The sequence below is a fragment of the Myodes glareolus genome, chromosome 7, assembly GCF_982192425.1.
Source record: "Myodes glareolus chromosome 7, mMyoGla1.1, whole genome shotgun sequence".
Classification (NCBI taxonomy): Eukaryota; Metazoa; Chordata; class Mammalia; order Rodentia; family Cricetidae; genus Myodes; species Myodes glareolus.
In genome coordinates this window covers 76,737,512-76,866,111 of record NC_142032.1, presented here as the reverse complement: position 1 = coordinate 76,866,111, position 128,600 = coordinate 76,737,512, and the positions used below count along the sequence as shown (strand labels likewise).

The following is a 128,600-nucleotide window of genomic DNA, read 5'->3' as shown; positions in this document are numbered from 1 at the left end:
CCAAACTGAAAAAGATGGGAAAATTAGGGGCTGAAGGTACAGCTCAGTGGTAGAGAGCTTACCCTGTGCTCATGAGGCCCTGGCTCTGTGTGTGGACTGAGAAAGGCAAGAGAGGCAAGAGGGCTCTCATCTTGTATTTAAAGCAAGAATGGAAGCCATAGAGATCTAGAAGCCATAGAAGGGTTCAGTCACTAATCCTCTTCTGTGGTCAGTAGAGCCCACAGAGAATGGATCTCAGCACAGGAAACGAGAAAACTCTGCACCCATATAAACAAGGCAGGCAGAGAGAGATTCCCTAGGCAGTGTTGATGGTCTTCTACCTCAAGGAGGTAAGTGGACATTTCCAAGTCTGGCATGAAAGACACAAGGCCATCATTCAGTTTGTCTGAGCCTACCAGTCTGATAGCTCCATCTGCAGAAAGGCAGGGTAAGCAGAGGTCTGTTCTCGTTCTTAGACTCCCTGGTCCAGCATGCTCTTCCCTGGTCTCTGTCATTGTGTCTCCTTTTGGCAATGCTTAACCATCATGCAGAGCCTAACATTCTCTCCATCTACACCAGCCTTTGCTTGATATGACCCCATGGAATCATGGGAAGGGCTCATTAATAAGACACAAACAATAAGAAGTGAAACCATTTTTCCAGAAAGAGGAGAAAATGTGTTTTGTTTTAAATACATTCTATTTAGAGAGGAGAGAGAGAGAGAGAGAGAGAGAGAGAGAGAGAGAGAGAGAGAGAGAGAGATAATAGGGTGTGTGTGCCCACAGTACATTCTTGGAGGTGTCCAAGGACCTTTACACTCTGTAAAAAGCTTAAGAGATGCTTAGCAGTGAGGAGAGCACACTGCTCATGGGAGAATCCCAGCATCCACATCAGGAAGTTCACAACTGCTCATAAATCCAACTCCAGGGAGATCCAACACTCCTAGCTTCAGGGCACATCCACACAAAGACATATATCTATAAGTTTTTAAAAGTATTGAGGAATCCCAAAAGCCTTTTTGACATGCATTAGATCTCTTGTACTTATTAAGTTAGAAGTTAAAATGGATACTACAACACCTTTGTTCTGGCTAGTTTTATGTCAACTTGATCCAAGCTAGAAGACAAGGCAACCTCAGTTGAGGAATTGCCCCTACCGCATTAGCCTGTGGACAAGCCTGCGGTGCATACTCTTGGTTGATGATTGGTGTGGGAGACCTAGTTCACTGTGGGCACTGCCACCCCTAGACTGGTGGTCTTGGATGCTACCAGAAAGCAAACTAAGCAACTCAAGGTGAGCAAGCCAGTAAACAGTACTCCTCCACGGCCCCTGGATCAGTTCTTGCTCTGACTTCCCTGGATGATGAGCTACAGGCTGTAAGATGAAATAGACCTTTTTCCTCCCAAAAGCTCCTTCTGGTCATAGTGTTTTATTAGAGCAAAGAAACCTTAACCAAGACAACCAGTCAATCCCTCATTTTGTGAGCTACCAGAATAAAGGCATATGTCAGCACATGTCACGTGGGCCCTAGAAAATCTTTCCCTTGAAAGAGAAAGAGAATGAAGAGGGTAAAGGACAGTGTGGCATAGTGGTGCACACCTGTAATCTGAGCAATGTGGGTGACAGAGGCAGGAGGGCAGTGAGTTCAAGTCCTGCCTGCTCTGCACAGAAATTCCCAGAGGACGTAAATGGAACCAAACATGGTGGCTCATTTTTCTAATCCCGGTATTCGGGAGGTAAAGGTAGGCAGATGTCTGTGGTTTGAGGTCAGCCTGGTTTATATAGTCAGTTCCAGGCCGGCTGGACTATGTAGTGAAACTCTGACTCAAGACTTTACACGGTGCTGTGAACATTAAAGATGACAGCTGCTCACTGCTGAGCCCGTTCTCGGTCTGTGCTTGCCAACAGGACCAAACAGCAGCCATTCCCCTGTGTGGGACGGTGTACCACAGGGCAGTATGTGGGACCCTGAACAGCTAGACCTACTGTTGGACCAAGAGTTCTCAGAGTTGTCATGACCTTGCTGTGGAATCTTGGGAAATGTGCCCTGACCCAGCTGTTCTGCTGCAGATGGACTCCAGAGGTCCCCTAGGAGCTGCACGGAAGCAGGAAGTGGAGTCTGAACAACCCTGTCCTCACTCAGTTGTTTGACCTGTTTTTACATAGAGTCTGACCTCTATCCTCCGGTTTCATCTCTGCCAACTCAACCAACCACAAGTTAAAGGTGCTCATGACTCTAGGGTCATAGTTTAGTGGTAGGTGAGCGTCTAGCACACTTGAGGCCCTGGGTTTTATCCTCAGCACCATCAAAAATTTGCATTTGTACCAAATGTACACTGAATCTCCCTTCTCATCATTATTCCTTAATATAACAGCTGATAACACTTACACTGCATTAGTTTTTAGAAGAATCTAGAAATAGGTTAAAGTGGAAGGGGGTGGGGACAGAGCACTTGTCCAGTTTACAAGAGGCACTGTGTTCATTCCCAGTGACACAAGCGATCAGTGTAACGGAGGGTAGATCTAAGTCACCCACAAGTTCTATGCCATCTTTGTGAGGGGACTTGAGCATCCTGTGGTTTTGGTGTCATAGGGTGAATTTAGAATCAACCCCACTCCCAGATACCGAGAGACAAATAATACAAAGGACCTACGCACACAAAGCCGTTTCTTTTCAACAACCACCCAACCCTTTGCTGTTCGAGGGCTTACAAGCATGTTTGAAGGCTGAATTTAAAACCTGTTCTAGGGGGCTCAGAGGTTAAGAGCATTTGCTGCTCTTGCAGAGGACAGAGTTCTGTTCCCAGAACACACATGGTGGCTTTACAACCACCTGTAACAATTCCAAAGGATCCGATGTCCTCTTTTGGCCCCCTGAAGTATCAGGCACACCATGTGGTCCACACGCATGCAAGTAAAATCTCAGAGACATAAAAATAAAAACAAAATAAAATATAAAGATTCATTTTATAAAAGAAAAATAAGTTTAAAAAACCTGCACCGGGAGCCAGCAAAACAGCCCAGAAGGTGAAGGTGTGTCACTAAAACTCTTCCCCAGGTAGGTATAAACGCATACCCTTGCCCCTCCTAAGGTCCCAACCAACAAACTCAGGCACTGTTCCACAATAGTCATCCTAGGAACCAATGAGTTTAAGGGCCTTCCTTCCAGAGCATAGCTGAGGGTTACCTACAGAAATGTGGGTGCTCCTCCCAAAAACAAGGCTGCAAGCAAAGTCTAACCTAGCAGGGATGTTGACTTTCCCACGGTTACACACACAGAGCATCACCTGTCTCAGACTTTCCCAGCCTATGTAGTCCAGCCTCTGATACCACGTGCAACTGTGGCACAGTCATATGCAACAGCTGGTATGGCACAGCTGGGCACTCAGGTGAGGGTCCCCGGCCCTCCCCGCCCCTCTGTGAGGGTCCCCGGCCCTCCCCGACCCTCTATGAGGGCGTGTCAACAGTCAAGTTCAGCTGGAAAGCTTTTTCGAAAAGCTCTTTTTGGGCTCAGCTGGACTTCTGAAGATGGAGCCTGTTTGGCTCAGGGTATAACCATTGTAAAGGTACCTGCTGCCAAGCCTAATAACTTGCCTTAACTCCTGGGACCACACAGAGGAGAGAGAGAACAGACTCCTGCAAGCTGTCTTCTGACCTCCACAAGTGAGCCACACACAGCCATGTCATGTCCATGCCTACATATACACACACTCTCACATACAAACACACAAAATGAACAATGGATTTAAGAATAAAAATCTAGGTGCTGAAGAAGCGGCTCGGTGGTTAAGAACTTGGTGCATTAACCGTTAGGGAGAAACGTTGGGCTGAGGAAAAAGCATTCCTTGCTTACAGTGGGTCCAGGTTCAGTTCTTAGCACTCACACGGTGAAATGGCTTTCATTTGGGAGGCAGAGGTAGGTGGATCTCTGTGCATTTGAGGCCAGCTTGATCTACATAAAACATACCAGGGCATCCAGGGCGACATAGACAGACCATGTCTCAAAAGATAAAATAAAATAAGAAGCCAGGTATAAAGTCTTTGGATATAGCTCCACTGGGTACAGAGCTGAAGATGTCAGTAACTGGAAGGCATCTAAGCAGGGTGCTACTTTAATTGTGACACTCCCTTGCCTTGGTTCAACCCCCAGCTTCTATAATCTGGGTGTGGTGCTGCACACCTGTACTCTTAACACTCAACAGAATCCAACAGCCAGATCTTGAGTATGAGGCCAGCGCTAGTGACATACCATTTTAGGAGAAAAAGGAGGAGCAAAAGGAGCAGGGAGGAAAAAGGGAAGGGGGCGGCTGCAGTGGCAGCTGAGCAGTGGCTGCTTGCATGAAGTTCATAAAGGTCTTTAAATTACTGTAAGATTTCACTTGAACAACAACGGTCTATTTCCAAAAGTACTTTCGACTTTGAAAACGAGGCTAACGGAACTGAACCAGAATGTCCCTTCCAGAGTTGCAGATCATGACGTTCCAAGTTATTTGTTCTTTATAAGTTTGAAGGCCTGAAGATGGGAATGACACCAGGACCCAAAGACCAAAGACACTCAAATGCGCCCATGTGGCCCAGCTCTAGGCAGAGGTGGAGCTAGGTAAGTGTAGTATGTCAAATCTGGTCTTAGCTGCATAGCAACTGAGAAACCTCTGACCTCTGTGACTGTGTCCTCTTCTGTGAGGTGGAGCAAACCTCAGGGGGCTCCATCAGGCCCCCCTGTAGGCATTCACTCAAAATGTGCCCCCAATAGCAGCATTCCCAAGGTGTGACCCTGTCCTCCTCTGCTAAGGCCACAAAAGTCCATATCCCAGTATCCTCCAGTCTCACTGATCTTAGATCTGCGTCAGTTCAAGTCTGGAACTTGGATGGAAGAGCAGGTAGGGCAAGGTGGTCTCTTCAGTTGATACAGGGTTTCAGAGAAAGCAGACCTGTGACCAACCGATCCCAGTTGGCCAGGCAATGAGGAATGGTCAAGCAGGTACTCCCCTTTTTGGGCGGGACTGAAGTGTGAAGCTGCCTGCTCTGGTCTCAGGAGCCTAGGGAAGTGCTGACTGGGGATGTAGGGTGGGGTTAAGCCAGGTGTGACAGCAAACAACTGTACCTAGGTATGAGCACCCTGGTGTTTTCTGGCCTAAGCACAGATCCGTTGTTTAGAAAGAGTTGAGGACTTCCTCACCCCTCCCACAACCAGTCACTCTGAATGTATGCAGCATGTAAGAGCATGGACATGAACTTCGGTGTCCATGGGCAAATAAATCATGCCCTGAACTCTGGCTGCTAAGATCCCACCCAACCACTGAGCACAAAAGATTTCTGAGGCAAGACCCAGAGCTGCAGTTCTGACTGGTGTCTCCCACTGTTCAGGGAACTGTCCACAGACACATCTTAGGGACAAGTTTCTTACCACATGAAAGTTTTATTGAACTCAAAGGGCTCCAAAGCCTGAGGAAGACAAGGTAGACTGGGGTTTGCTCTGAGAGGCCCAGGCCCTACCCCTTGGGCCCTACTCCCCACCTACCTACCCTTTGCCCTCTTCCTGGTTTCACAAGGGTCTCAGCAGCTACCAATCTATGCTACCCTACTCTAATTCAGTGACACTCCCTTGCCCTCCCCCCTCCCCATCTAGTACTTTGCCAGGACAGGCCTCCAGCTAAGGAGACACTACTGCACAGGCAAGCAGCGTGGAATCTCTCCTGGGGCTTCCTGTTGCCTGTCTGGCCTCCCTTCAACCCCTCTTCGCAGCCCACTTCTCAAACTTCTCGAGGGCATATAACTTCCTGCACCCTGACCCGTCTTCTAGAATATTCCACCCTTCTATTCTCCAACTTTTCCATTATCCTCTCAAGCAGTTTCTCTAGTTCCCTGACCCTTTCTCTTCTGCCCATCACCTCCCCACCCTTGACTGGTCAACGCCGGCCAGCTGCGTGGGTCCGCTGATGGCGGATGAGGTCGGAGCTCTGCGAGAAGGCCTTTCCACAGTCATCACACTTGTAGGGTCGCTCCCCACTATGCACACGATGGTGCTGCAGCAGCGTGGAGGAGCGGCAGAAGCCCTTGCCACACACAGCACAGCGGTAGGGCCTCTCGCCTGTGTGGGAGCGCTGGTGCTGAATGAGGGTGGAGGAGCGGTTGAAGGTCTTGCCGCAGTCGGGGCAGCTGTACGTGCGGCCTGGCAGATGGGTGCGGGCATGGATGGCCAAAACCGAGCTCTGGCCAAAGCGCTTGCCGCACTCCGGGCACTTGAAGGGCTTTTCCCGAGCATGGCTGCGGGCATGCGGGATAAGTGCTGAGCGTTGGGAGAAGCTCTTGCCACAGATGCCGCAGCTGAAAGGCCGCTGCCCAGTGTGCACTCTCTGATGGCTGCGCAGGGATGAGTTCTGGCTATAGCACTTGCCACACTCTGGGCAGCTGTAGGGCCGCTCGTGGCTGTGGGTGCGCTGGTGACGCAGGAGGTAGGAGCTGTCGCCGAAGGCCTTGCCACAGTGTGGGCACTTGTAGGGCTTCTGGCCAGAGTGGGTGCGCTGGTGACGAAGAAGGTAAGAACTATCGGCGAAGGCCTTGCCGCACCTGGGACACTTGTAGGGCCGCTCGCCGGTATGGGTACGCTGGTGTTTGATGAGGTCAGAGCTCTGGGAAAAGGCCTTGCTGCACACCTCACATTTGTAAGGCTTCTCGCCGGTATGGATGCGCTGGTGCTGGATCAGGGTAGAGCCTCGCCCAAAGCTCTTCCCACAGATGCCGCAGATGTTAGGTCGGGGGCCTTGCCCACCCCTGGCCCGGCCACCTCTACGGCCTGGACCACGAAGGGTCCCTGTCAGATTCAGGGGATTCTGGAGCATCTCAAACTGGGGTGTGGCCAGCAGGGCCCCTGCAGGCATATCAAATGGTGCTCCTAGAGGCAGTGCCCCTGCGGGTTGCTCCCCAAACCCCTGAGTAAAGGAGTCCAGGGGGTGCACTCCTAAGGAGATGCTCAATGGGTTCTTTTCCTCGGGGTTCAGAAGCATGTCTGCACCTTCCTGGAATTTGGAACTTTGAGTTTCAAATTCGGGGCTATGGGTTTTGAACTCAGGGTTCCGAGCTTCATCTCCAGAGTTCTGCGGTGCATACCCGGGACTCTGGGATTCATATCCAGGGCTTTTGGGTTCATACCTAGGGCTCCCGGGTACATAACCTGGACTCTTGGGATCATAGCCGGGGCTTTGCGGCTCATACCTAGGACTCTGGGATTCAAACTCGGGGCTCTGAGGATCTGATTCAGGACTTCTGGGTGCAAACTCAGGGCTTGGGGGCACAAACCCAGGGCTCCGGGATTCAAACCCTGGGCTTTCAGGCTCAAATCTGGGGCTTTGGGACTCAAACTCAGGGCTTTGGGGTTCGAGTCCAAAAGGTATTTCTTCAACTTCATAGTCCCCACGGTCTTCTTGCTGAGCAATTGCCCCTTCGTTTTCATTTGTGTTGCCTGTGGGATCAGAGAATTATAGAAAATACAGATTGATTGGTGGGTCTGGAAGGTCATTTGGTCCATTAGTGCCACACACTTCTCTTCCCCACTCTCCAAGCGGGGTCGCTGGCCCTAAATCAAGGTGCTGAAATTTACCACCTCCCCTCCAAAAACCCGGGACACCAAGTCTCCACCCCCAACCCCACTCCCAAGTGTCTGTGCATCCGGCCTTATTTTCCTCCCACAGGCCACAGCCCTGTTTCCTGGCACACTCCTAAGAGGCGCGGTCCTTCCCTCACCTTTGAGAGACCCATCGGGGCTGCCCGTTTCGTCAGGACTGTGCACATCCCCAGTCTCGAGGCCCCACGTCGACGCCTCCCGCTCCATCCCTGCCAGCTCCCAGTGCAGCGGCCGTGGCGATGGCGTACGATCCTGCAACCCAGTTCGAGTGTCCGGAGCCCCGAGCCCTCACCACCCGCCGTTTCAGAGCCGCCCAGGAGACCGGGCGGCCTGGCTCGGGCCGCGAAGGCCGGACGTCTTGACCCTGGGCCTCTCCAGCCCCGCCCCTGCCCGCGGCCCCGCCCCCTCCCAAGGTCTCGGATTGTCCTGCCGCCCTCACCGGCCCTCGCGCGTCGTGGCCACGGAGGCGAAGAGGCTAGTCTACTCCTCCGGCCGTCCCCAGCCACTACTACCAACCCGAGACCCCTCGTCTTGGCCCCTCGAGCCCCAGTTGGACTACTGCTCTCCCGTCCCCTCCCCCCCACAGGAAGTGTCCGTCCCTGGCCAGTTTCCCCCGCTGGCTTGCGCCGCGGCCTCTCTAGGAGCGGCTGGAGGTGGAAACTCGTTGGCATTAACCCTGGACTGGCTCGCCCGGGCGTAGGGGTGGGGGCGACCCGACGCCCCAGAGCCGGAGGGAAGGACGACAGCAGTTTGTGTGCCTACATCGCGAGTCTCGGCCTACCCAGGGACCTGTCTGCAGATCTCTCGGACCAAGTGCCCGGCCCCTGAGTGTGGCCAAGGGCGAGGCGACAAGAGAGACCAAGGTCAGCGAGGAGGAGCGACGCTTCCTAACGCCAGCGGGGGAGGCGGCTAGCTCCTTTCCCCAGCCTCGGGGTTTACTCGGACTGGCCCCGGGAACGTGGGCGACCGCTCGTTTGACCGCGTCTCCAGGTTCTGAAGCCCAGAACCCAGCTAGCCCAACTACGGCGGTGACACCCGCGCCCACTCCCCCGCCCACGTCCTCCCCTCCCCATCCGCGCCGCGGGCTCGTTGCCAGAGAGACAGCCCTGCCTCCGCGCTGCGAGGCTCCGCCCACTCCGCCGACGATTGGCCTCTAGGGCTGGCATTCTGGCCGCCACTTCCCACCTCCTTCAATCGCGGGTCACCCAGGCTCCTGATCTGATTGAGCTGAGAGCGCTCAGGCCTTTCCAACTGCCTGAAATGCCAGCAGGAATGAGAGTAGGAGGTGCCAGGCGTCTCCCCGCCAGCTCGGTCTGTGCTTTCAAAACTTTCCCCCGCGCCAATTGTCCTGTATTATGAAGAATGGAAGCCGAGGACTCTTAGGCTAGACACTCCTCCACGTTTCCTTGTTTCCTTCTGCCCTCAGGTTACAGGTGCTGAGGGGGTCAGTCAGAGATGACCTTGATGCTCACCTTCCCAAATCCTGAGTTCTGTTTAATCCCTGGTTTCCGGATTTTCCCGCAAGCATGCAGGATATTTCCGAGGTGAGGGTGACACTGAGGAGTTCCAGAAGGGAACCCGACAGAGGAGTCAACCTTTAAGGCATCTGGCTTGCATGGAGACTTGGAAGGAAGCTATCAAGTTCAAAGGAAACTCCAGTACCCCAAACCACAAAAGGCGTCCAAAGCCCCAGAAATGAGCTCAACATGGAGGTTCTCTGGCAGCTAGATAAAACCAGCAGTCCTCAGGGACTTTCTGAAGCTGGTTCCCCTCTACCAAAAGGAGTCATTTCCCTTTCCTCTGGCAGAAGGGCTACCTGTGGCACCTATCAGCATATCAAAGCACTGTCACATTTCAGAGTCTGTGTTAACGTCCTAGCCCTTCTCATCTCCCCTGCCCTAAACTCCCTTCAGCTCACAGGCCTCTCTCCCCCAGGTGCTCATTCTCCATATAACCCTGTTATTCTAGACAATTGTTGTCCCCCCCCATTTCCCCCCTTCCACCTCTCTCTGTGTTCCTGCTTCTCTCACCGTGTTTTCTCTATTCTCTATCTCCCCCTCCCCCGCTATGGTTCCCTCACTTGCAGGTAGCCCCTGTCCAGTCTGCTGGCCATGGGCCATGTTCAGTCTTCTTTGCTCTGGACTCTTCCAGACGTCTCCAGCTGTTCTCCCTTATCTACAATAAAAAGCTTTCCCCTTAACAATAGCAGGGAGCAGTTGATACAGAAGGGAACCAGAAAACACGGCTAGGGCTAGGTGTGACTTTGAAAGCCGGAGAATGTGACCCTGGGGAGATGATATTGTCCAACCTAGCCATCCAACCTAGTCACTTTCTACTCTTCTGCCAAAAACAAGTTTGGTAGCATTCCTGACAGCTAATGAGTCAAAGTCTCCTGTTTGAACGGTACAGCAGCTGTGATTTTCTTGTTTCGTAACTAAACCAACCGGGGGAAGAAACTGGTTGAAAGGAGTCGGTATTTTTCTTTCTCCTGAGAAAAGATGGAAGCAGACATTTGGCATATGTCAAGTAGAGAGATCCCAGGGAGGGGCCATGGTGGGGAAGGACTAAAATTCCAGCGATCGGCAGGCTGAGACAGAAGGAGCCTAAGCTCCATGCCAACCTAAGTGGGGGAGGGCTGTAGAAAAAAATCATGCTAGGGGCTAGAGAAATGGCTCAGCAGTTAAGAGCACTGACTGCTCTTCCAGAGGACCCGGGTTCAATTCCCAGCACCCACATGGCAGCTCACAACTGTCTGAAAATCCAGTTCCAGAGAATCTGACACCTTCACACCAATGCACATAAAATAAAGAAGTCATAAAAAAATTTTAAAAAAATCATGCTAACAGAAGCTTGTGGACATAACCACAAAGATCTTTATGTCCCACCCTGCTTCTCTCCTATAGCAACATTCTGCCCTAAAACCTTTGCTCTGTGAATCATCACTAGGGAGCACCCACACAGAACATACTAGAAAGTGCCCTGATGCACTTTAGAGTTGGGCATGGGGCACCTACATAACGGTTATTCCCAGAGCACTCACAGGTAAGAAACACACCTGTACAGTATGACCTCCAACTTGCTTCTCCATCAGAAGATTCATAGAGACAGCAATGGTGTCCTGCAAAGCACAGCATAGAGTCCTCAGGCCGATGTTCTGAAACCATCTACTGCTTGCACTCATGGGCCAGATCTTCAGCTGTCTAGCAACGTTTCCACCTCCCTGGTACCTAGAGAGGCCAGTCTGCCCCTGCCTTGGAACCTGTCTGTACAAAGAGCACTCAACCAGGAGCCAACTTCCACGCACCATACACGCACAGCAGTAAATCTCTACTCAGGCAGTAAAGACTTCTCTCATGAGAGTCACAACTCTCTCATGAGAGTCAGCAACAACTAATCTAAGGCAAAAAAAAGAAAGGCCTGGGATGGCAAAGGTCTACTGGACTTCTTTAACCACTATGTGGTGAAGAAGGGTCCCATGCATATTCTGTGTCTAGCAAGCCCAAGGTAGCATCTCCTCTGCAGCCAACATCGGCTTTCGGTCCAACCAACTTGGGCAGCACTGCGAGGCCCATGCTGGAAAGAGGTTCTCTGTGTCCAAGGCTTCTGCAAGAAACTGTTTTTCTATACTTAAAGGAGAATCCTCTAAAGGCAGGTGTCAGGTGCTGCAGGCCTATATACACCAGCATGACTTCAGGTTCTCAGGAAAAGACCACGGCACAGAGAAAGCCCTTTGAGAAGAATGAAGGAAATGGGGAGTCTGTGTGAATTTTCCTCTCATCTGACACATTTGGGACTCACCTTGGAATCATTCCCCTTGACAAAACTAAAAGGAAATGACATTTTTTAAATGTCATACACTGATGTCATGTGTATGAATCTTTTGTCCGCATGTATGTTCGTGTACCACGTGTGCTCCTATTGTCCGTGGAGGCCCTGGGACTGTAATAACAGACAGTTGTGAGCTGCCATGTGGGTGCTGGGAACAGAACCTAGGTCCTCCGGAAGAGCAGCTCTCACCGATGAGCCACCTCTCCAGCTCTGAAAATGACAGTTTTGACTTTACATGTTTTCCTGGTTTATTTATACACTCACTTGTGGTCTTAGGGATTGGACCCAGGTTCTGCCACCTTTGACATTCATGTATGTCCTCAGACTGAAAGTGAGAGTTTCCCCCAATGTTGGGATGTAATCTAGAACTCTGTACACGCTAGGCAGGTGTTCTACCACTAGGCTATATTCCCGTCTACCAATAGGTGATATTCTCATGTACCATTTTTCTATATTCTCAGCAGAATTGATATTTTATTGAGAGAAATGGCGCTCTCAAACTTTAACAGGGATAAACTTCTATGCCTAGAGACTGATTTAAAGGCTAAAGGCAAGTCATGAATGTAGTTCAGTGGTAGATGCTTCCTTAGCATGATCAAGGCCCTGGGTTCAGTCCCCAGCATTGAAAGAAGAGTAGGAGCCAGGCAGCAGTGGCACATGCCTTTAATCCCGGCACTTGGGAGGCAGAGGCAGGTGGATCTCTGAGTTTGAAGTCACCCTGGTCTACAGAGAGAGTTCCAGGACAGCCAAGGTTATATAGGGAAACCAAAAGAAAAAGGAAGGGAGGGAGGGAGGAAGGGAGGAATTATTTTTAAGGTCTGATCTTTGGCAGACATCCTCTAGAGAAAATTAAAGTGCACAAACTTTTTATTTTTATTTTTAGATTGAGTCTCACTAGTTAGTACTGCTGGCTTGGAACTCCCTATATTGATCAGACTGACTTTCATCTTGGCTTCCTGCATGTTGGAATTAAAGGTTTTGCACACCCAACAAATCTGAAGATTCTGCTAAGTCTTTTGATTCTCAAATGTTCAGCTATAGTAGTGATCTGTTTGTCGAGGATCAATCTCTTTTATTTGTTTTTTTGGTTGTTGTTGTTATTATTATTATTATTAATTTCTTAAGGTCTCTTACCCAGATAGGCCTTGAATTCTCTATGAATTGTTGATCCTCTTGCCCCAACTGCAGGGTACTGGGATTAATGTATGTGACATCATGCCAAAATTTTATACCATGGGCTTTATGAGTACTAGACAAACACTCTATCAACTGGGTTACATACCTAGCCACTGCCTCCTCTTCTTCCTCCTCCTTTTCCTTCTCCTCCTCTTCTTCATAAGCAAGTAGAAAACACTCCAGTTGGTATCCACAGTGCATCTTCCTAGCAGATTTGCATTTTCTCTCTCCAGTTCTTGATCTAGAAGGGAATGTCCTTTAACAACAGACATACTCAGCCAAGAACCCTGCTACATGGGGAACCTTTGATACTAAGCCACTAGTTCAGACTGAACGGAACTTCTGGTCTTTGTCTGGAGCACCAGCAGCAGCTTCTGCTCATTGTCCAGGTCAATGAGTTTCTCACATCCAGTGGTTGGAAAAGGAATGTTGATGTCATCTTGATATGGCTGATGGCCTAGGAGTCCTCACTGCAAAGAGGGCAAGTGACATAAGGGAAAAAAAAAAACACTATAGCCAGGAGGCCTTACTTTGAAAATACCACTGTTCCTTATCTGTGGGTTCTGCACTCACTGGTTCAACCAAACAGACCAAAAATATTTGAAGGGTTGAGAATGTAACTCAGAAATAAAGAATGAGTGCGTAGCATTCCCAGGGTTCTGGGTTTAATTCCCAGCACTGGGGGTAGTGGTGGTTGTTTCTGTCTGTGCTAAACATACCATGCCAAAACTCCCCAGACAGTATAGTGTCATAACTATTTACGTAGTGTTGGGAAATCCACTCTGGTGTCACTCCTCCAATAACCAGGGATCCAATACTTATCACATAGAGCTAAGTTGTCGTGGATGTTGTTAGTAATCTAGAGAGACTGTGAGAAAGCCCAGTGGTAGAATGCTTGCTAAATGTGTGGTCCAAAATTCAGTTACCAACCAAGAAATAAAAATCCTGTCTTGAACCCCCACCCAAATGTAAATAATTTACAAACAATTGATTATTTTCTGCATGCCATTGATGAGTCTGGGATCTTTAGATTTCTCCTACTGACTCCAAGGGATAGCCTAGAGGAGGGTTCAGCTTCTTTGGACCATAAACATCTTTGTATGCCCTCTTTCTAGAAAGACTTGCAAATCTTACAAGAGATTTGGCTAGGATCTGTTGGAACATGGTATCTGCTGCTCTCCAGGCCAGGGAAGCTGTGAGGAGCGCCTCCTCTGGCTTAAGATCCCACTGTAGCAGAGCCTCAACAAGTCATAACAGACAGCGAGAGCCCTCCTCTGGAGGAGGCAATCACCAAGATCAATGAGCTGAGAATGAATGTGGCTGGACCTAAGCGGTCTCATGACCCAGGAAAGGATCGATTAAATAATGGGAGGTTAGGTAACAGAAGGAAGTAGAGGATTTGGGTCACGTTTCTGGGCCCTGGGCAAGCCTGGCAAATTTGAAAGTGCTTGGACCTCAAAATAGTAAGTGCGGCACCTTGTAATTGCGGCACTTTTGGCTTGAGTCTGAACTGGGAACTGGTTCAGCAAGCTGGACTTCCATGTCCCGTGACAAGGTGGCATGTGAGCTAATCACCCAGAAAAAAGCTTGGAGTTTAGGGTGACCTCGGTGGGGTCAGATTTGAAGGCTAGTGAGATGGCCTCTCCATTGCTCTACCCAAGCAGGGCATTTTCTCCAAGTTTTCTGTGACTTTCTGAGGTTCCGACTGGGAATGGAGCTGGGCAAACACTTGCACAGTGTGTGTGAGGGCCTGAACCCCGGCACCACAAACAAACAAACAACCCTGTGTTTTGGAAGATCTTGGTTTTATCCTCCCAAGGAAGTTGGAAACAGGAATGGATGAATAAAAAAAAAAATACTGAGGAGCTGCAGAAGTTTAAAGCACTGGCTGCTCTTACAGAGGGCCCAGGTGTGTGTGTGTGTGTGTGTGTGTGTGTGTGTGTGTGTGTGTGTATCACTGGAATGTCCATCACCATCTGTGACACCAGTTCCAGGGAACCTGATGCCCTCTTCTGGCCTACAGTGACCCTAGGCACTCACATAGAGAGCACAGATGCACACATAAATACACCCTTACACACGAAATAAAAATTAAAGTGCTGAGCGCAGATGTTTCCCTGGGATGGTATTCACAACGAGGCAGGAGTGCTCCACCAAGGCAGGAGTGCTCCACCAAGGCAGGAGTGCTCCACCAAGGCAGGAGTTCTTCATCACCTGCGCTAGACTGAACTCCAATCACAAAGGAACAGACGGCAGACTCACAAGGCCCTAAGAGCTTCAGAAAATAAAAGGTTCCCTTTAGCTTCAATATTAGTCCCTTATCCCTAGCCCGGCGCCCACGGCATGATGGACTTGCACCTCTCATCTCAGGCTGGCCTTTCCTTTGTCTGGTTCTCTCGTATGCTGCTTCAGCAGATTCGCTCCAGTGCTCTCAAAGGACACTAAGGGCTGTTTGGGGCTCACTGGTGGTTTTGTTTTTATTGTTTTGAGACAGGTCTCCTGTATCCCACACTGGTCTCCAACTCATGTAGCTGATGACGATCTTGACCTTTCGATCCTCCTGCCTCTACCTCTCCAGCGAGCAGATTACAGGCACGCGGTGCTGGGGTCCAGTGCGGGACCCTGTGGGTGCAAGGCACTCACTGTATCAGATGAGCTACGCCCTTGGATTTGATTTTCTTTTTTAAAGCATTTTCAGGGGGAACAGGGACATCATGGCACATATGTGAAGTCAGAGAACAACTTTCGAGAGTCAGTGCTCTCCCTGAGTGTCTGAGCAAAGAATCTAAGTCCTTAGACAGCAGGCACCTTTTGCCTACTGAGCTATCGCACCATTCTGTCTTGACTCTTTTGAGACACATTCTTGCCTCATAGCCTTCTACACTGGCCTCCAACTGACAAGCCTCAGGTTCAGCCTCCCAAGTATTGAGATTCCAAGTATGTAGGGGAAATACATAAATTTTTCAAAGAGAAGCCAGAAACCTAAATTTGTGTGTTTGAAGTACTTTCTTTTTGTTTTTGTTTTCAGTTTGTTTTGTTTTCAAGACAAGGATATTGTAGAATATTATTTTAAGGTGTATTACTTTTGTTTATGTTGTATTTGTTTAACTCTGTGAAGCTGTCTTACTGTGCCTAAGACACCTGAAGGTCTAATAAAGAGCTGAATGGCCAATAGTGAGCAGGAGAGGGTACGTGGGGCTGGCAGGCAGGGAGAATATATAGGAGGAGAAATCTGGGAAGAAAGGAGGAGGAGCAAGAGAACAAGCAGAGGAGGATGCTAGGGCCCAGCCACTCAGCCAGCCACAGAGTAAGAGTAAAGTAAGATATACAACAGGAAGAAAAGGGAAAAGCCCAGAGGCTAAAGGTAGTTGGGATAATTTAAGAAAAGCTGGCAAGCAACAAGACAAGCTCAGGTCAGGTATCCATAAGTAACAATAAGACTCTGTGTGTGATTTATTTGGGCACTGGGTAGTAGGCTCCCAAAACACCAAAAAAGCCAAAAGAGTAAAACAACCAACAACACAGGGACTCACTATTTAGCTTTGGCTATCCTAGAACTCACTATGTAGACCAGGTTGATCTCGAACTCACAGAGATCCACCTGCCTCTGTCTTCTAGTGCTGGGATTAAAGGCGTGTGCCACCATACCCTGTTGAAGTACTTCAATTTTCAAATCTTGACCATTAGCTTATTTTTTGAGTCAGGGTCTCAGGAAGTCTAGACTTGGCACCAAGTTTCAGATCCCCCGGGGTCACCTCTCCAATGCTGAATTAGATACCCACTGTCATGCCCGGAATTTACATCCTTGAAAAACACCACAGTCCGTCCAGTTAGAGGGACAGCAGCAGTGTCATCCGTATTAACAGGGACAGCAAAGTCCTCACTACCTCAGTTCTCTCAGCACTTAGAAGCAACTGCCCTTCTTGCCCTCCTTTAGACCCCAGTGGGGTTTTGAAAACAGAAGGAAAGAGACCATCTGCGATGACACTTCTGACTGCCTAGACTGTCGTCCCCAGGGCAGCTCTTCCTAAAAATCCTGTGACTTCCGGGAAGCTGTGCAGAAGCTGAAGTCAACAAGCCTTTGTGGGTTTCAGGCGGTAAAGACTATTATCTTTTTGCTTTGCCATTTTTGTTTGTTTTGTTTCGTTTTTGTGGGGATTTTGTTGTTGTTGTTGTTGTTGTTGTTGTTGTTGTTTGAGATAGGATTTCCCAGCAGCTATGGAGCCTGTCTCGGAACTCACTCTGTAGACCAGGCTAGCCTCAAACTCACAAAAATCCACCTGCCTCTGCCTCCTGAGTGCTGGGATTAAAGGCGTGCGCCACCACCATCTTGGCTGCTTTGTCATTTTTAAGGCCATACCCCACACTGCTGAAACAGCTGAATCACGCTTGAAGCGCACTGGTGGGTTTGCATCCCCTTAGCTAGTAGGTATTGCTGAAAGTAGCCCATTATCTCCCTAGCGCCTCTGGCCTCTGGCTCCTAGCAATGATCCCACTGGTGCCTTCTCACAGCTAACTTCTAACTGAAGTTCCTGCCACATTGAGGAATGGGGCAGAGGACCCGACACTGTGGGTCCGATTGTGGGCTGCCAGCTCTGAGTTCTGGTGGAAGCAGTGGCCGCAACAGGCGGAACAGCAGGGCTTCTCCCTGGTACGGACACACAGTTGAGTGATGAGGGCAGCGTTTAATTACAGCTGGCTTGCAGTTTCAGAGGCTTAGTCCAGTGTCAGCATGGCCGGAAGCATGGCGGCACACAGGCAGACGGGCTGCTGAAGGAACTGAGAGTGCTTCATCCCCATCTGTAGGCAGCAAGCAGAGAGAGTGAGCCAGGGGGACTGGATTGAGCATCTGAAACCTCAAAGCCTGCCCTGAGTGATGCTCTTCCTCCAACAAGGCCACACCTCCCAATAGTGTCACTTCTTATGAGTGTGGGGGAGGGGGGCGGCATGGGCATTTTCCCACCACAGTAATGATCCTCAGGGAGGTAAGAAAGCAGTTTGGTTCAACACAACACAGCAGCCAGTGTTGGTCCAAACTTGAAAAGTCTGACCCAGAGTAGTTTATTTTAGGCATAGTTAGCACAGCACAACTCAGTGAAAACTTTCCTAGCGATAAATAACTCAATCCCATGTGCACGATAAAGCTTAAGACATGACCACATCCAAACTTTGTAAACATCTTCCATAAAGATGTGACATCTTCCATAAAGATGGGTTCTGTAGGTTGATAAGCTCACAATAAGGTCCGGGGGAGGATCGGGTGTGGTCTCCATCACACACACAGCACAGAGCTCACCAGGCATTAACCACATCCGCTACAGTATCTGGAAAGAGGGGACCCCAACTGAGGAAATGACTCCTCAGATTGACCTGTGGGTGAGACTATGCGGGTGTTTCATTGGATAATGACTGATGTGGGAGGCCCAGTTCTAACCTTAACTTGAAGGTCACAAACGGAGCTCAAGGGGAGGAACAGAGATAAGAAGTAAGTAAGATGAGAAATAAAGAAGATAAAAATAAAAGCTGGGACAGGAGGGCTTACGTAAGCGGATGACTTACGCCAAACAGGCTTGTTAAGAAGTACAACATTGTCAGAGGTGGTGCACACCTTTAATCTCAGCACTCGGGAGGCAGAGGCAGGCAGATCTCTGTGAGTTTGAGGCCATTCAGGTCTACAGAGTGAGTTCCTGGACAGTCAGAGCTGTTATGCAGAGAAACCCTATCTTGAAGAAAAAAGTGTAGCAATGTATATCCTATTCATGTGGGTAGGGAGGTGGCCAAGGTCAGCAGAGAGCTAAGTCAGACAGTATTAGCAAAGAAAACACCTCAGACTCGTCTGCCTAGGACTGATAACCACAGCCTAAGGGGAAAATTCAGGCTCCCAGAAGCTGCTATTTTGACACCTCCCAATCACTGTCTCCAGCCTCAGACTGGCCTTGCCAAGTCTGTTCCTGGACAAGGGCACAGAACTAACGTCCCCTTTGTTCTTTCATCAGGGCCTCTGAGAAAGTCCTGGGTCAGTCCAGTTCTCCACAGGGTTCACTGTGAGTGGTACAAACCCAGAGCAGGTGGCCTTGGATGGAATAGGAAAGCAGGCTGAATAAGACACGGAGAACAAGGCTATAAGCCGGCTTCCTCTGTGGCCTCAGCTTCAGTTCCTGCCTCCAGGTCTCTGCCTTGAGTTCCTGTCCTGAGTTCCCTTCACGATGAACCGTGATGAACTTAGGTAAAGCTGTAAGGGGCTCAAGCTGCCTTTGGTCATGGTGTTTATCACAGCCGGGGAAAGGAAAATAGAGCGGACAGTTGGCCATCATTCTCCCCCAGCCTGGATGGCACCACTCAGCACCACGGGAGCTAGCCGGCAGGGAGATCTGTCCCAACCTCAGTCTACAGAGTGAGTCCCAGGCTAACTGGGGCTGGATACTGAAACCCTGTCTCAAAAAACAAGCCGGCCAACAGAACAAAACGGGGACATATAAAAGATAAGTTTTAGGATAAAAGAGATGGGCACTCAAAAGAAGTTTTGTATTACAAGAATGAATTTTTAAAAAATACTAGGTAAGTTGCTCTTTTCTGAAGGGAAACAGAGGAGCAGTGGATCTAGGGGAGAGGAAAGATTGGAGAGACTGGGAGGAGTGGAGGGGGTCTTTGGTCAGGTTGTAGTCTATGAGAGAAGAATAAAGAAATAATTAAATAGGCAAACAAACAAGAAGTATTTGTGAAAATGTCAAAAAGAAAACGCTAGGTGAGTAATACAGGACTGTTCCTGCTCTAAGGGAGGAAAAAGGGCCGGTGTTTATTTAGTTCAGCAAAGATTGTCCACATGAGTGCAGATAGAATCTGAGCTACTAGCTACAGGGCAGTGCCAAGAGAGTGCCAAGGCTAGAGCTAATGTCACAGAGCGTTCACAGAGAGACAGACAGTGCCGAGGCTAGAGCTAATGACAGAGCATTCACAGAAAGCCTCAGGAAGTCCCAAGGCACTGCCCAAGAGGCCATGCTTCCTGAGCCAGTGAGTCTGCAAAGCATCTCACAGGAGTTTCTCAGTTTCGGAAAAATGATAAATCGGCAAGATGGCCCCGTAGATAACTGCCACCAAGCCCAACAACTAGAGTTAAATCCCCAGAACCCACACAGTGGAAGGAGATAAGCCCCTCCTACAAGGTGGCCTCTAACCTGCACTGTATGGATATGTGCTGTAACATATCTTTTCTCACATAAATAAATAAATGTAAAATTAAAAAAATAATAAACACTTTTGCTAAAGTTAAGTAAATAGGCAATTTTACAAAATGACTCTTATTGGAACCCTGTTTTCCTTTTCAATTGTAAAATACAAAAGGAGATTTACTGTGTCCACGAACTTTGTAAATGCTGACTTTTCACAAGCCTGACCTGTGCTCCAGTAGATCTCCGTGAGTTCAAGGCCAGCCTGCTCTACAAAGTAAGCGCTAGGATAGCCAGGGTTACACAGTGAGACCCAGTTTCAAAAAAACCAAAAAACTCAGAAACAATAACAATAAGAAATTATTTAGTACTCCAAACTTCAAATATTTCATAAAGTATAAGTAACTCTAAACACAAACATTCATACACACACACACACACACACACACACACACACACACACACACAAAACCTTGTTGCCTGGTTGAAATGTCAGCATACACTCAGGACACCAGTTAGGATGCTTTAGGTTCGGCTGACAGTGTTCTTGATTATTTAACTTTGGGTGTGATGTTCCTCTTATGAATCACCTGTAGCAGCTTTGTCCGATACAAAAGATGAAGAAGGAAGAAACAAAGTAAAGAAAACCAGACCCAGATCTCAATATTGGTGGAGGTTGGTTGGTTGATTGGTTGGTTGGATTTCTTTTGAGACAGGGTTTTTCTGTGTAACAGCTGTCCTGGAACTGTTGTGTAGACCAGGCTGGCCTCAAACTCACATTGATCTGCCTGCCTCTGCCTCCTGAGTCCTGGGATTAAAGACGTGCGACACCACTGCCAGACTTTATGATGGGTTTAATACTGACATGGCCTGTGGGTTCTTCCTAAAGGCTTTATGAACTATTCAACCCTTGAGGTGTCTCTTCCTCCCACTCAACTCCATCTTTATCAGGTTCTAAAAATGAGGTTGCCGGACGCTCTGGGACCTTAAACATTTGGCATCCATGTGCACAAAATGTAATTCCTGGACTGCCAGTAGACTAAAGTCTCTAGGGTATGAAAAGCCACACCCCTGTTAAGGATCTTGAAGGCTGAAACATTGATTAGAACTTAGCTCATGCTGTTCAAGCACAGGGAGCTGAATTACCCTGTGCTATCTCTAGTTCCTTCAGTAGCTGTTCATTGTTCACCCCTGTGCCGGACCTAACATCTTTTTCACTACCAAAACCTTTAAAAGAGGGACTGGAGAGATGGCTTTGTGGTGAAGAGCACTGCCTGCTCTTCCAGATGAACCCAGGTCCAATTCCCAGCACCCACAAGGCAGCTCACAACTGTAACTCCAGTTCCAGGGTCTCTGACACCTTCACACAGACACACATGCAGGCAAAACACAAATGCTCATAACATAAAAATAAATAAGTCATCAAAAAGCTTAAGATGTTTCCAACCTCAGTTAAGATGATGTTTTACCTTTCTTCTGCAGGTGGTGTTGTGTTACATTACATTGTTTTTGTGTCCAGCATTGGCAGCATCCCAGAGACCCTGCTTGGTTGTGACCTTTGTTTATTTCCTTTCTTAGATCTCCTCTCCTTCCTTTCCTTATTTGAGACAGGTCCCAGCACTCGGGTGACAGAGGCAGGAGGATCTCCGTGAATTGGAGGTCAGCCTGGTCTACAAAGTGAGTTCCACTACAGTCATGGCTGTTACATAGAACAGCCCTGTTTTAAGAAACTGAAAAAAAAAAAAAGCTTGTTAGCCACATGCTGTGTAGAAGTTTCCCCCTGTATTGAGACATTCCATCCTGCAGGAAAGATCTTAAGTAGGAAGGTCTAGGGTTCAAACTCAGATCCTCATACTTATTCGAGAAGCAATCTTACCACTAAACTATCTCCCTGGTCCCCACCCCCCCTTTTTTAGATAAAGTCTCATTTAACCCGAGCCTCTAACTCTCTTAGTAACTGAAGCTAGCTGTATTTTTGTTTTGCTTTGAATTAGATTTAGTCATTTATTTTATGTGTCAGTGGTTTTGCTTGCATGTATGTGTACCAAGTGCATGTTTGGTGCCCAAGAAGATCAAAAGAAGGCATCAGATCCCCTGGAACGAGAGTTACAGGTGGTTATGAACCATATTATGGGCGTTGGGAATTGAGTCTGGGTCTTGTGCAGGAACAACAGATGTTCTTAACTTCTGAGTCATCTCTCTTGCCCCTGGCCTCAAATTCTTGACCCTTCTGCCTGGGACCTCCTAAGTGCTGAGCTGAGAGGTGTGTGTTGCCATAGCAACATAGAGGGTGGTTGTCATTGATCTTAATCTTACATGTTTCCTTTCAATATTAAGTCAACAGCCTTCATCTCCTTGTTTAAAGCAAGTACTCTACAGCTTCTGCCTGGCATATGAATTGCCAACATCGTTACCCTGGGTTTTAGGGCCATTAATCAGTAAAATGAAAATTAGTTGCAATCCCATGAAGGTTGATCTGATAGCATAACTGAGCCCATGGCTAAATGAGTAATGAGCAGATAGAATGTGCTCTGGGAACTCACTGCACAGAGCGTTGACTCAGCTCTTGATGCAATAGCATTTGCCATGGGGACTCCGCAGGAGCCCGACAAGCATCCCTCATAACATCCATTTTCATTCCTTGATCTCTTCGTTATGCAATGTGGAATGGGCAAGAATGCGGGAGAACAAGATAATAAAATCAAGAGAATCCAGTACTGGCTAGGGAAAGATAATACAGCCTTTGGCCTCTACCTCACAGAGATCCGCCTACCTTTGCCTCTGGGTGCTGGGACTAAAGGTGGGTGCCACCACACCCAGCAGATTTTTCTTTTTCGTTATGTCAGGGCCACCCACATGCTGAGAAGTGTTTAACACAGAGCCACAACTCCAGCTCCAAATGACTGACTTCCTTGTGACAGGTCTCATTCTGTAGTGCAGATTGGCCTTGAATTCAAATCCTCCTGCCTCAGCCTTCCCAGTGCTGAAACCAGACTCCGTCATATCCTGGTTAAATGAATAACTTATTTTTATTTATTTATTGAGTATTTTGCCTGTAGGTAAGTATGTGCACGAGGAGTGTGCCTTGTGCTCTCAGAGGTCAGATGAGAACATTGAAACTGGAGTAGTGAGCCACCATGTGGGTGCTGGGAATCGAACCCAGGTCCTCTGCCAAAAAAAAAAAAGTGCTTTTAAGCACTGAATCATCTCGCCAGTGCTTTAAGTGAGTCGCTTCACATTAAAAAACTACAAATCCAGGCTGAGGACACTTGGTCATACAATGCAGAGCCCGTGGGAACCTAGATACAATCCTCAGCGCGCACACACACACAAAATAATCAATATATCAATAGGACTTGGATCATAACTCCAGGCTTCAATTTTGGAAAGTACATAATAAAAATGATAGTGACTATGTGTGGTTTGCAATGATTAAACAATGTTTTATAAAATAACATTCTCAGGTGCCAAAATATAAGTTTTTAAAATTGTAAGTTTAGGCTGTCTAGATGACCCTGTGGGTAAATGAGCTGGCTCTGCACCCCTGATGACAGGAATCTGATACAGCATCTACAGAAAAACTGTCCAATGTGGGATGTCCTTCTGATGACAGGAATTTGACACAGCATCTACAGAAGAGAACAACTCTCCAAAACTGTCTGATGTGGGATGTCCTTCTGTATAAGTGTTGCTCTTTATTGGTTAATGAATAAAGCTGTTTTGACCAATGACTTAGCAGAGTAAAGCCAGGCAGGAAATAGAGAGAAAGATTAGGTGGAGTCAGGGAGACGCCATGTAGCTGCTGAAAGAGAAGGACACGCGGGAACCTTAGGAACCTTACCGGTAGGCCACTGCCTCGTGGCGATACACAAATTGGTAGAAATGGGTTAAGATGTAAGAGCTAGCTAGGAATTCGCATGAACTATTGGCCAAACAGTGTTGTAATCAACACAGTATCTGTGTGATTTTAATCAACATAGTATCTGTGTGATTGATTATTCGGGTCTGGGTGGCCGGGAAACTGTCCTGACATCCACATGCATGAACATACAATAATAGTAATAATAGTGTGTGAAAACATATCTGAGGGTATGTGAGTGCCCCTGTATGTGGGTGTGTGTGCATATGTACATGTGGAGGCCGGAAGACCTCAGACATCATGCTCAGGAACCAGGTCTGCCTTTTCCAAGACAGCGTCTCTCATTGTTCTAGAGTTCACCAGTTAGGCTGGCCAGGCTTGGTGGTGAACTGCAGGGACACTCTATCTGCTGCCCAGCTTTGATATATGGGGCTGCTGGGGGTGAATTTGGTTTCTCAGGCTCTAGAAAGTACTTTACCGACAACTATCTTCCCAAGCCCTCCCCTTTTTCTGTTGTTTTAGCTATTATTAGCTTTAATTATATGTAAGAATGTACACGTTGAGTACAAGAGCACACAGAAGCTCTGGCCTGGAGCGAGGGTTACAGGCAGTTATGAGCCACCTGGCATGTTGCTGGAATTGAACTCAGTTCCTCTGGATGAGTAGTATGAACAAACATGTTTTGGGACCGAGGTCCAGATAGCGTTGAATTTGTGATCCTCCGGCCACAGACCCCCCCAGGACTTGGCTCACAGGTCCTGCTGGCAGGAACTCATCACTACTGAGAGAGATGAAGACAGCAGGGGTGAAGCTAACATTCCGCTTAGTCTCAGCTGCCAGGAAGCTAGGGGAGAAGAATCTTTTGAGCTTGGGTTTTCAGGGCGACAGATACCAAATGTCTCTTAAAAGGTGTGCTGAGGAGGCGACTCGGGATAACAGCACTTGCTGCTTTTCCAGAGAACCAGAGTTCGGTTCCCAGCACCCACATCAGGCAGCTCACAGTTGCCTGTGGCTCCAGTTGCACGGGACTCAATGTCCTCTTCTGGTCTCTACAGGCATCTGCACCCACATGTGCATACATGCACGGACATACATGTGCACATTTTAAAAAGACATCAGTAGACCGTGAACCCTACGGCTTCACCGTTTGATCTTGGGCAGGTTGCTCTGCCTGCTGTAATCTGTCTTTGACCTAAAGGGACAGAAGAGCTAAAACTTCCTCCAGCTCACACAGTTGAGGAGACCCCCTACCTGTGTCTAAGAGTGGCTACAAAGGTCCAGCCCAGGGTGTTCCCAGACTGGACAAAGCTTTCAGGTCCTTTCTCTCCAGATTCAGGAGCTGCTGACCTCTCCTGGTGGGCATCAGACTGGTGGTGAGGGCAGAGTGCCCAGTTGATGTAGAGTCAGATAACTGGCCCCAAGTGCCTATTGAGGTTTCCTCTTAAAACTGCTTCCTTCCCCAGGCAGTTAGGGGAGGTAAACAAGACAACAGGCAAGAAAGTACTTTGAGAGCCACAGGAGAAGAATACAAGAGAAGAGCTGAAATAAAGCTTGCGAGCATTGTGTCTGTTTCCCCTCTCTGCCTTCCAATTATACACAAACTCTTTGATTCAAAAAAAAAACAAAAACAAAAAACTAAATACCACCAACTTTCAAGAACTGTCTCTCTCCCTCCACTACTGAAATCAGGTCATGGGAGTTGCAACCCTTACCTGCTGAGCCCCCCCTCTCACGTGTGTGTGTGTGTGTGTGTGTGTGTGTGTGACTGAGGGCAGCCTTGAACTTCTGAACCTCCTGCCTCCAAACACCAAGTGGTGGAATTATAGGCATGTGCCACCACACCCAATACTTGCAGTGCTGGGGACAGAACCCAGAACTTTTGTCTTGTTTGCTTGGCTGAATCTTTTGGAGTTGTTGTTTTTCCAAAAGAAGCTAAAGACCTGGACCTTCTTTTGTGTGTGAAATACTTTGAATTTAAACCTCAATTAATTTCACTTGTTATTTATTTATTTACCTTAGATGGAGTCTCAGGTAACCCAAACTGGTCTCAAGTTCCTGACCTTCCTGTCTCTACTCTGAAGTGCTGGGGTCATAGGCATGAGCCACCACCACACCTAGTTCTTGACCGAGGCTAATAACCCCTGAAAATGCAGCTGGCTCGGTTCACACAGCGCCATCAACTTTAGCCTCCGCATTAAAGAGGCAGTGGACTAAACAAGGTTCTCTTTGACCTCAAGCCTTCAATACTACTGAGCCAGAAAACTGCCCTTGCCTCTCACATGGAATTCTAGTGGGTTTCCCACCCTAGCCCAGTAGACTCAGAGTTTAGGGCAGTGGGATCCATGTGTGTGTGTGTGCAAATGCTTCTGGTAATCACCCACAAGACTGTACTGTCCTCAGGACCAGCCCTTGCTAGATCTTCTGTGACTTCCAGAGGATGCCAGAGATGGGCTTCCGACAGTGTATTTCACCTTTTACGTTGGAGCTTTTAAGACCATTCCCCACACTCCTGGAATATCTCTGGGTAGTGCCTGAAGTCCACAGGTGGATCCAGGTCCCCTTGGCCTGTGGCCGGGGATATAGACAACTGACTGGCTTCTCTGTCCCTATGGCCCCTAGCTCCTGGCCGATGGACCCACTGATGCTTCGCCACTGCGGACTTCTGGCCAAAGCACCTGCCACACTGAGGGCACGGGTAGGGACGCTCGCCACTGTGGGTCCGCCTGTGGGCTGCCATTTCCGAGCTCTGGCGGAAGCAGCGTCCACAGTCAGGGCATGAGTAAGGCTTTTCACCCGTGTGGGTGCGCACATGGCGCCGAAGATCTGAGGCATGGGCAAAGGCTCTGCCACAGTCTGTGCAAGGAAAGGGGGTCATGCCGCTGTGTACCCGCTGGTGCTGATGGAGCGCAGAGCTCTGGCTGAAGCAGCGCCCACAATCAGCACAGCGGTAGGGCTTCTCCCCAGTGTGGACACGCAGGTGGGTGGTGAGGGCAGAGCGCTGCGTGAAGGCTCGGCCACAGTCAGGACAGCGATGTGGCCGTTCCCCTCGGTGTATGGCCCGGTGCTTGCTCAGGGAGGAAGCTCGACCGAAGGGCTTGCTGCAATCAGGGCAACGGAAAGGCTTTTCACCAGTGTGAGTGTACAGGTGCTCCACCAATGTGGAACGCCAGGCAAAACTCTTCCCACACACACGGCAGCCATGACGCTGATCTGCTCTTGGGACAGTGGCGTGGACACCACGAGGGGGTTGAGGGTCCTTGGGCAACAGCTCCAAGTTGCAAGGGGGTCCAGCAAAGGAGGGGTGAGTTTTCTTCGGCCCAGTTTGTGTAGAAAACATCTTCTGGGTTGCCTCAGTCTCTTCCCTTGGTCTCTTCCTTTCCTCCTGTCTGCAATCTGCTCAGAGACCAAGAATAAGCTCAGACTCTGACTCATCCTGCTCCTTGATTTCCACACCCCCACAAGGTGACAGACGGGGCACTGGAGGGGAGAGGCCACAGAATCTGAGCATGCAGGGTGCGTGGATGTGCAGAGGCAGCATAAAGAAAGGCATCAGTGTGGTCCCCAATCCCAAGTCCAGCGGGCTGAGCACTTGGCAGAGGTGGACAGGAAGAAGTGAAGGAGCCTCCAGAAGGGAACCACAGTGATGGCAGCAGGACAGCCGTAGAGACACAGGGCTCGGATCAACATAGCCTAGTGGCCGACTAGATAGGAAGTGGGAGCATTCACGACACAGGCACAATCACAGTCCCTTTCTAGGTGAATCCAGGGGTAAACATAATGACTTTGGCCAAGAACACAGTTCAGGGAAGAAACTGCCAGGCAGGTAAGTGGAGTCACCAGAAGACACCATAATGGGCCGGCTACTGAGAAGTCCCCCAAAGACGGAGTACCCAGTCCTTCACCTGAGTCGGCTTCTGTCGGACACATGGCCACCTCTGGATCCTGAGCACCGGGTCCCCACAGTTCGGCCTCTTCCTCCACCCAGGAGATGAGCGCTGGCTTGGTGCCTCCGCCTCCTGAAGGGAAAGAAAGCAAACCCTACGATGCGGGTAGGCCAACCACCTTGGTCCAGGCCGCCTGTTCCCAGGGCTCCCCGTTCCACCGCTGGACCCACGGTGTAACGCGCTAGGCGAGTCCAGGCGACCAGGAAAGGCTCTCACCGAGCGCGCGCAGGAGACCGTAGGTCTCGCGCATCACCTCCCGGTACAGGGCTCTCTGAGCCGGCTGCAGACACCCCCACTCCTCGGGGGAGAAGTACACGGCCACGTCCGCGAAGTTCACCGCCCCGGGCTTCCCGAACGCGGCCCGAGCCGAGGACCTTCCCGGGGCGAGTGGCTGCGCCATGGGGACCCTCCCCCGGCTCGGCCCCGGGCCAGTCCAGAGCACCCGGGAACGCCTGCACAGCCCCAGGTGCCCGCGCTCGGATACCAGGGCCGAGAAGCGACAGAAACCAGTTCCGTGCACACCCTAATGTAGGTAAAATTTGAAAACTGAAGGTAGCAGGTACATAATCAGGACTTGAGGTTGCCTGCATAAAAATGGTGGCAGTGGGGTCTCACGAACTAGGCTCCCTAGCGGTTGTGCCCAGGGTTACGTCACCGGTCTTTCTAGGTCATTGTCTTCTAGCCCTCATCCAAAATGGCCACAGAGTCTACAAGTGCCAGTCTGAGAACAACTCCCAGGCGGAGAGGCCCCCATGTGGGCGGGGACTTCCCTGTCGAGATGCAGTTGGGCGTGGTACTAACTCTGGGGACCCACAGCTCTCTCAAGGTCTGCTAGGTGGAAACGACCTGTGAATGGGTGTTTAGTTTTTTGATTCTGGACGGTGTATTATGGAGCCGGAAGCCTGTGGAGGGAAGGTAAAAAAAATAAAGCGGGCCCTCAATTAGGGGGTTTCCACCAGCATGGTATAGAAATCTCAAACTAGTTGAGGAATACCACTCCTGACAGATCAGAGATCACGACGCTGTTCTTTGAATAACCAGGACACCTGGGACATTCGCAATGGCTCACTTCTAATCTTTGAAGTGTTCACCTGCTCATCCAGTCTTCAATCCCAAGAGGGAATTACCCGTCAGTGGTTTCTGGGCTGTTTGTAAGATTCCCATCAAATACCCAAGAGAGGAATGAGGCCCTACTTACAGCCATATACATTCAGGCTTTGAGCCTCCTTCATTGCTATTTTAATATAAATACTATCTATGAAAGGAATATATTATCTTCATGTTGGCATCATTCACTGCAAACGTTAAGTGCTGGAATTCTTGCTTCTCAGCTGGGGAAAGGCGTCAGCCAGACTTCAGGACAAGGGGCTCTTTTCCCTTCTCATGCACCCATAATTGTCCCGACTGTCTACCGTGCCTCACTGCAAATATGTTGGATCAAGGTGAGGTTTCTGCTCACCGAGTCTATACTAAGCTGAAAGCAAATGTGAATCCCCTCGGTGCAGAGTGACTTCAGATCTTCGGCAGACTGTTGAGGTCTGTGTGAAAGATGAAGCTTCCTCCGGCTCTAGGAGGCCACTAGCGTTGAGCCCCGAGCACGAGGTCACTCAGAATGTGAAATAGATCATCCCAAGCCCTCCTGGCTTTTTAGTTTCAATTAGATGATCCGACGTTGTTATTCTGCCACCTGCATCTTTGCCAGCTGGACATCTGACAGTGTGTTACTATCCAGAATGTACAAAGAGCTCAAAAACCGAAGTCAAAACACACAAATGACCCATTCAAACTATGGACATGGCATCTGAACAGAGGGTTCTCAGGAGAAGAAATAGAAATATCTCAGAAAGTGTTCATTGTCCCTAGCCATTACAGAAATGCAAATCAAAACAACTTTGAGATTTCATCTCACCCCAGTCAGAATGGCAAAAGTCAACAAAACAACGGACACAAATGCGGGAGAGCACACGGGGAAAGGGAGCTCCTTCAGTGCCGATGGGGTTGCAAACTGGTCCAGTCCCTCTGGAAACCACTGAGAGCCTGGTCACAAATCTACTGTAGGACCCAGCTCTATTTTAGGTGTGAACCACCATACCTGGCGCTTCCTCAGCCATGTTTATTGAAAGTGGAAAAAATCCAAATGTCCTTCAGTTTAGAAATGGATAATGGGACCAGGTGATGGTGGCACACGCCTTTAATCCCAGCAGTTGGGAGTCAGAGACAGGTGGATCTCTGTGAGTTCAGGGCCAGCCTGGTCTACAGAATGAGTTCCAGAACAGCTGGGGCTACACAACGAAACCTTGTCTCAAAAAAAAAAAAAAAAAAAAAAAAAAAAAAGAAAGAAAAGAAAAAGAAAAAAAACAGAAAGAAAATGAAATGGACAATGGAAATGTGATGCACTATGGAACGCCACTCAATTGTACAATTGTATAAAGAAAAATGAAAATTTCAGGTAAATGGATCAAGTAAAGTAATCTATCAAGGAGCAGAAAGACAACCATCACATGTTTTCTTTTTTCTGAGGCTCCTAGCTCCAGATCTTCAGATGTGAGCTTATAACCTGGAATGACTACACAAACCAGGAAAGTAAAAAGGGACCATTGCAGGGGTTGGAGAACAATAAAGAGGGGAATTAGCAGGTGCAAGTGAGGAAGCAGGGAAGATAGGAGAGGGCTCTAATCAGGGAGGAGAGAGGGAGATAAAACAGAAGGAGGGGATAAGATAACAGTAAGGATATCTGAAAAGGTCATGAGAAATCACAGAATAACTATTAACTTAAAATACCTATAATACGTGTAAGACGAGTCTATCTATGTCTATGTATATAGTTTAGATGAAACTTTCTCATCTGGGCTGACTATGCTTCCCCGCAGAGTCATGGGCATCTAACAAAGCCCCCACCATCTGTGCGCAGCCCACTTCTGATTGTTGAACAGGGTTGGCCCAAAGACTCCAAAAATAGTATAGGCTAATTTTGTTGCCCTTGGTTGCCCCCTAGAGGTAGAAGTCCCTATTGCTGAAACACAGTATTGCTCTTCAAACACAGGGTCCAGAGGACCCAACCTGAATCTGACCAGAAAGATTTCAGGTTGTGGTGGCAAATATCTTTAATCCCAGCACTCAGGAGGTGGAGGCAGGTGGATCTCTGTGAGTTTGAGGCCAGCCTGATCTACAGAGTGAGTTCCAGGACGGTCAAGACTATACAGAGAAACCCTGTCTCGAAAAACCATAAAGATAAAGAAAAGATACTTCAATAATAAAATCCCCAACACACAGCATATTTCTCACTATCAAATTACCAAAACCTAAAGATTAGAATTCCATACAACTTAATTCAAAGGTATTAAATACATGATATCAGAAAGCGCCATGCAAGCAATGACATCTGTGAACCACAGCCAGATATAATAGCCCTAAAGGTGGTTACCTTGGTGATAACCAACAAATTGGACTTCGGTCCACTCAACAAGAGGGAAACCAGGCCTGTCAGTGACCACATAGCCAGCTACCCAGGGCTCTGGCCCTGGAGTCGTGGATCTTGGAGGAGAACCTACAACTACCACCTTACTAAACCAGCATAACCCAACTACACACTGTTTCTCCATATACTCACAGGTCCGTGTAATTCTCATCCCTCATCAAGGACAACTCTTTGCAACAGATGGAGACCCTTACATAAAACCAAAACCAATCAAAATGCGGAGTTGTGGAGCCCAATCCCAATGGATGTATCTACAACACACCTCCTTGGGGGTCATGGAAGAAGTGGGGTGGTGGCACAAAGACTGTAAGAGCCAGAGGGACAGGACGTTTGCTGTGAGATTGTGTCTTCTAGAAATGTCAGAGAAGCGACACCCAGGACCCCTCACCAATGTGGCTGTTGGGACATAAGGATGACACTAAGAGACATGCTAATGTAGAAGGGGGATGCTCACAAGCACCCAACCCTAGACAACTAAGGAATGATGGGAGGAGAAACAGGCCTTTCCAGAGAAGAGTACACTGATTGGTTATCCAACAGAAATCATCTCCGAGACCATACACACGAGGAACATTATACAGACGGAGCAAGGATAGTTAGGAGTATCATATATTAAATATAATGGAATATATAATACATATACAGACTATATTATATATGGGATATATATATATATATATATATAAACATAACACCAGTTAAAATAAAGGTGAATTTGAGAAAGAGCAAAGAATTTGAGAAAGTACATGGGAGGAGTTGGAGGGAGATAATATATTATATTATAATCTCAGTATGTATAAAAGACTCAGATAGTTCTAAAGGGAGGGTCTTAAGACTCAAGAAGTCCTAAATAGGAACACTCTATACAAAGAGGGGCTCCTTAAGACTCAGGAAGTAAACAGGTCACCAGCCTCAGGGACCACTCTCCCCTTCCCCAAGGTCACATGAACAGTAAGGGGTGGTGAAGAGGAGAGACTTTCCATCCTGTCCAGTTGTTTACGGGTCCTGCAGGGAGCTCCAGGCTTCAGTTTGTCACTATGCTGGGGTGGACTTTGGTGATGCAGTTGTCCTGTTCCTGTAGGGGAACCCTTGCCCGTAGTCCTGTGAGTGATACTAATAAACTCTTCAGTTCACCAAAGTGGACTTTGGTGGTCTCATGACTTTAGTCTGTTGTTGGTTCCCTTCTGACACTAGATATTTGCTCATGTCTTCCTAGGAATAGCATCACATAATACCTTATCTCAAAATAAAAAGTAAAGGAGCCTGGGGGAGGCTGGATGTGGCTCAGAGGTCGAGTGCTTGTCTAGCATGCACCAACCCCTACAGTCAACCCTCAGTTCTGAGAAGAAAGAAAGTTACCACTGGGCTGTCTTCCTAACGCCCTTCTTTACATTTTCCACGTTGTGAAATGTCAACAATAACTCGCTTGTTAAACAAACGCTCATTGCACATTCGCTATGCCATACATATTATCTTATTGAAATTTCAGATTTTGACAGCAACTCTTTAAGGAAGCTGTTATTAATCTCCATTTTGCTGAGAGGGCACGAAGGCTCAGAGGGGCAGTGATTCCCCTGGAGATCCCCAGAGAGTCGCAGAGACTGGTGTGTGCCACATTGTCAGTGATCTTCCAGTCTTTACGGTTGGACTTCCTGCTGGTGACAGTTTTGCATGCCCTCTGCTAGGTCTAAACTCTATACATTAGGCCCCCTCAGCACTTACCTGTAAAGTAGACAAGGAAGGAGTGGATGGTTCCTGAGCTGATGGGAAAGTCTTGGCTATAGAGAAAGAAATACTGAGAGAATGCAGTATCTTGTATTTTTTCTTATTTTCCTTTTGCTTTGTGTTTTTGTGGTGTTAGGGTTTCAAGGCCTTGTGCATGAGCCATCCTCAGTCCTTGTTTCCTGACCTGTAAGGTCTCCCTAAATAGTCCCAACTGGCCTTGAACTCCGACCTCACACTCCCAAATGCTGGGGTAACAGATCTGTGTCCCATGCTCAACAACCACAATACCATCAACGACTTCTTCTTCTTTCTTCTCTTTCTCTTCCTTCTTCATTGAACTTGCTGTGTAGCAAAACCTGACCTTGAAATTCTCGAATTCACCTCCAGAGAGCTGGAATTCCAGGTGTGTCCACCTCCAGAGAACTGGAATTCCAGGGGTGTCCACCTCCAGAGAGCTGGAATTCCAGGGGTGTCCACCACACCCAATGTCTGAGGTGGTCCACTCAGAACCCAGTTTCATGAATGTTAGGCAGGTTTTAGTGTCAATTTGTCACAAATTAGAATCCCTGGAGTAGGAAGCCTTATTTGAAGTTTTGTCCCCAGTCAGCCTGAAAAACTGCAGAAGCTACCTTGGCTCCTTGTCCAGAACTTTTCTTAGCTGTCTCAGGCCCTGTGTTTGAATATTTGAGCCCAACATCGGACGCCAGCTCACAAAAAAAAATGACACAGAGACTTATTATTAATTATAAAAGCTCAATCTATAGCTTATCCCATTAGCTCTTATAACTTAAATTAACCCATTCCTATCCATCTACATGTTACCTCTCCTCATGCATGTCTATTCCCTCTGTATTCACTGGTGACCCTACCTTTCTTCTTCCCAGAGCTCTCTCTGACCATAAGTCCCTGCTTTAACTCCTGCCTAGCTATTGGTCATTTATCTTTCTATTGAACCAATCACAGTGACATATCTTTACAGAGTGTAAGATCAAATATCTCACATTAGGTAGCAACCAGTAGATAGACCTTTTTGTCCCACCAACCAGCTCCCAAATAACCACACAGAGATTTATTGATAATTATAATTGCTTGGTTGGTAGCTTAGGCTTGTTACTAAGTAGGTCTTACGACTTAAATTGACCCATATTTCTTATCTATGCTCTACCATATGGTGGTACCTTTTTCAGCACGGCATGTTCATCTCCTGCTTCCTATGCATTTGGTTGGGGACTCTGCCCTCTTCATCCCCAAGCTCTATTTTTATCTGCAAGTCCTGCCTAACCTCTGCCTGCATACCTATTGGCCATTTAGCCCTTTACTAAACCAATGAGAGCAACAAATATTCATGATGTCCAAAAAATTGTTCCATAGTGTTTCTCCCTTTTTGTCTAATTTAAAAGGAAGGTTTTAACTCTAACATAGTAAAATTATATACAACAAAACTATTATCAACTAAGAATTATAGTTAGAATATCCAGTTCACTTGTATTTGGCAAATACAGAGAATATGATCTATTATCTACCTTATCTTTGTGAGTCTATTTTATACCTAATTTACTTTTTTTAAATCATAACTGAGGAAAACTACAAATTTAACTATTTAGACTTTAACTCCATCAAAGACCCCAGAAGGATGTACTATTACCTAAGGACAGGGACATCTGGCTGCCTGGACAGACACCCAAATTTCCTCTGTAATGTTGGGGCAGTCATCTTTGGCCTATAGGCCTAGTGTGTTTGACTGACACTTCTAAGAAGCAGGGATTTTTAAAGGCTATCCTATTTGTCTTGGCAAAGCTTGGCAGTCACTTTCTTTTGCCTCTTTCTGGTCCAGTTTGAACAGTATACTGTCAGCAATTGAAGCAAGGGCAGTTTCTTTGCCCAGTGGCTAGCTTTTGTCAAAAAGAAAGCAAACTTAATATGGAGTTTCTTTGATGTCCATCATCTTCTCTGAAGTAAATTGGTGCTGCCAAGAGCAGAGGTGTCCCATTGTCAGGAAAAAACTTATGTTGCTAAAACATATTAAATATCATATTCTTTAGGTATTTGAAGTGTTTGAAGACCACTTATCTACATAAATATGTCCATTTAACCTTAAAAACATACCTAAAATGACTACAAGTTTGATTATTATAGATGACTAGCTACTAACCTGCATTTCTTAATTGTACATTACATTTTTAAATGAACCACATAAGCATTAAAATACCCCAAACAAGAGTAGAAACATACATACACTATAACAAAAATAACTAATTTTTTATCACTAAGCCAAAACCCATACCAATGTAAAATATTTTGAGATTAGTAGTTGTTTTGGAATAAAGTAGATTCAATAATGTACCTTTTATCTTATCATTTCTATATTGTATACGTCCTTTTTCCTTTAGAAAGAGATCTTTAAATTTAATTCTGTTTAGGTTTTTTCTGACTATAATCAATAACGACTTATAACCAAATCCCACCCCATGAAAACAAATATCTATAATCCATCTTTTGGAAATGTGGGTCTTGTTTTCTCTAGACTGTTTCCTGTTTGGGGGCACTGGCATCTTTGGGGAAACTCTGAGAAAGTCAGGGTAATAGTTAAGTCTTGGCTGGAGTAGTCTGTAAGGCTAAATCATCTCAGACAGCAGCCTGAAGTTGTCCTAGATGCAGAACTCTGAGGAAATTGTACCAGAGGTGCTCTTACATGTTGCATCACCTGGTCCATGTTTTTATTAGTGTTGGGTCCCCTTGCTTTGAAAATGCATAAAGTTTCAAAGGTAGCATACAAATCTGTATTAATAAAAGTATAGACTGTGTGTTTTACATGTTAGCCAAAGATGACTTTTTTGTTTATGTTTGAGTAGGTAAAATATATGTTACATGTCTTGTAGTTTTTCTAGGTTTATTTCTTTGTATCTGTAGCCAGGATATTCAGGGGACCTTCCTTCATCAAACTTGATCATCTTTAACCTTGAATAAATCCACAGTCTTTCATTTCTATGGGAACAAAAGCACAACCTCTTCCCCAAAGCAACATATTTTTTGAGTTCCATTTTGAAATCAAGATGTTTCTAAATTAGTTAAATTGGCTTAATACAGCAACCTTTACAATCCAATGTCTCTTAGCAGCTATCATTTGTTTATTAATAATCAAAAAATTCAAAGACAACACAATAACTTACAGGATCCAGACTACCTATGTATTTTCTATCTTTATGTGACTTTTTTCTTTTATATTACTTTATTACTTTTTAAAAGTCTTTATTATTCTTAAACTAATATTTTCATGACTATCTATACCCTTTCTCCTTTCCTTCTCAAGCCTATGTACATTTAAAAAAGATTTATTTATTTATTATGCAAACGGTGGTCTGCTTGCATGTGTGCCTGCAGTGCAGGCCTGGAAAGAGAACCTGGGAACACATTCTCTTTGGTTGCTGGAAATTGAACTCAGGACCTCTTTAAGAGCAATCAGTGTTCTTAACATCTGAGCCATCTCTCCAGCCCCTCCTATGTACAGTTTAAAATACACTGTAACCCATTTAGAGGTTTCTTCCATTTGGATCTGTCTTTACTGAGCATCTGTATTGTTCTCAGATCGCATTAGGCGAATCTTAGATTGCTATGTCAACTGCAAAATGCAGCTCAGCTTAGTACATGGCTCTAGTGCATGGCACCTGTAGGCAGCTATCAGGAGACACATCTCTGTACTGAGACTAGGAAGCCATGTTTGGATCCATTTTTGTGTATTTGGAACCTTTTTTAAAGCTTTCTAGGGTTTTACGTGGTTGTATGTTACCCCACATTGGGTGCCATTTGTAGCAGACTTTTCTGTTCCACCATCCAACTCCCAATTAACCACATGGAGACTTATTATTAATTATAAATGCTTGGTCAATAGCTTAGGTTTTTAACTAACTAGCTCATACAACTTAAATTAACCCATATTTCTTATCTATGCTTTACCACATAATGGTGTCTTTTTTTTTCATCATGGCCTGTTCATCTCCTGCTTCCTCTGCATCTGGCTGACAACTCTGTCCTCCTTCTTCCCAGCATTCTCTCAATCTGGCTTTTCTGCCTAACCTCTTCCTGTCTAGCTACTGGCCAGTCAGCTCTTTATTAACAAGGAGCGCAACACATCTTCACAGTGTACAAATGGATTATTCCACAGCAGCAACCGCTTTGGAGTTGGTAATACATATGTACATCAGAGGATAGGAAATAAATCAAACTAAAATTCAACGGCCTTCTACCTCAGAGAAATTTCCAGGTTCCTAGTGGTGTCAAATATGCATGTAGAGATATTCTTTCTAAGGTGAAGGATAATCTACTTCACCTGGCTCCTCTCACCACCAAGAAAGAAGCACCACACTTAGTCAGCCTATTTGGATTCTGGAGATAGCACATTCTTCACTTGGATATGTTATTCCAGTGTATATATCATATGCTAGCAGCTTTGAGTGGGACCTGGGAACAGAAGGTTCTCTGCTAGGTCTGAAAGGCTATGCAGGCTGCTCTACCACTTGGGCCATATGATGTGGCAGACTCAATGGTATTTGAGGTGTCAGTGGCAGATAGGGATGCTGTTTGGAGCCTTTGGCGGCCACCATAGGTGAACCACAGAAGAGATGTTTGGGATTTTGAAGAAAGGCTCTACTGTATACAGAAGTTTCTGTCATGCCCGGTCCTGCAGCCGTTAAATCCTCCAAAAAAAAAAAAACCCATACAGAGGTTTATATTAATTACAAATTGTTTCATTAAACCAATCAGTGTTGTATTAAATAAATACAAGTGACAAATCTTTACAGTGTACAAAAGTATTATTCCACAGCACTTCCCCTTTTTCCTTTTCAAAACAAGACCCTGAATCTAATCTACTTTGTTTAGCTTTTTTTCTGACAATTATCCATGACAACTTGTAACCAACATACTAAACAAAGACAAACATCCATAATCTATTTTTTGGGAATGTGGGGCATAGTTTTCTACGTTACTTCCTGCTGATTGGGGGCACTAGTAATCTTACGGGAACTCAAAGAAAATGATCAAGTCCTGACTGGAGTATTCTGTGAGGCTGGACCATCTCAGCCAGCAGCCTTGAATCTGTTCTGGATGCAGAATGTAGAAGAAACTGCAACAAAGGTGCCCTGAAACATTGGATCATCTGGGTCATCTTCTACCATTGGAGATTTTTCAGGGGATCTTCCTCAATCAAACCTTATTTTTCTTAACCAAGAATAAATCCACAGCTACTCATTTCCTGTGGAAACAAAAGCAAAACCTCTTCACCAAAGTAACATATCTTTTGACTTAAATTTTGAAGTCAAGGCATTTTTAAAATATATAGTTTGGATTAATCCAGCAGCATTTATAATAAAATGTCTTTTAGCAGCTGTTGCTCCTTCCTCAGCAGTCAAACAATTCAAAGACCACATAATAACACAGTATCCAGACTCTCTATGCATTTTCCATTTTTATGTGGCTTTTTTTTCTTACTTAATTTCTTTTATTTTTAATTTTTGTTTTTTTTTTTTTGAGACAGATTTTCTCTGTGTATCTTTGACTGTCCTGGAACTCACTCTGTAGACCAGGCTGGCCTCAAACTCACAGAGATCCGACTGCCTCTGCCTCCCAAGTCCCAGAGTTAAAGGTGTACGCCACCATACCCAGCTACTCTATTTCTTTTTTTTTAAAGGACTTTCTCTATTCTTTTTATTTTCTCTCTCAAGCCTACATATATATTTAAACACACTGTAAACCATTTAGAGGATGTTTTTCCATCTGAATCTGTCTTTACCATACATCTCTATCTTTTTCTGAGCATGTGAGTCTTAAATCTGCTAAGCATCATGGCTAGGATTAAAGCTGCAGCTTTGGTTGCTGAATCCACCCCTATTCCATAGTTTTCTGAGAGTCTAGTTTTATGACAGAGGTAATAGCAGCAGCTATGTTTATTTCTACAACTCTGTGGAGTTTCAAAGTCCCTGCCACCATCTAGAAGCATGTTGTTTGGTGACAGATACTCTTAAAAGAGCTGTAAGGACGCCCTCAGTGAGGGGAATGGATTGATTGGGATCTAAACAGGATAAGAAAAGTGAAAAAAAATCAATCAAAATCCTTTTTATTAATCCAAATAAAATACAATTTTATTGTTTTTATTTACTGTAAAGTGGTAGAATATGTGGCAAAATAAAATAAAGAGAAAGAAAGTAAAGAAAAAAAGAAAAACTATTTCTTAAGAATGATTCAGAAAACAGCAAGTCCAGTTGAATGCAAACTGTAAAGGAAATAAATGGAGCCAGACACGGTGGCGCACACTCTTAATCCCAGCACTAGGTAAACAGAGGCACTCAGTTCTCTGTGAGTTCCAGGACAGCCAGGGCTGTTACTGTTACACAGAGAAATCCTGTCTCAAAAAACAAATAAACAAACAAAAAGTAAAATAAAAAAAAAAAGAGCTGTAAGGATTTTGTGGCTAACGCTGAGTAAGGAAGTCTCTCTAAAAGGAGCTGTACCTCTCCTTTCTCTAGCGTACTGTGCCTACTGGAGAAAAGACAAGTTACCAAGAAGCTGTACTTCACTCTTGTTTGATGTTGTTCATGCAGGTTGTAATTCTAATTTTTATGTATGTTTTTTTTTTTGTCTATTCTTTTCCCTGGACAATACTTGATATTTGTTCTTATTGTGTAACAGGAGGGCCTGCTTGTTGGGGTTTCTATCCTGCCCAGTTCCCACAACCGGCAAGTCCAAAAGAAAATCACACAGAAGTCTCTATAAGTTATAAACTGACTGGCCCATTAGCTGAGGCTTCTTATTAGCTCGTGTAGCTTATATTAACCCATTATTCTTATCTATGTTAACCACATGGCTCAGTACCTTTTTCAGTGGGGCAGGTCACATACTGCTTCTTCGGTGATCTATGCAGGACTGGACGAATGGACTTCCTCCTTCCTAGAATTCTCCTGTTCTTATCACCCTGCCTCTACTTCCTGTCTGGTTGACTCGCCTATACTTCCTGCCTGACCAATCAGCATTTATTTAAAACATGATTGACAGAATACAGATAATTCTCCTGCACCATTATTGTATATAGCTTTGTATAAGAACTCTCTTATTTAGACAAAAGGGGGAGGTGTTGTGGGAACTCCTTCAGCCAATAGCCTTTAAGATCCCAGCCCACTCTGAGTGTGCTCTCGTACTATAAATGCAGATGAAAAGTGTATGTGGGCCTCTTGGCAGCTGAATTTAGTTCTAGTTCCCAGCACATGCACAGGACTGTGGATCACTACCCTCTCTGTGATTTTACCCCCAGATAAATAAGCCTTTGTGATATCCCATTCTGGGTTATTGTGGAACTCTTTTGTACAACAACAAGACCTTTCAGGAATGAAGGTATGGGTCACCCCTCCAGGTAAAAAAGCAAGACCTGCTGAAGTGTGGCTAAGGGTGTAGGAAACATAGAATGGGTAGTGGGGGAAGACAGTTATAAATACCAGCTAAGGTCAAGTGTCCAGCCACAGAATCATGGAATTTTTGTGTTGGGGGCAGTGTGTTGAGACAGGGTTTCTCTGTGTAGTCCTGGCTGTCCTGGAACTCACTCTGTAAACCAAGCTAATCTCAAACTCAGACATCTGCCTGCTTCTGCCTCCTGAGTGCTAGCATTAAAGGTGTGCACTATGGCTGACCAGCCCAGAACTGCGAATTGTAATGTGACCAGCTATAGAACTGTGGATTGTCACTGACACATTTTTATCTTATTTGTGAAGAATATGTTTATATATACATCTAGTAGGTATGTGCGATTTTATTTAATGTCTTAAGATTTCCATTGCTGTGAGGCGATGTCATGACCACAGCAAAAAAGGAAAACATTTAGTTGGGTCTGGTTCAGAGGTTTAAGTCCATTGTCATCATGGTGGGAAACATGGCGGCACACGGGCATAGATGGTGCTGGAAAAGTAGCTGAGAGCGCTTCATCTGAATTCTGAAGTACGCTTTCTTGTTGGACTTTCTTTGGACCACCAGCTCACAAATGCCATGGAGACTCATTACTAATTATGAAAACGTGATCTTAAGCTTAGGCTTGTTCCCAACTAGCTCTTACAACTCAAATTAACCTGCTTCTATTCATCTACATTCTGCCACGTGGCTTTTATTTCTCTCCCACTCTGTGCGTCCGATTTGCTCCAAGATTCACTGGCATCTCTCTTCTGTACCTACATCTTAACCCTCTGACTTCCTCTCTCTTCCTAGAAATAGTCTCTCCTGCCTAGCTATTGGCCATTCAGCTCTTTATTAAATCAATCACAGTGACACATCCTCACACAAGGTAAACAAACACAGGTTGTCTCAGGTGTACCACAGACCCAGCACTCAGCACTGTGGCCTTGGGACTGATTAGCAAAAACATAGCCCTTCAAAGCCCAGTGGGGGGGGGGATGAGGGGTGAGGGGTGGGTATTGTTGAGTTCTTAGTATCCAAAAGTTGAGTTCTCAGGATCTGAAACACAGCTCCTGTGTGGCAGGCCTTCTTGGCCCACCAATCAGCTCCCAAATCAAGACACTGAGATGTATTATTAGTTATAAATGCTTGGCCTTAGCTTATACCTGTCCCACTAGTTCATAAAACTGAACTCAACCTGTTTCTCTTTATCTATGTTTTGCCTTGGGGCTTTTTTTTTACCTTTTTCATTTGTCAATCCTACTCTGTGTCTGACTGACGGCTGCCTGCCTGACTGGCCCTGGACATCTCCCTCTCTTTCTCCCTTATTCTCTCTCTCTCTTCCTCATTCTTCAGAGCCTATATTCCTGCTCCTCCTTATTCTCTCTGTCTGACAGCCCTGCCTATCCCTCTACTGCCTCACTATTGGCCATTCAGCTTTCTATTAAACTAATCACGCGCCTTAGGCAGGCAAGGTAAAGCAGCAACACATCTTTACATAGTTAAGCAAATGCAACATAAATAATTATAACACACCTTTATTTAGTTAAAATACTATTCTGTTACAAATGTAACACATTTTTATATATTAAAGTGATATTCCACAACATTCCTGGGTAAAGGTCCTGGCCTTGCCAAGCATGCTCTGGGTTCCACATAAGGAACTAAGTTCCTTTTCCATACAACCGGGCTTCAGAGAAAGTCCAGGACCTGCCTAAATCTCAACAGTAGGAAGATTTAGATGCTGGTCATTGGAGCTGTAAGATTCAGTGTTTTCTCTGATTAATTTGATTGTGTTTTCATATGGTTATTTATTTGCTATGACGTTTACGTGGTACAATAACATAGTAAATGTAACTTGCTATGATAATCATAGGAGTTTACAATCAAGAGGTTTGAGACTGTCTTTTTGGTTTTTGCTTTGTTTCTGCATTTGTTTTGTTTTGAGACAAAGTTTACTTGCTGGTGTTCTGAATGACAAGGGACAAGAGAGTCACCGCAGGATGTGAAGCCTAGCAACAGCAGCAGGGAACCAACCTCTGTGGTTTGACTGCCTAGTAGCCTCGGAGATCTCATTTGTTGATTGTTACACAAAAGACTTTTTAGCAAATCAATTCCCCCAACACCAAAATCTCTTATCTGATCTAGGGATTGTTTGAAGGAACCATTACCTAAGCAAGCACAGTCGTGATAAGAATTCCAGGTTTGCTAGGAATGTCTTATGACTGAGGTCACCCTAAGGTTCCCAAGGAACAGCAACCCTATAGATCTCAGATACCGAGCCCTGATTATGTACAAGAGATTACTTCAAGGCCTAAGTGGCCCTCACTCCAGAGCAATGCCAGGTGCAATGGCCATTCTGGTTTTTCCTTTACATTTATTTATGTGGCCCTGGCTGTCCTGGAGCTCACTCTGTAGACAAGGCTGGTCTCAGACTCAGAGATCCACCTGACTCTGCCTGCAGAGTCTTGGAATTAAAGTCATACACCACCATACCTAGCTGAGATTTGAGACTTTTAAATATTTAAATTTTTAAGGATTTTGAGTGACATTTTAAAGTGGATTATATTTATGAAAGACTCCCGTGGGCGTCTTCCTTCGGGAGAGACCCCGTGCCCAAAGATCAGTCGAAAACACGCAGCCGGATGCAAACAGCAAGAGGTTTATTGGATACGCAGGTACCTGGGGCGACAAAGTCTCTCGGAGGACTTGCACACCCGCAGGTTGGGGGTGAGGGGTTCTTATAGGAGAGCAAAAAGCGAGGTTTACAGAAGCAAGATGCGGGGTGGTAAATTCTTAACCTAAATAACAATGAGGGGACTACTCAGCGGTTTACTGCTCCTCTTATCCTGTTCCCCTTTCCTGGCTGGTGACCAGATGTCTGATTGCACAGCCCCTGACTCGTGACGAGCCCCGCTTTATACGTGACTCAGGCCTCGCAATCCTCTCTTTCTTTGTTTCTATGGCCAATCCATAAATCCCCTGTCTTGCAGCCAGATAAGGCTGTCCTTGCTCTAACCTCAGGTATCTTTGCTCAGCATTCCGGAGGCCCTGAGCTTGTTATCTGTGAACCTTTGCAAAACGGTATAACTGTGGTTAAAACGAGTTGGGGTCCTTCATTCCCCCATTTTTTTTTTAGTGCCTAGTTCTAATCATAGAACTAGATTTCAGTATCTTCTTGACCTTATAAAGCACTGTATTGGAGGTGTAATATCAAAATCTGAACAGCACTTGTTCTTTTTCTAATAAAGGTAATATTAGTAGCAGAAGCAAAATTAGGAGTGGTCCCATAAGGGAGGATATCAAAGTAGTCATCCAGGGAGATCTATTCACATAATCCTCCATCCTTTAAGAATAACAAATCTAATCCCCTTTTATTCTGTAAGACCATTTCTGAGAGGGAAGTCAATGACTCTTCGAGTTTGGAAACAGATTGTTTTAAAGCCCTCAAATCTTAATACATTGAAGTACTGAGGGGCCTGTATTAGGGCAGCAGTACCTGCCCCAACACCGGCAGCTTCTCTAAGGCCCAGGATTACTGCTAGTGTCAGAGAAATAGGTTCTCGTCGAAAGCGAGATGGGTGCCTGTCAAACTCATACCAGTTGTGCAAGCACACAGTAATCTTTGGTATCATCAAAATTAACATTGACATGCAAGTCATCAAGCCTGTACTACAAACCCATCATCTACCTAAACCAGGAACCAAGTACTAGGCGTCAGGAATCTTAGGGCCCTTTAGAGTCTCATTACATAACCTCAGTAAGAGTCCGTCTATGATTAGTCCTCTAAACCCAAGCCTTTTGACTGGTAGCGTTGTCAAAAGCCTCGGATACTGTAGTTTGGGTAGTTCAGGAGCTCGCTTCATGTGGGAGGCTTGGATCCAGGCAGAGATGCATACTTCTTTCAGTTGTTTTCAGATCTGGTGTCTCTCCATTTCAAGGGCCTTTAGATGGGGAAAATAAAGGTCTAGAAAGAATAACATCAGGATTATACATTTCATCCGACTCAGTGAACAGTGGTGGTTCTCCACATAGGATCTCATAAGGGATGAGTTTAAATCGCCCTGGGGTATTCCAAACCTGGAACAGGGCAAAAGGGAAGGAGGGCTGTCCAGTCATTTCCGCAGGTCTCTTTTAGAATTCTATTCATCCTTTCTACCTGTCCTGACTCTGGGGTCGGTAAGCACAATGTAATTTCCAATCAATCCCCAATTGGGCGGCCAGTCCCTGACTTACCTGGGCAACTAAGGCAGGTCCATTATCAGACCCAATTACCTTGGGTATCCCAAACCTTGGGAAGATTTCTTCTTTGATCTTCTTAGCCACCGCATTGGCTGTCTCAGTCCTGGTAGGAAAAGCTTCTACCCAGCCTGAAAAGGTATCTATAAAAACTAATAAGTACTTGTTGCCATGTCTGGCTGGCTTAATTTCTGTAAAATATACTTCCCAGTAGGCTCCAGGCCAATCGCCCCTGAGCCTCTTCCCAGGAGCATATATGGAGTGTCCTGCATTAATCATAGCACAGGCCTTGCAGTTTTTGACTACTTCTTCTGCCAAGACAGAGAGTCTGCCATCTGATTTCCTTCAGCCACAGCATCTCAAGCTTTTTGGTGTCTTGGACAAGTATATGTCTTTTCCTGCAGATGTTAACAGTCCTCTTCGTCTGTATATTGCTCCATGAATATGGGCAGTGGCAAAAGCATACCTGCTGTCAGTGTAGGTGCTGAGACTTCTCCCTTTGCCACTCGTATCCAAGCCGCAAGTCCGGCTTTTTGTGCCAACGTCCTTCAGGGAGGCTATGCCCAGGCCATTTGATTCCCATCCACCACTGCTGTCCCCGCCTTCCGCTTACCTTCGATCACGAAACAGCTGCCATCCGTACACCAGCTCGGACTTTTAGGCCAAGGCTGATCCTTCAGATCATTTCTGGTGCCAGCTTCTCAGCGCATTGATGAGTAGACGAGATGTCATCAGTCTCAGGCAGTAGGGTAGCGGGATGGAGGACAGCAGGGGGAGCGAAGGTCACTGGTTCAGTCAACAAAAGGCTTTAATCATCTCCAGCCTGGTTCGAGTAAACCCGATCTGGGCCTTCAGCTTCGTTAGCAAGTCTCTTTCTAATAAAGATAGGACGCTCAGGGATAACCAGGAAGGAATGAGTCACTTGTCCTCTCCCCAGATCTACAGTTCGTGAGGTGGTCCACAGATATTGTTTCTGTCCAGTTGCTCCAATTACTATAGTCTTTTATTCTCTCCCCTCTAATCATTTTCTGCTAGGGCCAGTACCTTAGAGCCCCTTCCTTTCTTCTTTGGGCATTTTCTTGCCCAATGTTCTTTTTCTTTGCAATAAGCACATCGTCCTTTGTCCAAGGGGTGCCTGTCCATGTTCATCTTTGGTCTTCTGTTGCCCAGGTTCCCTATCTGTCTAGGTTTTATCTTTTTTTTTCTCCTATCATTGCGGCCAAAATTCTATCAAATTTCCCTTTTGTCTATGATCCCTCCAGTCCTCTTTCTTCTGTCTCCATATCTCTCTCTCTCTCTTTTTCTCTCTCATGCTTCTCTTTCTCCATCTCTCGCTTATGAAACACTTTCTCTGCCTCCTTAACCAAATCCTGCAACCCTTTTAACCATAGTAACTTTTGTTAATATCTGATGCTGACTGTCCTATAAAGGCCATAGGTACCATTGGCCCTCAGAGGTTGGGTCAAGGGGAGTATAATGCCTGTGAGCCTCCTTTAAATGCTCAAGAAACACAGATGGCAGAGCCCTGCGGTGATGGACTGTCAGCGGCTCCCTACCTGCTTTAAGTTTGACCTTAAAAAACATACATGGGGACCTAGATAAGGCCCATCTGTTTACATATTTTTTTAACCAAAATCTCCCTTGCTTTTTAGACAACATAGTAGACAACATAAAAACTCTTACCAAAGAAGTCTTTCTTGTGGTTTTTTTCAGTGGGGATATATGGCTATATTTTAAACAAGAACAGCATATAAAATCCTATACCAGTGTGAAACATTTGAGATCAACAATAGGCTCTTTTTTTTAAAAAAATAAAACATTAACCAATGATAATTTTTAAATAAGAACAGTACATACCAGTACGAAACATTTGAGACCAGCAATTTTTTAACATTAACCGACAATAATTTGTAACCAGCCTCTATAAATGATGACAGATATTTATAATATTTATAACCCATAGGATCTGAAAGAGCTCTTCATAGGTGGAGTTAAGCCTTGGCCAGCTTTGACCAAAGGTTTGGGGCGCACAGCTCCCAGGGCAGACAGAGGGAACTCATCCATCAGCATGGGGGGGGCACTGAGGAAAAAAAGATTGTTAACCTCTTTAGGTCATAGCCATTATCCAGCCCAGCCATCCACGTGCTTGGGGCTGAGGCTGACTCTTTTTTTTTTTGAAATATATCCCTATGCTTATGGCCATATCTCTAAAGTCTTGTAAGTGATCACAATATCAAAGTCAAAGAAAGGCACAACATTACATAGACACACAGGACAAAGGCACCAAACAAACCAAAGACTTCAAGCTGCTTCACGGGTGTGACCAGCCCCACTTCCAGTCTGGGCCGTGTTGTTGCAGGAGTTACTCATCGGGGCCCGGGTTGTGGGCGCAGCCGCCGGCGGGGGAGCCGTGAGGGAGTCGGGCCCGGGCCGCACCCTGGGCGCCGGCGGGGGCAGCAGCGAGCCCCCGCGGCCTGTGAGGGTGGCTCAAAGGCGGGGCGCGCGGCAGCGGCCCGCAGACAGCGAGGGGGAGGGGAGCGCGCGCGCCTTCGGGGCCGCGCGGGGAGAAAGACATTGGAAGGCGATGGCGGGGACGCGCCGAGCCCGCCTGAGCCCGCGCCGCTGACCTCCCCCCCCCCCCACCCCGGCACAGACGGCCCGAGCGCCAGGCGCCGCGCTCCCAGCTCACGGGGGCCGGGCCCAGCCGCGGGGCGAGACCGCCCCTCCGTCGCCGCTGCCTCCTCCCCCACCGGAGTCCCGCCGGAGACGGCTCAAACCTCGCTCTCCGTGGCGAGCGTGGCGGGAGGCCAGGCCGGCTGCCGGCCCTCAGCGGCCCCCGGCCGCTCGCTCAGGCCTGGGCGCTCGGGCTTCCCTTAGCCCTCCCGCGCACGCTGCCGCACTGGGGGTGCCGATCTGTAGTAAGGCTTAAAGGGGTAGTTAGAGACTGCCCCATGCTGGTGTTTCAATAAACAAACAGACAAACCACAAAGATGCACAATAGGACGAACAGACCGACAATCAAACACGCTGCGCAAACGGAGGCTATGAAGAGGTTCCGGACACCTCGCCTCCCCAAACGAACCTCGTACCCCTCGGACAAAAGTCCGACTCTGGTCGTGGGTTCAGACAAATGAGCCCCGAAAAATCGGGCTCCAAAACATCCTCGGAACGTCTTCCGGAGGTGCGGGGGGGTGGGGGGAAGTCCGAGCTTGTCAGCTCCTTTCCGAGGCCCGCCAAATACAAACCGACTCAGCTGAATCGAACAAATTCAAATTCGCAGCGCAACACTCAGACGCAAAAGACGTAAGACAAGTACAGGTACAGGACATGTAAAGTTCTGGCCAGCTTACCTCACCTCCCGGCAGTGATTCGGCGGTCTCTGGGATAGGGGCCTCAACTTCCCGGCCAACGCACCAAATGAAAGACTCCCGTGTGCATCTTCCTTCAGGAGAGACCCCGTGCCCAAAGATCAGTCGAAAACACGCAGCCGGATGCAAACAGCAAGAGGTTTATTGGATACGCAGGTACCTGGGGCGACAAAGTCTCTCGGAGGACTTGCACGCCCGCAGGTTGGGGGTGAGGGGTTCTTATAGGAGAGCAAAAAGCGAGGTTTACAGAAGCAAGATGCGGGGTGGTAAATTCTTAACCTAAATAACAATGAGGGGACTACTCAGCGGTTTACTGCTCCTCTTATCCTGTCCCCCTTTCCTGGCTGGCGACCAGATGTCTGATTGCACAGCCCCTGACTCGTGACGAACCCCGTTTTATACGTGACTCAGGCCTCGCAATCCTCTCTTTCTTTGTTTCTATGGCCAATCCATAAATCCCCTGTCTTGCAGCCAGATAAGGCTGTCCTTGCTCTAACCTCAGGTATCTTTGCTCAGCATTCCGGAGGCCCTGAGCTTGTTATCTGTGAACCTTTGCAAAACAGTATAACTGTGGTTAAAACGAGTTGGGGCCCTTCATTTATAGTATGAAAAAACAAGCAAACATGAGACTTAGAGGGCAAGGTTATAGTTCTTAAGATTTATTTTTATTACTTTGAAAATATTTATTTATTTGAGGTGGAAAGATGGCTCAATGGTTAAGAATGTTAACTGCTCTTTCAGAAGGCCCAGGCTCAATCTCCAGCACTCACATTGCAGGTAGCAACTGTCCTAAACTCCAGTTTCAGGGGATCCAAAGTCCTCTTCTGCCCTCTGTGGGAGTAGATGAGGAAAAAACACACACACACATAAAGGAAAATTCTTACAACTTGTGCACATTTTAGCATCATTCCTATTTTTAAAAAATTGCACACATCCTTAATCCCAGCACTTGGGAGGCCAAGGCAGGTGGATCTCAGTGAGTTTGAGGCCAGCTTCCAGGCCAACCAGAGTTACATGTGGAGACCCTGTCTCAAAGAACAAAATATATATTTATATATGTATCGTATAGGCATGTGTGCCTATGTTGCAAAATATCTGTGTTGTGGAATATTAATTTACATTGTAAAGCTGTGTCATTGTCAAGGTGCCTTCTGATTGGTTTATATATATATAACTGAATGATCAATAGCTAGGCAGGAAGTATAGGAAGAACTTACAGGCACAGAGAGAGGGAAAGGGAAATCCAGGTACACAGGATACACCAGGAAATGTAGAACAAGTCAGAGGTACAGAATGACAGAAAGGTAGAGGCCAGATTATACAGGTCAATATTCCCAATTGTATGGTGGTCAGAATTCTGAGCGACCTGACAAGGCACAATTTGCACCAGCCACACAGATGGTGGTCGCCTAGCCTTTCATAGTGAGGCAGCCTGATATCATCCTAAGCAAGTGGTCATGATATGTTAATGTTGTTCTGTTCCTTCTATTGTAATTTAGGAGGTTGCCTGGGGAAGAGGTGTTTTTCAGTCTATGTGACAGAGCAGGCATAGATAGGAAGACATGATCTAAGTCATTCTCTCTGCTACCTAGGAAACAGGATGCTAATGAACTCCCCCCACAGTTTATGTTTTGATACAAAAGTTGTTTGGAGAATAAACGCGGGTGATTTTCAAGGTGTGAATTCAGGATTTCATGAAGGATTCCTGAAAACTCCCTCCCAATATAGTTCTGTGAGTTGTGTTTTCATTCCCACATCTCCGCTCTGATATGAGAAATAATTTAGGTCCAGGCTGGTCCTGAACCTCGACACTATAGTCTGAACTTTCATAATTAATGTAAGTCTTCGTGTCATTATTTAGGAGCTGGCTGATTGGACAGAGACAGACTCGTTGCATATTTGATGACACTGTGTGAAGATGTCTGTTTTACCTCACCTGCCTAAGGCACCTTCTGATTGGTTTAATAAAGACCTGAATGGCCAATAACTAGGGAGGAGAGGATAGGCAGGAAAAGAGAAGAACTCAGGGGAAGGATTTGAAAAGCGGGGGATTCACCAGCCAGACTCAGAGGAGGTTGGACATACAGTCCTGATAAGAGGTAATGAGCCACATGGCAGAACATAGATTAATATGCTGTGGAATAATCTTTGTACACTGTAAGTATGTATTACTCTCACTGACTAATAAGGAGCTGACTGGCCTATAGCTGGGCAGGAGAAATTGCACAGGAAAGCCAGACTAGGGGAATTCTGGGAGGAAGGGCAGAGTGAGAGGAGTTGCCAGGAGACTCAGAGGGAGCAAGACATGCTGGAGGACAGGTAAAGCCTCGAACCACATGGCAGCACAGAGATTAATTGAAATGGGTTAATTTATGTTGTAAGAGCTAGTTAGCACTAAGTCTGAGCTATCAGTTGAACATTTATAATTAAGTATCTGTGTTGGATATTTGGGAACTGGCAGGCGGGAAAGAAAAGTCTGACTACATTAATATAAATGGGTTAATTCAAGTTTTAAGAACCAGTTGGGAACATTCCTAAGTTAAGGTCAAGCTTTCATACCTAATAAGAAGTCTCTGTGTCATTATTTGGGAGTTGACGGTCCAAAGAACAACCTGCTACATGCCTACATAAGGCTATGATTCTTAAAATGTCGTATATGTATCAGACTACAAGGGTAAATTACTATGGTTGGTTTTAGTGTCAACTCGCACAAATTACAACCACCTGTGTAGGGAGCCGCACCTGAAGAACTGTCCTGACTGACTTGGGAAGGCACTCATTGTGGGTGGTACCTCCTGGTAGGAAGGAACCAAGAGAGAAAGGCATGGAACAGGCTTTCTTTTGGGCCACCAACCAGCTCCCAAACCATGGCATGGAGCCATATTATTAGTTATGAATGCTTGGTCTTAGCTTACATTTGTGCCACTAGCTCTTATAACTGTTTCTCTTCCTTTATATTCTGCCTCGGGGCTTTTTACCTTCCCTTCATTCTGTATGTCCTACTCGGTGTCTTGCTATCTGGCAGCTGCTGGGTTACCAGGGGCTGGCTGCCCCATGATGGAGGAGGGTTAACTGTCTATGTGTTACTTTCATTGGTTAATAAAGTAACTGCCTTGGCCTTTTTGATAGGCCAGCCCCTAGGTGGGTGGAGTAGGCAGAACAGAATTGTGGGACAAAGAAAGCAGAGGCAGTCAGACGCCATAGCTCTCCTCCCCAAGATGGACCCTGGTTAGACTTGTCCTGGTAAGCCACAGTCAAGTGGCAACACGCATTAATAGAAATGGGTTGAATCAATATGTAAGAGCTAGCCTATAAGAGGTTATAACTAATTGGCCAGGCAGTGTTTAAATGAATACAGTTTCCGTGTAATTATTTCGGGTAAAGCTAGCCGGGCGGAAATGCAGCCCACCGCTCCTTTTCCAGAGTGGCGCTCCAACGTGGTAACTAGCTCCACTTAAAAACCTGAGAGGGCTTAAAAAAAGAAAAAAAAGAAAAGGTGAGTTTAACACAGCTTTTTGCTGTTTGCTAGGGCGTGCTGTAGAGAGATTTCCTGTTTCATCATTAGCGGCAGAAAAAAAGCTGCGTCATTTTAAAACGCCCTGCCATCGGCTATGAAGCATTTCTGGGCCCGGACGTTTGTGTGCCCACTCGGGATCAGGAACAAAGTAGCTGAGACCATGCCTGTGGCTCAGCTCTTCCTGTCTGAGTAGGCAGTGGGATCAGGTCTACTAGAAAGTGGCGGTTTTGAAATACCAGTTTCTGGGCTGTGCCGCCATCGCGATCTCTGGCTCCTGCAGGAGACAGAGCTTTTGAATGGAGCATTTGGAGTAAAATGCTTGCTTGCTTGATGGCAATGTGGACTTGCTGTGTGCCTGGAACTGTGTGCAGCTCAGGGGCACCAAATGGCTGAGGCAGGAGCAGCTCTGGCTCTGCTCCTGTGTGCTGAACTCAGGCAGGAACTATCGTAATTATCAGAATAACAGCGCAGTTAAGGTTTAGACTGGGCAGGACACAGGCGGTACCGTATTACCTCTACATGGTGCAACTTAAGTTCTTAAGAAGTGCTTAGCATTTTAAGAACTGCTCTTGGACAGTAAAGAATTACAGATTCACAATAGGACAGATTCAGACATAAAAGACCTTTAAATGGGTCATAGTGTTAGACATACGTAGGCTTGGGAGAGAAAGGAAAAAGAATATAGAGAATAAAGTTAATGTCTTAAAGAAAAAGGGTAAAGTCTTTAAAGAGACAGAATACAGATAGTTATAGATTTAAAGAAATAAAGAAAAATAAGCCACGTAAAAATGGAAAATTCACAGAGAGTTTGGATTCTGTATATTGTGTTTTCTTTAAAATTTTTGGCTGTGAAGGAGCTAAGTACAGAGAGACATTTCATTATATGGGCTGCCAAGCTAAACCAGAATGGATATCATAAGGATATAATGACTTCAAAATTTGGGTCTCAGAATATGATGCTTTGGAAAGGAGGTCCTTCTTTTGTTTTCACAGAGGATGAGACCCTGTGGATTGCTTCTATCCCAATATGGTATGATAGACCACGTCCTCCTGAAAGGTTGCTGTGGACACCCTCAAAAAATTACTTCACTCAACTGCCAACTGAGATGAACCTAGCACACAGGTTATACCATGAAAGTCCTGATTAACAGCGCCCCCATACAGCAGGAAGAAGTTTGGAGAGAAATAACTACGCCCATATTCCCAAATATTGCTTATAAATGTTCTTTTACATTTAAAGGGGGATATGATATAGATATGAATAATTTGCATTGGTATGGAATTTAAGGTCAATTTTGTTATATGTATATGTATTTCTGATCTTGATTAAGGTATTGTGATTATATAGTTCATTTAGAAATGGAATGTATAACTAGGAAATATAGGTTGTTAATGGATAATCATCAATAATAGTCAAGCTTGTAGTCATGTTAGTTAGATTTTCTAGACATATAGAGATATATTTCAGTTAGATAGGCATTCTTCATGTTTTTCAAAGACTACAGAATATGGCATTTTAAATGTTTTAATAACTTAGGACTTTTCATGACAATGAGACACATCTGCTCCTGGCAGCACCAGCTAATTCAAGAGGAAGATGGGCATCGAAGAGGCTCCTTACGGAGTTTGATAACCATTTGGGCAAGAAACTGCTCTTGCCTGGACTGTTGCATAAACTGGACACAGAGAACCCACAGAGAGAGGACTGCTGAACTTACCTAAAGGTGAGATGGTCTTTCGGGGTTCCTGATTCATGAAAGAGTCTGCGAGACATTCTGCAGGACACAGCAGAAAGTGACTGAACTGCCTTTAAAATTTCCTGCTTCATGAAAATGTCTGCTGGATACTATGGGCCTGAAGGTCAAAGATGGATGCCCCAACGGTACAAAAGAACTTTGGGTGACTGTACAGGCAGCGAGATGTCTCTATCATTTCTAGAGGTTGGAAGTTGCTTATTTCTTGTTTGCTTAGGTAATATTATATCCTTCTGGAGTCTTTGATGGAGTTGAAGAATGGTTAGTTATAGTTATAGTTTTCCTTAGTTACGATAAAAGATAAAGTAGATATAAATATTGTAACTGTAATTCTTGCTAGATAACTGTTTTGTTGTATGTAATTTTACTATGTTAAAGTTAAAGCCTTTCTTTTTTGTTTAAACAGAAAAAGGGAAATGATGGAGGAGGGTTAACTGTCTATGTGTTACTTTCATTGGTTAATAAAGAAACTGCCTTGGCCTTTTTGATAGGCCAGCACCTAGGTGGGTGGAGTAGGCAGAACAGAATTGTGGGACAAAGAAAGCAGAGGCAGTCAGACGCCATAGCTCTCCTCCCCAAGATGGACCCTGGTTAGACTTGTCCTGGTAAGCCACAGTCAAGTGGCAAAACGCATTAATAGAAATGGGTTGAATCAATATGTAAGAGCTAGCCTATAAGAGGTTATAACTAATTGGCCAGGCAGTGTTTAAATGAATACAGTTTCCATGTAATTATTTCGGGTAAAGCTAGCCAGGCGGAAATGCAGCCCACCGCTCCTTTTACAGCCCCAGGTGTCTCCCTTCTTTCTCCTTTGTTCTCTTCTCTCCTACTGGTCAAAGAATTGCCAGCCAAAGTTAGGGAGGGGTTAGCCAAAACAAAGAGGGAATATGAGCAAGCTCAAGGCTGGTTCAAATATATATTCAATACCCCCATGTTAACAACCTTAATCACCGCATTACTAGGGCCCTTACTCATCTTAATACTTTTAGCTTCTTTTAGGCCCTGTATCCTCAAATAAGTTACTGGTTTTCATTAGCAGAAGGATCAGCACAGTACAATAGATGGTGCTACTGTCTCAATATACTCCATCGGAGTCCCTCAGAGAGAACCCATGATTGGGTCCTCTACTTACTTCTAGAGGGGGAAATGAGAGACCAGGGCCCAGAAAACCCCTGATCCATAGCCCCTACACAGACCCTAAACAGCTTGGCCCAAGCAAGCCCCAACCCAGTGAAAGAAACACACCCTGAAAATGGGACCAGAGCCAGGGGAAGAGATACTTTGTCCCCGAACCTAAAACTGGAGAAAAGCCCTGGACCCTGAAACCAGGACCAAAAAAATGCACTAAACCTCTAGATTCAGAGCATACCAAAGATATTCGCCCTGGTCCCAAAGTTAGGGTCAAAAAGGTAAAAAGAACCAAAGAAAGAAACACAGTTTAGAATCAGAGCAATCTCTGCCCCTCACACAAAACCAGTCAATCCCTGAGCAGGAAACCGGACCGATCACTGAGCCTTTAGAGGCTTGGAACTCCCTCAGGTCTGGATATCCCCTTACATCATAGGGGCAGTCAATCCCAAACCACTAGGGGGCAGTCAATCACAAGCCCAGAGGCTTGGAATTCTCCCTTTCCCACTGCTGCTGAAGCTGCTGCTGCTGCTGCTTCAGACCCATGGAGGGACCCAAGTTAACTTGCAATAAAGACTCTGTTTTTGCATCAGATACTGTCTCTGGTGATGTCTTGGGGATCCGGACTTTGGGCGGAACACTACTTATTCTCTCTGCCGGCCAGCCTCTCTTATCCCTCTACTGCCTAGCTATTGGCCATTCAGCTTTTTATTAGACCAGTCAGGCACCTTAGGCAGGTAAGGTAAACAGCAACGCATCTTCACATAGGTAAACAAATGCAGCATAAACAAATGTAACGCACCTTTACATCGTTGAAGTAATATTTCACAACAAAGGCTTTTCAGTAGTTCCTCCTCTTGCCTTTTATTCTTTGCCTATACTGTGTGAGTGTGAGTGTGTGTGTGTACGCACGCACATGTGTGCACTCATCCCCTTGGTACTGTTCTCTTGAGAACCCTGACTAAAACACTAAGTACTCTACCAACTAAATCACATCCCCAGCCCCGCCCCACCCTGCCCCACCCCTCTTTTCCAACCGTGAACACCGGAGAGGGGAGCAAGTGTCAGGTTTAATCTATAGCAGTCTTTACAGGCACTTTTCACAATTTTACAAGGGATTCTTGAGAAAAGTCAAAGTTCTGAATTTCATTTCCCAAGTCTTGACTCCCTCGGTTCTTAGTGCCAAGTTCATCCTCTGCTCCGGATGCAGGCAGCTTTTCAGCTCACCCACACTCCTCAAAGATGTCTGGATAGTGCCGAAAGAGCACTGGCGGATCCCGGTCACCTCGGACTGGGGCTCCAGGCACAGCCCGGATCCCAGGCCTACGGCCACGGCGACCCCCGGAACAGGAACGATGGATCCATTGGTGCGCTTCCACCGCAAACTTCCTCTTGAAGCGCATGCCGCACTCTGGGCAGGGGAAGGGTCGCTCACCCGAGTGCATGCGCCGGTGGCTGACCAGCAAAGAAGGGTAGGTAAAGCGGCGCCCACAGTCCATGCACACATGGCGTCGTTGGCTGGCCTGCGCATCTGTGCTGGGTACCTGGGCAGGAAGCTCTGTGCCTGCTGCCTGGCCTGGGACAGCTTTGGAAGGTAGCTGTGCCCTGGCAGAGGACTTGGTAGCCATAGAATAAGTCTTTTGTTCAACCACCTCTTTAGATTGCAACTGAGCAGGAGGAGTCTCTGCCAGTCTCTTGGTTCCTTCCTTGGGGCCCTGCACCTTCTCATTTGAAGTGTCTCCTGGGAAACAAATTAATTACATTAAAAAAATCTCACTAGGAAGCCAGGCAGTAGTGGTGCACGCCTTTAATCACAGCACTCAGTAGGCAGAAACAGGCAGATCGCTGTTAGGCTGAGACTGGCCTGGTCTACAAGAGCTAGTTCCAGGACAGCCAGGGCTGTAGCACAGAGAAACCCTGTCTCGAAAAACAAATAAACAACACACACACACACACAAATCTCACTAGGGAAGTAGCTGTAATCTCAGCATTTGGAAAAGCTGAGGCAGGAAGACAGCCGTGAGTTTGAGGCCAGCAAGGCCTACATAGTGAGACCTTGTCTCAGAAACCCAAAACAGGATAGTACTATGGTAGCTACTCATCTTTAACCCTAGCACTTTGGAGGTAGAGGCAGATAGATTTCTGTGAATGTGAGAACAACCTTATCTAAATAGCAAGTTCCAGGCCAGCCAGGGCTACCTGTCTTAAAAAGAAAAATCAACACAACAAAAATAAAACAAAGTAGGATCTGGAGAGATGGCTCGGTGGTTAAAAGCGCTTGCTGCCTTTCCAAAGGACCTGAGTTCAGTTCCCAGAACCCACATCAGGCAGCTCACAACCACCTATAACTTCAGCACCAGGCAATGCCACACCTCTGGCCTCCTTGGGCAGCTGCAATGTGAACATACCCACATGCAGACACATACATTTACACGTAATGAAAAATAATAAAAATAACTCTTTAAGAAACAAGTCTCAATAAAACATAACACTTTTGCATAGATGCCCCTAGCTTTTGCCCAGGTAGTGCCTCGGTATGCTGCCCAGGGGCTAACACAAGGCTTTGTTGAAAGTCAAACAGTTAAAATTTCTTATGTGTCAAACGTGAAAATAATATCAATAATATCGGGAGGGTTAAATACATTGTGCTTGTTGGTAACTTAGTATGCTCAATAAAGAGTTACTGTTGCATTTTGTGTGCTGGGGTTGCTGTTGTTGGCACAGTGGTACTTTTACAGATGAGGCGCCATATTTGCTTCAGATGTCTTTGATTCAGGGCAACGATGGCAGATGAGCCAAGGTGTCATTATACGGGCTTTTTTTTTCTCATGTAACACTTGGTCTTGAGAAACAGAAGAGGCAGACCTGAAACCAGTTCGATTTTAGGGACATTTTAGGATGCGGGGGGCGTAAATGAGACAAGGTCTCACTACATGTAGCCTTGACTGATCTCACATCCACCTGCCTTTGCCCCAAAAGTGCTGGGATTAAAGGCAAAGGCGTGTGTCACCACGACCAGGGGGAAATGAGCAGTATCTAACAAACATCTGGAAATTTAAACTTCTTTGGGCTCTACGTTCTCCTATTCTGCTCTTAACATCTCCCGAGTTTCCAAAACTCTCACAGGTCGTCTTTCTTTCCTTTAGTGTCTGACACATGCTTACTCTTGAAATTCTGTAGGGACGCTGGGACGGTGAATCTGAAAGAAAACTTTACTAGAGAAGAAACCCCTGACAAACAAGATGCAGGAGGACCTGGGTCAATCCCTCACCTCTCGGAGTTCCTCCCAGGCTTTCCCCCTCCTCAGGATCCTGGGCGGCGGGGCTCCAAGCCTCACTCTCCTGTTCCATCCAAGAGATGAGGGCTGGTTTGGGGCCCGGAAACCCTGAGAGAGAACAGTGCTGGCCTGAGCGACTGGCCCGGGCAGATAGCATCCCACTAGGGTGAGGGCACCTCCTCGGAACTTAGGCTCAAATCAACCTGGGCAGGGTTTGCGTTGTTCTTGCCTGAATGGAGACTCCCGAGGAAGCCCTGGGAATGGAAGGTGACTGATGCTGCTGGTGGAAAAGTGCGGGGTTAGGGCTCGCGATCCACTTGGTTGGTCTACAGCATCTCCCCTCTGAAGCCCGGAGGAGGATGGGGGGCGGGGCTCTGACCCGGGGCCTCACCGAGCGCGCCCAGGAGGCCGTAGGTCTCGCGCATCACCTCCCGGTACAGGGCTCTCTGCGCGGGCCGCAAACACCCCCACTCCTGCGGGGAGAAGTACACGGCCACGTCCGCGAAGCTCACGAGCTCAGGCTTCCTGAAACCAGGCCAGATCTCCCCGGGCATCGGCACCAGCAGCGGGGCCGGGGGTGGCGCCATCGGGGTTCCTGCCGGGGCAGCAGCTTGGGCACGCCAGCCTCCGGCTTCCGGCCTCGGCTTCCCCGGGAAACCACGCCCTTGCCACGCCCCTTGGTCACGATCGCCCCCACTGGGAACTGGACAAAGCGGTCGGCGTGAGGACGGCAGAGCTCCGGTGGAGACTAGGGAGGCTCCATAGTTCACTCCACAGCCGCTCGTACAGAGACACGACTCGGGTGAAGGAAGCCGGAAGATGCCTTCAGAAAACATGGCGATGGCCTGGCTTCAGTTGCCATTGACAGCACTCAGGCGCCATTTCTGCCGCTGGGCAAATATGGCGGCTTTCGGACTTCCACTGCCCATTTGCAAATGCAGCGGCCCATTTGCCCTTAAACACAATGGCCGCGTCAGGAGGGTTGGTGCTCATTTCTATGTGTGTGTGTCGGGGGGGCGGGGAGCTTTCAAAAAATACCTGCCACCTGCTGCCTCAACGCCTTCTCTGTGAGCCATCGCAGCGGCAGATGATTGGTTGTCACAGCTAGGAGCAGCTGTACTGCAATTGGCTTCGGAAAGGCGGGACGTCTCAAACGATCTGTAGACCCTGGGGCCCGAGGTTTATTCTTCCCGGTGTCCCCACGAGCGTCCTGGTCAGCCTCTGGAGGCTGGCCGAACCTGGGCACCGCATCTGAGAAACCCGGCTCGTGTCCACAGAAGAACTCACTATGCATGCAGGTCAGACTGCACCTGAACTCACAGAGATCTGCTTGCCTCTGCCTCTGTGTCTGTGATTAAATGAGTGCACCACCACTCCTGGCTGTAGCAGGTTTTTAAGAGGTAGAGTGTTGGTGTTTATGGAAAGGTAAATACGTTTATTGTTTCTTATGGTTAAATGTGTACACAATCTATTTGGGTAAAACTGAAATAAAAGGTTGGTGACTGAAGAAAGGTACCACAATGTCAGCCTCCACATGCATGTGCACATGTATGTATGCACACCACACATGAACACACACACAGATGTTCTCCAGAACGGAGAGTAGAAATAATGATTGTACTTTTTTTTTTTTCCAAACAGGGTCTCACTATATAGCAGTAGAGCTGACCTGGAACTTGCTAAGTAAGCTGGAGTGGCCTTGAACTCACAGAGATCCACCTGCCTCAGCCTACTGAGCATTGGATTAAAGGGGTGCCCCATTATACTGTTTATTTATTTTTTTAAAGTTGAGCGGAGTTGGGCCTGGTGGCCAAGGCCTTAGGGAGTGGCAAGAGGATCCATCAAAGCCTACATGGTCATTTAAGCTAGACCCTGGAGAGAGGGGCCTAAGAAAGAAAGAGGAGGGGAGGGGAGGGGAAGGAAAGTAGAAGAGAGAGGGAAGAAAAAGAAAGAAATCAGGGGAGACACGGGATATGTAGGCCTGTAATAGCTTGCTTAGGTCCTGGGTTCAATGCTCAGCAGCACCTATCCACCCACCCCCCAACGTTATAGATTTTAGCAATGAGGACGCCTCCAGGATCTGCCTTGCTGAAGACATCAAATCATGTGGACCTTCAGCCCTTCCCCAAGCCTCTGAATGAAGTGGTTTCACAACCCCTCCAAATTACTACATTTTGTTTATTTTATGTATGTGTGTGTATCTGTATATGTTGTAGAATGTTATTTTAACTGGGCAACAATGTGTTAGGTTTGATTATGCTGCAGAATATTGCTTTAACTGTGTAAAGGTGTGTTACATTTGTGCCGCATTTGTTTAATGATGTCAGGATGTGTGTCTAATTATTTGTTTCACCTTGCCTGCCTAAGGCACCTGATTGATATAATAAAAAGCTGAACGTCTAATAGCTAGGCAGGAGAAGGATAGGTGGGGCTGGCAGGCAGAGACTATCTAGAAAAGAAAAGAATGAAAGAAGAAAGAGAATGAGAAGAAAGAGAGGGACACAACCTGGGCAAGAAGCCAGGCAGCCCCCAGTCAGCCAGACATGAGAAGCAGTGAAAGTCAGATATACAGAAGGAAAGAAAAGTAAAACGCCCCAAGGCAAAAGGTAGACAAAGAGGAACCGGTTAATTTAAGTTAAAAGAGCTAGCCAGAAATGAGCCTAAGTTAAGCCAACCATTCATGATTTGGGAGCTGGTTGGTAGCCCAAAAGAAAAAGCCTGGTATATGTGTGGTCATGCATGGATGGAGATTGAGAATAACTTGAAAGACACAGTTCTCTGTATCCACCATGAGGGTTCCAGAGATCAAACTTAGGTTATCAGGACTGGCAGCAAGAGTATTTATAAACTGAGCCATCTTGCTGGCCTCACAACTTTGTTTTTTTCAAGACAGGCTTTCTCTGTGTAACAGTTCTGGCTGTCCTGAAACTCGCTTTGTAGACCAGGCTGGCCCCAAACTCACTGAGATCCGTTTTCCTGTGCCTCCCGAGTGCTGGGATTAAAGGTGTGCATCACCACCACTACCCAGATCACAACTTATCTTTTGAAACAAGATCTGTACTAAACCTGGGGCACAATGACTTAACTAGACTGCCTGTTCTGTGAGTTCTAGGGATTGCCTGTCTCTTCCCCCAACGTTGAGGTTATACATATGCGCTCTGCATCCAGCTTTTCTGTGGATGATGGGACTGGAATCAGGTCAACATACTTACACAACAAATAGTACTTATTGACTGAGCCATCTTCCCAGACCCTGCTTTGTGTGGTTAACTCTTCTTCTTAGAGATTTATTTGTGTGTGTAGGTACGTGTACGTCAGGCTTGTATGGTGAGCACTTTTTTTTTTTTTTGGCAGGGGGTGGGGTTCAAGGCAGGGTTTCTCTGTGGTGGCAAGCACTTTTACCTGCTGAGACATCTCGCCAGTGCCCCTGGCACTTTCTGACTATTGTTCAGTGTTACACATTTGTATAAAAGTTTACATATTCATTGAGATAGACTTCACTTACTGTTTTAGCCCCCCATTCAGTATGAAGTTCGATGGTCTGAGTATATTATATTATTTTTCAAACTGATATGTGTAAGCCGATGAAGCCTCAACAGGTAAAGGTGCTGAGGTCAATCCCTGTAACCCACTTGGTATTGCTGTGGAATAATCTTGTACAATGTGACTATGTATTGCTCTCATTGGTTAATAAAGAAGCTGATTGGCCTATAGCAAGGCAGGATGAAGTTAGGCAGGGCAACTAAACTAAGGACACAGGGATGAAGAGCTGAGTGAGAGTCGGTAGCAGACACAGGAAGATGGCACACCTTACTGAGAAAAGGCACCAAGCCATGTGTCAAAGCATAGTTAAGAAATATGGGTTAGGGGCTGGAGAGATGGCTCAGAGGTTAAGAGCATTGCCTGCTCTTCCAAAGGTCCTGAGTTCAATTCCCAGAAACCACATGGTGACTCACAACCATCTGTAAAGAGGTCTGGTGCCCTCTTCTGGCCTGCAGGCATACACACAGACAGAATATTGTATACATAATAAAAAATAAATAAATATTTAAAAAAAGAAATATGGGTTAATTTAAGTGTAAGAGTTAGTCTTAACAAGCCTGAGCTATCAGCCGAGCATTTGTAATTAATATTAAGCCTCTGAGTGATTATTTGAGAGTGGCAGGAGAAAAGAAACATATGCCTACACGGTAGGAAAGAACCAATTCTTGAAAATTGGTCTCTAATTTCCACACATACATACAGAGAGAGAAAGAGAGAGAGAGAGAGATTAAAATAAAATTTAAAAATTTTACGAATGGGTAAGAAAGTTTGTCAGGGGGCTGAAGAGATGGCTTCGCGGTTAAGAGCATTGCCTGCTCTTCCAAAGGTCCTGAGTTCAATTCCCGGGAACCACATGGTGGCTCACAACCATCTGTAATAAGGTCTGGTTTCCTCTTCTGGCCTGCAGGCATACATGCAGACAAAACACTGTATACACAATAAGTAAATAAATAAATATATTTTTTAAAAAGTTTGTCAGTTGGGGACTGGAGAGATGGCTCAGAGGTTAAGGACGCTGACTGTTCTTCCAGAGGTCCTGAGTTCAATTCCTAGCAACCATATGGTGGCTCACAACCATCTACAATGAGATCTGGTGCCCTCTTCTGGCATGCAGTCACCCATGGAGGCAGCACACTGTATTGTATACATAATAAATAAAATCTTTTTTTAAAAAGTTTGTCAGTTGAACCCAGTTTTTAAAATTTAGATATATTTTATGAGTGTTTTGCCTGCATGTGTGTATGGGCATCATGTGTGTGCCTGGTACCAGCTAAGGCCAGAAGGGGGCTTTAAATTCCCTGCAGGGATTGAGAAGATGAGTGCCACCAGTCACAGAACTGAGGATGTGAATTTGAACCTGCCCCATTCATTACACTTCTCCTATTTGGTGTGCCTGGAACCTGACAAATGACTGGATTATTACTATCATCCTTTTAAAAATATTTTTATTTTATGTGTATGAGTGTGTGGCTGCAGTGCCCCTGAGGGCCAGAAGAGGTCATCAGAGTCCCCTCGAATTGAAGTCACAGATGATTGTGAGAGGCAGTGTGGGTGCTGGGAGTCTAACCCAGGTTCTCTGGAAGAGCAGCCAGTGCTCTTATTGCTGAATCATCTCTCTTTATTTGAAACTTCACCAAAAGGTGACTCCAATGACAGCTGCTGTGTCACTATGGTTACACTACTGAGCAAATTAGAATAGTTCTTGGTAATTGATTTTTTCTCCATCTCTGTCTATAATGTTGATGAGGAGCAGTCTGCTGTTAGTTGGCTGATGCAGAATATTATTTTAAGATGTGTTATATTCATTTATGCTCTGGAACATTTGTTTAATGATGCAAAGACATGTTGCATTCTTTTGTTTTTGAGACAGGGTTTCTCTGCATAACAGCCCTGGCTCTCCTGGAACTCACTTTGTAGATCAGGCTGGCCTTGAATTCACAGAGATCTACCTGCCGCTGTCTCACAAGTGCTGGGATTAAAGGAATGAGCCACCACTACCCAACATGTTGCATTCTTTTATGTTGCATTTTTTATGTTGCATTTGTTTAACTCTGTGAATTTTGTCTGTCTAAAACACCTGATTGGTCTAATAAAGAGCTAAAGGCAGGAGAAAGGATATGTGGGCCTGGCAGGTAGAGAGTATAATTAGGAGGAGAAATCTGGGAAGAAAAATCAAGGATCAAAGGGAAGGAGAGGAGGACTCCAGGAGCTAGACACCCATCTGCTACACAGCAAGCCACAGAGTAGGAAGTAAAGAAAGAGATTCAAAAATAGAAAAAGGTAAAAGACCAGAGGCAAAAAGTAGGAAGGATAATTTAAGAAAAGCTGGCTAGAAATAAACCAAGCTATGACTGGGCTTTCATAAGAAAGAATAAGTCTCCATGTGATTTATTTGGGAGCTGGGTGGCAGGGCCCCCAAAAGAGCAAAGAGTCAAAAGAGTCAAAGAGTTACAAAACAAAACAAAACAAAAACCCTGCAATTGGCAATGGCAGCAATAGACTTGCATTGTACTTCTGGAATGTATCACTCTCCTAACCTGTGACACAATTTAGTTTACTGTTATTTTTAAACAAAACATCAATTATTCAATTGTACCAATAAAGATTCAGGAACCAGATGCTGGGGTGAAAACCTGTAGCTCAGAGAGGTAGAGAAAGAACCCAGCTGACCTTCCTCCTCCTCCAATGTTCCAGAAAGAGAGCTTTCTCCTATACTATCTTAAACAAAATTCCTCAAACTCAATGTTCCTCCCTTCTACTTTCTCTCTTTCCAATCTCCTAACTCCCTCTTACTCTCTATGGTTACTTCCTGTCAACAGGTTGCTTGCTCTGCCTCATAACTATGGAATGTTGCTTTATTTAATCCTGTTTAAAATAAACAAAATACTCTTAAAGATGTATGTAGTTGTTTTTCCTTTCTTACTCTTTGAAGGTCTGTGTAACATGAAGGGGCGTGCTTTTTGGGGTTTATGTCCTGCCCAGTTCCCCACAGCTGGCAAGCCCCAAAGAAAATCACACAGAAATCTCCCTAAGTCATAAAACTGATTGGGCCATTAGCTCAGGCTACTTATTAGATCTTGTAGCTTATATTAACCCTTTATTCTTATCTATGTTAGCCACATGGCTGGGTACCTTTCTTGGCGAGGCAGCTCACATCTTGCTTCTTCGGTGATCAGCGGAGAACTGCGGAGGAAGCTTCCTGCTTCCGAGAATACTCCTGTTCTCATCGCCCTGCCTCTACTCCCTGTCTGGTTGACCCACATATACTTCCTGCCTGGCCAATCAGCATTTATTTAAAACATGATTGCCAGAATACAGACAATTCTCCTGCACCAGGTCTGCCACTTAGCTCCCAAATAAATACACAAAGACTTACTCTTACTTATGAATGCCCAGCCTTAATTTGACTTAACTCTTAAATTATCCCATCTACCTTTTGCCTCTGGGCTTTTTACCTTTATTCTGTATACCTTTCTTTCATTCTTACTCCTTGGCTAGTTGTGTGGCTGGGTGGCTGGCCAATGGTTTTCCCCACTCCCCCTTTTCTCATTTCTCCCTCTTCTTCCCTAGAATTCTCCTATTTATTCTCTCTGCCTGCCAGCCCCACCTAGTTCTCTCTCCTGCCTTGCTATCGACTGTTCAGCTCTTTGTTAGTCCAATCAGGTGTTTTAGGCAGGCAAAATAATGCAGCTTTACAGAGTTAAACAAATGAAACATAATCCAACACATCTTTGCATCATTAAACAAATTTTTCACAGCAAAAACGAATGTAACACATCTTAAACTAATATTCCACAACAAATGTGTGCTAGGGATGAGCCACACCACAACTAGAAAACTAGAAACAGGTTTTTCCAAATAACGCAATACTGGGGTTCAAAGTGTGATCAATTATCCCACAACAATTTATAGAAATTTTGATCCCTTTTCCTTCTGCAGTAATTATTCTGCAATAATGATGGGAACCTGCCAGATGTAACTACAGAACATTTGGTATGTCAGGTGGGAAAATAAGACATTTAATATGTTGTTGAATATTTGATTAATTAGGCAAAGATGTCTCATATTTGTTTATGCTGCATATGTTTAACAATGTAAAGATGTGTTGCTTTGCCTGCCTAGGACACCTGATTGGTCTAATGAAAGCTGAATGGAGCCAGATGATGGTGGTGCATGCCCTGAATCACAGCACTCAGGAGGCAGAGGCAGAGCCAGGCAGATCTATGAGTTTGAGGCCTGCCTGGTCTACAAGAATTAGTTCCAAGACAGCTAGGGCTACACAGAGAAACCCTGTCTCAAGAGAGAGAGAGAGAGAGAGAGAGAGAGAGAGAGAGAGAGAGGAAAAGAAAGGAAAATGGGTATAGACAGCCATAGGAAAAAAGAAACAGTAAAGTCTTTAAAGAGAGAGTACAGTTATATAAGAAGAATAAACCATACAAAGATGGAAATGCACAGGGAGTCTGGATCTTGTATGGGGTTGTATTGACTGTAAACTGAGTTATCCTCTGCTTTATGTCTGATATCCACTTATGATTAAATAATACTATATGTGTCTTTCGGGTTTGTGTTACCTTACTCACTAAGGAATTTTTTTCCTAGTTTCATCCATTGCCTGTAAATTTAAAGATGTCATTGTTTTTTACTGCTGAGTAGTACTCTACTGTGTAAGTTTACCACATTTTTTAAAATCTGTTCTTTAGTTGAGGAACATTTAGGTTGTTTTCAGGTTCTGGCTATTATGAATATTGCTGCTATAAACTGATATAGCTGATCAAATGTACTTGGGTATGATTGAACATACTTTGGGTATATGCCCAAAAGTGGTATTGCTGGGTCTTAAGGTAGATTGATTCCACCGGGCATTGGTGGTACATGCCTTTAATCACAGCACTCGGGAGGCAGAGGCAGGCAGATCTCTGTGAGTTTGAGGCCAGCCTGGTCTACAAGAACTAGTTCCAGGACAGGCTCCAAAAGCTTCAGAGAAACCCTGTCTCAAAAAACCAAAAAAAAAAAAAAAAAAAAAGATTGATTCCTAATTTTCTGAGAAATCACCATACTTATTTCCACAGCTGCTGTACAAGTTTGCACTCCCACCAGCCATGGAGGAGTGTTCCCCTTACTCCACATCCTCTCTAACATAAGCTGTCATCAGTGTTTTTTTATCTTAGCCATATTGATTAGTGTAAGGTGGTATCTCAGAATTGTTTTGATTTGCATTTCCCTGATGACTGAGGATATTCTGCATTCTCTTAAGTGTCTTTGAGCCATCTGAGATTCTTCTGCTGAGAATTCTCTGTTTACATCTGTGTCCCATTTTTTAACTGTATTATTTGATGGTGATTTGATGTCTAGTTCCTTGAGTTCTTTGTATATTTTGGAGATCAGCCATCTGTCAGATGTAAGGTTGGTGAAGATGTTTTCCAATTCTGTAGGCTGTTATTTTGTCTTGTTAATTGTGTTCTTTTTTAATATTTATTTATTATGTATACAATATTCTGTCTGTGTATATGCCTGCAGGCCAGAAGAGGGCACCAGACCCCATTACAGATGGTTGTGACCCACCATGTGATTTCTGGGAATTGAACTCAGGACCTTTGGAAGAGCAGGCAATGCTCTTAACCTCTGAGCCATCTCTCCAGCCCCCTGTGTTCTTTACTTTACAGAAGTTTTTCAGTTTCTGGGGGTCCCATTTATTTATTATTGCTCTCAGTGTCTGTGCTGCTGGTGCTATATTTAGGAAGTGGTCTCCTGTGCCCATGTGTGTGAGGGTACTTCCTACTTTCTCTTCTGTGAGGTTCACTATAGATGGATTTATGTTGAGATCTTTAATCCACTTGGACTTGAGTTTTGTGCATGGTGATAGATATGGATCTATTTGCATTCTTCTACATATCAACATCCAGTTATGCCAGCACCATTTGTTGAAGATGCCTTTTTTTTTGATTTTATGTTTTTAGCTTTTTTGTTAAAAATCAGATATTCATAGGTGTGTAGGTTAATATCAGGATCTTTGATTTGATTCCATTGATCTTCGTGTCTGTTTTTATGCCAATAGCAAGCTGTTGATAGGGAATTTGTCAGTCAATGAACGATAAGAGGTAGTCCCAAGTTAGGGTGTGACATTTTGGGTACCCAGAAAAAAACACCAGACAGCCAGGGTTCTCTCTCTCTGTGATTCCCATGCTACATAGCTGAGCTTGGACTTCTTGTTCCAGTTTTGTGAATTTGCCCCTTATAATAAAGAAAAATATAATTGGTCTATCTTGTAGTTAGTCTGGTATTTCTCGACCCGAGATAATTCAACAAGCTGTTTTCAGTACTGTAACTCTGTAGTAGAGTTTGATGTCAGGAATGGTGATGCCTCCAGAAGTTCCTTTATTGTACAGAATTGTTTTTGCTATCTTGGGTTTTTTGTTTCTTCATATGAATTTTAGTATTTTTTTGAGGTTTGTGAGAAATTGTGCTGGGATTTTGATGGATATTGCACTGAATCTTTATGATTGCTTTTGATAAGATTGCCATTTTTGCTAAGTTAATCCTACCTACCCATGACCATGGGAGATCTTTCCATTTTCTGATACCTTCTTCAATTTCGTTCTTCAAAGATTTAAAGTTCTTATCATACAGGTCTTACACTTGTTTGGTTAGAGTTACCCCAAGATATTTTATATTGTTTTTGGCCATTGTGAAAGGTGATGTTTCTCTGATTTCTTCCTCAGCCCATTTATCATCTGTGTAAAGGAGGGCTACTGATTTTTTTTTGAGTTAATCTTGTATCCTGCCACATTACTGAAGTTGTTCCTTCAGCTGTAGGAGTTCCCTGGTAGAATTTTTGGGATCACTTATGTATACTATTATATTGGCAGCAAATAGTGAAAGTTTGACTTCTTCTTTTCCAATTTGCATCCCCTTGGTGTCCTTTTGTTGTCTTATTGCTCTAGCTAAGACTTTGAGTACTATATTGAATAGATATGGAGAAAGTGGGCAGCCTTGTCTTGTTCCTGATTTTAGTGGAATTACTTTGAGTTTCTCTCCATTTAGTTTGATGTTGGCTGTTGGTTTAATGTATATTGCCTTTACTATGTTTAGGAATGTTCTTTGTATCCTTGATCTCTCCTAGACCTTTATCATGAATGGGTGTTAGATTCTGTTGAAGGTTTTTCAGCATCTAATGAGATGATCATGTGGTTTTTTTTTTCAGTTTATTTACATGGTGGATTACATTGATGGATTTTCATATGTTGAACCATCCCTGCATCTCTGGGATGAAGCCTACTTAATTATGATGGATAATGGTTCTAATGTGTTCTTGGATTTGGTTTGCCAGTATTTTAATGAGTATTTTTGCATCAATGTTCATGAGGGAGATTGGCTTGTAATTCTCTTTCTTAGTTATTGCCTTTGTGTGGTTTTGGGTATCAGGGAAATTATAGCCCTGTAACAAGAGATTGGCAGTGTTCCTTTTGCTTCTATTGTGTAGAACAATTTAAGGAGTATTGGTATTAGCTCTTCTTTGAAATTCTGGTAGAATTCTGTGCTGAAACCATTTGGTACTAGGCTTTTTATTTTGGTTGGGAGACTGTTTCTATTTCCTTTTGGGTTATAGATCCATTTAATTTGTTGATTTGGTCTTGATTTAATTTTGGTATGTGGTACTGTCCATTTCCTTTAAATTTCCCAATTTTATGGTGTACAGGTTTTTGAGGTGTGACCTGATGGTTCTCTGAATTTTTTCGGTGTTTGTTGTTATGTCTCCCTTTTCATTCCTTGTTTTGTTAACTTGGATGTCCTCTCTCTGCCTTTTGGTTAATTTGGATAAAGGTTTGTCAATCTTGTTAATTTTTCTCAAAGACTTTGTCTCATTGATTCTTTATATTGTTTTCTTTGTTTATATTTTATTGATTTTAGCCCTCAATTTGATTATTTCCCACTGTCTACTCCTTCTGAGTGAGTTTGCTCCTTTTTGTTCTAGATCTTTCAGGTGTTTCATTAATTCGCTAGTGTGGGATTTTTCTAGCTTTTTTTATGTAGGCACTTAGTGCTATTAACTTTCTTTTTTTTAAAATATTTATTTATTTATTATGTGTACAATATTCTGTCTGTGTGTATGTCTGCAGGCCAGAAGAGGGCACCAGACCTCATTAAAGATGGTTGTGAGCCACCATGTGATTGCTGGGAATTGAACTCAGGACCTTTGGAAGAGTAGGCAATGCTCTTAACCACTGAGCCATCTCTCCAGCCCAGTGCTATTAACTTTCATCTTAAGACTTTCATTGTGTCCCATTAATTTGGGCATGTTGTGTGATCATTTTCATTGAATTTTAGGAAGTCTTTAATTTCTTTACTTCTTCCTTGACCCATTGGTGACTCAGTTGAGCACTGTTCAATTTCCATGTGTCTGTGGGTTTTCTGAAATTAGTGTTGCTGTTGAATTCTAACTTTAAGCCATAGTGATCCAACAAGATACATGGGGTTATTCCAATTTTTTTATCTATTGATGTTTGCTTTGTTACTAATTATGTGGTCAAAATTTGAGAAGGGTTCCATGAGGTGATGAGAAGAAGGTATATTCTTTTGTGTTTTCATAGAATGTTCTATGGATGTCTGTTAAGTCTATTTGAGTCATAACATCTGTTAGTTCCCTTCTTTCTCTGCTAAGTTTCCATCTGGAAGACCTGTCCATTGGTGAGAGAGGGGTATTGAAGTCCCCCACTATTAGTGTGTGGGGCTTAATATGTGATTTAAGCTTTAGTAATGTTTCTTAGAATTACAAATGTGGGTGCCCTTGTATTTGGGACATAGATGTTCAGAATTGATATTTCCTCTTGATGGATTTTTCCTGTGACAAATATGAAATGTCCTTCTTTTGTCTCTTTTGACTGATTTTAGTTTCAAGTCTATTTTGTTAGATATTAAGATAGCTACACCAGCTTGTTGAGGTCCATTTGATTGGAAAATTTTTTCCCAACCTTTTGCTATGAGGTAATGTCTGTCTTCAAAGTTGAGGAGTGTTTCTTGTATGCATCAGAAGGATGAATTCTGTTTTTGTATCCAATCTGTTAGCCTGTGTCTTTTTACAGGTGAATTGAGTCCATTTATATTAAGGGATATTAATGACCAGTGATTGTTAGTTCCTGTTATTTTTGTTTTTGTTGGTAGTGCTGGCATTGTGTGTGCATGTTTCTCTTCTTTGGGATTTGCTGCTGAGAGATCATCTATTACCTGTGTTTTTGTGGATGTAACTGATTTCTTTGGGATGATGTTTTTCTTCTAGTATTTTCTGTAGGGTTAGATTTGTGGATGAGTATTGTTTAAATCTGGTTTATCATGGAATATCTTGTTTTCTCCCTCTATGGTGATTGAAAGTTATGATGGGTATAGTAGTACATGGTCTCTTAGTGTCTTTATAATGCCTGTCCAGGACCTTCTGGCTTTTATTGTTTCCATTGAGAAGTTGGGTGTAACTCTGATAGGTCTGCCTTTATGTTACTTGATCTTTTTCTTTTGCAGCTCTTAATATCTTTCTTTATTCTGAATGTTTAGTGTTTTGATTATTATGTGAGGAGGGGACTTTTTTTTTTTATCCAGTCCATTTGGTGTTTGGTAAGGTTCTTGTATTTTCATAGGCATGTCCTTCTTTAGGTTGGGAAAGTTTTCTTCTATGATTTTGTTGAATATGTTTTCAGTGCCTTTGAGTTGGACTTCTTCTATCCCTATTATTCTTATGTTTGGTCTTTTCATGGTGTCCCATTTTTCCTGGATATTTTATGTTAAGCTTTTGTTGGATTTAACATTTTCTTTAACCAATGAATCTGTTTCCTCTATTATATCTTCAATGCCTGAGATTCTCTCTTCCATCTCATGCATTATGTTGTTGTTTATGTTTGCATTTGTGGCTCTTGATTGCTTACCAAAACTTTCTGTTTCCAGAATTCCCTCAGTTTGTGTTTTCTTTATTGTATCTAGTTCAGTTTTCAAGTCTTGAATCATTTCTTTCACCTGTTTGATTGCTTTTTCTTGGTTTTCTTTATGGGATTTGTTGATTTCTTCCAATTTTTTTGTCTGTCTTTTGTCCCACTTCTTTGAGGAAAATTTTCATTTCTTCTTTAAGGGCCTCAATCATTTTCATAAAATTATTTTCTGTGTGTGTTCTTTTATGTATTTGGAGTTTATAATGTCATGAAAAAGCTTTATCACATTGATTACATTCAATGGGCTTCTCTTCAGAATGTGTTCTTTTATGTTTTTGAAGCTGAACATGACTGGCAAGAGCTTTTCGGCATTGATTACATTCATGGGGTTTCTCTCTAGCATGTGTTCTTTTAAGTATTTGGGGATGACTGGGACATGTAGACACTTCATCATATTGAATACCATCATATGGTTTCTCTCCAGCATGAATTTTTTTATGTCCTTGAAGATGACTGTAACATGAAAAGACTTTAACACATTGAGTATATTCAGAGGATTTCTTTCCAGTATGGCTTCTTTCATACCTTCCATGTCTTCTAGCACTTCAACAATGTTCTTCTTCAAAATCATGGTTTCCCAACTGTAGCCTATAGAAGTGAGGTTCATGTATGTCTCAAGCATCACATCTTTTCAGAGACTCTTCTGGTATGGATTCAGCAAAGCCCACTCATCTGAAGTGAAGTCAATGTGCACATCATCATAGGTCACTGTATTCTGAGGGATTGCGGAAACACTGCAGGTCCTAAGAGCAGCCAGTCCCAGGAAGGGACAGTACAGGTCCCCGAGTGGTTGCAGTGGGCCATGAGGGGCAGCAAGTCCTAGGCAGGGAGCCGTGTCCTAGGGTGAGAGACCTCTATGGGGCAGCCAGTCTCATGAGGAGAGACAGACGGATGGGCACACCATGCAGAGTGAGGTTGGATATGGAAGGGAATATGGGTTATGGAAGGGAAAGGGGAGAAGGGAAAAAGAACAGAGAGAGAGAGAGAGAGAGAGAGAGAGAGAGAGAGAGAGAGAGAGGTAAAGAGAGAGACGGGGGAAGGATAAAATGGAGAATAAGGGAGAGACAGAAGCTGCCTCTTTGGGAGATGTAAAGGAAAGGCCATAAAATTATTTTTAAAGTCGTTTTTTTCTGCTTCATCTGCATTGGGATGTTCAGGTCTTGCTGTTGTGGAACCACTACAGCTGGTGGTGCTGTACTGTTCTTTATGTTGTTGAGTGTATACTTACCTTGTTGTCTACCCATCTCTTCCTCAATTCGGTATAGGTGGAGTGTGCCTCTTTCTCCAATTGGTGTAGTTGAGTACTGTGGCTCCACTGAATACTCCTTCAGGTGCTGGCGGGCTCCAGGCTCCTGGAGGTAGAGGTGGGGCCATGGTACCAGTCACTTCCCAGCCACCACTCCATTGGTTGGTCACTGCTTCTGGGCATGTCACTTGGGCCTCCCGGATAGATTGATCGCTCAGGCTTCTCTGTCTCTGTCTCTCTCTCTTCAGGCTTCTCTCTCTCTCTCTCTCTCTCTCTCTCTCTCTCTCTTTCTCTCTTTTTGCTTTTTGTTTTGGTTTTGGTTTTTGGTTTTGGTTTTTTGAGCCAGGGTTTCTCTGTGTAGCTTTGGAGCCTGTTCTGGAACTCATTTTGTGCTGATTGCATTTCTTAATTATTCTAAGTAGTTTAAAATAATAGCTTTCAAGGACTAGAAATTTATATTATATTGTTAAATAGCTGCATATGTACAATCCCTTTAAAAAGAATATATACGGTATAACAAAAATAACTTTAAATTTGTATCAGAATATAAAAATTCATACCAATGTAAATATTTGAAACTAGAGGTTGTCCAAAAGTAGATTTGGGGCTCCCCAGTAGACTCAACAATCCACCCTTTTATCTCATTCTCTATGCCCCTTTTTCCATTCAGAAAGAGATCCCTGAGTCTAATCTCTTTTGTTCAACTTTTTCCTGACCATGACCAACAACAACTTATAACCAACCCCCCCCAAAAAATGATAAATATCCGTAATCTATTGAATGACCAAAAACTACTCACCCCACCTCTTGGGAATATGAACATAATATTGTCTAGATTACTTTCTGTTGTCTGGGGGTGACAGCATCTTTAGGAGTCCCTGAGAAAATTGGGATAATTGTCATATCCTGGGAGAGCTAGTGCTAACATTTATTGTCCAGTCTCTGTGTAATGGAAAGAGAAGGGCTTATCTCAAGTCCCGGCTGGATAGTCTGTGAGGCTAGAGCATCTCAGCTAGCAGCTTTAAAGTTATTTTATGGCACGATTGAGCATCCTTTGGATATATACCCAAAAGTGGTATTACTGGATCTTGAGGAAGGTTGTTTCCTAATTTTCTGAGAAATTGCCACACTAACATCCAAAGTGGCTATACCAGCTTGCATTCTCACCAGCAATGCAGAAGTGTTCCCTTTTCCCACAACCTCTCCAGCATAAGTTGTCATCAGTGTCTTTGATCTTGGCCATTCTTACAGGTATAAAATGGAATGTCAGAGTTGTTTTGATTTGCATTTCTCTTGATAACTAAGGATATTGAACATTTCCTTAAGTGCCACAACCATGTTCATAACAGCACTGTTTATCATAGCCAGAAACTGGAAACATCCTAAATTCCTTTCGACCGAAGAATGGATAAGGAAAATGTGGTACATTTACACAATGGAGTACTACACAGCAGAAAAAAATGATATCTTGAATTTTGCAGGCAAATGGATGGAGCTAAAAAACATCATTTTGAGTGAAGTAACCCAGATACAGAAAGACAGTTATCACATGTATTCACTCATAAGTGGTTTTTAAATATAAAGCAATGAAAACTAGCCCACAAATCACAATCCCAGAGAACCTAGGCAACAATGAGGACCCTAAGAGAGACCTACATAGATCTAATCGACATGAGAAGTAGAAAAAGACAAGATCTCCTGAGTAAATTGGGAGCATGGGGACCTTGGCAGACGGTTGAAGGGAAGGGGAGAGGTAGGGAAGGGAGCAGAGAAAAATGTAGAGCTCAATAAAAATAAAAAATTTAAAAAGTTATTTTAGATGCAGAATTTTGAGGAAACTGTAACAGGCATTCTAAGATGCTGGACCACCTGAGCTACTGTCTTTATTGGTGTCTGGTACTTTTGTTCTGAAAACACAGAAACTTTTAAAGGTAAACGTATATCTGCATTAACACAAGTATGGAATGTGCAGTGTGCACAAGTCAGAGATTTTTGCTGTTGTTGTTCTATGTTTGAGCAAGGGCAGTGAATATTCTTAGCTGCTAGGCTCTCTGCAACTCCAACTGCTGGCTTTGAACATGGCCCAGATTCGAGCCTCTGCAACAAGTCTGTGCATGCTGTTCTTTCTGCCTTTTGAGCTACATGATCCAGTAAATTCGGTGGCGTCTAATGTGTCATGGGCAAGTGAAGATGCCATGTGGAGCCTTTGTTTGTTCTCTACACGTGAATTATAAAGGAGGCCTTAGGGTCTGGCAACAAGGCCCCATCGTTGCAAATCACTCTTCTTTTAAAATACCACTCTGGGCCTGATGTCAGAACTTAGTGGGAACTGAAAGCTTGGCCACAGGCCATTGACTTCCCTACAACCTGAACTGTCTAGGGTGGGCTGCGACCAGTTGAGTTGGTGAGCCCAAAAGAAACTTCATCATCAAATAGAAGTAAAGGACTGGGAATATAGCTCCGTGGTAGAGTGCTTGCGTAGCACATGTGGAACCCTAAGTTCAGTTCTCAGCACACCAAGACACACACACACATACACACACACACACTCCCGTTACATCAGTATCTATGTGATCTGGCCCAAGCAAGTTCTGAAGATATAAATAAGATACACATGGCCCAAATTCCAGGGCTTCCTGTTACTGCCACACTTTGACTTCTTGCTCCCAGCCCAAGCTTTATGGGGGATGTCCTATGAGCTACCGACAGAGGGAAGGCCAGGTTTGGCCAGGAGAGAGATGTGCACACTGTGCAGTACCACCTGAAGTGGACAGCTTCAGCACGCAGCGTCCAGCAGACTCCTGAACAGTAGCGGAGGGACAGCTCAGTGAGCAGAGCTTGCCGTAGCACCTAGTTGTATACTCTGCTTAGAAGGAAAAATAGCCAGATGTGTCCCCCATAGCCATCGCCAGGGTTTGGCTGCACGGTCAGGGACTTGGAAAGCATGATTGGATATTGGTTACAAGACTGGAGCAAGCTGGGCTTGGCGGTTCACACCTATAATCCCAGCACTTAGGAGGATGAAGCAGAAAGATCGAGAGTTCAAAGCCATCCTAGACTACCTATTGAGACTCTGTTTCAAAAATAGAAAAGTACAGGGCACTAATTACTTAGTGTAGGGCGGAGGACCTGGACAGACCTCTGAGTCGCAATGGACTTGGAGACGTTTGTGCCTGAGATGGATGCTCACCCACCTTTTGGTGCTAATGTCCAGGTGGATGATTTCAGACCTGACTTGAAATCTAGGCCCTTGGAATAACCAGATGTGTGGCTTTGGGTAGCTGGTTTAATATCACTGAGCTTCAGATTCTGCATCTGTTAAAGGCAAATACCACTGTAAGGAAGAAAATAGACTTCTGGCTTAGAGATTTGAAAACAGCAAGACAGCTCTCACTCATGGTACAACCAGCAGCACAGGCATAAAGGCATGGGTTCCTTCTGCCTTCAAAGTCCCACAGAGACAACGTGGAGGGGTCCAGACGAACGCTGGGCACACAGTGAGTCTTACGAACAGGCTGGGAAAATGGATTTGTGAGACCTGGCATTTCTTGGTGACCTCTGTTCTCCCTCCCTGCTGCTCCCTTCCCCTCCCTTCCTATCCACTTTTTTTTTTCCTTTTCATGACATGGTCTCACTGTCTCACAGGCCTAAAATTTGTGAATATGTGCTTGCATTAGCTTCCAAAGTGCTGGGATTCTAAAAGGTACAGGAAGGGCACAGCTGGCTTTAGCACTAATCTTCCCTTCCTAGTTGTTGCAAACACAACCCCAAGACAGGCCTAGGCAAAGAGTGCCTTTGTTTTTCTTTTCTTTTCTTCTCAGTCTTTTGTTGTGGTGGTGGTGGTAGTGGTGATGGTTTGGTTTGGTTTTGCTTCTGAAAGCAGGGTCTCCTATCTCGTGTTCCAAATGCTGGGATTACAAGCATATGTTGCCACAGCCCATATTTCATACAAATTAAAATCAACAAAGGGAAAGACATATGCAAGGCCCGGGGGGGAGGGGGGAGGCAGAAGCTTTGAGGTGTCCTCTTTAGTGAGTTACACAAAGATGTACGTAAGTATTCCAGAAATGATCGTGACAACTGTACAAATCACCCAGGCCTTAGCCATCAGCTACAGGGCTGTGTTCCCATACTGCTGACCTGTTGTGGAGCCTCTTTTTATACTGTATGAAGACGGGTCACTGTGATTGGTTTAATAAAGTGCTGGATGGCCAATAGCTAGGCAGGAAGAGGTTAGGTGGCACTTTCAGGAACTCTGGGAAGAAGAAAGGCAGAGTCACCAGCCAGACACAGAGAAGAACAAGGAGGTAAAAGATGGAAGAAAGGTAACACCATGTGATAGATTAAAACAAATGGGTTAATTAGGAATAATCCTAAACTATAGGCTAAACTTTCATAATAAAAAGTCTCCATATCATTATTTGGGAGCTGGGTGGCAGGACAGAGAAAGACTTGCTATACTTGACCTAAGCTTCTTCTTTTTAACTTTCTTTTTTTAATTTATTTTTTGTGTTTTTCACATCATGTATCATAATCCCACCCATCTCGTGTCCCCTCACATATACCCTCTGCCCCTGCAACACCCCCCCCCAATAAAACAAATAAAATAAATTTAAGGAAAAGAAGAAAGGGGAAATCTTATCATAGAAGCTGCCGTGTGACATCATACAGTAAACCCCTTTATATCCATCTTTACATGCAGGCGTTCATCGCAAAGACTCATTGGTTTCATTCAAGGCCCTGGTTCTGCTATACTTTCAACACTGGCCCTCACTGGGACTCTTCCTGAACACCCCGTTGCTGCCCTGTGTTGCAGAGATTCTGCAGTCCTGGGTCCACAGGACTGATCCCGTCCCCATGCTCCAGCAGATCATAGACAGGGTGGACGTTGGGGTGGATCAACCCTAACCCTGGTTCTGGGTAGTTGCGGGGTCTGTCGGCTCGCCGGCTCTCCCATCTTCACCACCAGGGTGAGCTCTCTACCTGGCCAGTTCAGTCCTCGCAGCAGAGATTAGCAAGGGGTGTGGTCAGTTCTCCCCAGGGTCTGTTCTCCCACGCCTACACCTTCAGGGCCAGCTCTACTGTGTTACCCAGTCTAGGGGGAGAGGTCCCACTCCTGAGTGCTGCAGCTGATGAGGGGCAGGGCCAGCTCTCCCACCGGAGGTTCCCTTCATAAAGGACTACGCAACTTTGGCAAAAGTGTGCTATGTATCTTTCAGCTTTCAAAGGGCACTTGCAGCCACCTACTAGGGTGACTAAGCATTAGAAGAGGGCAAATAGCTAGAATTTTCAGTGAGTAGGCACTGGATCTAAACTGATTGTAAATCTAAAGTGCCCTAAGGCTGCTGCATTCTGCAGTCACAGTGGACTATGTCAGGTGCCTGCAGCAAAGAGTTAACTCAGCAGATGTGGGTTGCTCAAAGCCTGCACGTTCCAAAGAAAGCTCACCATTATGACTAGTACTCAGCCTGTTCCTGGGAAGGACTTCCAAACCTTTCGAGCATTTTATGCAATGAGAGCAGCTTTGTGTTTGGAGTCTTGGCTCGTGCTGTACCAACCTGATCAGATAAACAGATCCTAATGATAAGTATTTGCTCAGGGGGGTCAGAGTGAGGGGACTGCAGTCTAAGAAGCTGAGGTCACGCACCTCACCTCAGCAGCACAGTAGAGCTAACAGTGTTGGCAGAGGCGTGGGTGAGCCAGCCCTGAGGTTGTGAGCATGGGAGAGCTGTCTCCACACTGTCATGTGGCAGCAACGGTGGCGGAGAGATCACCCCACACACACACATACTGCTGACCTGTGGCGGGATCTTTCTTTACACTGTGTGGCTGTGATAGGTTTAAAGACAATGGAAGAAGGAAGGGTTCACTCTTTGCCTGCTTGCCCTGGCCTTGTCTGCACATTCATTCCTTCCCTGGCCTTGGAGGCTACCTCTTTGGGATTCCAGCATCTACAGAAGCCCAGCTGAGACACCCAACCTCGTGTGACTGCACAAGTCTTGGATTCTTGAACTTTCTATTCACAACTAGTCACTGTTGGACTGAGCCTGTAGGTCATTCCAATAAATTCCCGTACATACATATATATGTACATACATATATACATGTATATAAACACGCGCACACACAGAGATTCATTCCCTAAGTTCTGTGACCCTAGGCACCCTGACTAATAGTGATTACTGCAGTGAAGGCACACAGGCAGCACCTCGTCAGTGCAGCATTGCTACAGCTGGCTGCAGACCACAGTGCAGCAGTTAAAGTCATGTGCAGAAAACAGAATGCACTGCTGCATAATAAATTTATCAGAAACTAAATAGAGACAGGCCAGAAGGAAAATTCTTTAAAAAAAAAGATTTAAAGAAAGATCTTAGTATGTTTATAGGCTAGAATGTATATGTGCAAGACAAGAGTATTCTCATAAATCTAGGAGGAAAAAGAATAAATAATAGCCGGGTGGTGGCGGCGGCTCACACCTTTATTCCCAGCACTCAGGTAGAGACAGATATAGCCTGTGAGTTTGAGGACAGCTTGGTCTATAGAGTTCCAGGACAGCCAAGAATACACAGGGGAAACCCTGTCAAAAAATAAATAATAGAGGGTGTAGAAGTGGACAGAATCCAGGCACAGCTATTACTGATGAATGTCGCACATGAAGGACTCCCCCAAGAGCAGACGAGAACAAGTGCACCAGTAGGTACACTGGGGAGCCGGTAGGGGGCAGTGGAGTGCGGACAGTCTCTTAGACGTCTTGTCTTTTGGTGAACAAAAGGTACTGGTAACATCAGAACACTGGAGGAGCAACTGAGGTTGGGACTGGGAAAGGAATCACGAACCACAGGCCTTCTCAACAGCATTGTGATTTTCCCCATGTATTTCATGGAGAAGAATTTCCTGGGAAGATGATGGGGTCCTAACTGAGTAACAGGTCAGAATCATACTTGGAATGGACGTTGGCAATGGAGAAGCCTATACTGCTCTTCCCTCTGCTCTCCATGGACATAATGGAAGTTAACCATGATGGCTTCCACGTCTTTAGGTTACAACCTGAGCCCAGGAGCACTGTAAAATTCCTGACTGAGGACTTACTTCACTAGTCGGTAACACAGAGGCAGTTTGAACGGTGGAGACTTGGCAGACAGCCTAGGTCGTGGCTAGGGAAAGGCAGGCTACTCGGGCTAAGGCGTTCAATCTTCATTATAACAGGGAATTTCTCAGTCGAAGAGCTAGATTCACATTTTATGAAGAGTAATTCCAGAAGGAGCAGAATTTATCCTTAAATATTTTAATGAAATTCTATCTGTCAAGGCCCCTGCCCAGAGGGCACTCATTATCCACGAAGAAATGAATGGTTACAATCAGCTTGTTAAACACCTAAACAGAGGTAATTACAAATTGGTGTGTTCCATCTGCTCCCCACCTAGTGCTGAGAGCAGATGCATTGTGGGAAGAAACAACTGCAGGATGACACACTTCAGCTGTTGGAATATGTTAAGTCGTGTTTAGAAAATTCCACTCTGGTGCAGCTGCTGAGGGCAAGAGGGTAGTCAAGTTTTACTGAGTAGCTCATCGGGTGGGTACCACGGAAGCAGCCCAAAGTTAAAACACTGCTCTCAAGGCTTCCACCCTCCTGGAATGACCTCACTTTAATTTATGAGCAAAAGCTGAATGGGGCCCCATGGGAGGTTCCATGCTATTCCCTTATTTTGATGAAAACCAGGAAAAAAATAAGACTCAGTTCCCAGGGATTTTCCCAGCCACTAGTTACCTGTAGCAAACTCAAGTCTACCAGTCCCATATTCACCTCTTGCTGCTAGATTCTGGTACCCTACTTTTTCTTCAAATCCAACCTCTTGCTGGTTGGTTGTGGCGCAAGCCTTTAATCCCATCACTAAGGAGGCAGGGCAGAGGCAGGAGGATCTCTGTGAGTTTGAGGCCAGCCTCGTCTACAGAGTGAGTTACTAGGACAGCCAGGGCTACATTGAGAAACCCTGCCTCAAAAAAACCCCAAAAAACAAAGCAAAAACAAGAACAAAGTAGTCAAATCTCCCAGTTTCCTGCGCTGGCACCTCAGACCCAGCCTGAACCAATTCCCAAGTGTGGTGAAGATGATCTGGTTTTATCACATCTCTAAAAGGAAAGGGTAGGGCGTCTAGCCTTCTGGAACCCAACAACCACACTGGCATCCCCCTGCCCCCACATCAGTGCTGCCCAGAGTAAATAAAAACGCCACAGATTGGAGGGCTCACGGGACACACAGCGGTGCTGTTGGTTTTGTATGAGCCTTAAGAAGAGGCACTGAAAACAGCCACTTGGAGAGTTCACATGGGGGACCTGAGAGTCACTCTTCAAAGAATGACTGACCAGAAGCTGGTGTTGATTCCTCAGTGGTTAAGGGCACTGCTGGTTGCTCTTCCAGAGAGCCTGGGGTTCCATTTCCAGTACCTATGGTGGCTCCCAACTCCAGCTCCAGGGAAAATGATGCCCTCATTAGGCATCTCTTGGGCACCAGGCCCAAGCATGGTGCATAGATACACATGCAGGCAAAACACTCAAACACATAAAATAAAAATAAATAAATCTTTTAAATATGTATATACACTTTTTTTTTTAAAGAATGCTTAACCAGACCCAGATGTGCTGGCACCAGCACCAGCCTCCAACAACTCAGAAAGTTGAGGTGTGAGAATCATCTAAGCCACAAGTTAAAGACCACCTGTGGCAGTGAGACCACCATCTCACACACACACATATGCACAAAGGTGACCAACTTGGGCACAAAGTAGCTGTGATTAGGTTTTCTGAAGAATCACCATGTGGGTAAACTACTAAACATTTTCCAGGCCGGGTTTCCAAGGGAGAATGCGATGTACAGCCTTGAAGAGATTAGCACCAGCCCGCGAGGTGAGCTGCCCTGTGAGGTAGGGAACTCGGCAGTTTGCAGTAACGGCCTACCACTTGGGAGGAGTGGGTTTTCCAAGATACAGAAACAGGCAGAGTCGGAAAGGTTCTGCCCTCTACAAATGAGGTTTTTCTGACTGAATGAAGCCTATACACACAAACTAAGAAGGCAGCCCTTCAGAGATTGGGGTAGAAACACACCCACGTTATTTTAAGATAGGTTAGCTTGGAGAACTTTAATCAAATGGTATCATCTCTCCTGATAACTGTTTTAGATGTGCTGTAAGGCAGCCAGTGTGGTGGACTACACTGGAGTTCAGGATGCAGAGCAGGGGACCAGGGTTTTAGTTCTGCTCCTGCTCTGTGTGACTTCTGAACCCCTCCATAAAGTGACCTTCCATAGTCTTTGCCATGCTAAAGGGTACTGCTCCTCTGACCGGGTCCTCCTATAACAGGTCTAGGGCTACCGTTGGGGGTGCTGGGGCTGCACTTGTGGACGGCCAGAGACCACCTCTGTCTGAAGCATCGGCCACACTCAAGGCAGGGGAAAGGCTTCTCCCCGGTGTGCAGAAGCTGGTGCTGAGCCAGGTGGCTCCACTGGGCAAAGCGTTTGGAACACAGGTCACAGGCATAGGGCCGCTCGCCTGAGTGTACACGCCGATGACTGGCCAGCAGCGACGGGTAGGCAAAGCGGCGGCCACAGTCCTCGCAAGCGTGCAGCTTCTCCTCCGTGTGTGTGCTGCGATGGATTGCCAAGGAGCCGCTCCTTCGGAAGGCACGTCCGCAGTCTGGGCAGGGGTAGGGTTTCTCGCCTGTGTGCAAGAGCTGGTGCTGGAGCAGGGTGCTGCGCTGGGAGAAGCGGGCTTCACAGTGCTCACAGGCATAGGGCCGCTCCCCAGAGTGCACACGCCGGTGGCTAACAAGGCGAGAGGAGGAGGAAAAGCGCCGCTCACAGTCGGGGCAGGGGTAAGGCTTCTCTCCGGTGTGGATGCGCTGGTGGATGACCAGGGCAGTGCGCTGGCGGAAGCGACGGCTGCATTCTAGGCAGGTATAGGGCTTCTCTCCGGTGTGCGTCCGCTGGTGGATAGCAAGCAGAGATGGGTAGGCGAAGCGACGCCCACAGCTCGAGCACTGATGGGGTTTCTCGCCCGTGTGCGTGGTCCGGTGATTGGCCAAGGACCGGCTCCGTCGAAAGCAACGGCCACAGTCAGGGCAGTGGTAGGGCTTCTCGCCTGTATGTATGACCTGGTGCTGAGACAGGTTCTTCCGCTGGGAAAAACGTTTGCCACACTGGTCACAAACGTAAGGGCACTCACCAGAGTGTGCCCGCCGATGACTGACCAATAGTGATGGATAGGAAAAGCGGCGCCCACAGTCTGGGCAAGGGTACGGCTTCTTCAGGTTCTGGGCGCATTTATGGCTCTCCAGGGCGGGATGGTCAGGGAAGGTACAGCCACAGTCAGGGCAGATGGGGCCCCCAGATGTCTGCCTGGGAATCAGCCGGGGTTTGCTGGGTTTCCGCCCACGCTTCCCTTTTCGGGGTGCTTCCTTAGGTGGGAAAACTTCCTTCTCTTCATTCTTCTGTCTGGTTCTGGTTTCTACCAGGAAACAGAAAAATTAAGTACCGGGTTCCTATGCTTGCCTATTCATGTTAAGGGTTACAAGAGCGATACACTCAGATCCTGTCAAGTGTTAGTGTCAGAGAGCTAAGAGTGGCGTGCAGATGTAGAAGGCATGAGAGCTCCTCATCCAGCCCATGTAAGATGGGGGGGGGGGGCACGCTCAAATTCATGAAGCCCTGGGTTTGATCCTGCACCACATAAAGTGGCTCATCCTTGGCTACATCGCTTTACTAAGATGCACCAGACTTTGTCCTTAAAAACAAACAAAAAACTTGAATGTTTCTATTAGCCAGAAACCTTGGTCCCCACATACCTTGTAGAAACTGTCAGTTTTTTCCAATGTTTGGAGGGTTTGTTTGTTTAGACAGGTCTCATGTACTCTAGGCTGGCCCCCAACTTGCTAAGTGGGGGGTGACCTTGAGCTTCTTATCCCCCTGCTTCCACCCACCAAGTGCTAATTACAAGCGGCGCCACAGCTTCCGGGTACAGTGCTGGGATCAAACCCCGAGCTGTGTGCAAATGAGGCAGCACCTACCCAGTGAGCGGCACCCTCAGCCACCTGCTGGGTTTTAAGATACAATGCAAATGCATTCAGTTCCCCATACCTGTCCGACGTAAAAGAGCATACAACATGCAGCTTTATGCACACTCTACTGCACTTTCCTTTCTCCCACTTAATGTATATTCTAAGGATCTTTTCCCTAAAGAGGATGGTGACAGCGCTCCTGCAGCTGGACTTAAGGACCCTTGTAAGCTGCCCCAGTGTGGGTTCTGGGATCGGACCTCAGGGCTTCTGGAAAAGCAGCAGCCGCTCTTAACTACTGGGCCCTCTCTCCAGCCCAGAATTTCCATTTTTAAAGCATTCCTGTACTGGTTTTAAGTCACCTTGACACAAGCTGGTCATTTGGGAAGAGGGAACCTCAACAGAGAAAATGTCTTCACCAGGTTGGCCTGTGGTACATTTTTCTTAGTGAGTAATTGATGTGGGAGTGCCCAGCCCCTGAACAGGTGACCTTGGGGTGTATAAGAAAGCAGGCCAATCAGCAGCCCTCGTCCATGGCCTCTGCTTCAGTTCTTGCCCCTGGCTGCCGCTGATGACGTGCCACGATGTGAAAGTGAGCGCATCAACCCTGTCTTCCCCAAGCTGCCTTTGGCCGTGGTGTTTGTCACAGCAGCAGAGACCCTGACTGAGACAGGAATTGGCACCAGGAGTCGGGTACTGCTGTGGCAGACCGGGCCATCTGTTTAGAGGAGGAGTGTGTACGAAAGCTGTTGAGGGCTCAGGGTGCAGTGGGCTGTTCTGTGGGAACTCAGAAGACAATGCCGAGAGCAGGGCACGTGATGAAGGCCTGGCTTGTGAAGAGCCAGAGGGAAGTCTGAGACTCCTTAAAGACTCCACCAAGACCATTTATATGATTATATATATATATATATATATATATATATATAATATATAAATATATTTCGAATTTTTGAGACAGGGTTTCTTTGTGTATCTCTAGCTGTCCTGGAACTCACTCTGTAGACCAGGCTGGTCCTGAACTCAGAAATCGCCTGCCTCTGCCTCCCAATTGCTAGGATTAAAGGGGGGATTAAAGGCGTGCGCCACCACCACCTGGCTATGTGATATTTTTAATTAAGAACTACTAAATTGAAACCTTTGCTTAGCTAGGACAATTAATGCCGGCCAGGTGGGTCTGGGAAATTAGCATGATTAAAAAATACCAGTACTACCAAGTATCATAAATGTTGAATATTTCCTCTGGGTCAGTATACAGAGCTGCAGTCCATGATGGGGCCAAGGCTGCATCTCATGTGGGCAGCTGAACTTGGTTATATGTAAGTTTGCCAGGTCCTATTAGTTTGGAAGGCATAAAGGGTCATGGGGAGCAACTGAGGCTTGGCACTGTGGCAGGCAAGTACAGACCACTGGTGAACATGGCAGCTTCAGCTGAAGTAGGGAACCTCGGGACTGAAGCGGTCAGGGAAGGAAACTGGAGCTGGGCAGGGTATGGCAGGGTCAGCGCGTCTAACAGGAGCCCAGGAGAGGACAGTGGGGAAGATGTAGCCCCAACATTTTGCAGATCCATTACCACAGCTGACCAGCACCCACAGCAGCAGCTGTGGAGTGGAGCTGGCTTAGCAAACAGGCTGCATGTGCTGGGGATGGCAGTCACCGAAGTGCCACTGCCAAGTCCGCTGGGCCCATAAGACAGTGGGTCTCAGCAGTCTGACGCTGAGAAGTATGTACTATTGGACTTTCCTTTCGCTTTGATTTTATTGTAACTGTGCCCTGATGGTTACTATTTAGAATAAAGTACACAACTTCTTGTTGTTGTTACTTTTATGGGAACCCGTAGTTAATTTTAGAGAGATTTTGGATATTCTAGAGAAACTCTTTGAACGAGAATCTGGACATTGTAAGGAGACCCAACTTTTGGAGTGTCTGAATTGAGGCCCTGGGATGAACAAGGGTAACAGGGATGTGTTTGTGTGTCAAGGTGACAAGGGGCCAATTGTGCTGGATTGTTTTATGTCAACTTGATACACACAAGCTAGAGTCGTTTAGGAAGAGGGAACACAATGGAGAAAATGCCTTCACCAGACTGGCCGCTGGGCAAACCTGCATTGTCTTAACTAGTGATTGATGTGGGAGGGTTCAGCCCACTGTGGGTGGTGCCAGCCCTAGGCAGGTGTTCTTGGATATATAAGAAAGCAGGGGAGAAGGCAGTACGCAGCCTTCCTCAGGGCTTCTGCTTCAGTTTCTGCCTTGGAGTTCCTGCCCTGACTTCCTTGGATGATGGAAATTTCTATAATATGGAAATGTAAGTTAAATAAACTCCTTCCTCCCCAAGCTGCTTCTGGTCATGTTGTTTATTACAACGTAAAGACTCCTGACTTAAGACAACTCCCAGATAAGCAGCTGCTGGTCTGGGACCTTGAGAGCCGCAGCTGTAAACAATGTTGAGGACCTTTGAGCCTATTCATCCAGTAGTGCACGGCCTAGGAGCACGCGCAAATCAACGGGCCTTTTCTTTTCTTTTTTAAATTCAAGAGTGAACCAGGGCCTAGAGAGATGGCTCAGTGGTTGAGGCTTCCTACTCTTCAGAGGACCCGAGTTCCGCGCCATGGACGGTAGGTCCCAGATCCTGGGAAGCAGGATCTTTTCCAAAGCTCAGTGATTCATTTATGTCAATGGACTACTACAGGTAGTTAGTTTGCCTACAGTACAAGCAACCGGTTACCCCTAATCAGACCAAAATTCTCGGTTGGGTCGAAATAGTTTAGAGGGCTGCAGGGTCTCCGTGGGCACTTTTAACTCACTTCTCTGGAATGTTACCCATCTCCGGTACTCCAGCGGATCTAGGGCTGCCGGTTCCCAATCATCGGTATTTCGTTCCAACCAGGAGATGAGAGCTGGTTTGGGACCTGCACATCCTGGGGGAGGAGAACCAGTCAGAGGGCTGGCCTCGGGAAATGATGCTTAAAAAAGTATATCGAGGCTCTGCCCCACCCGTAACAAGCTGGTCGCAGGTCAGGACCCTGGTCCCTGCCCCCACTCTACCCCGCCCTCAAGCTCCAGCATCCCTTAGGCCCCGCGTAAGCCGATTGGGCCGGGCCTCACCGAGCGCGCCCAGGAGGCCGTAGGTCTCGCGCATCACGTCCCGGTACAGAGTCCGCTGCGCGGGCCGCAGACAGCACCACTCCTCCGAGGAGAAGTACACGGCCACGTCCGCGAACTTCAAGGCTCTTGGCCTCCTGCCCCTTCTCCGAGTAGGTCCGGACTCTCCGGGTGCCCGCGCTGGGAGCGGAGCCGGAGGCGGCGCCATGGGACCTGCGTCCCCGCCTTGCCCGGGCACCGCGCACCCCGAGACCTAGGAGCCCGGCCGGGAAGGCCCGGAAGAAATCCGAATCTGCCGCCGGAGGGGCCAGGCGGCCCAACGCAGATCACACTGTTATTCAGGAAACTCCCGCTGGAACTTGGGTGACAGGCACCGGAAGATGCCTTCGGGGAAGATGGCGGCGCCGCTCCTGCACCGCCGCTGCCTAGAACACAGGCAGGTTCCAGCTATCGATTTTATTGACCCGAGCGCCATGCCGGCTTCTTAACCTCCCTGCCCTAAAGTGTAATGGCGCTGCGAGATGGCTTCATGCCTACTTTCTCCCTTATCTATTACATTCCTTCATTGGTCGGTAGCTGAAGATCGGACGTTCTTATTGGGTGTTGGCGAAGGCGGCCCGTTTGAATGAAGCCGAGGTATTCTTAAGGGCAAGAAGGTGGATGGAGTGTTCCTAAACAGGTTTTGAAAAGTGTAGAAGTATGAGACCCGCCTTGTGTTCTCCAGCGTTTGTTTGCCCTAGCTGGGGAAGACGTTTCTACGTATCTCCCTAGGGAACGTCACAGAACGTCAACATGGATTTGTTGAACATCTGCTTTCTAGACTATAAAGTTGTCTCAGCGAGGAATTCTGAAAAGTCCTAGGAAGGACGAGAGCAGTGATAACGTTTTTGGTACGTCTGGTAACACTGAATGACTAGAAGGGTAAGTTAACTAATCTTGTACCTAAGTAGTCTATGGACATGAATGACCCACCTTCCAATGCTTTAGGAAATTTGACTTTTGTTTGGAGGCTAAACTAATAACTTTGTGCCTATTCTTTCTTTGTACAGTGGGATGCATATTTGGACTGCTAAAGAGCAGATGGCTAGCTTATCAGGTCACTTGTAAGGAAGCAGGGAAGTCACGTCTCCACCGTGGCTTTCCTAAATAGTGCAGTTGTGCCATCAGCATGTTCCAGGATAGCATGGACAGCAACACAGTGAGAACCTGTTTTTAAAGGAAGGGATGTAGCCCAGTGGTGGGGCATTTGCCTAACATGCATGAGGCTCAAAGTTGTATAAAAATATCTTTAAAAATGGATAACCAGGACTGGGTGAGAAACCAAACCCTCGTATAAATATCAGGACAAACTGTAAGGAAGATTGCCCACTGTACAGAAGTGTGGAGGAGATCCACACATCAAGAGGCCACACAGAGACGGCTGTGCTTTTGCTGTTTAGAGCCAGCTAAGCACATGGAACACTAGTGTAGATGTTGTCTGAAACTTACTGTCTGGAGACTTGTGAGGATAATTATCACTGTGCCACAATGCAAAGTCCTGGATTTGAGTAACTGTACTGCCCACTCCTCAGACAAAACAACAAAAATCGTAAGACAGCTGGGTGTGGTGGCGCACACCTTTAATTCCCAGCACTTGGGAGGCAGAGGCTGGCAGATCTGAGGTTGAGGACATCTTGGTCTACATAATGAGTTCCAGGCCAGCAAGGGCTATCTCAAAAAACAAATGAGCAAAAAGCCACCACCCCACAAGTCTTAATCAGCTTGCTCAAAATCTATTACCTACGATGTCTTCTATGTGGCACTAACAACTCTACATTGGGCAAAAAGCCTTACGACTAATTTCTCCAGAGCTGAAGAGATGTCTCAGTGGTTAAGAACACTTGCTCTTGAAGATGACCCAAGTTCTGTTTCTAGCACCCACATGGTGGCTAACAATCAATCTGTAACTCCCAAGAAATCTGGCACTGCCCTCTGCCAGCAATAGGCACATCTGTGTTACACAGGCAAAGCACCCATATAAATAAATATTTTAAAAAGGTTTTTTCCATGGTTCATGCTCAGTGAAGGTCAGTGCCTAGAAATGCAACCTTTTACGTTAGCACACTCTCATTTTACAGACTGCCTGGACCTTGACCTTTGCCTGGAGGGGTCACCTCACAATAAGCCCAGATTAGACATGCAATATCAGTCCTAGGAGAAGTAGAAAAACTACTTATTGATGTAAACAATAATTGCCTTTCCTTTCTCAGACAGGGCCTCATGTTGTCCAGGCTAGCCTCACATTCACTAGATAGCTGAGTGTTGGGGGAGGCTGCTTCTTCATTCCCGGCTGCCCAGACCACAAAGTAATTACACAGAAACTATATTATTTCTAATACTGTTTGGCCAATAGCTTAGCCATATTTTTGGCTCTTACATTTTAAATTAACCCATTTTTATTAATCTGTGTATTGCCACATGGCTGTGGCTTCCTGGGTAAAGTTCCATCTGGCATCTGTCTCTGGTGGGATTACACGGCTTTTCTCTGGCTCCACCTACTCTCTCTCTCTCTCTCATTCATATATATATATATATATATATATATATATATCTCCTGGCTATATTTGGTTAAGTCACTGGCCAAAAGCAGCTTCTTTATTAACCAATAAAAGCAACACATATACAGAAGGACTTTCCACACCAGCTGAGGACAATCAAGAACTTTTAATCCTCCTACCTCTTAACTCCTGAGTGATAAAATTAAAAGTTGCATAGCATATTCAGCCTTATTTGGTGCTGGGGATGGAACCCAGGGCATTATGCAAACTAGCTATATTAATTAGGGTTTCTATTGGTGTGATAGATGAAACACCATGACCAAAAAGCAAGTTAGTGAGGAAAGGGTTTATTTGGCTACCACTTCAGGGCAGAACTCAAGGAAGGCTAGAACCTGGAGGCAGGAACTGATGCAGAGGCCATGGAAGGGTGCTACTTCCTGGCTGTCCTAGAACTCACTTTGTAGACCAGGCTGGCCTCGAACTCAGAGATCTCCATGCACGTGTCGTCTCAGGTGAACCACGTTCTTACTTAACAGATTCATGCAGTCCAGTTTCAGATTGCCCTTTCCTGGATGACATGTTCTTCGCTGACGCATCTTAGCATGCTGAGCACAAACGCTATCGCTGAACTGCATGGCCAACACTCACCGATTCATTTCTGATTACTCCTATGCCCACTCTCTGAAAGAGGATTTTCTAGTTCCTACAGATCTTGTCACTTTGTGCACCCTACTTTATTCTTCTGCCTCTGCTTTATCTATTTTTGCCACCATTGCCTATAATTTGGCACTCATTGTACCAGCTGGGAAAGTTCCTTCATTACCATCTCATACACAAAGAGAGATGTGTTGTGGAACTTTAACTATGTAAAGGTGTGTTGCATTTGTTCAACTAGGCAAAGATATGTTACATTTATTAATGTAAAGATGAGTTGCTGTGCCGGGCGGTGGTGGTGCACACCTTTAATCCCAGCACCTTTAATCGGGAGGCAGAGGCAGGTGGATCTCTGTGAGTTCGAGACCAGCCCAGTCTACAAGAGCTAGTTCCAGGACAGACTCCAAAGCTACAGAGAAACCCTGTCTCGGAAAACCAATAAAATAAAATTAAAAAAAAAAAAAAAAAGATGAGTTGCTGTTTCACCTTGTCTGCCTAAGGCACCTGATTGGTCTAATAGAAAGCTGAAAAGCCAGTAGCTAGGCAGTAGAGGGATAGGTGGGGCTGGTGGACAGATAGAATAAGTAGAAGAAGAGAAGAGAGGAGAGAAACAAGAGAAAATAAGGAAGAAAGAAAGGGAGACATGGGGGCTGGCCAGCCAGGCAGTCACTAGCCAGTCAGAAATGGAGTAGGACATACAGAATGAAAGAAAGGTAAAAAGGCCCAAGGCAAAACGTAGATGAAGAGAAACAGGTTAAATTAAGTTATAAGAGCTAGTGGGGCAAGCATAAGCTAAGGTCAAACATTCATAACTAATATTAAGTCTTTGTGTCTTTATTTGGGAGCTGGTTGGTGCCCTGAAAGAAAGCCTGCTACAGAGATGCTCTAATGGTGACTGATGAGCAGTGCATCTGCCACAGAAACAGCCATTCAGGTGACAAATAGTGTTCAACTTCTTCTCCTCCACTCCCTCCTGCTCAGCCATATGCCTGATGCTTTTCTCCAAAACATACCTTTTTTTAAAAAGAAAAATTTACTATTATTTTCACATGTATGAGTGTTTTGCCCACATGTATATTTGTGAACTACATGTGTGCCTAGTGCCCATAGAGGCTGGAAGAGGGCATTATAATCCCTGGAATTGGATTTATAGATGCCTGTGAGCTACCATGTAAGTGCTGGGAATCCAACCCAGGTCCTCTGTTAGAGCAGCCAGTGCTCTAACCACTGAGCCAACTCTCCAGGGTGTCGTCCCCCCCCACCCCACCCCCGTCTTTCATTATGAGTTCTTTCACAGCCCCTCTCCTATGCCGGCCACAGACATATTTCTGAACCCTAACTGAAAGATGAATTCCCTGGTACAGGGGCTACCCAGGAAGTCTCCCTGACTTTTGTCTCCTTTTTGCTAGACAGTAGACTGGAGGGCTTTTGGGATATATTTTCTATTGAAGCTTTTCCCCATACCTGGTACAATTAAAGGGCTGTTGTAGGCAGATTTTTTCTGTCTCGACAGCATTCCCAAATAACCACACAAAAACTTAATATTAATTGTAAGTGCTCAGCCGGTAGCTCAGACTTATTACAACTTAAATTAACTCATTTCTTTTAATCTACATTTTGTCACGTGCAGTACCTTTATTAGCATGGCATATTCATCTCCTGCTCCCTCTGTGTCTGGCTGGGGACTCCTCACTCTCCCTTTTTCCTCCCAGCATTCTCAGTTGGGCTCTCCAGCCTAACTTTCTCCTGTTCAGCTATTTATTGACCAGTCACAGTGAAATGTGATCACATAGTGTAAAAGAATATTCAGAAGGACTGTCCTACCTTGTCTTGGCAAGTTTGACAGTTGTGTTTCTTGCATCCTGCTGGTCCAGTTTGGACAATATATAGTCAGCAATTGAGGTAAGGGCAGTTTTTTCCCCAAATGGCTAGCTTTTGCCATAAGGAAAGCAAACTCCATATGGAGATTCTTTGATGCTCATCATTTTCTTTTGAAACAAATTAGTACTGCCAGGAGCAGACATGTCTCATTGTCATGAAAAGCCCTAGGTTATTAAAACATTTTAAATGCCATATTCTGTAGGTCTTTGAAGTGTTTAAAGACAATTTATCTAAATATATCTGTTTATGATCTTGAAAACATACCTTACATGATTATAAGTTTAACTATTATAGATACTATTACTCTAAAACATACCTACCATGACTATGAGTTTAACTATTACAGATAACTATTAATCTGTATTTCTTAATTATACATTACATTTTTAAATGAGTTGCATAAGCACAATACCCCAAACAAGAGTAGAAACATACATTTAGTATAACAAAATTAATTTTAAATTTGTATCAATAAACCAAAATCCATACCAAAGTAAAATATTTTGGTATTAATAGTTGTTTTTTTGGATTTAGATTCAACAGTCTATCCTTTTATCTCATTTCTATATTATATCCCCCCTTTCTTTCTTTGATTTTAACTCCTTTTTAGTTTACTTTCTGACCATTATCTATCTTTGGTTCTCTCTCTCCCTCTTTCTTTCTTTTTGGGTTTATTGAGACAGAGTTTCTCTGTAGCTTTGGAGCCTGTCCTGGAACTAGCTCTTGTAGACCAGGCTGGCCTTGAACTCACAGAGATCCTCCTGCCTCTGCCTCCTGAGTGCTGGGATTAAAGGCATGTGCCACCACCACCTGGCTGAGTTTATGTATATTTTTAAACACACTGTAACCTATTTAGGGTTTTTTTTCTGTCTGGATCTGGCCTTTCTGCATGAGCAAAACTCTGAACCTGCCACGTAGCATGCTGGTGACTCACGCTGACAGCTCAAGCCCAAATGCAGCAGCTAGGAGACGTGTCTCTATACTATGTCTGGCATGAGAGACATGAGACCAGGAAGCTGCATTTTGTGTTTAGAACCTTATTTTAAAGCTTTCTCAGGTCTTATGTGGATATACATATCTGGATGTTGGACGCCATTTGTAGGTGGATTTTTTTTGTCCTGCCTGTTAGCTCTCAAATAACCAACACAGAGACTTCATATTAATTATGAAAGCTTAGCCAATAGCTTAGGCTTGTTTCTAACTAGCTCTTATAACTTAAATTAACCAGTATATTTTCATCTGTGTTCTTTTACATGATTCAGTTACCTTCACTTTGTAATGCCATGCTGCTTGGATTGTATCCTGGCATCTCTGCTCTCCTTCTTCCCAGTGTTCTCTCTGCCCTGAAAATTCTGCCTTGCCATTGGCCATTTACCTTTTTATTAAACCAATCACAGTAACATGCACACAATATAAAGAATATTCCACAGCAGGTTGTTATTATTATTTTGTAATCATTGTGATCAGATGCTTGACAGAAACGAGAGGATGAATTTATTTTGGCTCACAATTTCAGAGGGTGTGGTCCACGGTGACTTGGCTTCATGCACTTGGACAGAACATTATGAAGGCAAGAACATGTAGAGGAGGAAGCTGCTCACTTCACATCAGGCAGGTTGGAGAAAGAGAGAGAAATAGGAAGTGGTTAGGAACAATATATCCTCAAGGGCCTACCCACAATGATCTACTTCTCCTGCTAGATCCTTCCTTCTAAACTTTCCTGTAACAGGCTTGTCTCACAGCTCCTATAACTTAATTTAACCTGTTTCTCTTTGTCTACATTTGCCTCGGGCTTTCTACCTTTCATTTCATTATGTCCTGCTCCGTACCTGTCTGTTTGGTGATGGCTTGGCTTGCTGGCCCCAGCATTTCCCTACCTTTCTCCCTCGTTCTCTCTTTTCTCTCTCCTCTTACTCATTCTTTCTGCACACCAGCCCCACCTATCCCTCTACTGCCTAGCTATTGACTGTTCAGTTTTTTATTAGACCAATCAAGTGCCTTAGGCAGGCAAAACAATACATCTTTACATCATTAAACAAATGTAACCCATCTTTACATAGTTATATTCCACTGTACTTTCTAGAACCTGACGAAATAGCACTACTGGCTTTGGCCCAAGCATTCAACACTGAGCTCATAGGCGATAGTTCATACTCAAACCGTAACTGTGGCTGGGCAGGAGGGAGATGAGGAGAAGATGAATTCTGTGTAGGGCGTATCTCATCCTGTTTACCACCTGTGCACACACATATCTGTGAATGGCTGTGGGAGCCCCTGTAGCAGATGCTCTGTCCATGGTTAATTCACCAGTAGAACATCTCTCTGCATATGAAGTAATGAGGGCAGTTTCCTAGCTGGCATAGTGAGTGGCAGATTATAGACAATGGTGGCACTGACCATAAAAGTGCTTGACAGTGGTTGGCCAGAAGGAAGAGGTAGGCGCAGTGGCGCCCACAGTCTGTACACATCTGCATCTGTGCATGGACAGGCTCAGGTGGAAAGTACAGCCAAAGTTGGCACAAGGTGTAGTCTGTCTCCAGGACGGAGTAAACTCTCTGAGAGAAGTAGGGGCAAGGGCTGGAGTGTGGTTTAGTGGTACAGTGTTTGCCTAGCCTGCATGGGAACCAGGATTCCATTGATAGCGCTGTAAAAAAAATACAAAAATGAAATAAAAAGGTAGTATTATAAGCTGAGGTCTCAGTGAGGGCAAAGAGGGCATCTTCTAGCTGGTGTGTTGGTGCACTTGTTTAATCCCAGCATGTGGCAGGTAGAGGCAGGCAGATCATTGAGTTCAAGGTCAGCCTGGTCTACAGAGTAAGTTCCAGGACAGCCAGGGAGGGCCACATAGAAACCCTGTCTCAGAAACACACACACACAAACACACATCTTCTGAGCTTGGGTACATCACTGCCTAGTAGACAAGAATCTCTGAAGCAAGCAGGTCCTTATGGCTTCAAGTCACTGCACGGAGCCTTGCCATACATTCATGTGAGTACTCACTTAAACAGGCTGTGTCAAGGGTAAAGTTTCCCCCTCCTCTCAAACAAGGTTCCACTGTGTAATCCAGGCTGGCCTGAATGCTTGGTGACTCCCCCTTCCTGCCTTCCATGCACTGCCACATCTGGCTTCATCAAGACTCTTGATGCTTGATCTTACTTTCCTCTGTTTTCATTTCTTACTCTTTGTAAAACAAGAGAGTTTGGGTCTCTTTAAGTTTGAGGCCAGTCTGGTCTTAATGGTGAGTCCCAGAATAGTCAGGACTATTATTAAGAGAGACTGTCTGAAAAATCCAAAAAAAAAAAAAAAAAAAAAGAAAGAAAAGACAAGAAAATTGTCTTTGTGGGGTACAGTTTGGGCTGAGACCAGCACAAGAGATTGTTCACACAGGGCACTTATGTGGAAATCTTTATCCAGAGAAGTCCCATCTGGTGAAACAGAAGCAGCAATTTTCTATTTAAGAAGATTTAAAAAAAAAAAAAAAAGGCTACAGCATGATAGAAAGACAGGGAAAATTCTAGTAGCACAGGAAAGAAAATGAGTCCTCACTCCCGAGTGAATGATGTGTCTCACTGAGATGCAAGAGTTCCACACAGTCAACATCTGCTGGGAAAGCTGCCAACAGCAGAGAGACAGTGTTTCTTTTATGTAGAGATTTAGCCAGGTGTAATGGCACACACCTTTGACCCCAGCACTCAGAAGGCAGAGGCAGGATTGATCTCTGAGTTCAAGTCCAGCCTGAACTTAATTTTTTTGCCTATGGGTGTTTGTGCACCCACCCAAATTCCTGCAGTGCTTTTGGGAGGCCAGATGAGGGTGTCAGATCCCCTGAGACTGGAGTTACAGATACCTGTGAGCTGCTGTGTTTGTGCTAGGATGAACCCAGGTCCCCTCAAAGAACAACCAGCACTCTTACTGCTGAGCCGTCTCTCTGGATTACATCCCTGTCCCCACACATCTTACCTCATGTTTTTACCCTTTCAGATGGTGATCCTATCCAGGGCACCTTGGGAATCAGCCTATGACCTCATACCCAAACAGACTAGTGGGAAAAGGCTTCTCAACAACCTCTTTAAGTAACTTGAGTGCCACCAAAATGGTTTAAGTGGCCACTCATGACCTTCCTATAAGAAGTCCGTGCCCCTACTTTCAAGGGCGCCTTATCATTTTCCTGAGTACCTTTCTATTTTATGTAAACTCCAACTCTGCTTCATACTGGCTCACACTGAGATTCTTTTTTAAGTTGATTTTGTTTGGTTTTGTTTTTTAATTATTTCTTCGGGCATAAAGGAACTGTTCTTTCCTGCCCCCTTTGTGGGATCCAGGGATCAAACTTAGGTCAACAGACCTGTAAGTGTGTGCCTCTGCCCTCTGAAATTCCACTTCAGAGAGCACATCAAAAGAACTTACTGAGCAAGGCAGCACATGCCTGTAATCATGGCATTTCTGGAGGTTGAGACCGAAGACTCCTGAGTTCAAGGCCACCTTGGGATAAACAGGGAGAGCCTGTGGGGGACGGTAGGGGAGGAAGCTGGAAGAACTTCAAAGGGACATTCATAAGCCTTGTCCTTAGCAGCATTCTATGAAATAGCCAAAGATGGTGGCAACCCAGGGCCCATCAATAGCTGAATGTATAAACAAAATAAAAATGTACAGTGGAATATCCAGCTTAAAATAGAAGGTAATTTCTGACACATACTGAACATGGATGAATACTGGGTATGAGATGAAATAAGCTAGTCACACAATGGTAGGTGCTGTGGTACTCCACTTATAGGAGGTATCTACAGTAGTTTTTGTTGTTTCAAGACAGGGTTTCTCTGTGCAGCGCTGGCTGACCTGGAACTCACTCTGTAGACCAGGCTGACCTCAAACTCAGAGATCTACCTGCCTCTGCCTCCTGAGTGCTGGGATTAAAGGCATGTGACAGCACCTCCCAGCCTAGGAAATGAAATTGTTTTAGTAGATAAATATTTTAGTTGTGAAAGGAAGAAGTTGTGGGGAGTGGATACCTATCAATGACAGAACACTTGACTACTGAACTAGAAAATAATTAGGATGGTAAATTTTTTATTGTGTATGATAATAAAGATGGTTTTTGAGCATCTCTCTTCCTAGCTCACCATCCTACTTCCACCCTTTGGAATACCTTTTTCTTTCTTTTTTAATGTATTTATACAGTGTGTGTATATGATGTTTGGGGATGGTGCGTGTCTGGAAGCGAGAGGACGACTGTGTGGAGTTGGCTCTCTCCTTCCACCTTTGTGTGGGTTCTAGGGATCACACTCATGTCACCAGGCTTGCACAGCAAGCCCTTGATCCTCTGAGCCATATTGCTAGCCTGTTTTCCTTTCTGAATAAACTGTCTCTATTACTAAAAATAAATAAAAACAAGACCTTGTTGGAGGAGGTGTGTCACTGGGAGTGGGCTTTGAGATTTCAGAAGCCCCATCAGGCTCAGTGTGTCCCACGCGTGCGAGTCATATGTGAACTCCGAGCTGCTCTAGGACTTAGCCTACCTGCAGCCATGCTCCCTGCCATAATTATGGACTAATGGTAAGCAAGCCCCTATGGAGGCATGGAGTTTGCTGAGCTCACGGATAGGCACTAGAGGAACGTGGAATGTTAAACATACAAGGTTGTTCATTCAAAGTAAGGGATACATAACCTGTTATCTGACCAGAAGGCTGGGAACAAATGTGGTAACAGCCTGGTGACCTTTGTCTGTGTGGCAGGAGTCCACACCAGATCCCCAGACCCTTATCATAAGCTTGTTTTTCTCAGCCAATCTATGGATCCCATCTTTATGAGAGGTGTCATGTGTACTTTACAAAGAGTTTCTGTGTAGACACATCTGATCCTTATTTAACTTACTTTGTTCCACAAAAAGATTTGTGTGTGTTCTATTGTGCACACGGAATTAAGTTAATTGTCACAGGAATGGCTACACTAAATTGTACTGTGCTTAAATATGCCTAAACTATTCAGAGTCAGACTTCCCAAGTTTGAACCAACACCAGCTACTTGGCCGTGTTAAGCCAAGCGGCCCTCTTGCCTCCGTGGATCATTACTCTACTGTCTGTCTTGGTCAGAGACCCCTGCATCAATTAAATGCTTGTTTTGTTCATGGCATCTTTCCATAGCACTAGAACAGTAGCTGTCTTGTTGCTGTGATGAGCATCATGACCAAAGCAACTTGGGGAGGAGAGGGTTTTTTTCAGTTTATGCTTCTACACCATAGTTAATCATCAAAGGTTGAGACAGGAATTCGAACAGAGCAGGAACCTGGAGGCAAGAGCTGATGCAGAGGCCATGGAGGGGTGCTGCTTGCTGGCTTGCTCCCCATAGCTTGCTCAGCCTACTTTCTATAGAACCCAGGACCACCAACCCCGGGATGGCTTCCCCATCAATCACTAATTAAGAAAATATCCTACAGGTTTGCCTACAGACTAATGCCTCTTATGGAGGCGTTTTCTCAGTTGAGGCTCCCTCTTTTCTGATGACTCCAACTTGTGTCAGATTGCTATAAAACTAGCTGGTCGAGTAACTAAGACATTTCTTATACCTAACCTACTGAATGCAATAGCTCAGACTTTAGAGCTGTGGTTCTCAACCTTCCCAATGCTGTGACCTTTTAATACAGTTCCTCATGCTGTGGTGACCCCCAACCATAAAATTACTTTTGTTGCTACTTTTTTTTTTAAATTTATTTATTTATTATGTATACAATGTTCTGTCTGCTTCTATGGTTGCCCTCCAGAAGAGGGCACCAGATCTCATAGATGGTTGTGAGCCACCATGTGGTTGCTGGGAGTTGAACTCAGGACCTCTGGAAGAGCAGTCAGTGCTCTTAACCTCTGAGCCATCTCACCAGCCCGCGAAACTGCAGTTGTTGCTACTTTATAACTGTAATTTTGCTACGGTTATGAATTGTAATTAAATATCTGGTATGCAAGACATCTGATAGGCAACCCCTATAAAAGAGTCATTCAACCCCCAAGAGGTTACGACCCACAGGTTGAGAGTATAAATTGTTTACCCAAATGATTGTGTGGCTGATTGGGAACAGTGTCCAGCTCCCTTTCTTGGCCTGTGAAGGCATCAGACATGATATACATAGTGCACAGACACAAATACAGGCAGAAAATAAATAAAGTTTTCAAAAATAAATGCAAGATGGGCATGGTGGCTCAGGTCTATAATTCCAGGATTTAGGAGGCTGAGGCAGAAGGATTGCCATGAGTTCAAGGATAGCCTGAGCTACAGTATAAGATGCTGTCTCAAAAATAAACAAGCAAGCCAGGCTTTGTTAGTGGATTTTTCTGAGCCTCCTGCCAGCTCTTAAATCACGACCTGGAGACTTCTTATTAATTATGAAAGCTTAGCCAATAGCTTAGACTGGTTTCCAACTCACTATTATAACTTAACCCATTTTTATTTATTTACTTAATGTCTTATGGCTTTATTACCTTTACCCTGTACTGCCCATGCTGCTTCTTCTGAGTTCTAGCATCTCATCTTGACTCCATCCTTCTTCCCAGAGTTCTCTCTGCCCCGAAAATTCTGCCTAGCCATTAGGCGTTCAGCTGTTTATTAAACCAATCCAAGTGATACATATTTGTTGTTTTGTTTTCATTTTATTCTTTTAGGGGCCTGCCATCCAGCTCCCACATAAATACACAGAGACTTATTCTTTTTCTTTTTTCTCTTTTTCTTTTCTTTTCTTTTCTTTTCTTTTTTTTTTTTTAGACAGGGTTTCTCTGTGTTGCTTTGGAACCTGTCCTGGAACTAGCTCTTGAGACTTATTCTTATTTATGAATGTCTGGCCTTAGTTAGCTTGACTTGTTTCTAGCCAGCTTTTGTAACTTAACTTATCCCCCTTTCTCATCTACATTTTGCCTCTGGGCTTTTTACCTTTCTTAATTCTATATATCTTCCTTTCCTTCTTACTCTGTGGCTGGCTGTGTGCTGGTGTCTGGCCCCTAGCGTCATCCTATCCTACTTTTCTCTCTCTCTCTCTCTCTCTGCATTGCTCTACTTCTGAGCCTAGACTTCCCCTCCTGTTTATTATTTATTCTCTCTGCCTGGCAGCCCCACCCATCCCCCTCTCCTGCCTAGCTATTGGCCATTCAGCTCTTTATTAGACCAATCAGGTGTTTAGACAGGCAAAGTAGCAAAGCTTTACAGAGTTAAACAAATGCAACATAAAAGAATGCAACAGGGGCTGGAGAGATGGCCCAGTGGTTGAGCGCATTGGCTCCTCTTCCAGAGGACCCGGGTTCAATTCCCAGCACCCATATGGAAGCTCACAACTGTCTGTAACTCCAGTTCCAGGAGATCTGATGCCAATGCACATAAAATAAAGTTAAATAAATGTTTTTTAAAAAAAGAGGTCTGGAGAGATGGCTCAGTGGTTAGGAGCACTGACTGCTTATCCAGAGTCAATCATAGAGGATCAGGGTTCAATTCCCAGCGCCCACATGGTGACTCATAACAATCTGTAATGAGATCTGGTGCCCTCTTCTGGCCTGCAGGCATAGATGCAGGCAGAACACTGTATACATAATAAATAAATAAATCTTTAAAAAAAATGCAAGACATCTTTGGATCATTAAACAAATGCCCCACAGCATAAACAAATGTAATACATCTTAAACTAATATTCCACAACACATATTCACAGTGTATAAAAAGATCCACAACAAGGCTTGATGGTGCAGACTTAATCCCAGCACTCAGGAGGCAGAGGCAGGATGATCACTGAATTCAGGGCCAGCCTGGTCTACAGAGTGTGGTGATATTTTGTTTGTGCTCTAACAAATAAAGCTTGCCTGAAGATCAGACGGTGGGGCTAGCCACTAGTTAACCATAGAGGTCTGTACAGGTAGACAGGAAGTGATATGGCTGGGTAGAGAGGAATATAAGGTGGGAGGAGACAGGAGCTCAGCCCTTTTTTGGCTGAGGAGTTAGCAAGGTAAGAGTGGGCTGTGACTCGCTCTTTTGTCTCTCCGATCTTCCAGCATTTACCCAGATATCTGGCTATGGGTTTTATTATTAGGACCAATTAGAACTCATGCAACAACAGACTGAGTTCCAGGACAGCCAAGGATACACAGAGAAACCCTGTCTCCAAGAAAACCTAAAAAGAAAAAAAAAATGCTAAGGCTTTATTCATAAGAGCCAGAAACAAATTAGACATCCCTCAGCCAAAAAAAATGGACAAAGAAAATGTGGTATATTTACACAATTTACTCAGCTGCCCCCCCCCCCAAAATCATGAAATTTGCAGATAAATGAATGGACCTAGAAAAAAGCATCCTGGTTGAGGTAGCTCAGCCCCAGAAAGACAAACACGGTATGTACTCACTCATAAGTGGATATTAGCTGTAAAGTAAAGGAAAACCATGCTACAGTCCACAGATCCAGAGAGACAAGGAACAAGAAGGGCTCAAGGAGAGGGGAGACATGCATGGATCTCCCTGGAAAGGAGAAATAGAATAGATTCCAAGTATGGGCTGGGGGTAGGTGGGGATGGGAACAGGAGGGATCAGGTGCAGGGAAGGGATGAAGGGAGAGAGTATTGGGAGAGTCGGAACTGGGGGACATTAGGGGTTGAGGCAGAAACCTAGTGCAGTGGAAATCTCTGGAATCTATGAGGGCGACCCTAGTGAACACTCCTAGTAATGGGGATATTGAGCCTGAACTGGTCATCTTCTGTAACCAGGCAAGGCCCCCGGTGGAGGGAGTGGGACACCAACCAAGCCACAAAACCTTCGACTTACAATTTGTCCTGCCTGCAAAATGCACAGAACTTGTGGGAGTGACTAACACTATAACACGATATAAGGGTATGCGCCTAGGTGTATTGTAACTTGTTATGCCATGTTTGCTTGATATTCCTGGCAGATTTGATTTTTTTCTGAAGGGAGAGGGAGGAGTAGTGGATCTGGGAGAAAGGGAAGGTTTGTTTGCAGGGGGGAACTGGGAAGGAGGGGAGGGGCAACTGAGGTTAGGATGTAACATATGAGAGAAGAAAAATTACCTTGAAAAACCAATTAATTAAAATAAATTAATAACAAATAATTAGATGGTAGTTTTGACAAAATCTCAATGTTCAATTTTACCAATAAAGACTTGGGAGACAAATGCTGGGGTGAAGCCTGCTAGCTCAGAGGCAGAGAAAGCATCCAGCTGACCTTCCTCCACCAATGTTTCAGAAAGTGACATTTCTCAAACAAGAATTCTCCAACTCAATGTCTCTCCCTTCTACTTCCTGTGTCTTTCTCTGTCCTGACTCCCTCTTACTCTGTATGTTTTTTTTTTCTTGTTCACTTCCTGTCAACTGGTTGCTTACTCTACCTCTTGACCTATGGTTGACTTTATTTAACCCTATTTGCAATAAGCAGAAAGCTCCTGGGTTAAAGGTGTGCACTAGGGCTGAGCCACACCACAACTAGAAACCGGCTTTTCCAGTATATAATGCAATCTCAGTGTGATGAACTATCCTGCAGCAAATAGTGCCTTTAAAAAAGAATGAATACTGCTAAGGCTGGGATTGGGGCTCTAGCTCAGCAGTTAAGAGCACTTTCCTGCTTGCAGAGGGCCTGGGTTTAGTTCCCAGCACCCATAGTGGTTCACAACCATCTTTAAATCCAGTTCTAGGGATCTGAAGTCTTCTTCAGGCCTCTGGACACTAGGCTTGTAAATAGTATGTTCACATGCATGCAGACAAAACATTCACACACAAAAGAAAAACAAACACTTAAAAATGTTACTAAAGGAAGAAGTTAAATACAAACAAAAGGCAATCTTATGGTTGCTCTTGTGTGGACAGTGGTGGCGCATGCCAGTAGAATTTGCTGAAGAAGGAGCGTCATCTGCAGTGTCCTGGCTTTCCTCACTGTCACTGCCCTCTGGAACAGCGTTCCTATCCACTGGGAAGGAACATTCTCCTCTTCTGACTGACAATTTCTAGCCTGAGTGTCTTCCCTTTTATTTTCCTGTTCTACTTGAGCTACAGCTTTAAGTGACTCCTCACTCTGCAGCGGCTCCTGCAGCGGCTCCAGAGCACTTGATACTAAGTTACTTAAAGACCTCTCCTTTCTGATGAGCGCTCCTCAAAGCTCTCATCACCTACTTCCATACCTTCAGTTTCAATTGAATGTGAGGAGCATCCTGAATCTAGTGGCAGTGCCATAACACCAAGAGCTCTGTAGCTGTTTTCCTTGGCTTCCACTTCATCTCCTTTTAGCAGGTGTTGTAATAACTGCACCTGAGATGGGGAGTTCCCACGACCCTGCCAATCCTGGACTCCCCTTCCACTAAGGGCACTTGTCCTTCCAGTTCTCAAAGTGGCAGACTTCTCTGTCCTTCAGCAGTTACTTTGTCCTATTTCGAGCCACGCATTGGGCACCATAATGTCACGTGTGTTGTGGCACTGGTGTGGGTTCACACGAGGCCATCAAAAGAAGGCTCAGAGACACTTTAAGAATGAACTTAGTCTTTTGTGGCTGCAGGGGTGTCCAGCCTCAATGGATTGAAGCATTTCCCTTTGCCCAGGGCATTTTTATTTTTTCCCATATTCCCAACTAAGCCAGTTGATTTCCATATGCCCAAAACAGCCTGGATGAAGCTTCCAAAATTATAATGCCAAGTGCAAATTCTTGATTCATCAGGGAACACAAGTTTTCCAGACTTCTTGAACCATTTTTCTCATGGCTCTGGGGACTAAAAATTATTTCATTGTACATTTGGGTGGGTGGATTATATGGTATGTGAGTATTTCAAGAAAAGTATTAGTTAGCCAGACTTAGTGGTGCTTATCTGTAATCCCTGCATTTGGAAAATCAAGAAGGATTGCTGTGAATTTTCAGCCGTCCTGGGCCCTGTGATGGCTATTCTTGGTCGTCAACTTGACTCCATCTGGAATTAACTAAACCCAAGTGGCTGAGTACACTTGGAAAGGGTATTTTTTTAATTAAGTCTTTTGAAGTGGGAAGACCTACCCTTTAGGGGGTGGGGAGAGCTGAGACAGGGTCTCTTTGTGTAGCCCTGACTGTCCTGGAACTCTGTAGACTAGACTGGCCCCAAACAGAGATCTGCCTGCTTCTCCTTAAGAGTGATGGGATTAAAGGTGTGCCTCACCACTGTCGGCAATAAACATACTTTTTAAAAGTAATTTTTCTTTTTTTTTAAAAAAAGATCAAGAAAGGCGCCCTATAATGGTTTCTTGCCTCCACATAAACATACCAACACACACATACACACACAGAAAGACTGATTTGGAACAGGGAATCCTAGGGAAGTTGGGGGCTTTAGCTAGGCAGGGAAAGCACATTCATAGTGCAGAACGCCAGTAAATGCCCATTTCTTCCCCACAGCAGCCCAGCTCCTAATAAAGGGTCTATTGGTGCAGGCTCTCCAAGCATTAGGATTCTACTCCTTATCACGCATTCCTAAAGACTACCTGACACCCTGCGTACGACAGGCTTCTCTTCAGAATAGAAAGGATACTGAACCTGCTCCACCCAGCAGCCCTTTGGTCTCCTGCAATGGAGCCTCTGCTGAACCTTCCAAGAGGCACACAGACAATACTCTAGGAAGAAGTAAACATAACACCAGTGAATGAATCTCTCTGAATCCACTTAGACTCTAACCAGTCTGTCCAGAAACTGAATAAGTCCGAGTACGCGCCAGCCCTAATCGTGAACCTTGTATATTCAGGGTCCCCGCCCTGCTTTTTCCCTCACTCCCAGAGCCTCAACCTCGAGGAACGTAAGAGAATGGAAATTTCTCAAGTCCTTAGCCCTCAATATTTACTGGCATAGGAACAAGAGGAAAAAGGAAACGGAAGGCTTTATAAAATATGGAGAACTTCAGCTTCACTACTGTTGTTCAAATAGATCAAGAAACTTGACATAGTAGTTGACCATTGATTGAATAGCCTTTGAAAAATTCGGTCGACTAGTGCTCCAGCCGGACTGCCCTCAATTATAATGGCGGCGCTGTCCCAGTTTTAGCTTCTTGCCCTTAGATATCATGGCTGCCTGGCGGTTTCACGTAGCTTCTCCTAACCCCGGAAGACCAGGGCCAGCGATTGGGCGGAGCCCAAGACACAGAGAAGAAGGCCTCCGACGGTTGGACAGAGCTGCGTAAGGCTGGTTTTAAAGAAGCCGGAGGTGGGAGCTGTCGAAAACCCGGGATCCTAGGAAAGCTGCGGTGAGCGGCGCAGGGGAGGGGTAGGAGTGTGTGTGTGTGTGTGGGGGGGGACTCGGCAGGAGAAAGGGCAGAGAGGCGGGCGTTGAAGGAAACGTTTGAGCCATCTGGTTCCGAGCTCCCGAAAACGCGGGGCGGGGATCCAGGCAGGGCGGGGGCTTGGGGTGGGCTGTTACCGGTAGGCTGGACCTTCCGGGATTGGAGTGAATGGGGTGTTGGTTTGACAGGGTATACCCCGGAATCCCGGCTGAGTTCGTTGATGAGCTTGGGCCTCCCCCGAATGGAACTTCGTTAAGACGAAGCTCATAGTGGGAGGAGGCGAGTCGCGAGGCTTCTGATTGGAGACCCGCGCCGTAGGAGTCTTTCCACGGAGATCCAATTTAGGCGATCTGGTGGGAGGGAGGGCTGTCAGTATGTGGAGTAATTCTTCTGGAGCCCTTGTTTGGCGGGGCGACGATCACCGAGGAATCTAGCGGAAACGGAACCTCCCAGGATTGGGATCCCAGAGGATCCCTGAGAACCCCGGGGAGGCTTCTACAGAGACAAAGGTCCCAGAAGGCTCGAGCCGTGGGAGAGCTGTGACCTCCGCAATCCAGTCTAGGCAGGTGCCAGGCAGGGCCCGAGTGGTCAAGGCGGCTGCCGCGGGAGGACCCGGCTCCGAGCGGCCAGCTGGGGGCGCCCTTTCGAGAAAAGGCCCGTGGCCTACCGGGAGCCGCAGGCGGACCATGAAGGGCGGAGTCCCGGGGGAGGAGCTGGCCCTCACTCCCCACTCCCCTGTTCCCCCTCTACCCCAGGCCGGAGCCTGGGATCCCCCAGGGACTCCCTGGAACCACCGCTTTCCCCATGGACTTCCCTGGGGACTCCAGGTGAGAGCGCTCCCCGCCCGCCTGCCTGTCTTGAGCCTGGGACACGGGGATCCTGGCGGCTGTACCCGAGCACTACAGAGCCAACAACCGGTTCGGGCAACTGTCTTCTACTTCTTTCATCCTCCAGTCCTTCTAGACAGTCAAACCTGTGCCGCCAGCCCCTAGCTCGAGCATTATGGGAAGCCAGGAGCCCGAAAAGACCGAGGCTGCAGCATTTGGGGACTCCTTCGCCCCTGGAAAAGGCCTCTCGGAGAGTCCTGACCGTGGTGCTGGAAGATGTCATGGCTACAAACAGGGTGAGCCCTTTAACTGAAAGACGCCTCCCCCTTCCCAGTCCTCCACCACCGCCCTGGCTCAGTACTAAAGTCAGACCAGCTCCCTTAAGCCAGCATTCAAAGCAGTCTCCTTAATGCAAGACTTCTGCATAGTTCTGGGGTGTGTCTGTCCTCCCCACACCCTCCACTGAGCTGGAACCATATCCTACTAAGTATGAGAAACTCTTCTGGCTGCCCTGCCCCCCTGGGAAGCATGCTGGTTGTGTCTTTGGTTACACAACAGAGATGAGAAAAATGTCACTTCTTTTTCTATTTCTTCAGAGCCTGGGTTAGATGACTTACATTTCACACCTGTAGCTCCTGACTCTACTATCTCACTCCTAATTCAGACCAAATCACTTCCTTTAGGGATCTGAGTGAATTTCTAACTGAAATCTGTCTCCTCTGTGACTAGGGACACTGAGACACAGGAGCTCCTGTCCAGTTGGCCTCATTCCATTACTTTGGTCTTTGCTGTCGTTTTGTCTTACTGAGATAGTCTTTCCTTTCAGCCCAGGCTGACCTGGAACTCTCCATCCTTTTGTGTTAGCCTCAGAAGTACTGGGATTATAGGCATGAGCCCAGCCTGGCTCCCTTTTTAACAACTCTTCCTCTCTTAGGTCCCCCTGGCATACCAAGAGGACACCTCCAGCCCGATGCATCACAACAATCATCCAGATTCTGTCTGCAGACAGTCACCAGCTTTACCACCCCAGCAGGTCAAGTGGCCCTTACAAGCCAGGTGAGTGTGGCAGAGAAGGGAATAAGCTGAGAACGCAGCTGAGCCCACTGATCCCCCTACTTCTTCTCTAGGCCTCCTGACCCACTGCATTTGTGCCGAGAACCCTTAAGCCGTATCCACCAGTCCTCTCCCACTTTGAGGATGAGATCAAGGACAGCCTCTGGCCCAGAAGAGAGCCCTTCACAGAAGGTGGACCAGGTCACCCAGCCCACTCTGGTGGTGGTATTGGAAGACATTGCCAATTCCAGACAACCAGTTGAGGTATAAGAAAGTATGGTGAAGATCTCTGGGCCCAACTAGGGCAAGCATGAGGCTGGGGGTGGATTTCTGTAAAGGCAGGACAAAAGAATTTTTTAAAACAATTTATTTTTATTTTATGTACATTGGTGTTTTGCCTGCATGTACATCTGTATGAGGATATTGGATCCCCTGGAACAGGAGTTAAACAGTTGTGAGCTGCCATGTGGGTGCTGGGAACTGAACTGGGTCCTCTGGAAGAGTAGCAGTGCCTCAACCACTGAGCCATCTCTCCAGCCCGCCTCACCGCCCCACCATTCACTATGTAGACTTGGGTGGCCAAAAACTTGGTGTGTAGACCAGGCTGACCCAATTTATAGCCTGCCTCTCCCTTTCAAGTATAGGTATAAAGGCTTGTGCCACCACCCCAATGACAACATTTTATGTGGTAGACACTACCTGAATAAAGGGTAGAAGAAAAAAAATCTTTTGTCTACACCCAAGCAGATAACTGGGGCATTAGTGAGTTAGGACATGGGGAAACAAAGATGGCTTCCTGCTTTTTCAAATCACCTCCCCTGTTTATATCCAGGGTTTGGCTGAAGATGGGCCCAGCTTCATTGTCCCAGCACAAAGGTGAGATGGCTGAGGAAGAGATTATCAAAGCTATCATCCAGACATCCAGAGCTGGGGACATCAGGATTTACTTGTCTAATCCTTCCTTATAGCTCCTTCAGAAGTCTTAAGGGCCAGGGGAAACACTGGCCTAGGAGGGACCTGGACTTGGAAGCACCCCCAACTCTTACTTTGTCCCCTCACCCCAGAGCTGAGCCTATGACAAAAGTTCAACAGCCAATGCCTCCGCCCAGAGAACTAGACCCTCCATCCCAACCATCCACTCTGCCTGCTGACCCTCCAGAGAGCCCACTACCGGGTAAGGACTTGAATAGAGGACATTGTCTGTCTCAAAAGTCTGGAATAGCCAACATAAGCTTGAAACATCAGGGGAAGAACTATGGATGAGACTTAATCCCCTCCCAGGACAGAGCAGGATGGACAAAAATGGGATTTGGACCTCAGGGACTTGAGGGGGTTCTTATTTTATTTTGTAGTACTGGGGATCAAATCCAGGGCTTATGGCATGTTAAGCAATCCTACTTCTAGGACTTTAGGATCAGGTTCACTTCTCTAGAGACAGATTAGTGTTTGGGGAAAGAGACTGAGGCTTGTGAGGTGGTGCTTAAATCACCTGAGGGTAAGGAATACCCACCTGTGACCCTCTCCTTTCCTCAGCCCCAGATCCTGCTCTGGAGGCCCCATTGACCCCACCACCGTCCAGCCTTTTACGCCCCCGTCTCAGTCCCTGGGGCTTGGCCCCTCTCTTCCGTTCCGTCCGATCCAAGCTTGAGAGCTTCGCTGACATCTTCCTCACGCCTAACAAAGCACCACAGCCTCCACCCCCATCACCTCCCATGAAATTGGAGTTGAAGATTGCTATCTCAGAGGCTGAGCAGTCCAGGGCTACTGAGAGAATGGCATCTGTCAGCCCCCGGCCCCCTATCCGTCAGTGGCGGACTCAGGACAGTTCCCCACCACCAGTCCCTAAATTATCTCTGGGCCGAAGCTACTCCTGCCCTGATCTGGGGCCCCTTGGCCCAGGTAGCTGTACCTGGCCGACTGTTCCATCCCAGCCAAGCCAGTCCAAGCCCCGGAGACATACTGTGGGTTGTGGGGAGATGACCCGGACCCCACCGCCTCCTCGGCCCTGTCTCCGGAAAGAGGTCTTCCCTCTTGGAGGAGTGGGAGTCTCACCTTCTCTCACTACATCTTGCTCATCCACTGCATCCACTTCCTTCTTCTGCGAACCAGCAGAACCCAGGTAGTGCTCTTAATAAACCCTTCTGGAAGCCTTGGCCACAGCCTGAGCCCGGCCTCCTTTGCTCAGTAACCAATGACAGAAGACGGGTGTATTGCTGTGTGTTTCCTTGTCCCTGACTGTTGACCATCTCTGCAGATTGGGTTCAACCAAGGGGAAGGAGTTAAAAGCCTCAAAGGACAAGGTGCTTCCTGACCCAGAGACCAAGGTAATGAATAAAGAGACGGGAGCTAGCTGCGGCCTAAGCCCATGCCTTCCCTTCACCCTCTGCCCCATTTTTGCAGACCATGGGAAAGGTTTCTGGATTCAGAATACGGAGGACGCCCGTCAGATTACAACCAAACCTTACACCAATGGGGCTGCCTCGACCAGTCAGGTAAGAGGCTCAGAGGGCAGGGAGCTACCATGACCAAGTAGGTGACAGCTCCTATCCCTGAAGTACAGCCTTGTCTCCTCTCAAGGAGCGTAGTCCAGCCTGGAAGACAAAGTTTAGCAAGGATGTGGCTTGTGTTTAGAACTTCCTCACATGTCACTTCTGACTCTCACATAGCCCCAAACCCGAAATTCAGTCAGGCTTTCCCTGGACCTTTTTAGGACCTCCTTTGCTCAGGGTTTCCTCAGTGCCCTTTGCTTTTGCTTCCAGATTGAACAAAAAGGAGTTCACTTTAGAAGAAATTTATACCAATAAGAATTATCAATCACCAACAGCCAGAAGGTGAGAAACTTGGAAGGTCTGAGGGCAGCAGAGGGCTGCTGGAACCAGGGAGCATGCTGGTAAACACCTCTTCTCCCTGCCCGGCCCAGGACCTTTGAGACCATCTTCGAGGAGCCGCGGGAGCGCAATGGGACTCTGATTTTTACCAGTTCTAGGAAACTCCGACGGGCTATGGAATTTCGGGACAGTAGCCTTCCTCGATCCCGTCGACCATCACGAGGGGCCCGCACTACAGCTGGCAGGACCCTTACTCCTAACCTGGCACCCAGCCAGGACGTGGGACGTCTGCTGCAAGAACGGCTGAAGGAGCTAGATGCCATGCTCCTGGAGGAGGAAAGAGACTGAGAACAGCCCTATCAGCTCTAGGAGCTCTCACTGTTGGTCCATCCGTCCTTCAGGGAGGGGGGATATCTCTGGGTCAATTGTATTTTTTTCTCTATATTTCTATAAAGTTTTAATATGTTTCCGATTCCTTTGTGTCTTCAACAGAGTTTGAGATCAACTAGTTACACTGTTTCTATTTGGTCACCAAAGGAGTAGAAAAAGGGGACAGACAGTGCCAGAGAAGAAAAAAGGGGTTGCAGACAAGGGGGTAGAGTGGTCCCTACCCCACCCCACTCTCGCCCGGGCAGTACTAGGGGATCAAACCTAGACACATTACCTCTCCAGCCCACAGATAACGCTCTCTAGAACATTTTTATGGGGTGATATTTATGAAGGAAAAACAGAAATGACACCATACATTACTCATATACATCCTAGAAATTTAAATACTTTGGAATAGATGAAGGCCTTGATCCAGATAGTCTTGAATTCCTTCCAAACGCTGTAATCACCCACCTAGGACAACCTACCACAGAAGTATACTTGCCTGGTACAAGTCATATTAGGGAATTTATCAACGAGAACACAAGGTGAGTTTGTCAGGGAAACGTCCACATTACAGTAAGAGCCAGGGCCAGTGGCCAGCTAGGCTGATAAAAGGCGCTTAGCACATACACCTAGTAACCAGAAATCAATCCCCAGAACCCACAAGAAAGTTGAAGCCTCCACAAAATTGTCCTCGGGTCTCAGCGTGCATATCATGGCACTCACACCCCTACGTACATTAGGCCCACCGCCACACAATAACGATACACTGAGAAAACAAAATCTAAAAAACCAGAGATCAGAATCACATAACAGAAAGACTTCGGACAGTGGCCAGGGCCCTCACTCTGAAGCCAGAATCCAGTCTGTTCGTACAGATCCCCTTAATAAAACGGAGCAAATAGCAAATATTTACCTCGAACACGATTACCAAGTGAATTAAGGTGAAAGAGTACTCCGCACACGAGTGCAAAGTGCTTTTTATTGTTGAGCGTTAGAAGGGGAGGCCGCCGCTCGATGCCCGCAGGAACAGGAGCTCGGTCTCCGCCCCGCCGCTGACGTTCGCTCGCCGAGCCTCCCCGTACAGAGGCGACGCGACTGAGCAAGCCGCCCTAAGGCCGGCAGGCGGGGCTGCCACCCTGCGCCTGCGCGAAACGCCAACAGGCTGACAGGCAGAAGCCCCGACCGGTCAGAGAACGCCTCCCGGCGGCCGGCGGCCCGCCCACGCCAGCCCCGCCCCCCCCGGCGCTGCGCCTCGTCGCCGTCAGGCGGCGGCCAATGAGCGGAGAGCAGGAAGAGGCGGGGGGCCCAAAGGGCCGCTCCAAACACCTGCTTCGGACCCGAAGAGTCACAAGACCTGGGGGGGCGGGGCCAATCGGACCGCCCAATCCGAGGCCTGAGGGCGGTTACATCCGGCACTCCCGCGACTCTGGCTCCGCCCCTCGCGTTGACGTCTACTTGCCAACCTATAAACGCCTGAGCCGCGGAGGGAGGAGGAAGGAGGCGGAGAGTGGGAGGAGGCGGAGAGAGGAAGGAGGCGTTGGCTGAGGAGGAAGAGGGAGGAGGGGTAGGGGAGTTCTGGCGGAGCGGAGGCCGGAGACTCCCGAGGAGACAACGGGAGGCTACGGCGGAGTTCCTCGATGCTCGGCGGCCTCTCCGGATCCTTCTGGACACAAGTCAGTCCGAGACGGAGGAAAGGAGGAAGCGGCTTTTATGTCGGAGGACAGTCAGAGGAGCTCTATCCGTCACCGTTGCCTCACATCCGGGGCTTTGGAGGGCAGGCTCCGCCCCCTTGCACCTTTCAAGGCTACCGGAGGCGTAAACCTCTTTAAATCCCCTTAAAGGGGTGGGCCCCAAACTCGGCCGACTCCAACGCCAGCCTTAAAGGGGAAAGCTGCCGAAGCTGACAAACAGAACTCCTGTTGGAAGAACTGGGGCAAGCGGAGTTTTCCCACCTCCCGTCCCACGCAAGAAGTTCTTTAAATTCATCTTAAAGGGGAAGTGGCAGCGTGTGGCGGACTAGAAACTTAACTGCGAGCTCTTAAAAGGAACGGCCTGCTGGTTGAAAGCCTCTGGACTCTTTAAAGGGGTGGCCTCTTTCAGCCGGAGGACTTAAGACACTTTTAAAGGGGAGGTCGCGCTTTCCGCCCCTTTTAAAGGGGTGGCCCTTCCTCTTCCTCTGGGAGACTTGCCTCGACCCCTGGCACGGGGCCGCCGCCGCACTAGACCAGCCGGACACGGTGGAGTCGTCTTAAAGGGGCCGGGGGCTGGACAGTTTGAGGCCTCGCCTTAAAGGGACGGCCGCTCAGTTTTCGTCGTCGCGGCCCCGCCAGCCCTATAGGGGGGGCCTTCAGGCTTGTCGCCCCGGGGGCGGCGCCGGCTCTCTGGGCCTTGGCCTTGGGGCAAGTCAGGGGCCAGCGGATCCTGTTTTAAAGAGGAAGCCGGAGCTCTCCCGTCCCTGTGCGAACGGCAGCACCGCGCTCGCGACCCCGGGCCTCTGGACAGGCCGCTTCGGGCCCCGCCGCCTCCGGATGCGGCGCTGAGGGCCGTCACCATGGAGACGGCCGCGGCCCCAGGCCCGGGCTGGGCAGCTGAGGGGGAGCGGCGGCGAAGACGTTGCTCGCGGCGAGACCGTGATCGGGAGCAGCGGCGCCGCCGAGGTCCAGGCGGTGACGCGCCCCGGGCCTTGTTGGCCGCCCCGCGCGGCTCTTCATCCTCGTCGTCACCGCCGCCGCCCGCCCGGCCCTGGTCGTCAGCTTCGTCTGGAGAGCGGCCTGGGGGCCTGAGACGGCGGCGGCCCCGACCCAGGCCTCGACCCCCGAGACCGCGAGCTCGGAAGCGGCCTGCCGGGTCGGGCAGCCGCGGAGAAGAAGAGGAGGAAGAGGAAGAGGGGCCCGCAGACGACGGGGAAGCCGAGGAGGAGCCCGAGGAGGAGGAAGAAGAGGAGGAAGACTTGATCGATGGCTTTGCCATCGCTAGCTTTGCCAGTCTTGAGGCCTTGCAGGTGTGTCCTGATAGGAATTGGGGGTCTTTGGGAGGAGAGTCAGAAGGGCAGAGAGAAGGATACAGCCCTCGGAGCGGATGGCATTGAGGGGGCAGTGGTGACACCCCAAACCTGAGCAACCGGCTCCTCTGGCCTGGCTTCTGCCCCACCCTGGGGTGGGAGGAGGTAGAGCTAGTCTCTGGGGACTACCTAAGTTACCCTGACTGAAAGGCATTGAGTAGCTTGGTCACCCTTAGTTGGGGAGCTTTGCTTTCTCCAACCACTTCAGTCCCACCTCCTCTTCTACAGAAGGATGCATCTCTTCAGCCCCCAGAGCGACTGGAACATCGGCTGAAGCATTCTGGGAAACGGAAGAGGGGGGGCTCCAGTGGGGCCACTGGGGAGCCAGGGGACAGCTCAGAACGTGAGCCTGGCCGGCCCCCTGGGGATAGGCCCCGCAAATGGCCCAATAAGCGAAGACGGAAAGAGGTGAGCCTGTCCCAGATCCCAATCCTTCAAAAGTCTTCAGTCAGAATATCATTCGTGTAGGTTGGTTTTAGCGTGAGCATCAAAACTGCCAATCTTAAACAGTAGTCCAAGGTCTAAGAGCAGAGAGAAAGTCAGAACAAATTGGACAGCAGCCCCCCCACCCAGAGCAGGCCTGACAAAGACTTGACTGCAGTCAAACTAACTCACTTGATTTTGCTTGTGCTGTGTACTACAAACATACTGATAATTCAAGACTCATCAAAGACACTTGACACTTGTTTGAATTGTAAATAAATTAGATGTCCCTACCTTTCCTTCTAGCTGGTGACAGCCTCTAGGGAGAAAGAGACAGTCAACAAGCAAACACCTAGCCTAGTTTGAGCAGCTGTACAAGGCAGTGATCCAGGAGCAATCTAGAAATGCTGCAGAAACCCACATGAGGAAGCCACTCATTCTGTCTTGGGGGATGGGCAGCAGGTTGTGGTTAGGGAAAGCCCCCTAGAATGTCTTGGGCCCCAAAGTTAGTCAGAAGTTTGCTGAGGAAAGAAATGAAGAAAAGTTGTTTTGAACAAAATATAAGATGTGAGAACCTGGTGTATTAAGAAGATAGTAAGAGCATTGGGAATGGAGGTGGGAAGCACCAAAAGAAAAAGCTAGAAAAGGTGACTGAGAAGATTGTTAAGTGTCCTTGAATGCCTTTCTGGGAGTTGTGGCTTTATACAGTTTCCCGGCCAGTCAGCCTCTCTCACCTCTGGACTCTGGTCTTTCTCAGGCCTTCTCCCGTCACTCTGTGGAAGCTGGATATATAGTAAGTGCTAGCCACCTATAATGGCCCCTCCCTTCCCCCTTGGGTCCCACTCCTCTACTATCTCCTGATATCTCTCTCTTTCCTTCTCAGTGTGACGCAGAAAGTGATCTGGATGAGAGGGTGAGTGGGGCAAGGACTTGTTGGGTGGGCATTATTATAAATGTTTAAATGGTCTGAAGCCTACAGAACTTCCACAATTAGCAGACATGTTTCCCCAGGGTGGGAACATGGTTATTTGAACAGGATTAAGTTCTGAGGAGGAAGGGAGGGAAAAGGAGATATTGGGGTGAGGGATGAGGCCACAGTGTGTGTGTCAGAGGACAACTTTCAGAAGTCAGTTCTCCTTCCACCATGTAGGTTCCAGGGCTGAAATTCAAGGCATCAGGCTTCCCAACAAGCACTTTTACCTGCTGAGTTATCTGCTGGCACTGGTTTTTTCTTTGTTTGGCTTTTGGGTTTCGGTTTGATTTGGGTTTTGGTTTGATTGATTGGATGATTTGGTTTTTGTTTCTCATTTTATTTTGTGTATCGGTGTTTGTCTGCATGTATGTCTGCGTATCACCTGTGTGCAGTGCTTAAGAAGGCCAGAAGAGGGTATCAGATCCCCTGGAACTGAAGTTACAGACAGTTGTGAGCCTCCACGTGGGTGGACCTTCTGGAAGCCAGGGCTCTTATATGCTGATCTGTTTCTCCACACATAGACCCTGCCCTTCCACCCATTATTTTTAATGGTGGACTTGGCTAAGTAATCAGAGAATTGAAAGTTTGCTTATTGGTCAAGCATCCTTCTCAGAACTTTTCAAGCCTCCACTAGCTTTCTCCAAGAGTCCAGATGAGTCTGGAACTGAATGGTCCTTCCTATGGCCATCAGCTTGTTTGTATAATTTGAGTTTTGCAATGAAGATACCAGACCATGGTTGATCAATGCAGATGCTCATCCTGGAAAGGTCTGTTTCACTTTCCTTTTTTTTTTTTTTTTCCCACCTCAGGATAGGGTTTCTCTGTACAGCCTTTGCTGTCCTGGAACTAGCTCTGTAGACGTAGCTGGCTTTGAACTCTCAGAGATCTACCTTCTGCCTCCCAAACTCTGGAATTAAAGGCATGCACCACCACCCAGTCTATTTCAGTTTCTTATTAGTGATTTTTGGAAAATAATGTGCCCTTGGAGGTAATGTTTTACCTCTTTACTCCTATAAGTAACTACTTTTATACAGCCTGATGCGTGGTGTGTGTGTGTATGTGTGTGTGTGTGTGTTTCTTTTAAAGTTTTTAAACAGGGACTCTGGTAAACCAGAGGGTTATTATGGTCCACCTAAGGGGATGGTCTCTATCCAGTTCTAGCTAATTATTGTCATGTTAGAACAGGGGACCATTGTCAAAAAACCCTCTAGTCTGTTTTAATAAGGACTCTTCCAGCTCTTAAAATATAACAATTTAAAGGTGTTGTGGGATATTGTTTTTTGGTTTTTTTTCTTCTTCTTTTTTGTTACTGTTCACAAACCATACAGATTTGAAGGCCAAATAGTGTTTTTTAAAGATTATTTTATTAGGACCAAGCATGGTGATGTTTACCTTTAACCCCAGCACTCAGGAGTCAAAGGCAGCTAGATCTCTCTGACTTCGAGGCCAGCCAAGGCTACATAGTGAGATCCTGTCTGAGAACAAGCAAAAATATTATGTTACTACTTTTTAACTGTATATATGTGTGTGTCCATACAAGTGAGTACAGATGCCTGCAGAGGCTAGCGGCATTGAATTCCCCTGAAACTGGAGTTAGAGGTAGTTCTAAGCCGCTTGACATGGGTTAGAACTCTAACTTGGGTCCTCTGTGACAGCAATACAAACTCCTAAAAACTTATTCTTTCTGCAGCCCTCCAGCAGTCAGTTGTAACTGACACTTTTCCTTTGATCTGCTGTCATCTCAGCCATCTCTGCCTGGCATAGCAGATTTTTGGCCTCAGTGTACCACTTCCTTCTTTAAGCCCCCTAAAGTGCACATTCCAGTGGATCATAGCTAGGCTGATGAAATAGATTTGCCACCACCACCAGTTCATAGCAGGCTCCAGAGGCTTAATTACCTAACCTTCCTCTACCTTTCTCTCCTAGGTCTCCGATGATGACCTCGACCCTTCCTTTACTGTCTCGACCAGCAAAGGTTGGTCTAAGGGCTGGGGTGGAAGCATGAAAGGGACATGGGTGAGCATGAACCTCTGCTGAGCATGTCTACCATCCTGCTCTCACAGCCTCGGGTCCTCATGGCACCTTCAATGGGAACTGTGAAGCAAAACTGTCTGTGGTCCCTAAAGTGTCGGGCCTGGAGCGGAGCCAAGAGCAGCCCCCAGGGCCCGACCCGCTGCTAGTGCCTTTCCCCCCAAAGGAACCACCACCTCCACCGGCCCCTCGGCCTCCTGTCTCATCCCCTACACCCTTACCAGCTACCCCCAGTCTGCCACCCCCACCCCAGCCCCAGCTGCAGCTTCGGGTCTCACCCTTCGGCCTCCGGACTTCTCCCTATGGCAGCAGCCTGGACCTCAGCACTGGCAGGTGAGTGTACAGGGTCTGGTCTGATCTGGAAGAGCTACATTCTGTAACAGGGACATGGGATGAGGTCTAACTTGGGAGAAATTGGAAAGTTGGAGTGACACTGGGAAAATAAATTGAAAGAGATTACTACAGGGTTTAGCTGAGCCCTTTATACATTCATGTACAGAGGAATCCACTTGTGCCTTTTCAGAACGGTATATCCTGGTGAGAACTTGGTGTCAGGTGCATCTGCTCCAGATAATGTTGGGAGCATCCTTTGGGAAGTGCTGGCGTGATGATTAACAAATGCTGGCTTCCGTGTCAGTCGGACCTAGGTTCAGATTCTTACTCTGCCACTTACTGGCTATATGTTTTTTGACAAATCTTGAGAGCCCCAATTTCCTTTCTTATGAAATGAAATAATAATAGTACTTCTTTCTTAAAACTGTCTTGAGGATTGATTCTGAGTGAATGCAGTGTTTCCCAAAGTGTATACACACATCATTAGGGGGACGTGGAGTGATTTCAGGTCTTGGCCTGGTAAACTCTAAAATATTTAAAGTTAGCTGCTTTAGGAGAATATGATTGATACCTCAGCTTTTTGATTTAACATGTTACTGCTTAGGATAAGGCCTGAAAAAAAGTGAGTTATGTTATAGAAAAGGAATTGGTATAGTACAGATGGTTGCATGGCTACAGTAACACTGGGGAAGGTGATGCGACATGTTGGAGACTTGCATTGGCTCCTAAAGCAGATGCCAGCAGTTGCTCTACAGTAAGTACTCATTAAAGGGTAAGAGTTAATGACACTACTGTTATGGGTTCCTCACTGTTGTTTGTCGTCATTGTTATTATTGAGAAAACTAAGGCTCAGAGAGGGGCAGTGACTTGCTCAAGGTCACCCAGGGTGTTAATGGCAAGATGGGCATAGAGTTCAGGCTACCTGATTCGTAGGACAGGATAATGTGGTACTGCTTCCTCTGTCTTAGGGTGGTAACTTTGGTGGCCCATTGTAATTAAGCATCAAAATGAATGTTCTGTTTTGTACTGTGGTTGAGTCAGAAAAAGGAAAGTCATATGGCAAGAGATAACAGAGGCATCTTTGTGAAAACCAGATTTAAAGAGGAGAAAGGGTTGTTGGGTGTGGGAGGCATCTCATCCTGAGACTGGGTTCTCTGCAGGGAGTCCATGGGGGCCAAGTTCTACCATCTCCCATATTGGAGAACCAAGGCCACAGCATCACCCAGGCTTCTGACCCACCTCCTGTTAGAGCTAGCACCTCCCACCCCCTCACTCATCTCCCCACTTCTCTCCCCAGCTCTTCACGGCCGCCCCCCAAGGCCCCGGCCCCTCCCGTGGCTCAGCCTCCCCCCTCATCATCCTCTTCGTCCTCCTCCTCCTCATCTGCCTCCTCCTCGTCCGCGCAGCTCACCCACCGGCCCCCGACGCCCTCACTGCCCCTGCCTCTATCCACCCACAGCTTTCCTCCCCATGGGTTGCGCCCACCACCACCACCCCACCACCCCTCCTTGGTCTCCCCTGGCCCCACCCTGCCCCCACCCCCACCTCTGCTGCAGGTGCCAGGGCACCCTGGGGCCTCAGCCGCTAACGCCCTTTCTGGTGAGTTTGGGTTCCTGGCAGGGTGGAGTGGTGGGGGGCCATGGCCCCAAGCATGGGCTCAGTTGGCTTTGGCAGAGACCAAGGGCCTGCGGAGGGAGTGGCTCAAGGCTAAAGGGAAGGCCAGTTCACCTGGGCCCAAGGAGGCTGACTTGGTGGCGCCAGATATTAAAGCCTTCTTCCCCTCCCCTCCCACAGAGCAGGACCTGATCGGCCAGGACCTGAACTCTCGCTACCTGAATGCCCAGGGTGGCCCTGAGGTGGTGGGGGCAGGGGGCTCGGCCCGGCCCCTGGCCTTCCAGTTCCACCAGCACAACCACCAGCACCAGCACACCCACCAGCACACCCACCAGCACTTCACCCCTTACCCCCCGGGCCTGCTGCCTCCCCACGGCCATATGGTGAGCTCCTCCTTGGGCTGCTGATGAGGCTCAGAGGCCTAAGGGAGGGTGTCTCCTGCAGGAGAAGGAAGATCCTGGGTCCCTGGCTGGCAGCTCACTCTTCCCTTCTCTTCCCTAGTTTGAGAAATACCCAGGAAAGATGGAAGGCCTTTTCCGACATAATGTGAGTGTGTGTGAGGGTGTGTGATGTGTGGGAATGTATGTATCGGTGGAGTTCAGTCTTCAACTCCAAAAGCAAGAACCTTAAGCTTGGGAAAGCTCTTTGGGGGTGTTAGGGTGGATTCCAAAGATGGGTAGATCAGACCTGGGCTGCACCTCCACTCCCTGCTTGGACTAGTGCCCTTCTCTCCACAGCCGTACATGGCCTTCCCTCCCGCTGTGCCCGGGCTCCCTCCCGGTCTCCCGCCAGCTGTCTCCTTTGGCTCCCTGCAGGGGGCGTTCCAGCCCAAGGTGAGCTCCTGATCCAGAAACTACCACTTCCCATCCCTTACAGACATCCTGGACCCCCCTATACCTTCTTCCCATCCTCAAAACTGTATCTAGCCTCCTGCCCTCCCTTCTGGACCCAGGTTTTTGCAACGCCATGCTCCCTCTCCTGTCCCATCACCCATCTTAGTTTTAGACCCCTTTTAACTTGGCACTGGCTCTCGTGTCTGATCCCTACACTCCCCTTTCCCAGAACACGAACCCTGAGCTGCCACCACGACTGGGGCCAGTGCTGAGCGGGCTCCCCCAGAAGGGAACACAGGTGAGGGGGGACAGGTCAGGCCCTGGGGGAGTTGGAAGGTATATTGAGGGGAGAGAAGAGTTGACTAGAGAAGACGGTGAGTCACTGACTCTTCCCTGCAGTCCACCCTGAGGAGTCTAAGGAGAGGACTTTTGTATAAGTCTGTGCAGGCATGAGGAATAAAAGGTTGAGGGTATCGTCCCAAGAATAAAGTAATGAATGGGGCAGTAGTTTTGTATTTTGGTTTTGTTTGGTGATACCGGAGATCAAATCTAGGGCCTCATACATGCTGCCACTGGGCAGACACATCTCTAACAAGACACTGGTTTTTGCAGTAGTTTTCAAATATAAATCACTTGATTCCCTCCCACCCACAAGTGGCATCATACCAGGAAACAATGAAAAAGTAAACTTATAAAGTGACCAGAGTTGTTCTCCTGCTCCCCACATGTCTCAGACTTCAGGGCTCTGAGAACACTGTAAAATATGTACGGAACATGTTTCCTGAAGGATAGACTAAGTTTTCTGACTTCCATAAAAGGTCCCTTGCCTAAGGAATCCGAGGTGTCATAGGACAGGCTGCTCTCTGGTAGAGAAACCTGCCCTACCTAGCCATCCCAAGAGGGTACCTCCTTAGCATCTAACTCAGAAACCTGATGTAGACAAAGCCATGCCTAGAGTGGGAGAAGAAATGAGAAAGGAGTTTTGTCACTGCCAAGAATGATCGGAGGGAGCCACAGTCTCGGAGATTTGTGGGAAGGGTACTGTAGAGGTGTGACACTCAGGTCAGTAAAGAGGTCTGAATTGCCTCCAATCTCTCCTTTACCATCCCCAGATCCCTGATCATTTCCGGCCACCTTTGAGGGTGAGTTTGGTGAGGATCTCAGGCTGCATGAGGCTGGGGGCTGGTTTCAGGGTGTTTGGCTGAGGGGGGTGGGCTCCTGCTTGGGAACAATTAAGTTCAAGGTGTGAAGGCAGCCAGATGTAAAACAATAGAAAGTACAGGGCTTTAAGTCACAAACTGGTCTGAGATATAACTGGCCATGGGACCTTGGGCAAAACAGTTTAGCTCTCTGAGCCTCAGTTTCCTTAGGCTTTAAGATTAAGTTAATCATCCCTCAGTTTGGGGATGATGATTTAGGATGCTGTGTGGCAAGGCTCGGCCCAGGGCCAGGCCTAGAATGGGTGGTGAGTGAACATTTTTCCTTCCCTTTCCCTTTGGTCATCCTGGGGGCGACAGAAACCAGGAAAGTGGTGTGCCATGCACGTGCGTGTGGCTTACATGATCCTGAGACACCAGGAAAAGATGAAGGTACTGGGATTGGAGGGCTCGGGAAAGTGGGTCTGAGAGGCAGGGGTCATCTTAGGTAGTAACCTTCAACAAAGCTCAGAAAATTTTTTTAACAAGAAGCCTTTTCTCCTATCTCCATCATTCGTGAACAGTTCTATGCACCTGCATTCTCTGCCTAGTTTGGTGTGGTTAGAGAACATGCTAAAAGAGGTGGTAGAAAGAACCTAAGTCTCCTTCTGGTACTAGCCAGCCCTTGGAGGGAAGCTAGGGGTGAGAGAGTAAGAGCCAGGGGCAATCTAAGAATAATAGGATAAGAAGGAAAACTAAAATCTAGACCAGACCTAGCTCCTCACTGCCCCTCTCCCTATGTCCCATGCAGGGTGACTCCCACAAGCTTGACTTTCGGAACGACCTCTTGCCCTGCCTTCCGGGGCCCTATGGGGCCCTGCCCCCTGGGCAGGAGCTCTCCCACCCGGCCTCCCTCTTCACTGCGACTGGTGAGTCTGGCCAGCCCTCTCAGAGCCTATAGCCCAGTGTCCACCTTGCTCCCACTCATCCTCATCAGAATCTCCCACCTCTCTGCCCCAGGAGCCGTCCATGCTGCAGCCAATCCTTTCACAACAGCTCCCGGGGCCCATGGACCCTTCCTGAGCCCCAGCACCCACATTGGTAAGAGCCAAGAAAACTTTGGGCTTCCTTTGCCCTGTTCTTAACATGGAAATAGAGATGGAAACCAGCCTAAGCAACAACTCAAGTTGGGTAGATAGGATTTTATTTGCAGTCACTCTCCCTACTCTGAATGCATATGGAAGGGTGTGATGGTCCCACTCTGCTGCTGCTACTCCTGCCTCTGAAGTAGTCAGTGATAGAGGATAGTGTTCCACCTGAGAGAGTGAAGAAGAAAGATTGTGCAGGCCCAAGGGAGAACATGGTTATTGACCTAGGGAAGTTTCCTGGGAAGATTTAACCAGACTATAGGTGGGGGGGAAGAAAAGTTAACTCCAGATAAAGGTGTTTCTGGCTAGAAAGACTGAGGATCCCGTGGAGGGGTAGGCTAGTTAATTCTAACTGATTGTGGCTATGTAAGAAGAATCAGGCTGAGAAAATGTTACAGATAGGGTGAAGCTGGCAAAAGTCTTCAGGCTAGTAGTTTGCTACAAAATTGAGAGCTGCCAAAGAGGTCTTAGATATCTGGAGTTGGTACAGATAAGAATTTGACTTTTTGGCTGGGCAGTGGTGGTGCACACCTTTAATCTCAGCTCTTGGGAGGCAGAGACAGGTGGATCTCTGTGATTTTGAGTCCAGTCTGATCTACAGAGCAAGTTCCAGGACAGGCTCCAAAGCTATACAGAGAAACCCTGTCTTGGGGGGAAAAATTGACTTTTATAGTTAGAGATGCCCCAGGCTAATGGTACTTTACAGCTAGATGACTTTTGGCAAGTCATTTTACCTCTCTGAGCCTGTTTTATCATTTGAAAATGAGAATTGTCCTTTTTACTTAAAGAGGTTTTAAAGAGACTAAACAACAGTGTCTGACCTGGCACAAGAGATGCTCAGTAAATGACTCTTAAAACTAAGTCACTGTGAGCTGTTATACACGCCTTTAATCCCAACACTGGGGGAGGTGGAGGCAGGTAGATCTCTGTGAGTTCCAGGCCAGCCAGAACTATGTAGTGAGACCCTGTTTCAAAGAACAAATACCAAAAGTCTAAGACACTAAGGACTCCAGCCTCACTACTCACCTGCCTCTTCCCCACCATTTCTTTGAGTCTGCTCAAAATTGACTGCCCTGTGCTCTGACCAATTTCCCTTTCCCCCCACAGATCCCTTTGGGCGTCCCACAAGCTTTGCCTCATTGGCTGCCCTCTCCAACGGGGCCTTTGGAGGCCTGGGCAGCCCCACATTCAGTGAGTGCTGGGTAGGGTGGGAAGATGAGGGTGGGAACAGCAACAGTGGGGCTATATGCTCAAGTTAGGCCTGTGAGGTCACCTCTGTGCAGTGTCCCCCTCCTGGCCCCTGTCACTTTCTACTTTACCTTCTACCAGACTCCAGCGCCGTCTTTGCCCAGAAAGAAAGCCCAGGAGCCCCACCAGCCTTTGCCTCCCCACCAGACCCATGGGGCCGCCTGCACCGCAGTCCTCTTGCCTTTCCTGCTTGGGTCCGACCCCCTGAAACTGCACGGACACCAGGCTCAGACAAGGAGCGACCTGTGGAGCGAAGAGAGCCCTCTGTCACCAAGGAGGAGAAAGACAGGTATGTCCTCTACGTAACTGCAACCTTATGCACTGCAGCGCTGTCAGCCACAGGAATTCCTTCATTCTGTTCCCTTGTGCCTGCCCACCTACCCCACCAGGGACCTCCCTTTCTCACGGCCCCAGCTGCGAGTTTCTCCTGCTACTCCTAAGGCCAGGGCTGGCGAGGAAGGAGCCCGTCCAGCCAAGGAGTCTGTGCGGGTAAAGGAAGAGCGGAAAGAAGAGGCTGCTGCCGCCGCCGCCGCTGCTGCTGCTGCTGCAGCTGCTGCTGCTGCTGCTGCCGCCGCCGCTGCTGCAACCACTGGGCCTCAGGGCCTTCACTTGCTTTTGGAGAGGCCCCGGCCACCCCCTTTTCTTGGCCCTAGTCTGCCAGAGCGCTGTGCAGGCTTCTCAGAGCCAGCCTGGTTGGCAGGGCCCCCACGCCTGACCAGGCCACCACGCTTCTATGAGGCAGGTGAGGAGTTGACTGGACCAGGGGCCATGGCCGCTGCCCGCCTCTATAGTCTAGACCCTGCTCATCCCCTGCTCTACAGCCGTTTGGCTCCTCCACCACCACCTACTGCAACTCCAGGAACCCCTCACCTTCTCAGCAAGACCCCACCAGGAGCCCTTTTGGGAGCACCACCACCTCTTGTGCCCGCTCCCCGGCCCAGTTCCCCACCTAGGGCCCCTGGCCCAGCCCGGGCTGACAGGTGAGGAGAGGTGAGGGGCAGGGGCAAAGCTCCACCCCCTTTCCCCATTCCTTGTGACAAAGTCCTAGGGCTGAAGTTTTTAAGCCAGGGTTGGTAGGCAAAGGTCACAATCTCATGGCCATCTCTGAAGTCATGGACCTGGGAATAGAATCCCCAACCCACACACACACACAAGGTCAAGTATCTCGTGGACTCTGGGGTCACTGGGAGGACAGAGGTCATAAGCCTCTAGAAAGAAGTGTGTGTGTGAGTGTGAATGTGTGAGTGCGCACACGCGTGCACATGAGGGGGATATTTCAGAGGTTATGGCTCATGACCTTAGGTGCACCATGCCCCCTCTAAGGGCCTCTAGGCCCTTGGCCTGCCTCCCCAAGGGCTCACTAAGCCAGAGGCCAAAGTGCCCCCCTCCCCCTCACCTAACACCCAAGTTCTCATGCCCTCTTAGGGCTGAAGAAAGAGGAACTAAAGGAAAAGGGGTTCCATGTACATATTTATCACCCCTTCCACAAATCTCCCCAGACCTTTTGTACATTTTTACAGGGGTGCCCCTCCCAACAATCCCCTTCCTGGTTAATTAAATCCTCAGACTGGTGCTGTGTTCCTAGCCTCTGGCCTCTCTGTAGGGGGAGGGTGTCCCAGGGGAAGAGCCTGGAGGGGACAGGCAGGAACCCAGGGCTTGACCCTGGGTGTGTGGGGTTCATCAGGAGGTAGACCAACAGGGAAAGGGACCTAGAATCTAGGCTGGAGGGAAGGGCAAACACTATTTGGCTGTCAGCCCAGGTTCCCCCAGACTTGTTCTATTAATTCTATGTGGCCCACTACTCTAAAAGTCTCAGCCTTCGAGCCTCAGACTCCTCTTAATGGTTAAGTTCCCACCACTACCCTATTTCCAAGTGCCCTCAGGACTCCTGGGCCCTGTTCCACAGAACCCTGTCCCAAACTAAGGGAGAGGTGGCCAGAGAAGGTCACCATGAAACACACACCAAAGAAGGGGGTTGGTTCAGGGGTGGGCAACACAGGCAGCTTCTTCAGCAGCCTCCCAGCAGCAGCCCCAGCCTTCCCAAAGCAGCAGCACCTCCAGGCTGGGGCCTAACTAGAAGGCAGGGCTCAGTTTAACAAGACCGGAACTTTGACTTTTTCCCCAGTGGGGCTTATTCTGTAACATGACTTGCGAATATTTATATAAAAATGAGTGTTACAATGAGACACCCCCACCCCCTGACTCCTCTTTCAGTCTGTGTGAGTTGTCTGGTATGGGTTGGATTGGGTCCCAGAATGAGGAAAGAATGAGGACAATACTGGCTATGTCCTCCTGATGGAGGGTTTTTTCCCCTCCCTCCTACCTGGGGAGTTCTGCCACTTCTGAATGGGTGAGTTGGTTAATAATGGTTGTTGACGTTTTCAAATACATTAGATTCAAACATGTAGAAAGACATTGAACCATCCACAGGGCTAGTCAGTTATTTGGTGTGTGTTCTCTTTGTTTATCTGTGTATATATGTTAGAAAAGACCCATAATTTTCACATAGATCATTTTTGCCAAAACAGCATTATCACTACAAAATAAATACATGAACACAAAGTACAAAGGAAAAGTACCTCATAATCCTAGCTCAGAAACCATTATTTAAGAAGCCGGCTGTATGGCTGGGCATGGTGGTGCACACCTTTAATCCCTGCTCTCTGGAGGCAGAGGCAGGTGAATCTCTTGAGTCAAGGCCATCCTGGTCTACAAAGTTGAGTTCCAGGACAGCCAGAATTATACTATTAAGACCCTGTCTCTCTCTCAAAAAAAAATTAAAAATTAAAAAAAAAAATAAAAAAGCCATGTGGCATGTGGGACTGAAGAGATGGTTCAGTTAAGAGCACTTCACTGCAGGGCAGAGCATGGTGGTGCATGCCTTTAATTAGACAAGCCTAGTCTACATGAATAATTTTGGGCCAGCCAGGACTACATAGTAAGACCCTGTCTCCAAATAACAACAAAAAATTGTTGCTCTTTCAAGGGAGCTAGAATTAATTGCCAGCCTCTGTTTTACAACCATCCATAACTCTGGTTCCAGGGGATCCATTGCCCTCTTGTGGCCTCTGAGAGCATCAGCTGTGTATGTGGTACAGACATATATACACAAGCAAAACACTGATAAACATACTTTGTTTTTTTAAAGACTTAAAGCATAGTAAAAATTTGGACTGGAGAGAGATGGCTCAGCAGCTTAGAGCATGTATTAGTCCTGCAGAGACTTGGATTTGATTTCCAGCACCTACCTGGGGCCTTACAGACATTCATAACTTCATTTCCAGAGTATCCATTGCCCTCTTGATATCCTCAAGCACCAGGCATGAACATGGTACACATTAATCCCTGCAAGCAAAACATTTGTACACATAAAGACCTTTTAAAAAATTATAATAAAAACAAGACCATAAATTGTTTAAAGCTCTAAATGGGGGCACATGCTTTTAATCCTAGCACTTTAGAGGCAAAGTTCAGTGAGATTCTGAATAAAAAAAGGAAAAAAAAGAAAAAGTCAGGCATGGTGATACTGCATGTGTACATAAATACACATGCAGGCAAAATACATAGTCCCGGGTATGTTGGCACATAGATCTCTATGAATTGGAAGCCAACTAAGACTACATGTGAGACTGTCACAACAAAACAGCCTGCGTGCGTGTGTGTGTGTGTGTGTGTGTGTAACTTTGAATGGGTGTAGAGAGATGGCTCAGCAGTTAAGAGCACTTGCAGCCTCTTCCACAGGACCAGTTAAATTTCCAGCACCCACTCAGGTGTCTCAACCATCTGTAACTATCTCCAGGGCCCCTGGCTTCATGGGCACCTGCACTCAAATACATATACCCCAATGTGCACACACACAATTTAAAAATATATTTGTGATTTTGGTCCAAGTGTGATGATTCATGCCTTTAATCTGAGCATTTAGGAGGTAGAGTTGGGTTCTCTGTGAGTTCAGGGCCACCTGTTCTACATAGTGAATGCCAGACAAGCTAAGGCTACATAAGCCCTTACTTTGCCTGAAATGCAAAACAAAACCCACACATATATACATACATTTATTTATTCTTTTGAGACAATCTCTTCATAGCCTAAGCTGATGTCAAACTTTCCATCCTCCTGCCTCAGGATCCCATGTGCCACTATATCTAGCTGATAACTATATAATCTTCAGTTTTAGGGGCACTGATGTTTTAAGCCAGGGTCTCAATATATAGTCTTAGCAGATGTGGCATTTACTATATAGACCAGGGTGTATCCTTCATCTCACAGAGGTTTCCTGCTTCTGCTTCCCCAATACTAGGATTAAAGGTATGCACCACCACACCTGGCATGTAATACTGAATCCTGAGCAATGTCTGTTGTTTAATATAAATGATTTTTGGTTCATATGTATGAATTTTTTCTGCATGTGTATGTGTGCACCACATGCATACATTGCCCTCAGAGACCAGAAGAGGGCATCGGATCCCAAGACTGGAATTAGAGATGGTTTTGAATTGCCATGTGGTGTTTGGGAAATGATTGATCCATCTCTCTTGCCCTTGAGCATTGCACTATTTCTCTGTTATGTTATTCTTATTTATAAAATACAAGATTTTTGGGTTTTTGGTTTTTTTTTTTTTTGTATTAGGAAGAATCGCTCGCTGGCCTTGAATTCAATACATAACCAAGGATGACCTTGAACAACTTTTCCCTGTGTGAGAAAAGGTCTCCCAATAAGTAGCTAGCTCTGTCTGACCTGAACTCACCATGTAGACCAGATTATCCTTGAACCTGTAGCACTACCATGCCTAGTTTTACAGGGCCGTAGAATCATACTCTGGGATCTGTACACTCTAGGCAGGTACTCTACCCGACTGAGTTACGTACATTCCTACCTTGTTTGCCTTTAGAGACTATATATGGCCAACACTAATGTTAAACTCCAAAACTTCCTACTGTGCCCCTGAAGTATTAGGGATATAAATTTATGCCACTGTACCAAGTTCAGGTATTTTTAAACAATTTGAAGGAACTAGGGAGATAGCTCAGTAAAGTGTGTACTGTACAAACTTGAGGACCCGAGTTCAATTTCCAGAGCCCATCTTAAAAGCCATGTGTGTAATGATCTTCAGGTCAGTGAGAGAGCTTGTCTCAAAAAATAAGGTGATGCTTCCTGAGAAACACCACCAGAGGCTGACCTGTGGCCTCTGTGCAGATGTGCATAAACAAAACAAGTTACCTTGGAGCTAACTAGTTGTGTGTATATGGTGCACTCATGTAATCCCAGCATTTAGAAAGCTGAGGCAGGAGGATTATAAATTTAAGGACAGCCTGGACTCTACAGTGAGACCTTAGGTTTAAAAAAAAGAAAAAAAAAGAAACCCTGTTTTGAAAAACCAAAAAAGGAAAGAAAAAAACAAGTGGATTAAGGTTACTCTGACTCCAAACCAGATCTAAAACTGGATGAGTGGAGTGTGAATCACTGTGAAGCTCAACGCAAATACAGAAGGATTGTTTTGACTCCTGCTTGTAACTAAAAATGTGACTGTGGACCCCATACCAGGTGTTTTGGGACAGTCCTGGTATCAAGTATTGCAATGATGAACTGTTAAGAGCAAGCTGATGGAGTCAGGGTTGGGGTGTAGCTCAGCAGAGTTCCTTCCCCAGCACTACATAAAAGTAGGCATAAGAGAATGGAGAGTTGGGGGCTGGAGAGATGGCTCAGAGGTTAAGAGCATTGTCTGCTCTTCCAAAGGTCCTGAGTTCAACTCCCAGCAACCACATGGTGGCTCACAACCATCTGTAATAAGGTCTGGTGTCCTCTTCTGGCCTGTAGGCATACACGCAGACAGAATATTGTATAATAAATATTAAAAAAAAAAAAGAATGGAGAGTTGACTCAGCAGTTAAGGGCACATACTGTTCTTCCAGAAGGCCCAAGTTTGGTTCCTAGCACTCATGTCAGAGAACTCAAAACCTGTATCTCCAGCTCCTGGGAGATTTGATGCCTTCGG

General features: G+C 46.5%; 6 protein-coding genes, 1 long non-coding RNA gene and 1 pseudogene across 16 annotated transcripts; 3 read left to right on the top strand and 5 right to left on the bottom strand.

The window, feature by feature from the left end:
• Positions 1–5,378: 5,378 nt before the first annotated feature.
• Positions 5,379–7,995, bottom strand: Znf768 (zinc finger protein 768). Its single transcript, XM_048454997.3, has 2 exons — positions 7,723–7,995; positions 5,379–7,441 (listed from the first exon to the last, which is right to left on the bottom strand). Exons 1-2 carry the CDS (start codon positions 7,808–7,810, stop codon positions 5,889–5,891), a joined length of 1,641 nt encoding a protein of 546 aa, XP_048310954.1. The 5' UTR covers positions 7,811–7,995; the 3' UTR covers positions 5,379–5,888.
• A 17,622-nt stretch (positions 7,996–25,617) lies between these two features.
• Positions 25,618–28,308, bottom strand: LOC146893468 (zinc finger protein 764-like). The gene is made up of 3 exons (XM_085693127.2): positions 27,793–28,308; positions 27,535–27,648; positions 25,618–27,025 (listed from the first exon to the last, which is right to left on the bottom strand). Exons 1-3 carry the CDS (start codon positions 27,974–27,976, stop codon positions 26,121–26,123), a joined length of 1,203 nt encoding a protein of 400 aa, XP_085549253.2. The 5' UTR covers positions 27,977–28,308; the 3' UTR covers positions 25,618–26,120.
• A 26,958-nt stretch (positions 28,309–55,266) lies between these two features.
• On the bottom strand, positions 55,267–58,464 carry LOC125413688 (zinc finger protein 688-like). 4 transcript variants are annotated; one of them, XM_085693128.1, is made up of 4 exons: positions 57,885–58,464; positions 57,723–57,770; positions 57,488–57,601; positions 55,267–55,957 (listed from the first exon to the last, which is right to left on the bottom strand). In XM_085693128.1, the coding sequence occupies exons 1-4, from the start codon at positions 58,327–58,329 to the stop codon at positions 55,440–55,442; spliced, it is 1,125 nt and encodes a 374-aa protein (XP_085549254.1). In that variant the 5' UTR covers positions 58,330–58,464; the 3' UTR covers positions 55,267–55,439. The 4 variants fall into 4 exon arrangements, with proteins under 4 accessions (XP_085549254.1, XP_085549255.1, XP_048311281.2 ...); XM_085693129.1 differs by lacking the exon at positions 57,488–57,601; XM_048455324.2 differs by lacking the exon at positions 57,723–57,770.
• A 321-nt stretch (positions 58,465–58,785) lies between these two features.
• LOC146893469 (uncharacterized) lies at positions 58,786–62,210 on the top strand. Its single transcript, XR_015003094.2, has 2 exons — positions 58,786–58,918; positions 59,135–62,210. It is a non-coding gene; the product is annotated as an uncharacterized LOC146893469 (long non-coding RNA).
• Positions 62,211–69,690: 7,480 nt separating this feature from the next.
• LOC146893470 (zinc finger protein 431 pseudogene) lies at positions 69,691–71,629 on the bottom strand (annotated as a pseudogene).
• Positions 71,630–79,522: 7,893 nt separating this feature from the next.
• Positions 79,523–86,923, bottom strand: LOC125413542 (uncharacterized). 2 transcript variants are annotated; one of them, XM_048455007.3, is made up of 3 exons: positions 86,402–86,913; positions 86,101–86,214; positions 79,523–82,752 (listed from the first exon to the last, which is right to left on the bottom strand). In XM_048455007.3, exons 1-3 carry the CDS (start codon positions 86,604–86,606, stop codon positions 81,569–81,571), a joined length of 1,503 nt encoding a protein of 500 aa, XP_048310964.1. In that variant the 5' UTR covers positions 86,607–86,913; the 3' UTR covers positions 79,523–81,568. The 2 variants fall into 2 exon arrangements, with proteins under 2 accessions (XP_048310964.1, XP_048310965.1); XM_048455008.3 differs by lacking the exon at positions 86,101–86,214 and having other exon boundaries at positions 86,402–86,923.
• Positions 86,924–87,115: 192 nt separating this feature from the next.
• Positions 87,116–109,901, top strand: Prr14 (proline rich 14). 6 transcript variants are annotated; one of them, XM_048455004.3, is made up of 13 exons: positions 87,116–87,319; positions 104,501–104,685; positions 105,477–105,548; positions 105,676–105,844; positions 106,483–106,604; positions 106,676–106,865; positions 107,434–107,477; positions 107,570–107,775; positions 108,135–108,720; positions 108,856–108,925; positions 109,002–109,093; positions 109,361–109,432; positions 109,582–109,901. In XM_048455004.3, exons 3-13 carry the CDS (start codon positions 105,526–105,528, stop codon positions 109,775–109,777), a joined length of 1,770 nt encoding a protein of 589 aa, XP_048310961.3. In that variant the 5' UTR covers positions 87,116–87,319; positions 104,501–104,685; positions 105,477–105,525; the 3' UTR covers positions 109,778–109,901. The 6 variants fall into 6 exon arrangements, with proteins under 6 accessions (XP_048310961.3, XP_048310958.3, XP_048310956.3 ...); XM_048455001.3 differs by having other exon boundaries at positions 87,131–87,319; positions 104,550–104,685; positions 109,522–109,901; XM_048454999.3 differs by having other exon boundaries at positions 87,131–87,319; positions 109,522–109,901.
• A 1,333-nt stretch (positions 109,902–111,234) lies between these two features.
• Positions 111,235–124,790, top strand: Fbrs (fibrosin). Its single transcript, XM_048455325.3, has 18 exons — positions 111,235–112,805; positions 113,094–113,273; positions 114,046–114,081; positions 114,172–114,201; positions 116,188–116,236; positions 116,325–116,625; positions 117,923–118,224; positions 118,420–118,622; positions 118,741–118,785; positions 118,977–119,072; positions 119,302–119,370; positions 120,185–120,214; positions 120,590–120,661; positions 121,020–121,137; positions 121,229–121,309; positions 122,464–122,547; positions 122,686–122,893; positions 122,994–124,790. Exons 1-18 carry the CDS (start codon positions 112,356–112,358, stop codon positions 123,586–123,588), a joined length of 2,949 nt encoding a protein of 982 aa, XP_048311282.2. The 5' UTR covers positions 111,235–112,355; the 3' UTR covers positions 123,589–124,790.
• The last annotated feature ends 3,810 nt before the right edge of the window (positions 124,791–128,600 follow it).

What these genes read in the sequence shown, in the direction of transcription:
- Znf768 (XM_048454997.3), bottom strand. Translation starts at nt 7,810, where the DNA reads ATGGAGCGGGAGGCGTCGACGTGGGGCCTCGAGACTGGGGATGTGCAC. An exon ending in CCCCGATGGGTCTCTCAAAG is followed by an intron (nt 7,442 to 7,722) that starts GTGAGGGAAGGA and finishes CTGATCCCACAG; the next exon opens with GCAACACAAATGAAAACGAA.
- LOC125413688 (XM_085693128.1), bottom strand. Translation starts at nt 58,329, where the DNA reads ATGTTTTCTGAAGGCATCTTCCGGCTTCCTTCACCCGAGTCGTGTCTC. An exon ending in CGGCCTCCTGGGCGCGCTCG is followed by an intron (nt 57,771 to 57,884) that starts GTGAGGCCCCGG and finishes TTCCACCAGCAG; the next exon opens with CATCAGTCACCTTCCATTCC. An exon ending in CCTGGGAGGAACTCCGAGAG is followed by an intron (nt 55,958 to 57,487) that starts GTGAGGGATTGA and finishes TTTGTTTCCCAG; the next exon opens with GAGACACTTCAAATGAGAAG.
- Prr14 (XM_048455001.3), top strand. Translation starts at nt 105,526, where the DNA reads ATGGACTTCCCTGGGGACTCCAG. An exon ending in AAGTGGCCCTTACAAGCCAG is followed by an intron (nt 106,605 to 106,675) that starts GTGAGTGTGGCA and finishes CTTCTTCTCTAG; the next exon opens with GCCTCCTGACCCACTGCATT. An exon ending in TCCAGAGAGCCCACTACCGG is followed by an intron (nt 107,776 to 108,134) that starts GTAAGGACTTGA and finishes TCCTTTCCTCAG; the next exon opens with CCCCAGATCCTGCTCTGGAG.
- LOC146893468 (XM_085693127.2), bottom strand. Translation starts at nt 27,976, where the DNA reads ATGGCGCAGCCACTCGCCCCGGGAAGGTCCTCGGCTCGGGCCGCGTTC. An exon ending in CGGTCTCCTGCGCGCGCTCG is followed by an intron (nt 27,649 to 27,792) that starts GTGAGAGCCTTT and finishes CTTTCCCTTCAG; the next exon opens with GAGGCGGAGGCACCAAGCCA. An exon ending in TCCGACAGAAGCCGACTCAG is followed by an intron (nt 27,026 to 27,534) that starts GTGAAGGACTGG and finishes GTCTCTGAGCAG; the next exon opens with ATTGCAGACAGGAGGAAAGG.
- Fbrs (XM_048455325.3), top strand. Translation starts at nt 112,356, where the DNA reads ATGGAGACGGCCGCGGCCCCAGGCCCGGGCTGGGCAGCTGAGGGGGAG. An exon ending in ATAAGCGAAGACGGAAAGAG is followed by an intron (nt 113,274 to 114,045) that starts GTGAGCCTGTCC and finishes GGTCTTTCTCAG; the next exon opens with GCCTTCTCCCGTCACTCTGT. An exon ending in CTGTGGAAGCTGGATATATA is followed by an intron (nt 114,082 to 114,171) that starts GTAAGTGCTAGC and finishes TTTCCTTCTCAG; the next exon opens with TGTGACGCAGAAAGTGATCT.
- LOC125413542 (XM_048455007.3), bottom strand. Translation starts at nt 86,606, where the DNA reads ATGGCGCCGCCTCCGGCTCCGCTCCCAGCGCGGGCACCCGGAGAGTCC. An exon ending in CGGCCTCCTGGGCGCGCTCG is followed by an intron (nt 86,215 to 86,401) that starts GTGAGGCCCGGC and finishes CTCCTCCCCCAG; the next exon opens with GATGTGCAGGTCCCAAACCA. An exon ending in ATGGGTAACATTCCAGAGAA is followed by an intron (nt 82,753 to 86,100) that starts GTGAGTTAAAAG and finishes GTTTCCTGGTAG; the next exon opens with AAACCAGAACCAGACAGAAG.